The sequence below is a fragment of the Tiliqua scincoides genome, chromosome 6 (genome assembly GCF_035046505.1).
Source record: "Tiliqua scincoides isolate rTilSci1 chromosome 6, rTilSci1.hap2, whole genome shotgun sequence".
NCBI lineage: Eukaryota > Metazoa > Chordata > Lepidosauria > Squamata > Scincidae > Tiliqua > Tiliqua scincoides.
Window position 1 is genome coordinate 83,536,959 of NC_089826.1, and position 121,896 is coordinate 83,658,854.

General features: G+C 43.8%; 1 protein-coding gene and 1 pseudogene across 2 annotated transcripts; one reads left to right on the forward strand and one right to left on the reverse strand.

Annotated features, from left to right (window-relative positions):
• Window positions 1-53,082: 53,082 nt before the first annotated feature.
• Window positions 53,083-110,589, reverse strand: JAKMIP1 (janus kinase and microtubule interacting protein 1). 2 transcript variants are annotated; one of them, XM_066631747.1, is made up of 20 exons: window positions 110,461-110,589; window positions 105,152-105,646; window positions 101,388-101,597; window positions 100,397-100,516; window positions 97,068-97,214; window positions 96,089-96,229; window positions 94,606-94,665; window positions 91,854-91,982; window positions 90,049-90,177; window positions 87,390-87,473; window positions 82,987-83,049; window positions 81,200-81,298; window positions 76,061-76,162; window positions 74,162-74,215; window positions 72,668-72,733; window positions 68,115-68,183; window positions 66,106-66,183; window positions 63,492-63,695; window positions 57,352-57,417; window positions 53,083-53,133 (listed from the first exon to the last, which is right to left on the reverse strand). In XM_066631747.1, the coding sequence occupies exons 1-20, from the start codon at window positions 110,587-110,589 to the stop codon at window positions 53,083-53,085; spliced, it is 2,496 nt and encodes an 831-aa protein (XP_066487844.1). The 2 variants fall into 2 exon arrangements, with proteins under 2 accessions (XP_066487844.1, XP_066487845.1); XM_066631748.1 differs by lacking the exons at window positions 53,083-53,133; window positions 57,352-57,417; window positions 63,492-63,695; ... (4 more) ...; window positions 76,061-76,162; window positions 105,152-105,646 and having other exon boundaries at window positions 81,125-81,298.
• On the forward strand, window positions 102,840-102,959 carry LOC136656436 (5S ribosomal RNA; annotated as a pseudogene).
• Window positions 110,590-121,896: the final 11,307 nt, after the last annotated feature.

The following is a 121,896-nucleotide window of genomic DNA, read 5'->3' on the forward strand; positions in this document are numbered from 1 at the left end:
TCTTCCCCTCACCTCCGGGTAAGCCACTGCAGCCCCTGAGGTGGCACAAATCCGAGGAGAGCAGAGCGGCTTGAAGTCACTCCATACTGCTTGGGAATGGGGGTTGGGATCCAGCGTAACAACCTGATCCCAGCCCTGCCACATGCTCCCCCACCCGCCCCCGGGACTGCCCTCTGTTTGCCCTCCCCCCAGCCTGTAACACCTCCCTCCCACCTCCTCCCCACCCCCCAGACCAATACAACTTACCTGGGGGAAGCTGCCACGGAGCTGAATGCAACCTCCATGCACCTGTACAGCTTCCTCCTGAGGAGGTGTAAATGTGCTTTACGGCACATTTGCGACCCTCCTAGACTGGTGCCAAGGACTTGCACCAGTCTAACATGCAGTTAGGATTGCACTGAAAAAAATTATGTGTGTTTGTGTGTTTCAAAAGTACTTTTTGCTTTTAAATTTGACCAGCTTCTAATTTTTGAAAACTGTTTTTCTGAAAAATTGGTAATTGTTTGACCAGGAGCACTTTACATTATATGCCCAGTTTTTATATTTAATTGTGGCAAGTGTAAAAAAAAATAAAAAAAATAAAAAACTTTACCACTTCTTACAATAAAAAGTGAACATTCAAATTGAAAATAGGCAGACATTTTAATATACAAAATTATACAAATTATACATATAACATAGAAAAATACATCTTGCTAACAAGATATAGCTCAACATTTTAACAGTTTTAAATTGGACCTACAAAAATGTGATCAAAGTAGACACTGTGATTGTATTACAATTCCATAGTCTCTCTGGTTATACTGAAAATTAATATATGTACACATTATTTCTTAAACAATGTTACAAAAAAAAATTACATACCCCAATTCAGAAGGCCTATCCCATATGCAGTAGGGACATTGCACATGCTTTATATGGAAAATAACATTGCTCTGCCGTTTGAACAGAAAACCTGTATGGGATCGCTCAGCACATGAGAAGGGCGGCATGGAAAGAGAATCCCATGCAGATTTGCAGAGCAGGTTCATTTCTGCATGTGCAAGGTCTTACACAAAGGAAACAAACACAGTGACAAAGCAATGCCACGATGACCCCATTCTCACTACTGTAGCACACTCATAGCTGCATCAAATGTCTATGCTTGATGCTAATTGCATACAACATCTTTCTTCCCAAGTGTATAGCTGGTGTGTGGTTAGTAGCATATTTTGTGCAAACATTGCCATTTGATGGAGTCAAACAACAGGGTATCCTGTGAATCTGTGAACTTCTCAAGGCATTTGGCTAGCCCTTGATGGAAACAGAATTCTGGACTAGAGGGCCACTTAGTCTGGTCTAGCAGGGCTTATGGTATGTTCTTCATAATTCAGTTGGTATTTCCATATTCAGCCCTTAGTCTCAAGGGTATGTGTGGAATTTGACCTATTTACAGTGCAATCCTAGTCAGGTCTACTCAGAAGTAAATCTCATTGTTTTTAACAAGGCTTACGCCCAAGAAAATGTATATTGGATTGCAGCCTGAATTAACTGAAAAAATTCTGCCAATAAATGTGAAAATATGATAAAAGAGTGAAATCACAAAACAAGTGCCATTCACAAAACACTGACACCAGCAGAGCTGCCCCTAAGACAGGCTCTTATGGCTTGAGCAGAAGCTTTGTTGTGCCATAGTATTCTTGTGAGTATACATCAGTTGCCGTACTAGCATATCACACAACAGAACATTAAGCTGTGTTAAATGATACCACAATGGTGCTGTAGGGCATATACACAATGACTGCAAATGTTAAGGAACTTGATATAATGGTTTAAGTTGCTAATCCTTGGGCAGTCCAGTCCTAAGCTGCCAGGTCACATGTCCTGCATTACAACCAATGCAGCTCAGCAGGTGGTTGGAGGTCTCCTTGGGGTAAGAGATATATTTCCCCTTACCCTGAATAAAGCTCCAGCCACCCCATGGGGTTTCTCAGATCCGCACAAGCTATATAGATGGCACAAATCTGGGAAGCCCCTTGTAGGGCTACCCAGCCAGGGAAGGGGGTTCGAATATGGCATGCGACAAGGTGGCCAATCCCACCCCTCCCAGCCAACAAAGACATTTTGTTGGACATGGCCAAAGCCAGGACACTTTTAATTGGACTATTGCACATTCCAGCCAGGAAAGCCTCAGTATGTATATACATCCTATTTAACTGTTCACCTTCTGAATCAAGTGAGCGCATGACACAATATCATCTCAATGTTTTTATTATGGTTGATTCCATTGCTCCATAGAACTAATGGACTTAGCGAAGTTTCATTGAGCAAAATCATGCTTAGGAAAGGAGAGGGCTATCTGGAAGGAAGGGCAGGGCCTTTAGTATTGTGTCCTGGAAGGGAAGACAAAGAAGTAGGGTGGGAAAATCTTTGGATGAGGCTTAAAAAAATGTGTAAGCATTTTCTTTCAATGCTGTATATTGAGCTACATGTTTTAAAAAAATGATAAAACAGCAACAGTATTTCTCATTCCTGGAAAATTTCTTTTTTGTATCAGAAATGAAATGTCACAGGCCTACACACTCACTGACACCATCTGGACTCGCAGAATGCACAAGATCCACCACTGGAGGGCTCCAATTCACAATGATCAACATGTTGATGCTGTGCTCTTAAATGCGGGACTGCACCTTGCCTGCTCTATGGTTTAGTGCGGTCACAAAATGAGACGTAATCATCAGAAAAGCCATTTATCTCTTTGATTTGGTCTGTAACCCTTGTGAACTTTTTTGTTGAAAAGCAGTACAATATTCCTTATAGTTTCTTTCTTGTCCTTTCTTGTGCAATTTACTGGGGTAAGTAAGATGGTGCAGAGAGGGACACAATCTTTTTTGCCTCAGAAACTGAGGCAGTGAAAGTTGGTTGAATGCATGCTTGCCATGGCATCCAGGATACTGGGAAACAAGGAGAATGTAATTCCAATTTCCAGAATCTTCACTAAATCAGTGGGGGGAGGGGGACCCAGCAATGAGAAGACTCCAGATTACTGCAGGAACTAGGGAAATTGCAGATCAATTTTGGAATGCACCAAAGGGGGTCTCATCCTATATAGATCTGGAGAGGCTGACACCTAAAACCTGGGGTCCTAACTCCCTCCCAAATTTATAGTTTGCTTCATCTCCAATTAGAACAATTGATAACGATTGACTTTCCACCGACACAAAGTCTCAGGAAAAGGATCTAAGGGGATGTTCAGATGCTACTCATGGTTTTTGGAAACCTATTTGGATAACCAACTTCAACATGAATCTTTCATGTGTTCATGCGACTACTTGCAAAAACAATAATGTTGGATTGAGACCATAAGGGTCCATGTTCAGATTCCTGCTTAGCCACGAAACTCTTTGGGCAAACTTGGCATAGCCACCAGCTGTCAGCCTAACCTACCGCAGAAAACTTATGTGGTAACAAAATTGGTTAGTCCTATGTCTACCATGAAGATAGGGTTGGGTGATACAGATGCAACAATAGGATTGAAATCTTAGCTCATGATCTCACTAACAGCACCAGTAGATTTTTAAGACATAAGCCAAAATGCTTGCGCATGCTACAATGACCAATGGATTTCAAAGCAATTAAGGCACAAAAATACTGAAAAGATGTTCTGAAAGGAAGGAATTATACACAGGTTATAATATAATCCTAAACTCCGATTTCTCTCTGCCTTAATACACCCTAAAAACCCCTTTAGAGATATTTGGGGTACCAATACTCTGAATACCTTAATAACCCCTTAAATATCCCTTAATACTGGTTAGGGACCTCTACAGGTATATAATGCCCCCTTAAATACCCCTTAAGGAACCTTGAATATCCCTCAATACCCCATAAGGACCCCCCAAATCACCCCTGAAGAGCCTTTAGAGGCTATTGAATGGTCCTTTAAAACTACAAGGGGACCCGGTATCTGTAGATCCCGTATCTGTAGTTTCACTTAACCATGGTTTCACTTAACCACAAATCGGATTTGCGGGAGCCTGTGCCCCTCCACGTAACCCCTCTGGAGGGAAGGGGAGCTGGTCTCCCCTCATTTCTGGAGGGTCTTCTGACGCCCGCAGACCACCCATGGCCACTGTGGGCCTCAGAATGGCCAAAACAGAAAGAAAAGTGATTTTTGGTTTTATGATAAAACCAGAAGTGATTTTTTAATGCCTTAAAAATGTCACTTTCAGTTTTATCATAAAAACTGGAAGTTGTGGGGTTTTTTTTGCCTTTTCAGCCATTCTGAGGCTCGTGGGCAGTCGCAGGCAGCCTCTGAGGGCCTTCAAAAACTTCCAGGGGTCAGGTTAACCATAGGGGTTTCAGTTAACCATAGGGGGTTCCGGAATGGAACTCCCACGGATACTGCGGCACGCCTGTAGTAAGGAATCTTTAGGGGGTATTGAGTTGTCTTTAGTGGGGTATTAATACCCCTAAGATCCTAGAACATACTTAAATACCCCTTAAAATGATTTAAGAGTCCTCCGTAGTCCCTATAGTCTCCTTAATAACCATTTTGTACCATTAATATCTTTTAGAACCCCTTAATAACCCCTAAAGTCCCCTTTAGGTGTATTTGGAGTATTACTACCCCTAGTACCTTAATACCCCCTTAAATACCCCTTAACACTAGTTAAGGAGCCTTTAATATTCCCTAAAGACTCCTTAAAAATATCTTTGTACTCTTAAAACCCCCAAAAGACACCTTAATACCTCTAAAATGATCTTTATGGGGTATTAAATGGCCCTTAACATGTATGAAGTGGTGTTTAGAGGTCCTTAGGGTGTGTTAATACCACTAAGACCTTAATACCCCCTTAAATTCCCATTAATACTGGTTAGAAACCCATTCAATAATCCAGGAAGAACCTTTAGTGACCTTTTGCTACCCCTTAGTACCCCTAACGACCCATTAATACCCCCTAAAGACTCCTTTAGGTCTCTTAGGGGTATTAATACCCCTAATACCTTAATAACCCCTTAAATACCCCCCTTTAATATTCCCTTAAGACCCCTTTAATACTACCCTTTAAGAACCTCTTAAGGCACTCAACAACTTCCAAAGATTTGTTTATCATCCAAAGATTATTTTATCTTAAAATAAAAAATAAAAATCCACATCCTTCCACAGTTTAGAAATAGGACTAAAAGTTGATTAACACAAGACCAGCTTATATAGAAACAGAATCAAGTAGTTCTTGGGCAGTGTCACATTGGGTTACAGAGGAAAGAGTGGTTTCCTGCTTGAATTTGTGTACTGCCAAAATTTTCCTTTGTATAGGAAGCTAGGAAATCAGAGATGTTTCTTTCTCTCTGACACACTATTCTCTAGATGCAGGGAGTTTTTAGAGGGAATCATCTAATGCCCTCTTCCCTGAAGTGGTATAGACCAAGATAAAATTTACCTCTTGTTTCTACTGATTATATAAATTGGCCCTTAGTGCCTAATTCTAGAGTCAAACTATACAATATAAAGAATCTTTGATCATTTGGCTTGTGCTCTTTCTGCTTTAAAAATGCCTTAATTAGTGCAAGGGGATTACAAAACACCCCAAAGGAACAGTAGGGGATAGGGGGCTTTCGTGTTTAGCCTCCCACCTTGATTTGGACCCTGACTGTTCCCCCATGCACTATATTAAAAACATTAATTGAGAGCTAATTGATGGTTTTTAAAAAGCTGTTACTAGCACCACAAGGGGTGTGACTTGCAAAACTGCAGGATGATGGGGGAGCTAAGAGAAAAAGCTCTCTTCACACCTGCCATGATTTTACAGCATTTCATTGCCCCCTCCTCATGCAACTTCAAAGTAAAACAAGAAAATGGGTGGGGGGGGGGACTAATCCAACTTCATAATGTCTAGTTTGGCCATTTGAAGGCTCAATGATAAGAGCCTTCACGCATAGTGAATTAGAGATTTGATGGTGTGTCCATACCACTTCATAGCTTATTCGGGTGACCCAAGCATCAGGATTCATTGTACATGTTTTCAATCACTATGCCTCCAATGTCTGAAACAGAAGTTGGTGTAAAGGACTTCTGCATGGATGCTGTGGACTTTTTCAGTTGCAAGCCCTTTGATGTACATTGGCAAGGGAAATGGGTGTTATCTTTTACTGGCTAGGATGCCTGCCTACAGACTAGGGAGGTCAGAAACGGTCCACCTTTTCTAGAATATGGACTTCTCAAAAGTAAATTTACTGAATGTCTGCAAAGAGAACCTTTGGCCTGAACAACACAGGACAATTAGAAATTACAAGCAGTATGTCCAGTAAGCCTTGCCCCTTACGTTCAAAGCTTCTCCAATAATGAGTTTCTTATTTCTGGTCGTCTGATATGCACTATATTAAGAATTGGTCTTTCTTTTGTTATGATGTTAAAGGGCCATCTCAGCATCAGGGGGAGTCTGAATATTATGTCACAGGAAGAGTTGTGATCTATATTCCTTATGCTAATTTCAGATCGGATTATTGAAATCCTGAGACATTAACTCAACGCAATGTTTGGCTTTTATCATTCAAGGGGGGAGAATATTCTGAAACACTAGACATAATTTAACACTACACTTTAAAGCATTACTTAGTTCAAAATCGTTACTGTGATTGCTTGTTTGCCTTCTTTTTTCAAGTGAGTGACATAAAAATAAGAGAAAAAAACTGCCTGCCATTTACAATTTTTATGTAAGGGACTGGATTTTAGTAGCTAAGTACACACGGCGCTATGTCAACCTGTCATCTAGTGCTAATCATAATCTCAAAATGTGTCTGACTTTAATCTGTCAAGATTCCCCCCCCCCCCCATATTTTTACAGTCCTACACTATTCACTCTGAAATGACTTACTAGTAAATCGCCATCAAGGCTAGCATGTTCTAAACATGGATGCAATTTCTTTTAAAGTAATCCAAATTTTTTTTTAAAAAAAGGTTAACAAAAACAAAACAGCAATTTAACAGAATGTTCTAGATAGGATAGGACCCAATATTGTGTCATTTTCAGGATATGGAATCCCTTCCAAGGATTTAAGTCAGAAAATAAGGGCACCCTTATTTAAGATTTGATATGAACAGATGTTCATAATCTCATTCATGTATATGCAAATTCCTTATATTTTTACTCATGTCAATTGATTTTGCTAATAAGTTTATTGTAAATATTTAAAAGTGTGATATTAATTGTAAATGATTTTGTCCTCTTTTCTATCCAAAATCTTTTTGCAGATTCAAATTCAATAGCACTAAAAGCCTCTCCTAAACAAACTTTTGTGGCAATATGCATTTATAGGTCTATTCCCCCAATTCTACTGGGATAACCAATTTGGAGAAAGACAAAACTTTTCTTAAATTGTTCTGCATCAGAGATGAAAACATCAAAGTGTGAAATTTGCCACCCAATGATATGCTGAAGTGCCACAGTACTTTGACATTTGAAGGAGCCTTTTGTTATCTTCAAAATAAATGAAATAGGATGTTGAGTTTTTCCCTTTACTATTGATATATATATACACATGACAAATATTGTAGTGTGTGTGTGTGAGTGTGTGTGTGTGTGTGTGTGTGTGTGAGAGAGAGAGAGAGAGAGAGAGAGAGAGAGAGAGAGAGAGAGAGAGAGCACAAAATGGGTACCTCCACAGTATATTTTTAAGAATCCCAATTCTTCATGAAACATCTATGTAGGTTGTTCCTGCATAGGTGAAAATCTGCTTTGAAATCTCAAAATTTTCTAGATGGCAGTCAACTAATCTAGTTTAACTGGTGCTATATTTATTCTCCTGTTTTAAGTTTCCTGATTTTTTGGTAATGGTTCAATATAAGTATTCTGAGCTTGGTTTTTGTTGATTGCAAATCCCTGTGGGACTTGCAGTAGAAGAGATATGGGATGCAATTCATCAATCTAATGACAGTCCAGCATCCAAACAAACATCGTCTTGATAGTCCAACATCAAAACAGATTTCAAATTGCCATCAGAACAGTATACCCCATTTTGATTATCTATGATTTTTCTTCTGAATAGTGTCCTTCCTTATAAAGTTGCTGTGATACAAAAATAAACATACAATGAAGATTGTAAGGTACTTTGTCAGTTTCAAAATGCCATGTGCCATGTGCCTGGGCTTACCCCAGGCGGATGAGGGAGGTGTGGCTTCCCTAGCTCCTCCCATAGCCCCTTGCCACATCATCTGATGACAGCTGACGTCCCTACCCAGGGATAATCTGATCAGTATAACACTGATTGGACCAGTGTTTCCATCATCCTGGGGGTAGAAGTGTTCATTCCAAGGCTGGAGGGAGAGGAAGGGAGACTGTGAGCTTTTACAGAAGGCTGCAGGACTTTAAAAACCTGGTCCTGCTGGAAGGTGGGAGAAGAGGTACCTGCATTCGCCACTCCAGCACCGCAACTATACTATATGCTACTTCCCACACTCTCAGCAGTGCCAGTTTTTAGTACCTCCTTATAGTCCAGGATGTCCAATAATCTGGCACCACGTAGGTCCTAAAGGTGCCAGATTATTGGAAGTCTACCACATTATTCTTATTATATGCAACCACCAAAACATGTATGACCCAGAAATTAAGAACATGAGTAATACAACTGTATTTCAATGGTATCACAAATTTAATTAGCGCTAGACCCAATGGGTACAAACTGCAAAAGAGGAGATTCCTGCTGGACATCAGGAAGAAATTCCTGATGGTCAGGTGTTTCAGCAGTGGAACAGATTGCCAAGGGAGGTGGTGGATTCTCCTTCACTGGAGATCTTCTAGCAGAGGTTTGACAGGCACCTGATGGAGGTGTTCTAAGAGGATTTCCTGCTATAGGCAGGGGGTTGGACTAGATGACCTTGTGGTCCCTACCCACCCAGTTCTATGAATCTATGATAATTGCAGTTCACCATGGCTGCCACCAAGCCCACATACTGACAACTTCAGCATGTTTTATGCTGAGTCATGTCATTTTCACAATGTGACACCGGCTCATTGTACCCCATCAAATTAAACAGAAACAAGAGGTTACCACCCATTAATTCTCTCAGGGGGAATCTGCTCTTCGGAGCTTATTAAATGCAAGCAACTGAAATGAATTCATTCCATTATCAGTGCTGAGAGGTGGGGGAGTCAAGAGGACTCATTGCCTTGAAAATGTACACGCATCCACGTATGGAAGACAATATATGAAACGTCAGATTTACTAAAACACTACTCTATTAAGATCCTATAGAAGGATGTTAAGATACATATTTATGATTGTTTTGAAAATGTCCAAGACAAGACGAGACTGATTTAAAGTGGCTCCATAGTTCTTTCTTCTGTGAAGCAGTCCTAGTACCTGTCAGGATGCCCTCTTGCTCCAGCCTTCAGCAGTGCATGGGTTTTTCTCTCTGTGGATCAGGTACATTCATTCCTACAAAGCAGAAAAGAAAAATGCAAATTGATTATTGTATTTCCCATGAAGAGAGAAAATAAGCAAGCAAAGCTCCACGTTTTGTTTATTAAATTAAAAGATTTCTACTCAAGATCAAACAAAGGCCTTGACAAAAATGCCATCTCCTCCCCCACCCCCACCACCCACCCCCAGCTGCTGTAAGCCCCAGGAGGGGAAACTTCCGTCGGCGCCAATAAGATGAACCCATACTTTCATCTGCATGCCAGATGGTGACAATGGAAAACATGCTGGGGCAGAAGGGAGAAATTAATATTTTTATGCTTTCTCTAAGAGAATAGTAGCAGGCTCCATCTGTTAAGATCAGCAAAATATCACCACGCACTTGAATTTTACAGTGCACAGACCTATCAATATCAGGTAGTATTAGGCTGCAACCCAAACCACACTTTCCTGAGATTAAGCCCTGTTGAACAAAATAGGATTTACTTCTGAGTACACCTGCTTAGGTTTGTGCCCATAGACTACATCATAGGCTTGCTTAGGCAGGACTGCCAGCATCAAGGCTTTTATAGGTACCAGCTCTGTGATCTTGCTTTTGCATGCATTCATATTCCCAGGGAAATCCACAAAACCAAAGGAAGAAAACATCAGGTCTAAAATTTCATTTCAGCTTCTAAATAACTTGGTTGTTGGCATCCTTCAGTCTTGAAAGACTATGGTATCATGCTCTGAATGGTGGTTCTGGAACAGAGTGTCCTCTCCAGTGCGCGAAGCCTGGGTAAAGTAGATATGGAGGATAGACTGTTTCCCATGCAGCAAATCCCCCCTCTCCACGTTGCTGGAATGGTCCAATGGAAAGGCAGAAGCCAGTACAGTTGGTTCCAGCGGTGTCGCAGGAGTTGCCAGAACATGACTGTGTTCAGCTATGAACTGCCTCAGGGACTCCGGCTCCGGATTTTGCCTCGAGGTTGACTCCTGAAGCCTTTTCCATAACTGGATGTAGCCACAAGGCAGTGGAGGTTTGGGATCAGAGTTTTCCTTCTATCAGATGAACTGCCTTCCCAGGCTCAAGAGTCCCATCTACCCGGTGGCTGTTTAGTCGCCCCTTACGACAAGTACAGCCAAACTGAGGGCCTATTCTTATCCCCAGCCCCCAGGGGAGTTAAATAACTATTAACCATCAAAGACAACATAGTGAAAGCATTTAATAATTGAAGAAAGTGACCTAAGTTGGCTCTCTCTGTCCTTCTTCCAAGGGGCAGTTTCACCTTGAGAGGGTACTAGAAGACTACGGGATGGTGGGGGCACCCAAGAAATAACTGGAGACCATGGTCAGTTAATCTGAGCTTTAAGAACATAAGAAGAGCTAAGCTGGAGCAGGCCAGAGGCCCATCTAGTCCAGCTTCCTGCATTCTCACAGTGGTCTACTAGATGCCTCAGGGACCACACAAGACAATGAGATACCTGCACCTTGGTGTCGCTCCCATACATCTAGCATTCTGAGGTAGCCTACTTTAAAATCAGGAGGTTGCATATTTGCGTCACCACTTGTAACCCTTGATGGACTCTTCTAGAAATCTGTACAATCCCCTTTTAAAGGCATCTTGGCTAGACGCTATCACCAAATCCTGTGGCAAGGAGTTCCACAGACAAATTAGGCATTGGGTAAAGAAATATTTTTTTTTGTCTATTCTAACTCTTCTGATACTCAATTAGTTGATGTCCCCTGGTTCAGGTGTTGTGTGAGAGTGGAAAGAACATCTCTCTATCCACTTTGTCCATCCCCTGCTTAATTTTGTACATCTCCATCATGACCCCCCTCAGGTGCCTTTTTTCAGACTGAAAAGCCCCAAATACTGTAGCCTTTCCTCATCAAGGAGGTGCCCCAGCCCAGTAATCACTTTGATCACATTCTTCTACCCCTTTTCTAGTTCCTCTATATCAGGGGTCTCCAAGCTTTTTGACCAGAGGGCCGCATGAAATATCTGGTACAGTGCTGAGGGCTGGAAAAAATTTTAAACATAAAATTTAAATAAATAAATTAGAGATGGAACTTAGATGAATGAATAAATGAATGAGTGGGCTCATTCACTCAGCCTCTCCAGCCCTCAGAAAACCCTCAAACAAAAGAAAATATTTCTTTACTCGGCGTGTGGTTGGTCTGTGGAACTCTTTGCCACAGGATGTGGTGATGGCGACTGGCCTGGATGCCTTTAAAAGGGGATTGGACAAGTTTCTGGAGGAAAAATCCATTACGGGGTACAAGCCATGATGTGTATGCACAACCTCCTGATTTTAGAAATGGGTTATGTCAGAATGCCAGATGCAAGGGAGGGCACCAGGATGAGGTCTCTTGTTATCTGGTGTGCTCCCTGGGGCATTTGGTGGGCCGCTGTGAGATACAGGAAGCTGGACTAGATGGGCCTATGGCCTGATCCAGTGGGGCTGTTCTTATGTTCTTAACTACAATTCCCAGAAAGCCTTGCAGGTCTCTTGTTATCAGGTGTGCTCCCTGGGGCATTTGGTGGGCTGCTGTGAGATACAGGAAGCTGGACTAGATGGGCCTATGGCCTGATCCAGTGGGGCTGTTCTTATGTTCTTAACTACAATTCCCAGGAAGCCTTTCAGGTCTCTTGTTATCTGGTGTGCTCCCTGGGGCATTTGGTGGGCCGCTGTGAGATACAGGAAGCTGGACTAGATGGGCCTATGGCCTGATCCAGTGGGGCTGTTCTTATGTTCTCCAGATGCAATCAGAGTACAGCTCTGGTCCTGTTCAGTTGAGTGGGTCAGAGGCTTTCAGGGGGCCAGAGGCTGGCTGCGGGAAGGATAGAGGCTCGCTGCGGGCCACATCTGGCCCCCAGGCCAGGGTTTGGAGACCCCTGCTCTATATCCTTTTTGAGATGTGGCAACCAGAATGGGACACAATACTTCAGGTGCAGCCTTACCATCAAGTTGTACAATGACATTATAGTATTGGCTTCTTTTGGCCAGAAAACAACATGAAGGGGTAGGGCCTCTCTCCACTGGATTACTTCATCCTTAACTCTGAAGAGCAGTGTTCCTTTGGTCAAGTAGATGTCTTCCTCCAGGGGAATAGCCCAGGGATATGCCTGAATGGAGTGTCTCCCCCAGGTCAAGGGTTGGGACAGGACTAAAGGCACCATTGGGGCCATACCCTTCTCCAGACCAATTGGAAGGAGGAGGTGAAGTCTTGGCAGGGTCAGAAAGATACATGAGGAAAGGAAGAGATAAAGCAGCATGGTTCCATTCCATCTCCTTTTGTCTTTGAAACCTGGTTTGCAATCCTGGGGGGGAAAAACACACACACATACACAAGTGTGTAGGCCCCAAAGTTTATGTCTAGTAACACCACTTCTAGTCAGAGATCTCCCACAGTATTTTTAATTTGGCCGTAACTCACAACTCACTGTGTTTTGGCCTTTACTAACTGGCAGCCAGACAGCCTGGAGCACAAGGTCAATTGAGAGATCTATTTTGGCCTCCCCAAAAAAAAGAACTGGAAGGAAATTGTCACTCACCAAATCATGAGTTTGGTGCCATATATACTTTCCCCCCCTCCTGAGTTCAAAAATTGCTGAGGAATGAGGATTTCCACTTTATGCTCAATTACCTCGAATAAATCCTTTGTCAATTCTCAGATTCAAGGCTATGGTGGTCATTTGCAGGACAAAGAAGTCTATAACGTAGACGTTCAAATCTATTTCAGTGTAAATGGCTACCAATTCTTCACTAAAACAATAATGAAAAGTACCCGGATTCAGTCTGAGGCACACGTACAAGATGGCAGCTTGCACCTAGTGCTCTCCATAAACTCGCACCAGCACTTTCCTCACACTTCTGTGTCACAATTTTGTCGCTCTTGAAAACGGTACACATATCTGTCATTGAGATCAAGGTGCCACTTGAAAGAAAATCAAGTTTCAGCCTTTGAGATTCTGCAAGCACAGCTCCATGAATAGAAATGGCGACTTGTCACTTAAAATAATTAAACAAGATGCTGAGGGCCAGGTGAAACCAAGTTAACCCAGCTACTGTTCCCCTGTGGGGTTCCAGATGCAAGCTGCAACCATGGTAGCATGGGGAAGGGTCACAGCTCCATAGAAAAGCACATGCTTTGCATATAGAACATCCCAGGTTTGAACCTCAAGCATCTCCAGAAAAGGATCCTGGTCAGGAGAGAATCAGACAAAATAGACCATGATGGGCTAGATGGACAGGTGGACTAAAGGCAGATTCATATGACCCCTTGCAAGCATGCATCTGGGACCACCTTAGGAACAGCAGAGGAGGAGGGACAGGAGAGGAGGATACATGCTTGGAGCAAAAGTTCAAAACCACTGGGGAGAGGGTGAACCCATTTCTGCCTGGTCCACGCGTGTACACATTTTGTCCCTGTTGCATATATGCAACATTGGACAGAAATGGCTTAAACAACCCTTCTCTTTCTCCATTCAGAACCAGCTCCCAAAGCTGTTATTCTTTGGAAAAATCCATCATTTCTGCTTCTTTTCATAAATCTGCAGGATCCTACAATGAAGGAAGATTTTCTAGTCTTCATTAATGTAAACCTTTATTAATGATTCAAATACAGAGCCCCCCCCCCCAAAAAAAAGGGGGACAGTGGCTTTCCAGGGACAGAGGCTTACCAACACCTCAGGGAATCTGGAGCAGGCTGGAGAACCCAGAAGCAACATCATAATGTCATGCACTGGTGTGTGGCTATGATGTCACTTGTGGGTTCTTCCCAGAAAAGAAGGCAGCAGGAGCCCATTGCCACCTTCCTCCTCCTCTTCAAGGTGGCAGGGATGGTGGAGGAAGCTTCCACTTTATCCTAAACCTGCCCCAGGTGTGCAAGCCCTACATGGGGCTGCTCGGACCTGCACCACTGATTAGCTGGCGCAGATCCGAGTAGCTTCATTGGGTAGTCTGGGGCTCCACACGGAGCAAGGGAACAAATGTTCCTTTACCCTAAGGAGACCTCTGGCCTGCCCAATTTCAGTACTGGATACAGTGAGGGTTGTGCAACCCCACTGTTCTAGTGCTGAATAAGACTGGGCTGTTAGTTATTCTTCTGGTCATATATACAAGATGGAACTAGCAAGTTAACACGGTTAGAAGCTCATTTGTTTGTCATCAAACAAATCCTTAGAATTGCCTGCACAGAGAGAATTGTCTCTGGTTCCATAAAGACTAGATGCTTTTGTTTCTGATGAAAGTTTGGAATCTGGGCCAAACTGACGGTCCAAACGGTCACCAGATAATTATGTCCAGAACTGAGGCAAGACTCAAACAGTCAGGTAGCACGGCAGCGTTAAGAGATCTGTTTCCACCACTTGTGCCTTTAGAACAGGGGTCTCCAAACTTTTTGGCCAGAGGGCCGCATCAAATATCTGGCATGATGTTGAGGGTTGGAAAAAAAAATTTAAATATAAAATTTAAATAAATAAATTAGAGATGGAACTTAGATGAGTGAATAAATGAATGAATGGGCTCATTCATTCAACCTCTCTGGCCCTCTCTGGTCCTCTGGCCCACCAGACACAATCAGAGAACAGTTCTGGTCATGTTCTGTTGAGTGGGCCAGAGGCTTTCAGGGGACAAGAGGTTGGCCGTGGGCTGGAAAGAGGCTTGCTGTAGATCGCATCTGACCCCCGGGCCGGGGTTTGGAGACCCCTGCTTTAGAATAATTGTTGTGTCCTCTCATCCATCTGAAGGCCTTGCTATGTGCAGAGCATGAGTCAGGTTAGATCCACTTCTTGAGTTCTAGTCAGCTATGTTTGCAAGGATGTACAAGCCTATGAGTGAAGTCACATTATGGGCTTGGGACTTCCTCCTTTGAAATGCTCCATGGGAAATTCTTCTGGCCTTTAAGCAGTGTTTAAAAGACACATGGAAGTCATTTCCACCAATCACTGGGCAAAATACATATTTCAGTGTTTGTTGCTTAATGCAACAATAAAAAAACTAGCAATTGTTGGACGTAAAATCACTTTTAGTATGCAGGGTGACTAAATCTTTGCACACAACAGCCCGAAGCCATGTGTCTGACCCATTTCCCATTTGGAAAGGGGGGGAGGGAGGAAACGACACAGATCATTTCACAGCCAAAACTGTTAGCAAGATCTTGAACAAAAACAAAGCAACTTTTGTGCTACAAGGGAGGGGACGTGAAGCAATGCCAGCTGAGGCCTGCCTTTTCTTCTCTTCTTTTTCAAGTTAAGCCTTCACCACCAGAGAGCTGGCAGCTTAAACAAAGCTGCTGGGAAAATATGATTGGCCTTTTCAAGAGGTCACACAAAGAAGACACTCTAAAGGCATTAAAGGACTTCTTTGTAAAACTGAGGCTGGAAGGAGCAACACAATTAAACCGCGCAATTTCAATGCATTGCTTTGTTTGGTGGGCGTGTATGGAGAGTTATCCCACTCTACAGCAAGCATCTATCCCAATGGAAATGCAGCTTAGTCCTCCATATACTGGCAGTTATGTTTTAAAATACAGGTGCCCCCTGGTATCTGTAGATCCAGTTATTAATTTATTTATAGAGGTATTTATATACCGCCTTTCTTTGGTTGTCAGATTTCTCCTCAGACTTTAATCCAAGGCGGTTTACATAGGCAGGCTGTTCTAAACCCCCATCGGGATTTTTACAATTGAATAGTTCTAGTCTTTCATAGAACTCCTTCCAGCTAGATTCCTTCCTGGTCTGGCCTCTCTCTGGCCCTTTGCCTCCCACGCTCCACCACAACTCCTCTCTTCCGCCATGGTTATCCATGGTTCCCCATGCTCCCCAATACCACCACCCAATACCTTCATTTATCTTCATTACGTTTGTGAGAAGCAGTAACATTTCTTGCTTTAACCTAATGCTACAAGCAAAAGGCTTATAGCAAGGCAAGCAGTCAGGCAGCCTGCAGACTAGAAGGGAGACTAAGAGCGAATGTCCACTTTCTGCTTCCTGTTAACAATTGCTCTTACTCTTCCTTTTAGTCTGTAGGCTGCCTGATTGCTTGTCTTGCTATAAGCTTTTCACTTACAGTTTTTGGTTAAAATAAGACACATTATCACTTCGCACAAATGTAATGAAGATAAATAAAGGTAAAGGGCAAAGGGAGGTGCTTTCCCTCTTTTCCACAGTTTCCGGTATCCATGGGGTGAAGGAATGTATCACCCACCTGTATACTCCTTCCAAGTCTTCAGATTTAGAGCAAGGCAGTACCCAATACTATACTATACTGTGTACAAACCAGTAATGTCTTATCAACTCCCTAACCTCCTTCCAAGGGGGCAGCTCTACCTCCTAGGGGGTTTGGACAGAAGGAGGAGTCACAACAAGAAATCAGGCAAGCTCTTGGCTTAGGACTTATTAAATAACTTAGGACTTATTTGACAATGGGTACAATAACAGAAAAGGGGGGGGGGCTCTTAACTTCTCTGCCAGATTACTTCACCTTCTTTTGCAATAGATTTGAAGCCAGGAGGAGGTTTTCTGCTTCAGGAATAGTCCAGGATAAGGTGTTTGGGAGAATCCAAGAGTCCAAGATACCTGCTGACACACTGTCTCCCCCAGGACTGTGGCAGGATGAAGTTGGCTGCATTTTTAATACATGCCTCTGGCACATGCATAGTTAACTCCTAGTTCAATCTGCACTCCAAAAATTAAAACATTTCTCCACAGGATGGAGAGCAACAGAGTTGGTGAGGGGTCTGGAAACCAAGTCTATGAGGAATAGTTGGAAAGGCTTGGTACATTAGGCCAGGAGGAGAAGACGACTGAGGGGAGCCACGATGGCCATGTGAGGGTTTGTCATGCAGAAGAAAGGGAGGACTTGCTCTCAGTGACTCCTGTGTGCAAGACTTGAACCAATGGGTAGACGCTACAAGTAAAGAAATTTAGGCTAGCCATGAAGAAGAGCTTTCTACGTGTAAGAGCTTCCTGGCACTTGAACAGTCTGCCTTGTGCAGTCGTGGGCTCTTCCTCATTGGAGGTTTTCAAGAAGAGGCTGCATGACCAACCCTAGGAACTCCTTGCTGGGATGTGGTGATGGCACCTGGCCTGGACACCTTTAAAAGAGAATTGGACAGATTTCTGGAAGTAAAGTCCATCACAGGTTACAAGCCATGATGGGTATGTGCAACCTCCTGGTTTTAGAACTAGGCTACCTCAGAATGCCAGGTGCAAGCAGTGGCACCATGATGCAGATATCTTGTTGTCTTGTGTGCTCCCTGGGGCATCTGTTGGGCCACTGCGAGATGCAGGAAGTTGGATGAGATGGGCCTTTGGCCTGATCCAGCGGGGCTCTTTTTATGTTGTCATGATAGACCAGGCATACATTCCAGCACGTTCCAGGACTGTGTTGTTAGGAACTTTGTCCTGCCAGGTGATGCTGAGAATGCGCCGGAGGCAGCGCATGTGGAAAGCGTTCAGTTTCCTCTCCTGTTGTGAGCAGAGAGTCCATGACTCGCTGCAGTACAGAAGTGTACTCAGGACGCAAGCTCTGTAGACCTGGATCTTGGTATGTTCTGTCAGCTTCTTGTTGGACCAGACTCTCTTTGTGAGTCTGGAAAACGTGGTAGCTGCTTTACCGATGCATTTGTTTAGCTCAGTATCGAGAGAAAGAGTGTCGGAGATCGTTGAGCCAAGGTACACAAAGTCATGGACAACCTCCAGTTCATGCACAGAGATTGTAATGCAGGCAGGTGAGTCCATATCCTGAACCATGACCTGTGTTTTCTTTAGGCTGATCATCAGTCCAAAATCTTGGCAGGCCTTGCTAAAACGATCCATGAGCTGCTGGAGATCTTTGGCAGAGTGGGTAGTGACAGCTGCATCGTCGGCAAAGAGGAAGTCACAAAGACATTTCAGCTGGACTTTGGACTTTGCTCTCAGTCTGGAGAGGTTGAAGAGCTTTCCATCTGATCTGGTCCGGAGATAGATGCCTTCTGTTGCAGTTCCAAAGGCCTGCTTCAGCAGGACAGCAAAGAAAATCCCAAACAAGGTTGGTGCAAGAACACAGCCCTGCTTCACGCCACTTCGGATGTCAAACGGGTCTGATGTGGAGCCATCAAAGACAACAGTGCCCTTCATGTCCTTGTGGAAGGATCTGATGATGCTGAGGAGCCTGGGTGGACATCCGATCTTGGGAAGAATCTTGAAGAGGCCGTCCCTGCTGACCAGGTCGAAAGCCTTCGTGAGATCTATGAAGGCTATAAAGAGTGGCTATCGTTGTTCCCTGCATTTCTCCTGCAGTTGTCTAAGGGAGAATACCATATCAGTGGTGGACCTGCTGGCTCGGAATCCGCACTGTGATTCTGGATAAACACTCTCTGCAAGTACCTGGAGCCTCTTTAGTGCAACTCGGGCAAACAACTTTCCTACAATGCTAAGGAGAGAGATGCCACGGTAATTGTTGCAGTCACCCCTGTCGCCTTTGTTCTTGTACAGCGTGATGATGTTTGCATCCCTCATGTCTTGAGGTACTTCACCTTCTCTCCAGCAGAGACAGAGGATTTCATGCAGCTCAGTAGCGATGATCTCTTTGCAGCACTTTAGGACTTCAGCTCGGTCATGTCGTGAGAATGGATGATGGCCGGATCCCAAAGGATCTCCTCTATGGAGAGCTCGTGCAAGGAAAGCGCCCTACAGGTAGACCACAGCTGTGATACAAGGACATCTGCAAGAGGGATCTGAAGGCCTTAGGAGTGGACCTCAACAGGTGGGAAACCCTGGCCTCTGAGCGGCCCGCTTGGAGGCAGGCTGTGCAGCATGGCCTTTCCCAGTCTGAAGAGACACTTGGCCAACAGTCTGAGGCAAAGAGGCAAAGAAGGAAGGCCCATAGCCAGGGAGACAGGCCAGGGACAGACTGCACTTGCTCCCAGTGTGGAAGGGATTGTCACTCCCGAATCGGCCTTTTCAGCCACACTAGACGCTGTTCCAGAACCACCTTTCAGAGCGCAATACCAGAGTCTTTCGAGACTGAAGGTTGCCAATACCAATACGATAGACCAGGCAATAGTTTGATAAAACAACTGAACAAGAAAAATGGAGGGGGGGAGAGGAACACGGAGTGGTCTGGTGGGTGAGAAGACCAGAGTGAGAGAAAATCAACATTCAAGTGGCTTCTGAGTGGTGATAAGCAATACCCCTTGCTTCTACGTACATGATAGCTGCATTCCCCAAACAAGGTTACCATAGCAACCAGTGCGCAACCTGCATAACTGAGCCAGCTGAGAAGAGTTGTTAGCTGGGCTAATGAGTTTAGAACCAAAGATCGAGCACTTGAAAGATTAATGGGTCTAGGGATTCAGATGTGCCCTATTTATGGATTCTCTCATACCCATTCAAGCACTGATGCAGTGGAAGACCATAATTTGTCTCCAATCTCAGAAAACAGGGTATTTGTACTGTTTTCCTTGAAAGCCAAATTGTTAGCTGGGCACAAAATGGCTGGGATCCGAAGAGTTGCAAGCAAGGCCCATGAGAATGGGGAGGGGGAGCAGGGGATAAGTTGTACCTGGTCTCAGGGTCAAAAAGGGGACCCAGGAACCAAAGGAGAAGGCCCCAAAATTTCCTGGGGTCTTCCAGTTTCTGATCTCACCAGGGTCCATGGGACCCTGGATCCAAGTCCATGAGTGCTCACCAGAGTCAATGAGATCTCACCAGTGTACAAGGGATGCATCGTGCCCGGGCCCAAGTTCCACAAGGGGGCCCTGGAGTGGAGCCAAAGGAGGGGAACCGGAAATTTCTTGGAATCTCAGAAAATGTTTGCATATATTGCATATATAGCATTCATGATAACAACATAAAACATAAACATAAGAACTTAAGAACAGCCCCACTGGATCAGGCCATAGGCCCATCTAGTCCAGCTTCCTGTATCTCACAGCGGCCCACCAAGTGCCCCAGGGAGCATACCAGATAACAAGAGACCTCATCCTGGTGCCCTCCCTTGCATCTGGCATAACCCATTTCTAAAATCAGGAGGTTGCACATACGCATCATGGCTTGTACCCCGTAATGGATTTTTCCTCCAGAAACTTGTCCAATCCCCTTTTAAAGGCGTCCAGGCCAGACGCCGTCACCACATCCTGTGGCAAAGAGTTCCACAGACTGACCACACGCTGAGTAAAGAAATATTTTCTTTTGTCTGTTCTAACTCTCCCAACACTCAATTTTAGTGGATGTCCCCTAGTTTTGGTGTTATGTGAGAGTGCAAAGAGCATCTCTCTATGCACTCTGTCCATCCCCTGCATAAGTTTGTATGTCTCAATCATGTCCCCCCTCAGGCATCTGTTTTCTAGGCTGAAGAGGCCCAAACGCCGTAACCTTTCCTCATAAGGAAGGTGCCCCAGCCCCGTAATCATCTTAGTCACTCTCTTTTGCACCTTTTCCATTTCCACTATGTCTTTTTTGAGATGCGGCGACCAGAACTGGACACAATACTCCAGGTGTGGCCTTACCATAGATTTGTACAACGGCATTATAATATATTATAATAGTTACATCATTACATTATGATGTATAAGCATACGTCATTTTATGTATTCTAATTCATAGAACTTATGATTCAATCAATGATCATGTGAAATTATGATCCTATGGAGAAGGGAAGGAGCCCAAAAGACACCCCCCCCCCGATAAAATGCCTCTCAAAGGCCCTGGCTGTAAGAGCTTGGGCAGACTGAGTGGAATAGTTGACCTTGTAAGATGAGACCTCTTCCCAAGCTACATCACATTCTCACTTGGAAAAGCTTTCTCACCTTCGAAACAGTTTGCCGTAAGGCAACTGGACTATCATGGCCAGTCCAGGCACAAGGCCAACTGATACGGCCATTTTGAATGGAATGCTGGAGATGGCAGGAAAAATAAATAGGGTGTCTGCCCCACACCCTGTATCTACCATTCACCCCCTTCCAGCCCACCATTCCACCCAGTTGCTTCAATCGGCACAAGAGCCACAGCTCACAGTTTGGGAATCACTGGTGTAGACTATCCAGACCTCTCACTCATCTAAGTTGGTTACACCATCTCTCTTACTTAATAAGTGAACTAAAAATTCCACCTTGAATCCTTTTTTCCAGGCCGCTCTATAGTAAAATGATGGAATATTATTAAAGATTTTGCGTTTATTCATAATTGATATTGCAGAATATGCTGTTCCAGCCCTTTCTGATTAATAACTCAGAGGAACTATTAATCAGAAATGGCTGGAACAGAATTTTAAAAAGTATTAATTAGGAAAATATGCAGTGTGGACTCATTGTAAGTATTTTATTTATTTTTCACATTTTTATACCACCCATCCTCCAAAGAGCTCAGGGCAGTGTACACAGCTGCTCCCCTCCTTTTGTCCTCACAACAACCCTGTGAGGTAGGTGAGGCTGAGAGAAACTGACTGGCCCAAGGTCACCCAGGAAGCTTCATGGCTGAGGGGAGTTTTGAACCTGGATCTTCCAGGTCTAAGTCCACCTCCCTAACCACTACACCATTCTGGCTCTCATTGGCTCATTCTGGCTCTCTATCATTGGTACACAATACTTCTGCTTGTTGCTCCAGCTGTGTATATCTGGGGGGGGGGTCTATTTAATTTTAAAGGAGGCCAAAGCGATGGTGAGCCATTTTATTTTCTTGTACAATGTCATGCTTTTGTTTGTTTTAAATGATCCCCTACCTCTTGCAGCTCACACATTCTCCAAGCAGCTCAGGACATTGGTTGGTTGGCAACCTTCAGTCTCGAAAGACTATGGTATAAGCCTACAGCAACCGGTATTCCCAGACGGTCTCCCATCCAAGTACTAACCAGGCCTGACCCTGCTTAGCTTCTAAGATCAAACAAGATCAGGCATGTGCAGGGTAACAGTTGCTTGTAGTCACAAGAAACCACTTTCCTACCCCGAGTCAGACCATTGGTTGCTTGAGCTCGGTATGTCAATAGTGATTGGACATGGCTCTCCAGTAAACTATCAGGCATCCTACCTAAAAGATGCCAAGGACTGAAATGGGGCCCTTCTGCATGCAAAGTAGGTGTTTTTCCACAGAGATTCAGCTCCGAATCTCAAATCCTCCCCCCATGTAATCACACCTATGGAATGTCTTATTTGAATTAACCTCATGAGGTAGGGCTTCATATATCAGGGAGTACAAAATTTCTTTTGGGCCCCTTCTTCTCAATTGGATCATGATTGGATCATAATTTCCATGGATTATGATATATAAAACTATGTAGGCTTACACAAAATGTGAATGCTAGTCATTGTGTATGAAGACTAGCATTCACATTTTGTGTAAGCCTACATAGTTTTATATATCATAATCTCATGTTGGCAACCTTTAGTCTCGAAAGACTCTGGTATCACGCTCTGAATGGTCGTTCTGGCACAGCGTCTAGTATGGCTGAAAAGGCCGATTCGGGAGTGACAATCCCTTCCACACTGGGAGCAAGTGCAGTCTGTCCCTGGTCTGTCTCCCTGGCTATGGGCCTTCCTTCTTTGCCTCTTTGTCTCAGACTGTTGGCCAAGTGTCTCTTCAAACTGGGAAAGGCCATGCTGCATAGCCTGCCTCCAAGCGGGCCGCTCAGAGGCCAGGGTTTCCCACCTGTTGAGGTCCACTCCTAAGGCCTTCAGATCCCTCTTGCAGATGTCCTTGTATCGCAGCTGTGGTCTACCTGTAGAGCACGTTCCTTGCACAAGTTCTCATAGAGGAGATCCTTTGGGATCCGGCCATCATCCATTCTCACGACATGACCGAGCCAACGCAGGCGTCTCTGTTTCAGTAGTGCATACATGCTAGGGATTCCAGCACGTTCCAGGACTGTGTTGTTTGGAACTTTGTCCTGCCAGGTGATGCCAAGGATGCATCGGAGGCAGCGCATGTGGAAAGCGTTCAACTTCCTCTCCTGTTGTGAGCGAAGAGTCCATGACTCGCTGCAGTACAGAAGTGTATTCAGGACGCAAGCTCTGTAGACCTGGATCTTGGTATGTTCCGTCAGCTTCTTGTTGAACATACATATGTTGAACATATCATAATCTATATGCAAATGTTTTCTGAGATCCCAGGAAATTTTCGATCCCTTCCTTTGGCTCCCAGGTTCCCTTCTTGATTCCAGACCAGGTATGATGTACCCCCTGCAACCTCTCTCACTATGTAGATTAGACTGAGAGAGACTGCTCAGCTCAGCTGAAGGCCAAACTATACATTACAACACATGCATAGTTTAACTGTGAAGTACAGGGCCAAAGAGCAGCTACAGACAGGTTCAATCAGAATCAAGGCACAGGGAAGGGAGCGTTTAACACTTTTGTGTCACACCACAGTCCTGATGAATCCAGCACCCTTAAATAGCCCCTGCACTTCCACGGCCTCAATCCTGAATGGTTCCACAAAGGTAGCTATCTGGCTTGTCAACAAAACAAAACACACATGCAGTCCAAACACACAGTTCACCAAACAGTTAATGTGAGTGATGATGGCCACCAACCTAGGTGGTTTTAAAAGAGGACTAGACAAACACTTGCGTTGCCAGGCCCTGGTGGCACCCGGGGCTGGGTGACATCACAGAGCGGCATGGCACACCTCCCGTGCCTGAACTATCAACTCCCACCCTGGTGCATGCATGCCCTCTCCCTTGAAAATAGCCCCACGGAGAAGTACAGAGCCAAGGGTGGGCAGGAGGGCTGATTTTGTGGCATCTGCCATGAGACTAAGGTGAGCACTGTCACCTTAGCTATGCCACTGTAGACAAATCCATGCTGAACAAGTCTATCAGTGGCTACTAGCCTTTGAAAGCTATATCTTATCTCCAGTGGCAATTTGCCTCTGAATAGCATTTGTAGGTGTAAATTTCAAGGTGTGCGATAATGGGCTATCAATATACATTGGGCTTTACAGAGTTGCATTAAGAAGTCAGGCCCCCCAGAAAGGACAATAAAGAGAGAGGAAGGTAGACAGGAGAAGGATGCCTGTTTAATTTGGTTATATGTATTGTGCCTTCCTTTTGGTAAAGGATTATTAGAGATCACCAGTGCAAGAACCAGGAGTCACCAAGGCTGTCTAGAGAGCCCCCCAGGGCTGGCTTTAGAAGCTATGGAGACCAATTGGAAACATTTTTTGCAGGGTTCCTGGATATTTTGTGCTTTTCTGCAGATAGGAAAAATATTTAAACCTTCTCCTGATGCTTCTGGTGAACATGACATCATTGCATATGGGACACAGCATCACAAGTGCACATAAATAAAAAACTCCGATGGAAATGATTCTTATCATCGTGACATCAATAACCAGATTTCTGCCACCATCATTCACGCAAAAGCATCTGCCTTTGCTTTTTCTGCTTCAGTGCTGATCAACTGACAACACTTTGAGTCTTTGCTGAAAAGTGGTCCCCTTTAAGCCCACATCTGAACTACACTAGACCTCACGCCAGTTATTTCTGTGTCTGTTTGTGTGACTTCAGGTTTAATGGAATTAAATACAAGGAGAAAATCTAGTTTAAAAATTGGATGTTCATTTAGTGACCAGCAGCAAACAGAACAAGAACATTAAGCTCAGATATAAGAACATAAAAAGAGCCCCCCTGGATCAAGCCAAAGGCCCATCTAGTTCAGCTTCCCATATCTCATAGCAGCCCACAAGATGCCTCAGGGAGCACATAAAACAAAAAGGGCACAATCCTAACCCTTATGTCAGTGCTTTCCAGTACTGGCATAGCAGTGCCAATGGGACATGTGCTGCATCCTGCAGTTGGGTGTCACTCACAGAGGCCTCCTCAAAGTCAGGGAATGTTTGTTCCCTTACCTCAGAGCTGCATTGCCCTTATGTCAGTGCTGGAAAGCACTGACATAAGGGGTTAGGATTGCGCCCTAAGATACCTTTATCCTGTTGCCATTCCCTTGAATCTGACATTCTGAGGCATCCTATTTCTAAAACCAGGAGGTTGTGTATACCCATCATAGTCTGTAGCCTGTGATGAAATTTTCCACCAAAAATTGGTCCAATCCCCATTTTAAAAGGCATCTAAGAACAAAAGAAGAGCCCCGCTGGATCAGGCCAAAGGCCCATCTAGTCCAGCTCCCTGTATCTCACAGTAGTCCACCAAATGGTTCAGGGAACACACAAAACAGCAAGACACAGCCTGCATCCTGGTGCCCTCTCCTGCATCTGGCATTTTGAGGTAGCCTACTTCTAAAATCAGGAGCTTGCGCATACCTATCATGACTTGTAACCTGCGATGGACTTCTCCAGAAATTTGTCCAATCCCCTTTTAAAGGCACCTAGGCAAGATGCCATCACCACTTCCTGTGGCAAGGAGTTCCACAGATTAATTACATGCTGGGTAAAAAAATATTTATTTTTGTCTGCCCTAACTGTCTCAGCATTCAATTTTAGAAGATGTCTCCTGGTTCTGGTGTTAGGTTAGGTGAGAAGGAAAAGTGCATCTCTCTATTCACTTTATCCATTCCCTGCATAATTTTGCATGTCTCAATCATGTCCCCCCTCAGATGCCTCTTTTCAAGACTGAAGAGCCCCAAACACTGTAGCCTGTCCTCGTAAGGGAGGTCCCTCAGCCCACTAGTAATTTTGGTTGCTCTTCTTCTGCATTTTTTCCATTTTCACTATATCTTTTCTGATACGTGGCAACCAGAACTGGATGCAATCAGGTGCCTAGGTCAGGTGCCATCACTACATCCTGTGGCAAGGAGTTCCACAGATGAATTACGCGCTGGATCTAGAAATATTTTCATTTGTCTGTTCTAACTCTCCCAACACTCAATTTTCGTGGATAAAAAGCACTGATGTCAACATTCTCCTCTGTGTATATCTTCCGAGAAAAAAGAGGTTAGATGCACTCATCCATCTTTATTAACTAACTCCACCTGGGACGCTTTACAAAATGTAATAAGGATCAGAAATGAAATGGACAGAAAGCGAGAGACGATTCACTTTCAGAATTCCCAGGCACGCACTGCTGTGATTGTCACAGGAAGGCAAATTTACATGGCTCCAAGCAGGATGTGATACCACATGGTGGGTGGCTGCAAATGTCCGAAAAAAGGGTTGAGGAAGGTGCAAAGCCAATTCCCTTCTCCACATGGCAAGTGGCTGCTCTTGAACCGCTGACAATGTGCTGACAGGAGCCATGTAGGGCGACCTTAAGCAGCCTCCCTGAGGAGGATGCAATGGATTCGTTAGCGCAAAGCCCTCACCAGCTTGGTGGCAAATTATAATCTCAACACCTTATTTTGCAATGGAAGGCATTTTTCTGGTTTTTAAAAAAATCTCATCTGCTATCTCTGTGGAAGCAGAATGTCCTTCTGGGCCAAAACAAACAAGTTCCTTCCTCCACCTCCCTAGAAGTAGGAGAAAACAGTGATAAAATAAAAACACATTAACACAACTTTCTCCACTTCTCATTTTTGTAAAAAAAAACAACAAAAAAAACCTGACATCTGTGAAAAACGAAAACTGTTTTATTTGGTTTTTATTTATTATACATTATTATTAATTCTATATTATATATTATTTATATTATTATTTAACTGTATTATTTAAATGTACATGGGTGATGTCAGTTGATGCAACCACAGTCACTACACCACCTATAGCACCTACCTAGCACTCTTTTAAAGTGATTATAATTTATTATCACAATGTCAATTTTGAATAAAAACACATAACACCAGTTCCTGCACTTCTAACTTTGGAGAACAATGAAACCCACAGGAAAAAAAAAACAACCCAATTTTTCCCCTTTCCCTATAGATTTTGCTTTCTTATGGGGCAAGGACCACTCTGATTGCTGTTCTTTCATCCCGATGTAATAGACACCCCTTTTATAATGTCATGAGTCATAAGTTTATGAAAAATGTTAATAGGACATTCTCCTTACAAACTAGGTCTTATTTAGTAATGGAATAATAAATTCCAAGACAGCATTCATCCATTCTTGTTTACTGTAGGATCAGCGATTTTCAGCCTTTTGCATCTCACAACACACTGGCAAGGTGCTTAAATTTTCAGAGCACAGCATCAGTTTTTTTCCCCCTCAATTGACAAGGCACACCATGCTGTTGATGAGAAGCTCACATTCCCAAAAACCCTACTTATAACTTACCCTCCCCCAAACTCCTGTGGCACACCCGTGGACCATTCACGGCACACCAATGTGCCACAGCCACTGGTTGGGAATCGCTGCTATAGATAGTATTACATATTCTGCCTCTGTTTCCCTCCCGTTTCTTTTGTTCCTCCTAAGCCTATTTAAATTGCAATTCCTTTCATTCTCTTTAAAGCCTCTTGTACCTAGATGGCACAATAATAAAAAACAAAAAGAGCATACACACTACTTATAAATATAACTTGATAGGATCCATTCATTCTTCTCCAGTTAAATGTTCCTTTATAATCAATGTGAAGGTGAGAAGGATCTTTGCTCCAGTAACCACCTCAGCCTCAATTTGTCTATCAATTATCTATCACAGAAGGGTCATTCTGCAGTTCACTAATCAAGGCTCCTAGCTCCTTGCGCCTGGCAGAATAGATAAGAAGACAAAAGACTGCCGAGTATGAAAATTCTTACTCAGGAAAAAGTCAGTGCAAGAAAAGTGACTTCCATCAATCATATGGTGGAAGAAAGAGATCCCTACATAGCTTTGCCCTGTGATGTCTTCAGTTATAATGCATGTAATTATATAACTGAAGACATCACAGGGCAAAGCTATGTAGGGATCTCTTTCTTCCACCATCCAGGATAATCCCAGATACAACAGTCAGGCTGAAATCCTACACACACACACTTTTCTGAGACTCAGCCCCATTGAGCACAATGCTTCTTGCTTCTGTGTAGATATGCATAGGATTTCACTGCTGAATTTTTTAAAAAGAGGCAGAGAGCATACTTTATTAATGAGCAATGGAGAGACTGACACTACAATGTATTTGTTTATTCAACTGCATCGGATTTTGAGTAGATAAGTGCATTTTCTATACCGCCTTGAACAAATGTGCATTCCCTACTGATGGTTATCCCATAAAATGCTTTGCTTCTAAAAGATAGCTGTTTAATTATACAAGTTGATTAGGAAAGCAATAGTCGGAATCTGCACACTCATCACACTGTATTATCAGCGTGTTTATTTAGAAGACTTCTAAAGCATAGGCACAGAAGCAATAGATTACCTGTACATACAAAACAAGCAATGAAGAAATGACAGCATTCATATATGGGTGAAAAAAAATCTATTGGTGAAAATCTTATTTCATTTTTAAGCACTTTCAATTTCATTTTTTCCAGGGGTTACCAATTGCAACAAATAAATATGCATTTCATGTTACTCTACCACCCCAAGAAGTTACTTGGGACAAATAATTTTGTCCCAAATCAGACCAGAATTTTTTTTTTTTAATCTTGGAAAGAACAGTGTATGTAAAAGTTTTTTACCTGGTGTTATCTGAATGGGGTTTTCCTCTTTTCAGGGCAGCCGATTTCTCCCCCAAAGGACTCCGGCCTTTATTACTTGCTGACAACATGTCTGACAAATCGTTTTCTGCTGTAGCAATTGAGATGGAACCATCTGTTTCTTCTGTAAAGATCCATGTGTTATTCATGGTGACATTTCTGTCTCCCCCTTCCCTGGCCAATAGCCCATCACGTGCTGATTTCCGGTTGTAGCCTGGAACATTACACATCACCAAGTTAGAATAATTGCTCTTGCCTCTTGATGAAACTGAAATGATGAGCATCTGAAAGCTGCATTGTTCATGTTGGACACCACCAGCTGGAAAGCCATATCTTGTAGCCACTGGTGGGAGCTTCTCTCCCAGGACTAATAACAGCCGGGGGAAGGGTGATTTGCATCTGAACCATGGCACAGGAGGGAAGATAAATAGCCCCCTCCATGCACCATAGCCCCAATTGTAATTCCCCTTGTGGCTGCTTTTTTTTTGGTTTATTTTTCTTTGTTTTCAGACAGAAGCACAAATGACACATTTAGCATCACGTATAGTTTGACTCTGATTGTTGGAAAACAAATTAGAACTTGTTTACCGAGTTAATATGGAAGGGACAATTTGGGACAAGAGAGAAAATTATTATACACGTAATTATTATATGTACAATACCAAGTCCCCAGCCGTATGTCCCATGATCCTACATTATGCAGTCAGGCTGCCAAAGTGCCCTCTGCATCCAGTGGTGGGGGGGAGGCAGTGACCAGGCAGCCTGGGAGAAGTAAATTTTTTCACTTACTTCCCCGTAGGCTGCCTGGCCGTCAATGGGTCTCCTCAGATCTACACAAGCTATTTTGCTTGCCTAAGTTCGAGGAGAGGCAGGGGCACGTCAGGTCAGGAAAACAGAGATAGGATCTGGCACATCTGGCTGGTGCACATTATAATCTCTGGCCATTTGTTCTGGCAGACCCACACTGACAGTGGCATGTCTTTTATGATGCTGTAAGAGGACTTACAATGGCAAACTGAGAAATCCATTAGCCCTGTTTAAGTTTGGGTTGTGCGTATTATTACTACCTACACAGGGAACAACTCCTTTGTCCTCACAACGACCCTGCGAAGTAGGCTAGGTTTAAACCGATGTTGAGAAGTGTTTAGAAACTGCTCCCTTGCCAAGTTTTGATGACTGAGCAGTAATACGACATGCGGCTCAAACAGAATGATGGCCCAAGATCACCCAGTAAGCATCATGGCACAGTAAGAAAGTTCACAAGGGTCTGTAAAATCACTACCGCTATCAGTAAACCAGGTGTCCCACTTGTGCTGCTAAAAGAAGGTTGGAATGGATTCACACATATAGAGGGAGGGGACCCCTGAGGTGGGGCGCACTATTGGAATTGTCCTTGGCAGGTAATGTTTTCCCAGCCAAGTGTGCAAAATTCAATGAAAGGTTGCCTACCTCTGATCTAGAATACACGTCACTTGGAAAAGAAATACACCTATAACATCCAGATTTTAATATAAGCACCTTGGCCTGTTTAGTTCGAACCAGCTGCCTTGTTCTCTGCTTATTAAAAGCATTGGGTGTCTGGGCTGTTATGAGTCCTGGTCTGTGTGGTTTTCCTCAGTCCCTGGAATTTTGCTCGCATTGAGAAACTGCTCCCTTGCCACGTTTTGATGGCTTAAAGAGGGCACACTCTGCTGCAATGATCTGCTGGAGTGTGACTGAAAATAGCAGCAGGTCATTCACAAAATGTGCTTGTCATTGATCAGTTCTTCCATGTTTAACAGGATTCCTGCAGTTAATGGAAATTACTATAAAGAGCTTCAGAGCACACTAATAATTGGATTATTTGAGAGAGAGAGAGAGAGAGAGAGAGAGAGAGAGAGATGGATGTGGTAGTCATTATTGGCAGAATGAACAAATTTTGCTTCAGTGTCCACAATGAAGACAGAAGACCACATAATGCGGTTTGAAATGACATCAACTTTACTAATAACAAAAGCTGATCTGCAACATATATAGCTACAGTAAATCTCCGGTATCCATGGATCTGGCATCTGTGGATTTGACTTACTGCAGATGCTATAGATACCAGGGGAAAGCAACTTCTTGTTTGCTCATCCATTCCAACTGTCTCTGGCAGGCAGAGGCCTCCATGGGCCTTAGGAGGCCTGCCAAAGGCCTTAGAAAGCCACTCACGGATTGTTCATGAAAACCGAAAGAGATGCGGATTTGCACATCCGTGGGGCTTCTGGAATGGCTCCCCCATGGATAATGAGGTTGCACCTGTATTTAGCTGCTTTCCTTCTACAGTTCTCAGTGCAGGTATCTATCAAAGTGGGAGCTGGGAAAGAACCTTTCCGCTTGCTTGCCTTGATCAACCTCACTATGGTCCCGAATATCAGATTGATTAAAATCAAGCTTTCGTGTTCTTCCTCACCCACATCTTAATGGTGTATCTTGGAGGTTCTCCCAGAATCATCAGTCCCACCCCCAAGGGAGCTTAACGAGTCCAGCCTTGCCTTAATAGTACCCCTAATCCAAGTCCTTAATCAGTGAAGGGTTCATTTTGGTAAGCCACCAAGCACCCTTTAGATGCCTTGAAGATGCTCACCTAGTTTGTTCTAGAATCTAGATCCTTCTCTCTCCCCCAAATGCACCAAATGTAAACACCTTCGACTAGATATTTAGCTTTTCTTAAGACCACTCTACCATAACCAGGACCAGGAGATACTATAGGCCAATGCTTCTTAAACTTTTAGCAGCAAGCCGCTTTTTAGAATGAAAATCGTCATGACCGAAAGTGACATTATCAAGCAGGAACATCTTTAACAATCCTAGGCTGCAATCCTACCCGCACTTACCCAGGAGTAATTCCCATCTATTATCATTATTGAAAGCACATACAGGTCCAGCCTATTTATACACGGATTTTTTAAACACGGATTTGACTCAACATGAATGGCCCCTGCAAATGAGAAGGAATGTGCTGATCCCTGGAGAAGGGGAAAATGCACCTCTTTAAAGTCAATTTAAAAAACTGAACAGTTCTTTAACAATAGTCTCCTTAATGAGAGAGGGGGGGCAGCTGGCACACAATCCATCAATCCTTCTCTCTCCAGCGGACCCCTCCCTCCCCTTGAGCAGTGAAAGAAAGGTGATCATTACCCCTGCTAATTGGGTAAGAGGCACTTTTTCAAGTGGGCGCTTCTTTTTTTAGCAGGGGGAGAGTAACTGGCCCATCTCACCCCAGCAGTGTCTGTTCGTGGCTGTCTGCTGGTATTCATTTGCATCTTTTTAGATTATGAGCCCTTTTGGGACAGGGAGCCATTTAGTTATTTGATTTTTCTCTGTAAACCGCTTTGTGAACTTTTAGTCAATAGCCAAAATTAGCGCCTTATCCCAACAATGCCATTCACAGTCAAAAATCCTCCTTCCTCACCCCCAAACCTCCACAACCAGCCACTTCCAGCTTCTGAAAGACACTTCCAGGTTTTGCAGCTCTGCCATCGGAGGAAGAGGGGCAGACATTTCATTACTACAGTCAGGTGCCCTAGAAACAGCTGCAAAACCTAGAAGAGTTTTTCAGTTATTTTCAACGGCTGTGCTCCAAACCCCTGCAGCATATCACTCTGCCGTGGCCCACCAGTGGAAAATCACTGCCCTGGATGCCTTGGAATGCTGCTGTCCAGCAACAGAATCTCTTTTCCAACATTCTTACATGCCCATTTGCGTCACAACCACCCAGCGCACTCATCTAGTCTCAGGATTATGTCAACCTCTTTGGATGATTAACAGATGATGTGCCTGGCAGCTGCAGGATGACTTGGCTGTACTGAGATCCAATCAGCAGCCTGACAGTATCGATTTCCTCGTATTCTATTTATCTTACCCAGAGAGAATCTGAAGTCACACTCCCTTGGATAAGCTGAATCAGGACAAACCCTTTGGCCACGGAGCCAGGTTGACACCATTCCTTCCTCTCTCCCTGTGAAGATTCTTCCCTTGTTGTCTGAACCTGCTGAAATCAGCATTAAAAGGACCCAGGGGCGGGTCCCATTCCAACAGCCTGCGTCTCAGCACAATCAGAGAGGCTTTTAAATGAGAAACCTATAGCACTTTCCCAACCCCACCACAGTCCCTTTTTCAGTATGTTAGGAGGATGAAGAATACAGCATTCAAATCATTTATTTCTAGCAAAGCCATTCAGTGCACACAATGGCAAGAACAAGACCCCCCAAGATACTTTCGAGTTTACTCTGTTTTCTGTGTTATTGTTGGGAAAGGGAGATGGAGCAGAGTAAAATCCAGCAGAAGACTCCCTCTCAGTGGTACATAAGAACATAAGAACAGCCCCACTGGATCAGGCCATAGTCCCATCTAGTCCAGCTTCCTGTATCTCACAGCGGCCCACCAAATGCCCCAGGAAGCACACCAGATAACAAGAGACCTGCAAGGCTTCCTGGGAATTGTAGTTAAGAACATAAGAACAGTCCCACTGGATCAGGCCATAGTCCCATCTAGTCCAGCTTCCTGTATCTCACAGCGGCCCCACCAAATGCCCCAGGGAGCACACCTGACAACAAGAGACCTGCATCCCGGTGCCCTCCCTTGCATCTGACACAGCCCAATTCTAAAATCAGGAGGTTGCACATACACACCATGGCTTGTAACCCGTAATGGATTTTTCCTCCAGAAACTTGTCCAATCCCCTTTTAAAGGCGTCCAGACGCCATCACCACATCCTGTGGCAAGGAGTTCCACAGACCAACCACAGACTGAGTAAAGAAATATTTTCTTTTGTCTCTTCTAATTCTCCCAACACTCAATTTTAGTGGATGTCCCCTGGTTCTGGTGTTATGTGAGAGTGTAAAGAGCATCTCCCTATCCACTCTGTCCATCCCCTGCATAATTTTGTATGTCTCAATCATGTCCCCCCTGAGGTGCCTCTTTTCTAGGCTGAAGAGGCCCAAACGCCGTAGCCTTTCCTCATAAGGAAGGTGCCCCAGCCCAGTAATCATCTTAGTCGCTCTCTTTTGCACCTTTTCCATCTCCACTTTGTCTTTTTTGAGATGCGGCGATCAGAACTGGACACAATACTCCAGGTGCAAAAAAATATCTCCCAGTACCTAGGCTAGCTGCCATCAATAAATACACACAGAGAAGTGGAGGCTTGGTTAAAGTTTCAAAAATAAATACTTTACTTACAGATCATAGTAGACTACATGTGTCTTCTGGTTAGGATTAGAGGCCCAAACACTTAGGGAACAAGGGACCCTAGAGCTGTCCCCTTTGTACGTGAGTGTGATGAGGATATGGGCCCATGAGCAACGGAGCTCCAGCTGTGTACATCCACCTTATCTGGTGTCTGGAGTGAAAGGGGATGTGTGAGAAGGAGGGAGGAAGGAAATCGAATTAAGGAACCACACCTCCCACAGTAGTTGGCAACCTTCAGTCTCGAAAGACTATGGTATCGCGCTCTGAAAGGTGGTTCTGGCACAGGATCTAGTGTGGCTGAAAAGGCCAATCCGGGAGTGACAATCCCTTCCACACCGGGAGCAAGTGCAGTCTGTCCCTGGTCTGTCTTCCTGGCTATGGGCCTTCCTTCTTTGCCTCTCTGCCTCAGACTGTTGGCCAAGTGTCTCTTCAAACTAGGAAAGGCCATGTTGCACAGCCTGCCTCCAAGCGGGCCGCTCAGAGGCCAGGGTTTCCCACTTGTTGAGGTCCATCCCTAAGGCCTTCAGATCCCTCTTGCAGATGTCCTTGTATCGCAGGTGTGGTCTACCTGTAGGGCGCTTTCCTTGCACGAGTTCTCCATAGAGGAGATCCTTTGGGATCCGGCCATCATCCATTCTCACGACATGACCGAGCCAATGCAGGCGTCTCTGTTTCAGTAGTGCATACATGCTAGGGATTCCAGCACGAAGGACCACAGAAAGGACAGGGACATGGCCTCAGGTGATTGGATGGTACTCTGTCCTCCAGAATCCTGCAGATGACATTGCACCTGACTTCCAACAGTTACTTTATGTTTGCTATCTCCAACCAAGAAAATACTTTTAATTTGACAGTATTTGACAGCACCTTTTTCTACCTCCCACCCATTACTGCCAGAGCTGGGAAGGGGCTATAGGTGAGTGGTAGCTCACCTACCTTGCTTTGAATCAAGAGGGTGCCAGATTCAATCCCTGCCTGGAAGGACCCCCCCCCCCCCCGTCCAGACCTGATGAGCTACTGTCCATCAGTGTGCAGGAGACAACACTGAGCTTCATGAAGGGTCTGATTCAGTAGAAGGTGGCTTCATATGTGTACAGTGGGCCCTCAGTATCTGCAGGGAATTCATTCCCAGGACTCCCCCCCCCCCCCCCAGATACTGAATTCAGCACATTACATCTACAGGGTGGCCCAACTGGAACTGCCTCTCTGAAGAGTCCAGGAGACCTTCTGAGGCACAGGGAGGTCACACATGATCTCAGAACACCTCTTGGGTGCAACTGGAAGGTCCTTGAGGCCCTCTAGGTGCAGTCTTGGCACCCGCATTGAGTTAAATTTGTGGGTGCCAAACCCATGGATAAGGAGGACCCACTGTACAGTAAGTGGGTTGCAACCCTCCTAAATGCTTACCTCCTGTTTAGATGCAGGTACAAAGGCAAAAGCATCTTCTGATACAGTAGGGCACCTTGCAACAAATCCTTTGCTTTTCTGCGCCATTCACAATGTCATACCGGCAACTCTCCATGAAAGCCTCACAGTTCATTCTGTAGCATTTCTGCACAAGGAAGGTCACATTCACCTGAAAAGCCAAACGTTAGAATGTCTCAGTTTGTCTAGTTAGGCTGTAGGATTAAAGCTGTGCATCTTTTCACCAGGTGTCTCTCCTGCATCTGTGTACAGCTGGATTAGGGCTCAACCTGACACCATAGGAAAAAAAAATAGCCAGCTGAAACAGTTGGCTAAAGTGCCCTCTGGTGGCAAGATGATAGATTATAGATGTCAGAATGCCAGGGTTATCAACTGGGCAGTTAATGAGAACTCAGTCCAGAAAGTCCGGATCTAATTATTGGTGTAAAACTCATAACTGCTCCTTAACAAGAGCAAAAGACAGATTAATGCAAGCTTAAACAAAATAAGATGATGTTGAATTGAGCCATGGTTAATTTAGCTTTTGATTTCTACTTTGAGGTTTTTCACCCTAATAGAACCAAATGTTTACATTCCATTTGGTCACTGAGTAGTACCTAAAAATATATGACAGTAATTTCCTTATTTTCATAATAGCTTTTTTTTATCATTGGTCTCAGCAATGTGCAAAAAACTCCCCTGAAAAATTTCCCTTTCAATTGAAATTATTTTGGTTTCCCTCCAAATTCATCCAAAATGTTTCACCTTGGGGCCAAACTCCATGTGATGAACATACAGTATATGAATTATACAGGGAGTCAGGCTTCAATAGTGAAGGTGAACCTTGCTGAGAGAAAAGTAGCTGGTCAGGGAGAGGCTGTGAGGGAGAAATGGCAGGGGAAGGTTCAACACCCCTACCAATATACCCACTTTATGCTGTAAATTGTACCCTTACTTTATACACAGTTGGGGAAGACTCCATTTTCCTACCCCTTGCCGCAGGATGAGGTGATGGTATCTGGCCTAGAAGCCTTTAAAAGGGGACTGGACAGATTGATAGACAAAAAGTCCATCACAAGTTACAAGCCATTGTGGATACATGAAACTTCCTGGTTTTAGAAGTAGTAGGTGACCTCAGAATGACAGGTGCAAGGGAGCGGAAACAGGATATAGGTCTCTTGCTGTCTTGTGTGCTCCTTGAGGCATCTGGTGGGCCACTGTGATATACAGGAAGCTGGACTAGATGGGCCTTTGGCCTGCTCCAGGGGGGTCTTCTTATGTTCTTACCACTGGGCCTACTACTATCCTGGGTACTAAAACATGGGCTTACTGCTATCACACATAATCTGATCTTCAACAGGAACTTCCAAATGTACTTTAAAATTTTGTTTCAAGCAGAGTTTGGTAAGGCTGTGCAGAGTCTACCATCAGCTGAAAAAATTTGCTGAGCACCTTCTGACTTCCTATTTTTCTCATAAATGCCCCAGATGTTCCACCCAAGCAAGAATCACCGACATTTGCCTTGAAATTTCACTTGTGGAAAAGTTTCATGAAATTCTAAATCCTGAAGTACTGGTTGTGTGCCACAAAGCAGAATGTTATATCACGTCAGCAGACAGCTGCTTAAACATTCACCACGGTAAATTATAATAATCTAGAAAGAACAGTGCCTAGATGAATAACTCATTATTATAAGTTGCTGTGCTACATTTTTCAGAGCTCTTTCATCTCCGGGCCACCAGAAGTTAGGTGGCTACAACAGTAGCATATTAAGAAGGCCACATTATGGCACATTTCTAATTAAGTGCATAAGCTCACACTTTTTGCAAGGGATTTTTGAATCAGCTCCTTAGGGAAGCAGTTTTCCCAACACTCAGTGCAGAGAGAATGTGCCAAAGGAGTCAGAAGTTGTTTTATTTCTGCATGCATTTCCATAACAGACTTCCAACTTCTTACTTGTTCATGCACCCTCTTTAATTGCCTAACAAAAACTTCCAGGAACAGAAATCCATCAGTGATAGGCCCTGGGGAGAGGAAACCTGGAAATAGCCTTAATCAGGAGCAAATATTGTTGTCTCCTTTGTCAAGAAGGACAAGAACAAGACTTTTCCCAGGATAGAAGGAAGCAGAGAAAAATCTTGGTGGAATGGGAACTGAGGACTGGGGTGATGTGCTGCAACTCCCCACAGTCTGAGATGGGCTGCCACAGCTTGGGCCTTGGAGCGAGCATCCTTCTAGAACCACATACCAAGGTATCATTGTGACTTAACATTGTTCAAAACATGACTTAAACAAAAGAAATTACAAACAAAGAGCAACCGTCTAGGCAGGTCAGCATTTCTCCAGAAAACCGCAGTTTGCAGCTAATACATTTAGGCTGACGGCTCAGGCCTTTCTGTCAGGGAAATCATATGAGGTGTTTAAGACTTCACACTGTGTCCCTATGGCACTAATTGTGGTGTCATAAACTGAGCATGATAGGACATGCCACATGTTTGAGTACAATCCTTTTCATCTTTGTGGGACCTGCAGATGTATGCAAGAAGGGCAGAATTTCTCAATTACATTACAGAAGTTGTGACTACAACAGGGCCTTTTATATGCCTGCTTTGACAAAGACAAATTTTATGCTGGAAACATGCACAGACACACAGGCTTGTGGAGTCAACCTCGAGGCAAAATCCAGAGCCGGAGTCCCTGAGGCAGTTCATGGCTGAACACAGTCACCCTCTGGCAACTCCTGCGACGCCGCTGGAACCAACCGTATTGGCCTCTGCCTTTCTATTGGACCATTTCAGCAACGTGGAGAGGGGGGATTTGCTGCATGGGTAACAGCCTATCCTCCATACCTACTTTACCCAGGCTTCGCGCACTGGAGAGGACACATATTACTTCCTGCATATGCGCTCTCCCCCCTCCCCTGTTTTTCTTTCGTTCTCTTTTTCCTTATTTTGTGAGCCTTGGGGCAAGAACTCATCTTTTTTAATTCTCTGTTTTATTCATTTTAAGCACTATACAAAGAACAATTTATACATCTGCTGCCCTTCAGGTATGGATAAGATTGGTGAAGTGAAACTGCATTCTACTGCTATAAAGTCTGAACATTCTGCTGTTTAGGAAAATCAAGACTATTTATCTGAACCATCTGAAATCTGGAAACAGGGCTGGGATTTTCCCAAAAACTTGGAGGAGGAGGAGGAGGATGATGATGATGATGATGACGATGATAAAGACAATATTAAAAACATTGTGATCCTCATAAACAAGAAGGTGCCAAGAAATTGTGAACTAATACATGGGTGGCCACAAGACTAACAATGCAATCCTATGCGTGACTACTCTGCAGTAAGTCCCACTGAATGTAACAGGATTTACTCCTGGGTATGTGTGCATAGAATTGCAGCCTTATCTCTATTCTTGAAGGACAGAGAATAAAGCTTAGAAAGTAGGTCACATGGTGAAAGGCAGAGGGGTCAGAAGCAATCAGTTCAAGGTGAATTGGAAGTCTGAGCAGATATTTGAATCTTATAATGCTCTGAAGGTGTGTGGACTTAGATGGTGTTTTCCATGTCTATGTATGTTTTCTTTTGGTTTTCTTTTATATAGTAACACACTTGGAATTCAGGGATACAAAATAATAAAATCTAAGGCTACAATCCTATACAAATCTTCCTGGGAATGAGCACCATTGTCTACAATGGGAGTTACTTCTGAGAAGTTATGCATAAAATTATGCTGTAAACCAGGGGTGTCAAACTCATTTTATACAGAGGGCCGAAGTAAGCATTCAGGGCACCTGCTGAGGGCCGGAAGTGATGTCATCAAGCAGAAAGTGACATCACTAAGCAGCTGACGGCCAGAAAACAACACCTTGTTCTCATATAGAAGCCCATTAACTGCAAATGACAGGAGAGAAAGTATGTAAAACTTGATCAGATTTCATGATATGGGAAAGCCCAATTTTCATGTGGGTTGTCATTTCAGCAGTAACACCTCAGCACTGCTCAGCAGCCGAGGGCCAGATGAAAAGCTTCTGGGGGCCGCACCTGGCCCCCGGGCCTTATATTTGACACCCCTGCCGTAAAGCATTACTAGAGGTGTCTGAAAACAGTGTTATTTGTTTTATTCAGAAGTAACCCACTGTGTTCAGCAAGGCTATAAACCTGTCTTACGCACTGTCAGTAAGTGTAAAGTCATGCACAGTCAAAGTCATGCACATTCAAAGGGGCCAAAAATCAAAACTTCACATATAGACTAATGGGTTCTGAGCTGTCTGTGACAGATCAGGAGAGAGATCTTGGGGTGGTGGTGGACAGCTCGATGAAAGTGTCGACCCAATGTGCGGCGGCAGTGAAGAAGGCCAATTCTATGCTTGGGATAATTAGGAAAGGTATTGAGAACAAAACGGCTAATATTATAATGCCGTTGAACAAATCGATGGTAAGGCCACACCTGGAGTATTGTGTCCAGTTCTGGTTGCCGCATCTCAAAAAAGACATAGTGGAAATGGAAAAGGTGCAAAAGAGAGCGACTAAGATGATTGCTGGGCTGGGGCACCTTCCTTATGAGGAAAGGTTACGGCATTTGGGCCTCTTCAGCCTAGAAAAGAGACGCCTGAGGGGGAACATGATTGAGACATACAAAATTATGCAGGGGATGGACAGAGTGGATAGGGAGATGCTCTTTACACTCTCACATAACACCAGAACCAGGGGACACCAACTAAAATTGAGTGTTGGGAGAGTTAGAACAGACAAAAGAAAATATTTCTTTACTCAGCGTGTGGTTGGTCTGTGGAATTCTTTGCCACAGGATGTGGTGATGGCGACTGACCTGGATGCCTTTAAAAGGGGATTGGACAAGTTTCTGGAGGAAAAATCCATTACGGGTTACAAGCCATGATGTGTATGCGCAACCTCCTGATTTTAGAAATGGGCTATGTCAGAATGCCAGACGCAATGGAGGGCATCAGTATGAGGTCTCTTGTTATCTGGTGTGCTCCCTGGGGCATTTGGTGGGCCGCTGTGAGATACAGGAAGCTGGACTAGATGGGCCTATGGCCTGATCCAGTGGGGCTGTTCTTATGTTCTGGAAACAAACACCTCTTACCATTACCAACATCAAATTTACCTAATGTGAAATGCAGACTCTGACTTGACATTTTCCTTCTACCTTGTTCAAAAATCTTCCATGCCTTTTATTCTTGGTCTCAGGGCCTCTACTTCTGTACTGTTTGCTTCACCCAAGCGCCTTGTGTTTTCTCTGCTCCTAATCTTCCAAATCCTAGGAAACCAAAAAACCAATTTGAAATTAAGGTTGAAGGTCAAGCTACCTGTTACGTTAAATGCATTGCTTGAAATGGGAACCATTTCCTCGCAATAAATCATACGTTAACATTTTTACAACAGCTTCCTGCTCTCCTCACGCTCCTAGCATACATTTCAGTGACTTTCAAATCATGCAACATGATGAACACAAGCTATAACCCAACAGGGATGTGCGGTGGGTGGGGAGGCAGGTGAGGCAGAGCCTCCCCACCGGAGTCCTTTGAAAAGTACTGCCACCATGTGAGGCGCCCAAGCACCCACAACCAACTTGCACAGCACATTGTGGGTGCTTGGGTGCCTCACGTGGCAGCAGCACTTTTCAAGGACTCCGGTGGGGAGGCTCTGCCTCACCTGCCTCCCCATCCACTGCACGCCCCTGTAACCTAATTGTACAGGATCATAGATGGGATCTAGAGCAACACAGTCAGTCCATGAATGCAAGTGCTCTCTGAGAATGGAACAGAATGTCTCTGAGAATGTTCCGCTCATGCAGCCCTTGTGAGACCAGAAAGGACCTCTGCTTGAGCAAACCTCTCTTTCCACTCTCATGCATTTGGAGAGTGCTCTTCCATTCACAGTAGCGTGACTCATCGTGCTAACTTCTGCTTCCAATATTTCTGTTTCCAATAGCATATTTTGAACAGTATGAAATCTGCACACTGTAGACCTGGCAAGGAAGTTCTGTGCGAAACTGCCAGACAGGAGATTCTGCTTGGACATCAGGAAGATATTTTTGATGATAAGTGTGGTTTGGCAGTGGAACAGATTGATGAGGGATGTGGTAGATTCTCCCTTACTGGAGCTCATCAAGCAGAGGCTCCAGGCACCTGCTGCAGATGCGCTAGGATTTCCCACGACAGGCAGGGGGTTAGACTAGATGACCTTATGGTTCCCTTCCAACTCTATGATTCTGTAAGTTCAGAGCCTGGAACAGAGATACATATTTACAACATGCTGGATGAGACAATCAACCTCCCAAAACAGAAATATATTGTATTCTGAACACAGTGAAGTAGTTCCCAAAGTATGCACCAGAGTGTGCAGTTTTCCTGTCTCCTGGAGAATCTTCAGAATTCTCAGTTATGGGTCATTTCAGATGTTCCTTTAAAATGTCCAACTGGCTCCATCTGGTAAAAGACCTGCATGCTCACTAGGTGTGTACCTCGTGGCTCCTTCTTCCCCAGAAAATTTTCTTTAATGAACAGACAGTTTGTCCAAACTACCTCTTGAAAAAAATGGATAGTAGGTTCAGTGGGCCCTCAGTATCCGCGGATACTGTGAAATCTGCAGAAAGCCCTCAAAAGACCTCCTGGATATGACTGGAAGTCTCTTCCAGTTACGTCCGGGAGGTGTTACAAGGTGAGTACAGCCTCCATGTGTCTCCCCAGATGCAACTAGAAGACACTTCCAGTGGTGTCCAGGAGATCCTTGAGGCCCTTCAGGCATTGACTTGGATTCCATGTTGAGTCAAATCCGCAGGGGCCAAAGCCGCGGCTGAGAAGGGGTCGTTGTATGTTAGTACAGTAGTTTAAACTGGTTTGAACTGCCATCTGTGGCACCAAATTACACAGGCCTACAAAATTGGGGTTCAGAAAAGTTTTTCCCCAAACTTTATGGTGGTTTGAGATGAATTTGGGGTGCCGATTCAAAAAATGGCATCCTTTTTGCCCTATCACGTCTAGTTTTGGAGATATAGTATAGCCTCATTAGTGAATGGTTCAAGCCGCTTCCTCATGAGGAAGCAGCTTGAACCATTCACTAAGGAGGCTGTGCCGTGTCTCCAAAACTAGTCGTGATAGGGCAAAACGGATGCCGTTTTTTGAATCGGCACTCCAAACATACCCAGGAATTGGTGTAACATTTAAGGAAGCAAAATGTGTGTTAGCCTGTGGTATCATGGGTTATTATTATTGATATTGGCCTGCTTGACCTCACCAACTGCCATTCCAAAAGATTTGAATCCTTTTAATCAAAAAGTTTACTCTAAATATAATTTTTGATCTAAAAGGTTTTTTTCAAAATCCTTTTTGGGGGCTACAGCTGCTGATAAATCCTGAAAACTATCACTGGAAAACAATATCATTTACCATATATGAATATTGTTTACCTGATTTCCAATACAGGCAACAGCTGCATAACTGACAAGAGCCAGACATTCAAAGCTAGGGATCATAGACAGAGAAGCAGCTTGCTCATTCCACTGCCTAATCCAAGTTCTTAGGACAATCACAGATCTAATGCCCTAATCTTGGTATAGGACTTCTCACCAAATTTGTCTGTTCTATGGCAGTGAAATTCTTGCTTTTTCTGCAGAGGCGCACGTGGAATGACACATGCATTTTGACTGCTTCAACCTGGTTGGGTTGAAACATCGGGGTCTTCACTGAGTCGCTGTGTATGCAGGTCAGATCCATTAAAATCTTGATGGGCTGGCAATAAGGGCCAAATGGTTTATTTATCAGTGTAGCCCCAAGGACAACTGACTACGTACATAGAAGGATCCCATTTAGTTCTCAAAATAACCCTGTGAAATATAATACTGTGACTTGCCCAGTGTATTTAAATAACACAGACCAACACACATTTTGCTTCCTTAAACTTTACACCAATTCCTGGGTATATTAGGGGTGCTGATTCCAAAAATGGCATCTGTTTTGCCCTATCACGTCTAGTTTTGGAGATATAGTACAGCCTCATTAGTGAAGGGTTCAAGCAGCTTCCTCATGAGGAAGCCTACACCATGGCTTCCTTATGAGGAATCTGCTTGAACCATTCACATAAGAACATAAGAACATAAGAACATAAGAACAGCCCCACTGGATCAGGCCATAGGCCCATCTAGTCCAGCTTCCTGTATCTCACAGCGGCCTACCAAATGCCCCAGGGAGCACACCAGATAACAAGAGACCTCATCCTGGTGCCCTCCCTTGCATCTGGCCTTCTGACATAGCCCATTTCTAAAATCAGGAGGTTGCGCATACACATCATGGCTTGTACCCCGTAATGGATTTTTCCTCCAGAAACTCGTCCAATCCCCTTTTAAAGGCGTCTAGGCTAGACGCCAGCACCACATCCTGTGGCAAGGAGTTCCACAGACTGACCACGCGCTGAGTAAAGAAATATTTTCTTTTGTCTGTCCTAACCCGCCCAACACTCAATTTTAGTGGATGTCCCCTGGTTCTGGTATTATGTGAAAGTGTAAAGAGCATCTCCCTATCCACTCTGTCCATCCCCTGCATAATTTTGTATGTCTCAATCATGTCCCCCCTCAAGCGTCTCTTTTCTAGGCTGAAGAGGCCCAAACGCTGTAGCCTTTCCTCATAAGGAAGGTGCCCCAGCCCCGTAATCATCTTAGTCGCTCTCTTTTGCACCTTTTCCATTTACACTATGTCTTTTTTGAGATGCGGCGACCAGAACTGGACACAATACTCCAGGTGTGGCCTTACCATCGATTTGTACAACGGCATTATAATACTAACCGTTTTGTTCTCAATACCCTTCCTAATGATCCCAAGCATAGAATTGGCCTTCTTCACTGCCGCCGCACATTGGGTCGACACTTTCATCGACCTGTCCACCACCACCCCAAGATCTCTCTCCTGATCTGTCACAGACAGCTCAGAACCCATCAGCCTATATCTAAAGTTTTGATTTTTTGCCCCAATGTGCATGACTTTACACTTACTGACATTGAAGCGCATCTGCCATTTTGCTGCCCATTCTGCCAGTCTGGAGAGATCCTTCTGGAGCTCCTCACAATCACTTCTGGTCTTTACCACTCGGAAAAGTTTGGTGTCGTCTGCAAACTTAGCCACTTCACTGCTCAACCCTGTCTCCAGGTCATTTATGAAGAGGTTGAAAAGCACCGGTCCCAGGACAGATCCTTGGGGCACACCGCTTTTCACCTCTCTCCACTGTGAAAATTGCCCATTGACACCCACTCTCTGCTTCCTGGCCTCCAACCAGTTCTCAATCCACGAGAGGACCTGTCCTCTAATTCCCTGACTGTGGAGTTTTTTCAGTAGCCTTTGGTGAGGAACCGTGTCAAACGCCTTCTGAAAGTCCAGATATATAATGTCCACGGGTTCTCCAGCATCCACATGCCTGTTGACCTTTTCAAAGAATTCTATAAGGTTCGTGAGGCAAGACTTACCCTTACAGAAGCCATGCTGACTCTCCCTCAGCAAGGCCTGTTCGTCTATGTGTTTTGAGATCCTATCTTTGATGAGGCATTCCACCATCTTACCCGGTATAGATGTTAGGCTGACCGGCCTATAGTTTCCCGGGTCCCCCCTCTTTCCCTTTTTAAAAATAGGCGTGACATTTGCTATCCTCCAATCTTCTGGTACCGTGGCCGTTTTGAGGGACAAGTTGCATACCTTAGTCAAGAGATCTGCAACTTCATTCTTCAATTCCTTAATAACCCTTGGGTGTATGCCATCAGGGCCCGGTGACTTATTGATCTTTAATTTATCAATCAGGTCTGAAACATCTTCTCTTTTAACCTCTATCTGACTTAACTCCTCGGTTAGGAGGGGCCGTTCGGGCAGCGGTATCTGCCCGAGGTCTTCTGCCGTGAAGACAGATGCAAAGAACTCATTTAATTTCTCTGCCATCTCTAAGTCTCCTTTTATCTCCCCTTTCCCTCCCTCACCATCCAGAGGGCCAACTGCTTCTCTGGCGGGTTTCCTGCTTCTAACATATTTGAAGAAGCTTTTATTATTCCCCTTAATGTTGCTGGCCATGCGTTCCTCATAGTCTCGCTTGGCCTCCCCTATCACCTTCTTACATTTCTTTTGCCACAGTTTATGTTCCTTTTTATTCTCTTCATTAGGGCAAGACTTCCATTTACGGAAGGAAGCTTCCTTGCCCTTCACAGCCTCTCTAACTTGGCTGGTTAGCCATGCGGGCACTCTCCTGGATTTAGTGGAACCCTTCTTTCTTTGCGGTATACACCTCTGCTGGGCCTCTATTACTGTTGTTTTAAGCAGCCTCCATGCACTCTGGAGAGACTGGACTCTTTTTACCCTCCCTTTCAACCTCCTTCTAACCAGCCTCCTCATTTGAGGGAAGTCCGCCCGTCGGAAGTCAAGGGTTTTTGTTAGAGATTTGCCTGGTATTCTTCCCCCAACGTGCACGTCAAAACGGATCGCAGCATGATCACTGTTCCCCAATGGCTCAGTAACGTTTACATCTCTAACCAGGTCCTGCGTACCGCACAAAATTAAATCCAGAGTCACCAGTCCTCTGGTGGGCTCCGTGACTAGCTGATCTAAGCCACAGTCATTTAGCACGTCAAGAAATCCAGTTTCCTTATCGTGACCAGAACACAAATTGACCCAGTCAATATGAGGATAATTGAAGTCCCCCATGATTACAACCCTGTCCTTCCTTGTCACCTCCCTGATCTGTTTCCTCATTTCAAGGTCCCCATCAGATTTCTGGTCTGGAGGACGATAGCACACCCCCAGTATTACATCACTGCACAAGCCTGGTAATTTAACCCACAGAGATTCTACGGTGGAGTCGGACCCACCTTCAATCTCTACTTTGCTGGATTCTATCCCTTCCTTAACATAAAGGGCCACCCCACCTCCAACACGCCCCTGCCTGTCCCTCCTGTAGAGTTTATAGCCCGGGATTGCGGTATCCCACTGATTCTCCGCATTCCACTGATTCTCCGCATTCCACCAGGTTTCCGTTATGCCCACTATGTCAATATTTTCCCTTGTCACCAGACATTCCAGTTCTCCCACCTTTGCTCGTAGACTTCGGGCATTCGCATAAAAGCATTTATACACGGAATGCCCCAGGATGGGCTGCTTATTCGCTCCTTTGTCCCCGCATCCTCTCATTTTGCCAAACCGTCTATCACATCCCATCTCCCTACCTTTCCCAATTTCTTCTCCTACCCTGCCTTTGTCTTGTTCTCTAACCTCCCCATCCTCATCCCATAGGGATGAGGAGTCCCGAACCGGATGCCCCTCGGCTCCTGTCGGCCTTCCCCCAGGGATCAGTTTAAAAGCTGCTCTGCCACCTTTTTAATGTTATGCGCCAGCAGTCTGGTTCCATTCTGGTTCAAATGGAGCCCGTCCCTCTTGTACAGGCCCCGCTTGTCCCAAAACGTTCCCCAGTGCCTAACGAATCTAAACCCCTCCTCCCTACACCACCGTCTCATCCACGCATTGAGACCCCTGATCTCCGCCTGCCTAGCTGGCCCTGCGCGTGGAACAGGTAGCACTTCAGAGAACGCTACCTTTGAGGTCCTGGCTTTCAGCTTCCTGCCTAAAAGCCTAAATTTGGCCTCCAGGACCTCCCAGCTACACTTGCCCACGTCGTTGGTGCCGACATGCACCACAGCCGCTACCTCTCCCCCAGCACTGTCTACTAGCCTGTCTAGACGAGAAGTGATGTCCGCAACCTTCGCACCAGGCAGGCAAGTCACCATGCGGTCCTCACATCCGTCGCAAACCCCCCTCTCTATGTTTCTAATAATCGAATCCCCCACTACAAGAAGCCCCCGACCCCCCTCCCGCCGAGGAGTATCCCGAGTGCGCTCGGATACGGGCCCATCCCCTGGAGAAGGGATCCCCCCTAGGGGATTGTTTCCCTCCTCTCCAGGATGACGTCCTCCAGTCCCGAGACTTCCCACCCGGGCAGCCGAGGAGCTGCACGCCTGAGGTTGGGACGAAGCCTGATCGTCCCCAGAAGTCTCCCCACGGTCCTCCTCTGGCTGCCTGCGCTTCTCCAGGTCAGCCACCAAGGCTTCAAGGGAGCGGACGCGTTCCCTGAGACCCTGGAGCTCCTTGCACCGAGGACACACCCATGACTTATACCCCAGAGGCATATAATCATACATGTGGCACTCGATGCAGAACACTGGATAGCCCCCACCCTGCTGCTGGCTGTCTGACTGCATAGCTTTTTTGTTGTTGTTGTTGTTTTATTTAGGGGTCCTTTTAAAAACCGTACACTGGATAGCAGCCCTCTTCTCAAGGGAAGAGGAAGGGCAGCGTATGGGGCCCTGGCCTCCTCGCCCTGCTGCTGAACTCGCCCAGATGCTAAACTCTTGTGCCTTACCTGGCACTTAGTTCCCAGAGGCACTTGGGGTCCCAGAGGCCACACGCGTCTGCAGAGAGCCTCACGCGATGGCCAGCCTAGCTTTATACTCCTGGCTGGCTCCTCCCCCCTCCTTCCTTCCTGATTGAAAGGGGGCTGGCCTTCCCAGGTGAGTTTACAAAAGCTCAGGAAGGCAAATGGCTGCTGATGGGCGTGACCTACTCTGCAGGCTCCTGAATGGACTGCTTGGATTAGCCTACTGGGGCTCTTAATAGGTTGGGAATTGGCCCTTCCTAGGTCCTTTCCCTCCTAGTTCTGTTCTCTTAGGCTGGACTGTTTTTGTAACCTCAAGCTAGTTTTTATTTGGGTTTGTTTAATTATTTATTGCTCTCTAGATCCTGTGTCCCAATTTACTGACCTGTTTAGGTTATGTTCTAACTTAGATTAGGTTTAACCTGGGTTAAGTATAGGTTTAATTTAAGCAAGTAGAAAACCTGCTTTTCACTTTATCCTCCTCCCTTTCTTCGATTAAGTGCTACCTTAGGTGCAGCTAACTTTCAATTTTGATTTAAATGCCTGACCCTTGGGCACTTACTCACGAGTAGGACTCTGCTCTTACTCACGAGTAGGACTCTGCTCCTGCTCAGAGTAGCCCTATGTACCTCCCTTAGGTGCTAACTTTCAATTTTGATTTAAGGTTGCTTTAAAGGTAAGGTTAAGGTTAGAAGACAGGGAGTCAGAAAGACAAAGCGTTAGAATGAGTACACTTACCTCCTCCTCCTGCTCCTCCTCCTCTCCTTCTCCAAAACTCAGAGGTCTCCTTGCCTTCTCCTCGCCCAGATGCTAAACTCTTGTGCCTTACCTGGCACTTAGTTCCCAGAGGCACTTGGGGTCCCAGAGGCCACACGCGTCTGCACACGCGTCACTAATGAGGCTATACTATATCTCCAAAACTAGACGTGATAGGGCAAAACGGATGTCATTTTTGGAATCGGCACCCCAAATTCATATCAAACCACCATAAAGTTTGGGAAAAACTTTTCTGACCATCAATTTTGTAAGCCTGTGTAATCTCTTAAGGACCACTCAGCCACCAAACTCCTCATTCCCCTTCATTCTTTAGAAGAAAACCTGTACAGGCTTACATTAGGAACCCTACCAGAAAACTGCATTTAATCTTGTAAATAGATCAGTTACCAATATCTTTGAAGAATCTGGATTCAATAGTCAACAGACCAACAGTCAGATTCAATATTCAACAGTCAACCCTTGGGCACCCTGTGAGATTCATAGATCAGCAGGGATTTGAACCCAAGGCTTCCTGGTTCAAACCCAATTTGCACCTACCTTTCTGTCTCTCCTTGCCTATTACATAGCAAGTAATTGTTGCCTAAGTTCTGGGCAGGAACGCTTTGGATCAATATGATGTTCAGACAGCATTTTTAAAAATTCATGATAAAATCTCTCACAATATTAAATCTAGATGTTTCTTTGCTCAAATTAGACTTCACATCTAATAATTTTGAAGAAGGAAACAAACAAACCTGCTCTTTGGTTTTGCTGCTTTCCAAACAAGCCAAGACCATTTCATTTTGGATTTTGGAGACTTTTAAGCAAAAAGCCACCTTTTCTCTTGTGCTTTTAGTTTCCTTTCCAAAGCCAACATCCCAATGGAAGTTTGCAACGGATCTCATAAGCCTCGTTCAGAGATAAGCTGTCTTGTCAGCATTTGCACAGTTCCAGATGAAAGCTTTTTCTTTTCCCCCCAGATTTACTTTTCTTGAGTCCTTTTGCAGGCAGATTCCCTACTGCGCTGTATCCACCATTGCATTTATAAGGTATGTAAAGATACTTTGGGGTATTTTCATAAATCCTCTGCTTTCGGCATCAGTCATGCTCATCTCAGTTTTTCCAGGATATTGGTGCCCGATGGCATAACTCCACACTGCTATCATTTTACTTCTGCTAATTAGGGAAAAGAATGCACATTCCTCCCAAGTCTTTTTTTTTTAAAAATTAATAGCACATTCTTTTACTATTACAAGAAGTCCAGCACTTTGAAATCCTCTCCAGCTCATTTAGCATGATCCTTGCGTGGTTATTTGAAAGGCTTTACAAAAACGATATTGTGCATTTTTACATTGGTTTCCTTCTATTGTTTTCCTGGGGTATCTACTTCTCCTACAGCAATCCTTGTGCTTCTTCATCTCTTCCTTGCAGTTTCTGCAGAACTATGCAATAGATTAGATATTCAAAGTTGTTATTTTACTTCATCCAGGAAATATTTTACTTCATCCACAGTGACCCCATGCTAGCTTCGGTCCAGTAAAAATTCCTAGTAAGAGATGATCACTTGTTCTCCTCTTATATCTAATGTTGAAGATACTGTATCTCTGTTTCCAGGGTTATAAAAACAAAATATTTTTTCATCACTGTTGAACATCCTGTCTCTTTATATTCTCATTTCTGAGTTAAAATTTTATTTAGCTAGAACCTTTTCAGTGCCCTGTAAATGGTCAATGGCACATCCAAGGAAGTGGAAGTACAGCCATATTATATTTCTCTTCTTGTAGAATTTCTTTTTTCCAAAATTAATTTTGTTTTCCTAAGAAACCATATTGTGTTTCCTTCGATGTTGCATTCCATCATCATCTGGTAATCTTCAACTTTTGCAGATCTAACTGCAGAAAAACCCAACACTTTTCAAAGAACATTTTCGTCTCCCACAATGGGTCACCAACATTTTCATTATTTAATAATCAACAACTGAATTGGCTGAAAATAATTAGTCAAACCCTTCCTGGACAAGGAGTATCATTTCTGAGGTCAAAAGAGCTTCATGTCAAGTATCTCCTTTTCTTTTTGCATGGCTTCTGGTTTTTTTCTTTATGTGCAAAAAGTGAACAGCGAGATCAGAACTGCCACATCTACTTGCTATGGCTTCTCCATCCCAACACATGTCATTCCTCCCTTTTTGTATAACATCCGGTTCTCATAGGTCAGCTTCATCAAACAGGAGTTTAGTTTCTTATTTGGTTCCAAACTTACAATGGCCTTCCTTCTTAGTGTTAAAAGCCCCAAAGCCAGGTGATTTTATGTGAAATGCAGCCTCTATTTCTCGAGATCAAGCAACCAGCCACACAAATGAAGGTGATTTAACAGTAACACACATTTAAACACACAGTTGCGACCACTGTCAATAATGACCTCTTGGTATTTTATTGTCTCAAAACTGCATCAGTGTTCTCAGTATTTATTTAGAGTGTGCTGGTTTGTATCAGATTATCAAATCATTCCAGTTTATAGCTATAGCTTATAAAATCCTTAAAGTAATCCAACAGGCTCACAGCTCAAAGTATGAAAGCAAGTTGCATCCAGGAAGAATTTAAAAAAAAAAAAAAAAGGACTTGGACTTCAAGCTGCTGAAACAAACAGTTTTGGAACTTGCACATAAATTCATCGGTTCATTCCAAAGGCCCTTTTTGTACCCTACAGGATAGAGAGAATAGAGTAAATTCATCAAGCCAGAAGGGGAGACAGGATATGACCATCTCCACCCCCTCCTGCCCTGGTCCCACTCCCCGCCCCACCTTCCCCGCCCTCCCCCCACCCCAACTCACCATTCTGCCGCCTGGGGCTCACACAGAGCTCCCGACAGCGTTCACCCAGCCTTCGCCCAGCGCTGGTACGGCGTGGGCTTGCGCTGCGCAGGGCCAGTGGTAAGTGTTGCAGGCACGCCTTACAGCATGTTTGCAACACTGAGTAATGGCGCTGGGTCGGTCAGACCCTATATGATTGGGCCCTAAGTAGGGAAACATCGGGAGAAATTGAGGTTCTATGAGATTTTCTCATGGAATAATACTTGTAAAAATCCCATTGGAAAATGGGGTTTATGTTCAAGCTGCCTTTGTAAACCACCTTGAGGCTATTTATTTATCTGAATGATTTTTAACCCACCTTTCCTTTGTTGGAACAAATGCTGGGTAGCCCAATCTTGAGCTTCCCAGGCTCGGCGGCACCGAGGAGGGCTGCCGCCAAATTCAGCAGCACCTCGGGAGAAAGGGGACGTTCATCCCCTTCCCCCGGGTAAGGTAAGCAGCCCCGCAATGGGGCTACTCACTTTACCACCGACCAAAAGGTCAGCAGTAAGGAAAAGGCGCTTGTGTAGGGCACGCAGCCCTCCACGAGTGCCCTGGATCTGCTCCCACCCACCCCCTGGCACACCTCCCGCCCGCCTCCTGGCACGCCTCCCTCCGCCCTCTCTCCACCCCCCGCTGGCCTCCCCCCTCCCCTGAATGCCTCCTCCCCGCCCCCGCCTACCGTTCCACAGCCCGGCAGTCCACGAGACCGCCAAGTCGAGGAACCTGGGTGACCGCCCCACGCTAGCCCAGCACTGGCTGGCGCTGGGCTAGCATGGGCAGGAGCCCGGCGGTGAGCCCCACGAATGTGCCTTATGGCACGTTTGCAACTGTACTTGGCAGCATGGAGCCGTGCCGGCGAGCACAGAGCCGTGCCACCAAGCACAGGATCGGGCTCTAAGGTGGCTTACAATTCCACATTAAAAATTACAATATATAGAATAATAAATAAAATCATAATAAGGGCAATACAGCCAATTGGAGGAGGACAACAATTTAAAACCAAAGCACTGCTACAGAGCCATAGGGGGCAGATAACATTATATTACCCATCTATGAGAAAGGTGATATAGAAATACCTAATAGATAAACAAACCTTTCCAAATTTGCAGTGCAGCTAGTCTATATTATCCAACAAGGTCCAATGCCTTCCCATCAGACCCATTAGGGTCCCTTAGCATACACTCCACTATATGCCTCCCAGTGAACTCCACTTCTTACAGTCTCTGCATGCTGAAATTTATTTGACCAGAAATATACAGAAGTGAAGTTGCATGAGCAAGACCAAATGGAAGTTTAAAAGCATTCACTTCCTCAGCAAAGCAATTCTCTCCTGTTGGATATAAAAGATGCACAGCATCAACTATGTCTATTAAACACTCACTTCAGTGTTCTTAATTTGGAACTGATGAGTGATTTCAGAGGCCCAGAATTTGATTTTTTAAAAATGTTTCCTTTTTATAATTCTTCAAAGAGTTTTGCAATAATACATTTTCAAAAACGCACAAAATCTAATAATAAATGGCCATTGAAATAAAATACCAACCACATTTCTTTGCTCTGCAGATTCATTAAGGCCACAGGATGAATGCTAGTGAGAAAAACAGAAAAAGGAACAAAAACTATAAAATAAGGTCAAAATAAGAAAAAAAAAAGAAAAGAAGAAAAAGATGTAAGATATGTAACGTGGAAAGTCAGTGGCATCTTTAAGACCTCACATTGCTAGAACTCTATTAAGATGTTTCAAAGAGCTACTAACGGGAATATAACAATGCATCCTTATTTCCCATAATGCAATCCCTCATGTTTGTAAAAATGTTTGCTCATTACTTAATGACAGGAATGCCTTCTTCAATCCCTGTTGTTAAGTGATTTAGTTGTTACAAGGACATTCAGCACCATCTAGTGGTTGGATGCGACATTGCATCTATAGCATGTAATTGAGTGTAATTGACGAGCATGCAAGAACCTTGTGTTCTTTTCTTAGGAGACTGCTGTCCTATATATGGTTGGTCATTAGTTGGAATGCCACAGATAGCCCAATCCTAACATGCACTGGAACAGGCAGGCCTGCACTGTATCCAGTTCAAGTTTCAGGCAGCCAGAGGCTCAACGAGGGGCAAGGGGAAACTTTACCTCTTACCCCGGGGAGAGCCACTGCAGTCCCAATGGGGCTACTCAGATCTGTGACACCTCAGGAGGTGGCACAAATCGGAGCAGCCCTGGAATGACCTGGACTGCCCAGGAACAGGGGTAGAATGCACTCCCCGCCCGCCCACCGCCGGGAATGCCCACCGCCTGCCCTCCCCCACCCCAAACGCCTCCTTCCCACCTCCTCCCTGCCCTCCCCTCACCCCCCCAGACCCCTGTGCTGCCCGAGTTAGGCCAACACAAACTTACTGTGCCTAGAGGTTATGCCAGCAGAGGGAGACCAGCGCACATCCGTGCACTGGCATTTCTTCCCCCAGAGTGGCACAGAAGTGCTTTCTGGAACTTTTGTAACACTGCTGGGCCGGCGCAGGGGACTTAGAACATAAGAACATAAGAACAGCCCCACTGGATCAGGCCATAGGCCCATCTAGTCCAGCTTCCTGTATCTCACAGCGGCCCACCAAATGCCCCGGGGAGCACACCAGATAACAAGAAACCTGCAAGGCTTTCTGGGAATTGTAGTTAAGAACATAAGAACAGCCCCACTGGATCAGGCCATAGGCCCATCTAGTCCAGCTTCCTGTATCTCACAGCGGCCCACCAAATGCCCCAGGGAGCACACCAGATAACAAGAGACCTCATCCTGGTGCCCTCCCTTGCATCTGGCATTCTGACATAACCCATTTCTAAAATCAGGAGGTTGCGCATACACATCATGGCTTGTACCCCGTAATGGATTTTTCCTCCAGAAACTTGTCCAATCCCCTTTTAAAGGCGTCCAGGCCAGATGCTGTCACCACATCCTGTGGCAAGGAGTTCCACAGACCAACCACACGCTGAGTAAAGAAATATTTTCTCTTGTCTGTTCTAACTGTCCCAACACTCAATTTTAGTGGATGTCCCCTGGTTCTGGTGTTATGTGAGAGACTTGCATCAGCCCAGGGTGCAGAAGTGATGCACACCTGTAAATAAGCCTGCAATCCTATATGCAGATATACAAAGGATTGCACTATAAGTGAAACACTACTGCCAAGGGGCTGACATTTCTCACTAAAATCTACATCACAAAATATCCAAGCTTCTGTAGGAAATATTATTCCTTGTTTATTTATACATTTGTACCCCTCACCAAGGCTCACACACCTTGGTTTATATAAAATAAAAATATGGGAAATTGTTACAACAAAAATGGTTGTGGGGGGGTGGGGTGGGAGGGAGATGCCTGGCTTGCTACCTTTTTCTCCTCTTCCTTTTCTTCATAGGGTAACTGGGGGTTCTGTGGAGGAACAGCCCAAATTCAAAGAAATACCAACAGGTGGAGGTGGTGATGTTTCATCTTCACATTATTGGTTCTCCTTTCTCCCACAGGGCAGTTGACAGGTGTTTTTCTGATATCAGTCTCTAACAATGTTACTTGTTAGCACATGACTCAGTTGCTCTTAGGTTCTGATACACATTTTCTAGTAAATCACTGTGATCCCCTCCCCCATTTTTCTGTATTTTTGGGACACTTTTAAACTCCCCAGAAATTCTTGTGCACGTTCTCTAAAAGCCACTGGGACATTACTCTGCAAGCAGCCTTTCAAAGTTTTAAATTTCATGGTTTCTAGAGTAACTTTTGCCTAACAATAAGCTCCCATCTGCCGATGGGCAGCCAAACATGTCTATCTAGGTCAGGGGTGTCCAAAGTTTTTGGCAGGAGGGCCACATCATCTCTCTGACACTGTGTCGGGGGCCGGGGGGGGGGGAAGAATTCATTTACATTTAAAATTTGAATAAATTTACATAAGTTTACATAAATGAATATATTAAAGATGAACTTATATGAATGAATGAAGGACTTGCAATAGCTCAAGGCCTAAAAAAGGCCTTGCACAAAGCAAGGCTGGCCTTTTCTTTGCTGCTGCTACTGCATTACAGACATGAAACAAGCAAGCAGTGGAGGGAGCCCTCATCCCACAGCTAACACGAGAGGTCAAACAGTTGCCCTCACACTGAGAGTAGTTGCATCGGGCCAGTGTGGGCCCCAACAAGTCTCCGGAGGGCCAGAGGCTCATTGGAGACTGGGAGCTCCCTGAGGGCCACATTGGGAGTCCTCGAGGGCCGCAAGTGGCCCCAAGGCCGGGGTTTGGGCACCCCTGATCTAGGTAAAGGGTAGGATACAGAAACCAAGTGAGTTTTACTTCTCCAATCAGATAACATGATGTCATCATCAAGTCAAGGCTTGATGATGGAACTGGGTGTGTTTTCTCTGGATCTGCCAGTTGCGAACCTGGCGACTGTGCCACCCCAGGGCACAGGGCCACAACATAACACCCCCCCACAACATGCTGCCCCTCCCGAGGATACTTACCCAGCCATACGGAGCCTTGCATGACATTCCCAAGTGCTCCGAAAGCCTGCTAGGTCTCCAAAGCACCATTAAACAGTACTTCCAGTTTTCCAATGGAAACCGGAAGTACTGTTTAAGGGCACTGTTTAAGGCCTCAGAAGGCTTTCAGAATGCCTGGGGATGCAGCACGGGGCTTTGCCTGCCTGTGGAACAGCTCCAGAGGGTAGGTGAAGGTGGCAGCGGTGGCATGGAAGAAGCAGCGATGCCGCCCCCATAGGGCCCACAGGCATGGCACTTGGGGCTTTTGGCCCTCCTGACCTCCCCTAGATCACCACTGGGACCTGCCTTGGATACCCAATGCTGGTACGTGGAAGCACACCCATTTACTCTTCTGTAAGTCAATTCCTTGGACAAATGTAGCGCTAGGGACTGTTTCTATGTACCTTGCATTCAGGAAATCAATTTTCTTCCATCTGTTTGCTGTCCAGCCTTCTTGCCAAATTCACTGGTTAGCCAGAGGAATTTGGGGGGGGAGGTCTCTTTTGAGTACACCCCAGCCCCACCTGCTGCACACTATCGGTTACCACATCAATTTGACCAAATGTTTTCACTGTGCATTCCAGCCAAGATCAAGCATTTCTGATCAGTCTGCTTGCATTTTTACTACCTACCTTTCTTTCCCCATTTTAATTAATTCCTTTTCTTTCAGGCTTTTAATAAACTAGTTATATTTTGACAACTGATCTGCCTGGTCCATGTTCATGGGCAGTTGAGCAGATTGTCACATCTCTTCACTCTGCAAGCACTGTCGTGGGTTTGATTTTTAGTAAGAACCCCTGGTGTTCAGTGCTCTCCTGGGAAGGGTCTTCCCCCCCAGGTGGCCCCCCCTCAGCCCAGTTTCAGTTCCCTGGGGTGATGGCAGCTGATATAAACCAAGATTCTTCCATATTCACCTGCTAATCCAGAAGAGACCATGAAAGGGTACTTGTACACTAACCACTAGATGCTACTCCTTTAGTCAGCTTGCCTTCTCCTGGAAGTCTCTTTCCTTTCTCTGACAATCACTATCCCTCTTCTTTTACCTTTGGAGGATGTTTTTATTAAAATTTTATTAGTGTAAGTTGCTAGTTAGTGTAAGTTGCTAGTAGTTGTTGTCATTCTTCAGAACTTAGCAAACCCCCCCCCCCCCCAGCTTTCTAGAAGTTAAATTTCCAAGCAGGATAGTGACTCAGATACAAGTGTGTATCAATTTGTGTACATGCTCATGAAGATCAAGGCATCACTGAAACAGGAACAACAGGAATAATACAATAACTTATCAAAAACTGGAATATATCCAGTATTGATAATAAACTACCTTCTCTTCTATTTCTTTGAGTTGTCTCTTCTGGAGTTCAATTTTGTCTTCTAGTTCCCGAATTCTCTGGAACAAATGAAAATGCAAAATTTGAGAATGACCTTAAGCAGTATTCACTTGAGCAACAAAAGACCCAAATAGTTTATTATACTATCTTCTAATTGAAACAGGGCAATTCAGAGACTGAACTAGAAGATGAATGAAAGGTTCTTGAGATGCACTGACCCCAACATTTGTTCTTTCTTTTCCCCAGTACATCCATATTAACCTTGGACCACAGCACAAGCAAAACCACAACACAAGCTTAGATGATGTGTGTGAACACTGTATGCAAGAAGCCCCCATAAAAGCTGCAAGAATTTGTTTTTAATTACTAGAATGCAGTGAAAATTTGAGAACTACTTTTCTAACACAGGCAAAGAAGAGGTATGTGATGAAATCTCTACTTTTAGGCATTAGCCATTTTACATGGCAATTCTGTACATGTCTACTCAGAAGTAAGCCCCACTGAGTTCAATAGGACTTACTCCCATGTGAGTGTGTATAGGATTGAAGCCTTCATTTTCTCAATTCCTTAAATACAATACATTTATATTATTTTTAAATAACATTTAAATGGAAATATCACAGAAGAGAAGGGATTGAAGCAAAAACAACAGCATAAGATGTGTCTGTAATCTTATCTTTATCTTGCAATAAAGAAAGGATCTCGCTTTGTAAAGGCGACATGATCCAAATGAATTTCCAGGTCGGACTGAGAAACATCTGAGCATTGGCTCTGCTAGCTATGAAAACACAATGCTAAATTAGAGGTATAGAAAGCAGCTTAATAGTTCCTGTGACTCATGCAAATCTTATTGGATTTGCATTCATCAGCAGGTCCACCAAAACAATTTGGTAATTTTAGCACAAAGAAGGATTTGCTAAGCTGCTTAGCGACTCAGCTCAATGACCTTTAGATGGTTCAGTCTGATGCACAAGAGGTGCCCTACAGAAGGAAACTCCTTCAAACAGCAACATCATCCTGCAACCAACACTTGTTCCGGAACCTTAAAAAGCCAAAGAGTCACCAGTTTCAGAAACATCTTGCAACTTGGAATGGTAACAAATTTATGTTATTGCTTAAGGAACAAAATGCAACCTTTTGTGTTACGTGTATGGAACTGTGTTGGATTAAGGCTTCTAGTAGAGACATGCCTGCCTGTAATTAAAATTATTGATCTGCTGGGTAACATTGTCTTGCAATGTGCTAGTAAATATTCTTCTGGTGTTTTTCTTAAGTGACCATTGCTGCACTTGGGAAGAGATTCTCCTGTGACAAAGAATGCCAGTATTCCAAATCACAGGATCTCAAAGATAGGATTTGTCATTCCAGGCACATGTGGTAACAGCACTGTGGGCCGGGATGACATTGTGGAGCACATTGTGACAGAAGTGGACCTTTCAAGCACTCTGTCATGGACATTGTACCTGGGTAAAGCAGCTATGATTGTTAAATACCCAAGTAGGGCTTCAGAAATACCAATATGTGGTCTAAAAGAGTCATATGGCTTTCTTACCTAGTCCATCCAATTTATTATGCTGCCAATATTTAGAAGTTTGCGTCCAATACCACTTAGGTGTAATGCAGGCACTGAATAGAATAGGGCAGAATTTGTGGGTTGGGACCCACTAGGTGGGTTGTGAGCCCATTTCAGGTGGATCGTGTAGCACCTAGCTCTGCCGCCATTGAAAACAGAGACCTGAAATTACAGGGTATAATCTGCTGGGCAGGACAGGCTCCCAGTGGGAGAGAAGCATGGCGCTTTGCCCTGAATTGTTAGGAAAATGGGTTGCTGGAAAGGGGGGAGAGCTGTGTGGTTGGAGAAAGATCTAAATTCTGCTTTGACTTCAAACTGGAATGTTTGAATTCTGAGCTATGCAAAATAACACCACAAGCACACTGTGCAACAGACCTTTGGCTGATCATGGATTAGGTTCGAAGCCTAGACTGATGATGTCACTTGCTGTGACATCACTTCCAGGTTAATGACATCACTTCCAGTGGGTCCCAGAAGATTGTCACTCTAAAACAGCCATTTTCAACCACTGTGCCATGGCACACTGGTGTGCCACGAGTAGTCCACAGGTGTGCCACAGGAATTTGGGAGAAGGTCATTTATTAGCAGAGCCAATGGGGGATATGAGCCCCCCACTGGCAGCATGGTGTGCCTTGTCAATTGTCAAAAACCTGATGGTGTGCCTTGACAACTTTCATGCCTTGTCAGTGTGCCATGAGATGAAAAAGGTTGAAAACCGCTGCTCTAAAACATTGGTCCGGATGCTAAAAGGTTTGAGAACCACTGGAATAGGGTTTAACTACAGTTTATAGTTCCAGTTCTGTGGTCTGGAGCTTCTTGTGAGATGTGATAGTTCCTAGAACCTTAAGAAGACTAAACGCACCTGTGTGAATTCCATGACACCTAACAGCATGGAGGCAGCATTCTTGCCTGCATAGAATTTTGTGGAATCAGGATGCATGAATGCCCAGTGCAGTTTAAATTATTTAAACTATTTATCATTTATCAATTATTTATCATTTACCCCTTTCAAAAAACACACCCTGTTCATAAAGGCAGCATAAGACATTTTGCAATACATGAAAGTGCACCTGATCAGATATCTTTTTATTCATGAACAAACACCAAAGATTTCAAGTTGATCAGCATGACGGAAATAAACCATAGGGAGATACTGCTCCCCTCCCCCCAGTACTTACATAGCAGGTGATTTAATTCCCTGTACTCTCAACCACTTCCTGGGACAACCCTTTTACCTGTGGCATAAAACAACATTACTCTAATCCAGAGAAGCACCAGCTTCTCTTTTCTGCACATCAGTGCAGTGATCACTTCTCTTTACACAGACTAGGTCTAAAAACCTGATACGTATGGAATATATGGGACACAACCTCACAAAAGTTGGTTGTGACTGAGGCTCAAACTGCTCTTTAGGTGGTAGGTTCGCCACTGGCTCTCTCAATATATTTTCCCACTGTAAATCACCTGCTCAAATGGTTGGCAGCCTTCAGTCTGGAAAGACTATGATTTAAGCCTACAGCACCTGGTATTCCTATGCGGTCTCCCATCCAAATACTAACCAGGCCTGACCCTGCTTAGCTTCCAAGATCAGACATGTGCTGGGACAAAGGCAATGGGTGTAGCTGCCGCAAAGAAAGAAAAGATTCAGACACCTGCACAGTTTCTCCCTCTGCAGCCAGTAGCAGAACCTAGCAATGCAGGATCTTGCAACCTAATCACTTTACTTGCATGGGCTCATAGCCCTTCAGGGAATGGAAATATATAAGGTTATAAGTACCTTATACATTTCCATACCCTGAAGGGCTATGAACCCATGCAAGTAATTCATGGTCCTGATTCACTTTCAAAGTCAACATAATTTGATGCTTCACTGACAGCCCAATCCTATCCACACTTACCTGGGAGTAAGCCCCATAGACTCTGCATAGTAGTCATGCATAAGATAGACTCATAGACTATGCATGAGTAGTCATGCATAAGATTGGGCTCTGAATCATCATCAGGAGGCCAATTCCCCCTAAAGACAGACATTACAGGCAAGCTACAATACATTCTTTGTTGGCATTCTTTGTGTGAATGAGTCTAGCATGGTTACTGATTTAACTTAACATGTCATTTTAGTAACTAGGTAGGTACTTGACCTGTTTTTCTAGAAAGAGGCAGAGCGGTCATTTCAGTGTTGTCTTCTCTCAGTTTTGGAAACTATGTGTAGTTCAGTCCCCCTTGTTGCTGTGCAGTCACATGAGCAGCCCAATCTTAACCTGCCCTGGAGCCTGCAGGCCAACTCAGAGTACAGGGAATTCATTCCCCGCACCCCATATCATGTGGCAGCTGCCCCTATGGGACTACTTGGATCTGCACCACTGAAATCGGTGGCTCAGATTCAAGCAGCATGGTGCAAAGCCTCACCCTCGCCCTTCCCGACTCCCGTGCTGGCAGCCCACCACTGGCACAAACTTACCTTGGGTTGGCACCGTGGAGGCTCAGTTCAGCCTCTGGAGGTAGGTGCACCTCTGTGCAGAGGCCTGCTGACTCCCCCGGTGGCACAGATGTACCTTACAGCACTTTTGCGACACCTGGAGGCCAATGCAAGGGACTTGCGCCAACCCAAGAGTGCCTTAGGATTGCGCTCTAAGGCAACGTTTCTTAATCTGTGGGTTGCAATGCAATTTTTGGAGGGTTGTGAGTCCCGTGACCAGGACGCCACAACCAAAAATGATGAGTGACCTGGAAGGTCACTTCCTGGACCGAAAATCAGGTTGGAGCCCTCCAGTGGGTCGCAACACACAGTTTGAGAACCATAGCGCACCGCAACCACTGAAGTGGGTCACGCAGTATTTTAGGCTGTAGCTTCCTGGGGTCCTGGATTCACTGTGGATGATGTAGTGAGCCACCAAGTAAGTCATTTGAGAACCCTTGCAAGCTAAATACTATGGGGACAACACTTTTTAGTCTATCAGAAGGTATTTTGCGTTTTTTCTTTCTTTCTCTGCTTCTTCCACCCCTCACAACAGCCAGTCATATACTATTCAGACACCAGCATTGCCAATGCTGTGAGTGGAGCTTGTGCTTGCACAGGGGTTGGCCCCACAGATGCAAGGGAGGGGGAGAGGAGACGTTTTTTCTTTGGCTACCCATTGATCCAAGTGGAACATCTGCTAAACTTAAAAACCAGACAAAGTGAACTGAAACAGTGAACTGAGGACAAGGTGGTACCAAAAGTGTTGTCATCAAAGTGAGGACAGAAACATGTTTGGATGAACACAGTGGCATAGCTACAGGAGGGGGGCACGGTACGTACTGCAGGCACCAGAACACACCATGTAAGTGGCCCCTCCCACTCTCCATCAGAGCCTTCTAGGCAGTGACGGCAGTGCATGGGTGCAGGTGGCTCCAACTGGAGCAATTGGGAGGACCAAGTGGGAGGGACTGCTTACACAGCGTATTGCGGTGCATACATAAGAACATAAGAACAGCCCCACTGGATCAGGCCATAGGCCCATCTAGTCTAGCTTCCTGTATCTCACAGCGGCCCACCAAATGCCCCAGGGAGCACACCTGATAACAAGAGACCTGCAAGGCCTCCTGGGAATTGTAGTTAAGAACATAAGAACAGCCTCACTGGATCAGGCCATAGGCCCATCTAGTCCAGCTTCCTGTATCTCACAGCGGCCCACCAAATGCCCCAGGGAGCACACCATATAACAAGAGACCTGCAAGGCTTTCTGGGAATTGTAGTTAAGAACATAAGAACAGCCTCACTGGATCAGGCCATAGGCCCATCTAGTCCAGCTTCCTGTATCTCACAGCGGCCCACCAAATGCCCCAGGGAGCACACCAGATAACAAGAGACCTCATCCTGGTGCCCTCCCTTGCATCTGGCATTCTGACATAACCCATTTCTAAAATCAGGAGGTTACGCATACACATCATGGCTTGTACCCCATAATGGATTTTTCCTCCAGAAACTTGTCCAATCCCCTTTAAAGGCGTCTAGGCCAGATGCCAGCACCACATCCTGTGGCAAGGAGTTCCACAGACCAACCACACGCTGAGTAAAGAAATATTTTCTTTTGTCTGTCCTAACCCGCCCAACACTCAATTTGAGTGGATGTCCCCTGGTTCTGGTATTATGTGAGAGTGTAAAGAGCATCTCCCTATCCACTCTGTCCATCCCCTGCATAATTTTGTATGCCTCAATCATGTCCCCCCTCAGGCGTCTCTTTTCTAGGCTGAAGAGGCCCAAACGCTGTAGCCTTTCCTCATAAGGAAGATGCCCCAGCCCCGTAATCATCTTAGTCGCTCTCTTTTGCACCTTTTCCATTTCCACTATGTCTTTTTTGAGATGCGGCGACCAGAACTGGACACAATACTCCAGGTGTGGCCTTACCATAGATTTGTACAACGGCATTATAATACTAGCCGTTTTGTTCTCAATACCCTTCCTAATGATCCCAAGCATAGAATTGGCCTTCTTCACTGCCGCCGCACATACACTGCTTACTGCACTGCCCCCCCTGTAGTTATGCCACTGGCAGGGCATGCAAAGTGCTAGATTACCTGCTGGGCTTGCTGCAGCAGCTCCAAGCGTTCATGCAGGATCTGGCTGTCAAACTCTCGACTTTGCCGCAGGATCTGCCTCCGTACCTTCTCCACCGCCGCCCGCAAGTCCTCTCTCTGGGTCTCATTCAAGGATTCGCTCACTCTCTTCCCCGCCTCCTGCTGCAGAGCATTATAAAGTGTGGCTTCCAGCTCCTGGATTTTCTAAGGCAGCCCAAATCACATACAAAACAGTCGCCCGTTTGAATACAGAAAGCCAACACGACACAAGCAGCAGCAACCACTGAAAAGCAAGTGAAGAGCATTCCATGTGAAGTGCGCACAAGACTCTGTCCAGTACAGGCGCTGTGGCATCATTCATGGTGTGGGTCGCTCAAGTCAACCAGATGCGACACCAGGTTTGCAAAGAAGAAAATGGAAAGGGGGTCATAGCTCAGTGGCAGAGCACATGCTTTGCATGCAGGAGGTCCTGGTTCAATCCCCGGCATCTCAAGTAGCACGACTAATAAAAGACCTTTCGCTGAGAACCTGGACTGCCCATCAAAGTAGATTACTGGACAAGATGGACTAATGAGTCGTGTCCGCATGTGATAGCTTCATGTGTGAAAGCAGATCAGACAGGCAAGAGAGTCCTATTTCTACTGACAGGCTAGAGCAGTGGTTGCCAAACTTTTTTGACTGGTGGCTCCTTTGATCTACTGGGCCATTGGCCACAGCTCCCCATTAGGGCTACAATTCTATACACCATAGTGGGATTTTAGGAGGATTCTGCGACTCCCCTGGTTTCTGTGGCTCCCCAAAGAACCATGGTTCACAGTTTGGGAACCACTGGACTTGAGGCTTCTTTGTTTTATAAGGAACATCAAGTCTACCTATAGAATCAGCTACACCAAAACAGTAAAAGTTGTAAGCCACAAGAGACCACCAAAAGTCACAAAACCCGCCATATTTCCTTCTATCTACATTAAGATATAGCTGTAGTGCCACTGAAATAGCAGCAGTCTTATTTGCTTTCCCCATACCAAAATATATACTTATGTCCAGAGCAAAACACTGGAAGAAGTATGTTCCCAACCCAAAGTAACTGGCTACCACTTTCATGACTTAGTATACAGCAGTCGTATATCAACATCTAAATTCCCAAAGGAGTTTTTAACCAGCTGGTGGGGGGAGCATCCTCTGAGCTTTAAAGACAGCCAGCAAACTGCTATTTTATTCAGTGTGGTGCCAGCTTGGTGGGGGCCATAGGGTAAAGTCTTGCACTGGGGCCGCCAAATGGTATATTGGGTGCCACCGCTTGCCACCTGAGGGTTCAAGGGGCATCCTGGCCAGGTGGAACATCTGATGAGTCTGGGCCTTTTGTCAGTGATCGACTTCATATGCCACCCTTGACTTCATCCAAGCAAGAGAATTCCAAGCAAAATCATCTTTGTAACAGGATTTCTGCTTCCTGCAGAGTTCCATCTTTGCAAGGGAGAAGGCAGCAAAACTCATAGCAGTGAGTCCAACTAATTCTATGCATTCTCCTAAACAGCTAACCAAAATTTATGTTACAATCTTGGTCGTATTTCAATTTCAAAAAATAATGGCCCTTGGGTGGAGCCTAGGGAGTGAAGCCAATGCACCACCTGGTAGATTAAGGGCAACATCCGTGTGAAATCCACAGCTTGTTTCTGGATGTAAACAGTCCGGTGACCATTGCTTTAAACACTGACGGTCACAGTCCCTAGGCTACAATGACAGGGCAATCAGATCACTCTGGAATACATGGCACAAGCACTGCAGTTGGGTAAAAACAGCACACATCGCTTCAAGCACATTTGTAACATAAAAATGCAATTCCAGTTATTTTATCCATCTTCTTTCATGGACTTTTGGTTTCTTAATTTAGCAGAATAAGTAGGTCCTGCTTCCCTATATGTGGATTCAGCAAACAGGTCCTGCTTCCCTATATGTGGATTCCGGACCTGTGGTTTTAACCAGCCATTTGTCCCAACCTGACAACACAGGCCAACACACATTTTGCTTCCTTAAACGTTACACCAATTCCTGGGTGTATTTGGGGTGCCGATTCCAAAAATGGCATCCGTTTTGCCCTATCATGTCTAGTTTTGGAGACACGGCATAGCCTCTTTAGTGAATGGTTCAAGCAGCTTCCTCATGAGGAAGCTGCTTGAACCGTTCACTAATGAGGCTATACTATATCTCCAAAACTAGACATGATAGGGCAAAACGAATGCCATTTTTGGAATCGGCACCCCAAATTCATATCAAACCACCATAAAGTTTGGGAAAAACTTTTCTGACCCTCAATTTTGTAGGCCTGTGCAATCGAGGCAGGACCTGAGCTCCCAGAAGCAATAAGAGATGTTCTCCTCCAGGGCCTCAGAACACCTCCAGACAGTAACCGGAGAAGATCTCTGGTCACATCTGGAAGTCCTATGGACCAGGTTCCACTGACATGTTTATCTGTGGGTTTTGGTATCAATGGGGGGGGGGTCTAGGAACAAATCCCCTGCAGATACCAAGGTCCGGTTGTATATGTTTATCAAATCTTCCCTTCAATAGCTATATTATAATCAAATGGATTGGCACACACATGCAAATTTCCTACCATGTAAGCCTGGTCCAGAGCTTGCTTCCTGTAGTCAAGTTCTTCCTCTAAATAACCCTTCTGTTTACTGAACAGATCCTGAATAATAAAAACAAGGGATGGTTTGTTCCTTAACCTGACTCAAAAGGAATAGCAAGGGTTAAGGAATTACAGAATGATTTGACTAGTGAGGTGTCAGTCACTACAAATACAAAAGAAGGGGGGGAAGCACAAAATACACATGCTTAGATAACTTAGGGCCCAATCCAATCCAACTTTCCAGCACCGGTGCAGCTGCAATGGAGCCCCGAGGTAAGGAAATAAATGTTCCCGTACCTTGAGGAGGCCTCTGTGACTGCATCCCCACAACAGGATGCAGTGCACAGCCCATTGGCATGGCTGCACCGGCACTGGAAAATTGGATAGGATTGGGCCCTTAGCGCTGAAAATTGTATTACTTAAAAGCTATTCGTTGGCGCATGTTTTCATCAGCATGACTAAAGTCAGTGGCTTCCAGTTTTTTTGGCTAAACTCACAGCTAGGCCCTGGTGGTTGCCGCTTTAAACAGATGCATAAGAGTCAATACCATCACAGGGAATTGTTCAACCAAGGAATCCAAAGTAAACATAGAGATCCAAAGGTCCACATGGGGCCTTCCAAGGGGTGGAGAAGGCCATATTTTGCCTCCTCCAGCCCTCCAAATGGCCTAAAACGTTGCTTCCGGTTTTCTTCCAAAAACCAGAAGTAGGGTTTTAAAGGCCCAACAGAGGTCTTTGAAGGTTTTCAGAGGGTGGCCTTCCCGGCCCACCAAAGGCCTCTGTACGGGGGCTGAGGAAGGTGACGCTGTCCCTGCAGGCATGGTGCCCCAGAACACTTGGCCCCCCCCTTGACCTCTCCTAGTTACACCAGTGGGTAGCACCTATCAATCTTCTCAACAGAAAGATGGGTACTATCCACTGGTGTAACTAAGCAAGTTGGGGAGGGGGGCAAATGCTCTGGGGTGCCATGCCTGCAGGGATAGCGCCGCCTTCCTCATCCCCTGCTGTCTTCCTTGGCCCCCATATGGAGGCCTTTCGAGGGGCAGGGAGGCCATCCTCTGAGGTCTTCTAAGGCCTTCCATGGAGCCTTCAAACCCCACTTCCACTTTTCTTCTGGAAATTGGAAGAGACATTTTAGGCCTTCCAGAGGCCTTCAAATGGCTCAGCATGCAGCCTCCTCGAGCCCTCAGAAGGTCCCAAGGGGGACAGCATTCTCCTAGCTGGGGCTGGGGGCAGCATAAAATAGTTTCATCACAAGAGTGCAGCATTTCTAGCAAAGAAAACATAGGAGTTACTCCTACAGCATTCATTGCATCGACAATTTCTGGCTCTACGGTCAGCATCGACTTGCTGAGAAACAGCAGGAGCCCCTATTGGAAATCCGTCATCCTGCTTTGGAATCTGACAAATGTTGCAATAAGGGTTGTCTTTCTACTATATAGCAGTGGGACAAAGGAAGCCTGAGGGGCAAAGACAGTGAATGAAAGTGGAAATTACCCCATGCATATGGTTAGCAAAATTATTAGACAGTGTTAACACCATCTTCCCACAACATGCATTTGAATTCCCACGACATTTCTTTTGAATTCAAATGGGATCGACTTCTAGGTAATTGTGCATCAGATTGCAGCCGAATGAAACCAGACTAAGCAGAGGACCTTTCGATTTCAAAGGACATGGGGTGGTGGGGTGGGGGACAGGGAGAGAAAAGCAAAGACAGCAAAAATGAACAAATCAGATTGACTGAGCTTTTCTGACCCATGCTTCTGCCGTGAAGAGACAAATGCTCATTTTAATTTGCTTCCAGAAGCACCACTACACTTCCTCGGTTAAATGAATTTGCAAAACTACAAAGCCACATTTAAGGGGAAAAATATTATTGCTGATGGTTGCATAGAGTCACACGTAATAAGCAAGGAGGGGAAACCCACCGACAAGCATCTGGTCAACTATTAGCCCCAAATGAAAGGCTGACGGAAATGGTTTTCTCACCTTTTCATTTTCCAGATCTATCATCTTCTGAGTAAGGGCCGCTTCGGTCTCCTCTATTTGTTTTAGCCACTGTATGAAAATCATGGGGACAACATAAAATTGCAGCTGCAATATTGCCAATGCCAAATACTTGTTTGATACTCTATGAATCACACATCCTTGATGCAATTCAAAATTCAGCTTTGTACACAACCATCACCGCCACCACCATCTGGGAAATGGCTACTCCCTATGTTGAAACAGATAAACCCCATTTTCCTTGCATCAGGGGAACTTCAGGTAATATGTTTTATCAGGTGCCTATATAGTACAGGTGGGCTCTTTTTTAATCTATGGGTTTGGAACCGGTGGATTTGATTCAGCACAGGTTCGAAATCTGCACTGGAAGGCAGACGCAACTGGAAGCACCTTCCATTTGCGCCCAGAGGTCCTCTGATGATCCAACCACCAATTCCATTAACCGCAGGTTTCAGTATCTGTGGGGGGTCCAAGAACAGGTCCCCTGTGGATATCAAGGGTCAACTGCATGTTCTTCACAAACTAGGGAAGCACAGGTTTCTCCATATGAGCACGCACTGCAGAGAATTATGGAACATAGCATGGAGTGTGAACAATTCAGAATGCATGCAAGAAATCTAACTGGCGAAACAGCCCTAGGATGGTATACAGAATTGTGCCCATTTAGGAAAGAGCCAGGAGACTCCTAATCCTTAGCAACAGCAATTTTAACTCGTGTTTTCATGATAATATTTTCCCCTCAAGACTTCAGAATAGAGCTCCTATGGGAAAACAATGTTTCCAGGAGCACTTGCAGGTGTGATCAAACCACAGGCTCTTACAGAGATCCCTGGGGCCCTAATTGAAACTCATTTGGCATGTGAGTTGAAAGGAAATGAACAAGTAGCAAAATAATGTGGTTCTATGTACTGTTTTGTGCCCATACAAGAGGTGCCATGCAAAGCTGATGTGGCATGGCTCAGCACAGGTGGATACTGCCCTATGGGTAAATTGTTTGTACACAGAGATTGATCACAGGATTCAGGGCCTCTTCTCTGCAAAGCTTTATCTGTGGCAACCTTAGATGTCTTGACCCATGAGGTAATCTGTTACATTAAAGAGCCCGCAATACAAGCTGCCATGGGAAGTCGTTCAAAACTAGGTTGAACACAGTGGGTGGCATCTTAAGACTTGCACAAGCTGTCTTCCCCATCCCTTCCTATCCAGGACAGCAGGGCTGACCTTACCAAGTGCAGAGCTCAGTTCCACTTGAGCTTTGCAGGGCCCTCCTCACTGTGGTCCCCCCACTTACCTGAAGCAAATAGCCTGAGACAGACATGGCGCCATCACTGCGTACTACTTTCAGAGTGGCTCAGTTTCAGGTCAATCACCAACAGTGGTGGGCAGGAGCTGCTTCCAAAGTGGCCCAATTTTGGGCCAATCAGAAGCAGCAGTGGGCAGGAGAGCCCCCAGAAGGCTTATCTCCATGAGAGGTGCTGGCTGTGGCCGTGGGAAGCCACTCCCTGCCACAGCACAGGCCCCCCACCAGGTGCAGGGCCCAATTGGGCAAAATTGCCCAAATTGCATTAAAGCTGGTCCTTGAGCCCTCCCACAAACACACACCTGAGGGTCTGGAGACCCTCAGAAGTGGTACGGAATGCAGCACAGAGGGCTGGTGTGGGAGGGGGGGATGCTGCAGAAGCAGCTTCCGCACAAGATGTCATGGACTCACCCCAGTTCCCAAACAGAGTATTTGCAGTTTGGAATGCCAACTGCACACTCCTATGCGTGTCCACTCTGAAGGAAGCACCACTGAGTTCAATAGGACTTACTCCCATTGGTAAGTGTGCTGGATTACAGCCCAAGTTTACATATCTGGTTTTTTTTTTCATGCACTAAGATGTTCCTTCCTACCACAAGTCAAAGAAATTCTCCTTTCTAGTCCTTTCTCTGATTGCGGGTAGAGTGCATGCTCTTCAAACACTTTCTTTCTGCAAAAAAAATAGCTATCTCAATTCCTATACGAATTTAATAGTGCTGGGGAAGTGTCTATCCTCTTTGGCTGCATTTATACAACCATCACTCATGACTTGTGTAGTCCAAACAGATACTGTATCCAATGTTTTATTTATTTATTTATTTATTTATTTATTTATTTTTAATTCACTCACACACAGACATACAAACATATAACATACATTTAGGAGTACTAATACCATATACCATTACTCATTAATCATACTATATCTCCTAATCTACTACTCATCTACTTCTGCCTCTTATTAGTTTATCCATTTATTTATATAATATATAATAAATTTTTCCTAATGCCCTGTACTATATTTTCTAAATTTTCACTTTCTATCAAACATAAACTTACTTCAATTACTCATTAATATTAAAACAAAATAATCTAATTACCAAAGTATAACATATGAAACAATTCTTCCATCTACTTCTAACTCTTCTACTCATTTATATATTTCTTACATCAAATATAATAGATTTTTCCTAATTCCCTATAATATCTTTTCTAAATATTCACTTTTTATTATCTCAACTAGTCCAATTACTCATTAATATCAAATAATAATAATCTAATTTCCAAATTATAATAAAACCAACAATCTCTTATAATAATATGTTCTTTACCATTCTCCAATCTAATTCTCCAATCTGATTACATTTTTTTCTTTAACATAATAACCACTTATAAAACAATTCATCCACACGCTAACATTTCCAGCTATTTTTTCTAATTCATATATATCAATTTTGTATATATTTATTTTTTAAGTAAATTTAAACCAGTTATTAACTAAATAAAATCCTCCAATTTTCTTTAACCCTTAGGTTAACCCTCAGGTTTCTTTTTCTTTCTTTCCATTTTTTCTCCTGTAATATCTTTAATAATTTATCTCCATAACAGAATCCAATAAGCCCACACTTTCTTGTATAAGGTATGTTCATTCTTCTAATTAACTGGAATATGTTTTCTTCTTTTTGTTCCAACAAATTTTGTATTTTGTGCACCCATCTTACTCTGTCCATCTTCTCTATTTCAATCTCCATCAGCGTCCCCTCTAGATCCTGTTGATTTTCCACTCTTCTAATTTCTGTATCCACTCTTCTGATGATGATTTCATCCCTCACCTTCATCCCTCCCTTCATCTTTTCCGCTTTCTCCTTCGGTTTATCTTCTGTTTTCTTCACATCTTCCAACTGCTCCTTGTACACATTTCTCTCACATTTTGCACACTCCTCTCTCTGTTGAGAGAAAGTCTTTAAACTGGCTTGAATCTGGAAGGACCAACTCAACTGCCATCTTCTCATTGTGAGCAATTTTTCCAAATTTTTGAGAATCATTTGAGTCCAAATATCTGGAACAGGCTCCATCTTGCAATTTCTCTCTAATCCACAAGATGTCCACAGTGTATTATTCTCCTTACTTCCACCACATGTTTTTTTCAGTCAGGCATTTTTGGAATTTTTCTTACAGATAACAATGTGATTAATGGAGAAAAACAAAACGAAAGAAACAGTCTCAAGGAGACAAAATTCTTTCAAGTCTAATAAAAATTATGTCCACAAGTAATTCTGGATTTTAGTCCACACACCAAATTATATTTATAATTATAATCCACAACCAATTTATTCCACTACAAAGATAAAGAGCACTTTCAACATCCTTAAAAAGTTTCTCATTAACGCCTTCAGTGTATCCAGGGCTTTTAGCCAAATCAGTCAATCAAAGCTGGGACAATATTAACACATACTTATCTTAAATTTCCAACATAAACTTTATGCTTCATGCTTTTTCTTCCATATGGTATCTTAGCACGGAGCCAGCAGCTTGATTGCAGACACTCCACCTCCCCCAATACTGTCCCTGACGATTACGTTTCCAAGAAGCCTCCCAGGTCAGGCTTTCAAAATCTCTGGTACCTGCACCGTGGAAAGATCTTATCTCTCCTGATAAAGATCTTCAGATCCTCTTCAGACCTGCAATTTTTTGGGGGAAAACAGACTGTCTCTCAGGAGCCCCTGGAGACATGTCTGTTCATCCACTGTTGACTCCTCCTCCTCTCGATACTGTATCCAATTTTGATGGGCATATAACTTCTGCACACTTCATTTCAGTGCTAAAAATAAGTCTCTTCGAAGGAAAATCTACTAACTTCACTCTGTTTTCTTGAGCACTAGTAGAAAGTTCGTGGACAAACATTTTTCTCTCTGTCCCTTCTCCAGCTTTATCAAAAGGTTAAAAAAAAACCTGATAATTTTTTGCTTTCTGATACCCTGTTTGTGTGCTTGCCTACTTACAGCATCATCCTGTGTATGTTTTCTCAGAAGTAAGTCCCACTGTGTTCAGTAGGGCTTACTCCCAAGAAAATGTGCATAGGATCTCAGCCTCACTTCCGTTTAAGCTTTTCTATGAGTGGAGCTTTTATTTGAATTGCACAGAAAGAATTTTAAAAAGAGGCAACATGGTACAACTGGGGAAAATACAGCTTTTATGGGATGGAGAGGTCATATTTCAGACAAATAAATTCTACCTTTTCACAGAGAGAAAGGACAGTCCCAGCTTGGATTATTGCAACCTGTTCTTCATTTCTCAAATTCTAAAACACAAAAAGTTTTGCATAAATCATACCGTATTTACATATAGTGCTTTACATGTATTCATTCTTTAAAAATAATTACAGTCCGATGCAGGCATCATGCACAGTTAACCCCTTAAGGAGCATAGTCTGAAAGCTGACCTGACTGATCTGGGGGCAAAGCCAAGTGAAGCTTAATTCATGCATAATTGAAACTGTGGGTGCCAGATCTGCAGATACTGGGGGCCGCCTGTATATGGATTGCAGCTTGATTGGCATGGGGTGGAGAAGTAGTCAATGGCAAAATCTTGCCGGTCCAGGAGAAATTAGTCTTCCCCCCTTCAACTCTGGCCTTGAGATTTTCCTCCTTCCCCTGGAGTTCCTGAAGAAACTTCAAGTTCTGATTCCTGACAAACCTAGTCTCAGTTTTATTCTTCAAGACCAGAACAATTTCCATTGAAGGCATCTGATCACTATAGAATTAGTCTGGCACAAACTTATAGACAAAGTTCTCTGTACGAGTACTCCAATAATCCTGCGTCCCAACTTGGGGCCGCTGGCTGGGATTATTGTAATAATATTCTTATTTATAGGGATTTTCATCCTAACCAATGAAAAAATGAAAACCAAAGTCATGGAGGCCTCCTCAAAGTAAGAGAATGTTTGTTCCATCACTTTGGGGCTGCATCAGCGCCAGAAAGTTGGGTAGGAATGAGCCCAAAGAAAGCATCAGTCTTTTGATCTCTTCTTATTTTCTATGCATTCCATAAGGAGGGGTCATCTTGGAATCTGACACACACATGCAAGCCAGAACCCCATCTTACAAAAGAAATTGCACACCAATATTTCTTTTCAGATGCATGTTGACAGACAATTAAAAAAAAAAAAATCAGTCTCAGTGGAAAGGTGGACAACTGGTCAAACAACTGAGCCATATGAGAGATTGCTTTAGCCAAAGGGCAATTTAACTTACATGAATCAATGTATGCTATTTATAGGAACATTATGGACACCAAACTACAATTGGTAAATGTTCCACATTAGCTCTGCAACACTGCTGTTCAGAAATTTGCTGGGAAATAAGAAAAGCTGGACTTTGTCACCAAAATAAGTCTAATACAAACTTAAACCATTACCTTCAAACAAAAGAGAGATGTATCTGAGTGTTGTTTCCTTGATTCTGATCTTTCAATATTTTGGCTATCAGATTTTCAAATCTTTCACTAGAGCCCTCGGCACTAGAAACTTATATTTTAAAATGAAAGGTTGGCATTCTCAGAATTGCACAGAGCCCAGTGAGAAAAGACCAAGTGCCTTTAAGCCCACATTTAACCAATACACATATGTTGACCACCCCTCCATTGCCAAAGTCCTGCTGACATGCTATAACAAAAAGCAACCCATTCACAAATACAGAATGAGAACTATATAGTTAAATCCAGTAGCTACCCCATTATCACCAAGAATATCTAATTTCTTCATTAGTTCAGAAATGTTCACATCCTGGAAAAGAAATTTCAGGATTTATTTTTTTCCAAACCAAGCAACATCACATTATTTGAAATAACTGTGAAATAAATTCTGACATCAAACAGCATCAACAGGTCTCATCCCTCCCTCCCACCGCCCCCCGTGAACTTTATTTCACTACAGAATTTCAGGAAATTCAGGGGAAATGTTTCTTAAAGTTATTAATGAATAGGGCAATTTTCTCAGTGTTAACAGTTAAGGAATATATTCTGCTGTTTCCTCTCATATATTTTTGTTCCAAAAGAATAATAAACGTCAACATCAAAGATGTCTCTTAAAATGGCATTATGCTATAATTGCTTACAATGAACAGAAGTAAAAAAAAAATCAGGCTTTCTGGACTAGACAATATGATATCAATTTTACTGAGAAAAGAATTCATAGTCGGACACCAAAAATGTTTTACATAAAACAAACTAGTGGTAAAAGTGAGATGATCAGTGTTGTCATGTATCAGTGAACAACTGAGGCTGGGAATCTGTGTGCTGCACAAAGGATGAAAGGGAAGCACATGTGAAATGTCATGTGGAGTTTTGCAGGGGCATGGAACTGCCATTTCCACAGACATATTTTAAAGGGTGGAGGCTGCATAGTTTTACAAGGCCATACAGTGGCGTTGTGAACTGGCTGGCACCCAGCATGGAGCTTACATCGCGGAGTCTCAGCATTCTTGGAAATTTGGGGACAACATGATGACATCATGTCATCATGATGACATTCCCCAACTGCTTCCGGAGTGTTCCGATTTGAAGCAGGAGGGCTGCTCAATGCAGAGAAACATCCAAGTGCAGAGCTCCGCTTGCCTCTCCTGGCCTTGTCATTGACAACGTGGTGGGGACTGAAGACTCAGGTGGTGATGGTGCTGCCGCTCAGACTGTTGTGCTGCCCCCCCACCCCAGAGTACCCCATCTGGGGTGAGCTGCACTGGCCTGCAACACCTCTGAGGTCAGATTAGACACAATGGAGACAGTCATGTTTGTTTAAGTCACGAGTCTGCACCATTCATGTATAAAGCAATCATAGTGGGGTGGTGGGGTGGTGGGGTGTCTCCTTTTCACTTCAAAGGGGGCACACAAATTTGGAGAGCTGAACCTTTCACCCATTTTCCCTCTCCCTGGTCCATTTTCCCAATTTTTTCCCCTTAGCCCAACTCTGATTACAGAAATCAGTCATGCTAGGAAAATGACCTGTGGTGATAGACCAGGGGTGTCCAAAGTTTTTGGCAGGAGGGCCACATCATCTCTCTGACACTGTGTCGGGGGGCCGGGGAAAAAAAGAATTAATTTACATTTAAAATTTAAATAAATTTACATAAGTTTACATAAATAAATATATTAAAGATGAACTTATATGAATGCATGAAGGTCTTGCAATAGCTCATGGCCTATAAAAGGCCTTGCACAAAGCAAGGCCAGCCTTTCCTTTGCTTCTGCTACTGCATCACAGACGTGAAACAGCAAAGTGGAGGAAGCCCTCATCCCACAGCTCACGCAAGAGGTCTTATGCTAAGAGCAGTTGCGTCGGGCCAGTGCAGGCTCCAACAAACCTCCGGAGGGCCAGAGGCTCATTGGAGACTGGGGGCTCCCTGAGGGCTGCATTGAGAGGCCTCAAGGGCCGCACGTGGCCCCAGGGCCGGGGTTTGGGCACCCCTGTGATAGACCATAGGGCGCAGGAGTGAGGGATCAGCTCCCAAAGGATGGTAAAACCCCACTTCGTATGTGAAGGCATGCCTTAGTGGCTGCAATCGCACCTGGTTTAGCCCACAGGTCATTTCTAATCTTTTAGGTATCACACAAGAACCAACAAATCCGCATCTACCTTGATTCCCTCCTGATGACAGAACAGCTGAAGTGCACTTCCATTGTTTTCAGGGAAGGCAGTTATATGGAGGTTAAAAGCTGGTGACCTTCGTTCTCTCTCCTGAGGAAAGATTTTGTTCAAAACAAGAACATAATACTGTTATAAGACAAGCCCACCCTCTCTCTTCCATCTCATTGACACCAAGCAAAAGAAAGTTCAACAACCTGGATTTATTGCTGCACACAGTAGAATCCGCTGAAGGTTACAAGACGCAGGCATCGCTCCCAAGCCAATGCAGATATAGTCATTCAAGAGACCCCATATGTTACATGAGATTCTTCAGTTATAAGAATGTCTCTGTTTAAGTCTGAAGAAGGGCATTTTCAAGGTGTTAGAAAAGTCAAATGTCAGCATAGAGGTTTAGTGAGGGCAGCGGGCCAGGCAGAGTGGCTTGTTCCTTTGCAGTCATGCAGTAAAGCATTAGCTAATACCATAGCAGTGATGGAGGTGGAAAAAACTATGCGTGATGCTACTCTATAACATGATCCTGTGTTACTCAGGATCCTGTGTTACATGATCCTGTTTACTCAGAAGCTTCACAGCATTCAGTGGGATTTACTCCCAGGTTAAGTGTGTACAGAATTATAGCCATCGTAAGCAGCTAATGCTGATAGAATAGCACGTTTTTCTGCACTACAGCTTCTGAGCTGTCACAGCGTAATACTGCTACAATACTCTGTCTGACGTCAGGGAAGATTAAGTGTTTTACTAAACACAGAACTTTCCAAGTCTGGTATTGGCTTCTACATAGGATGTTAGATACAGGGAGAAGCAAGTCTAAGAGCTACTCTTCTCAAATGCAGAGATGCAATCAAAAAGCATGATTCATTCCAAACAGTTGTTCACTGTAAAGGAGCATGCATCAGAAGCCATTTGAGAAATGTGATTTGGTTTATGGCAGCAGCTCAGAAATATACCACCATCCTTAACTTGCCCTAGATTTAATCAATCGCTCCCCACAAAAGTCAATTTCTATTACATAGTTCTATGATGTAATAATTCTGCAATGTAGTTCTTATACATAATAAGCTTATTTAGTCATTGCTTAGCCAGAATCTTCTACAGCAGGAATTCCCAAAATGTCTGCTGTGACTCCTTAGGGTGTCACAGGGGCATCATGGGATCTCTGACGGCCTCTGCTCATGGGATCTCTGATGGCCCACAAACTCCAATTGTGGGCCTACTAAGTCAGCAGTTCTAAAATCTGTGTACCGCAACCCGTAGAACACATAGGCCAGACTGTATAAGACTTAAGAGGGAAGCCTTCATCTATAGCTGCTGGAAAGGAGAGGTCATTACAGATGGAAGAGATCAGGGCATTTCCTCAAGAGACTTCAGCAATATTTACTCTCTACCTTTCAGCTAAAATTGTGGTTTCATATGCAGTGAAGTGGTTAAAGGAATAAGGTTTGGAAAGAATAGGAAAGCACAAGAAACAAGGAGTTATGATGAGACAAGTATGAATCAGGGATTGTGGGTACCAGCCATTACAAGATAAGGCGAAAGGGAATAACTGGCATCTGGTAGGAGAAGGAACGGAGCACGTGAAGCTGCAAGCACCCCTCCTTTGGGGAGAACCCAGAAGTGGCATCACAATGTCATATGACTCCATGATGTCACTGTCTTGGCACCAGGACAGTGCGTTACAGCTCTGTTTGTGCATTCCACAGACGCCAATAGGATTATGCTAATAAACAACCCCAAAACCAACCTCTAATTTTAATCACCAGAGAAAGCTTTTCTACAACACTGAATAGAAAGTCATGCATTCTCCTGCCTTTCCTAGAACCAAAAATGGGTGGAAAAGGCTATTTCACCAGAATGGTTTTCATACCTATTCCATTCACTTCCCGCTGCCCATAAAAACAAGAAGTTAATTTTGGCATTTCGAATACGAACATGCGACACGGACTTCTATCAAGTCAGACCCATTGGCCCAGTACTGTCTATCCTGATTGGCAGATGCTCTCCAAACTCTCAGCTGAAGATATTTGCCAGCCCTGCTACTAGGGATCCTTTTAAATGGATGACAAAGAACGAATCTTGGAATTCATGGAAGCAAAGCATGGACTTTACTGTGGCCCCTCCTCCCTAGACAAGACTACTGGAATCCAATGTTTTCATCACATTCTTGTTATCATCCAGGAAGATTTAATGGATCTGTATAGCATTATGACTAAAAGCTTACACTGGGTGGGAAAAACCATCTGCAACCATTAGAATCTCATGAGCCTATACTGATGCCTAGAATTGTGTTCTGGCTTTGCGGGCAAGTTAATACTGGTAAGTATTGTTTTCCATTACACCCTAGTTCATGCTCCTTACACTGAAGTATTTCCAAGAGCTTCACTTTCAAAGCAATCTGTCAAAAGCAACCGTGAAAGCTTGCACTCACACTGAAATATTTCCAAGAGCTTCACTTTCCAAAGAGTGCAAGCTATCACGATTGCTTCTGACAGACAGCACTTAAAAAGCTGGAAAGGAAGCAAGCTTTGAATTAAAATTGGACAATCCATGAAAGATACACTTTTAGGCACTTAAGACTGCAATCCTATACATACTTTCCCAGGAGTAACTGCTCTGAACACGGTGGGATCTGTTTCCGAGTAGACATGCCATAGGATTGCACTTAAGTGTTCCCAAAATATCTAGCATTACACTAATAGCCCAATGTGAATGGTAGCCCTTCAAAGGTCACCAAACAGGTCCGATAGCTAAATAAAATGGGAAAACAAACATAGGCCAATAAAACAGACTGAAATGCAACATCCATACAGCAAGATGCAATGAAATGTTTTCCTAACATAAGAACAGCCCCACTGGATCAGGCCATAGGCCCATCTAGTCCAGCTTCCTGTATCTCACAGCCGCCCACCAAATGCCCCAAGGAGCACACCAGATAACAAGAGACCTGCAAGGCTTCCTGGGAATTGTAGTTAAGAACATAAGAACCCCACTGGTTCAGGCCATAGGCCCATCTAGTCCAGCTTCCTGTATCACACAGTGGTCCACCAAATGCTCCAGGGAGCACACCAGATAACAAGAGACCTCATCCTGGTGCCCTCCCTTGCATCTGGCATTCTGACATAACCCATTTCTAAAATCAGGAGGTTGCACATGTACATCATGGCTTGTAACCCGTAATGGATTTTTCCTCCAGAAACTTGTCCAATCCCCTTTTAAAGGCGTCCAGGCCAGATGCCATCACCACATCCTGTGATCACCACATTCATACAGCTTGGAGGCTGTATATGGCAAGGCTCCTGGAGTCCTGTGGCAGACAAACTTCTTCAGCAGCAGACAACCAGCCCAGCAACCATGGCTTTGACATTTACATTTACTCCAAATAAGCAGGGTTTAAGTCAAGTCTCCCTGATCAAAATTATTAATCAGGATTAATGTACAGTGGGTCCTCCTTAACTGTGGGCTCAGCATCTGTGGATCTGAATCCACAGACACTAATGGACACTGAATCCCATGGACACTAAGCCCACGGCTGGAGGGCCTCAGAAAACCTCCTGGCATGAACTGGAAGTACCTTCCAGTCCTGCATGGCTTTCCCACACCTCAGAAAGCCTTGATTGCACTTTCGGTTTGCTGGAGCGAACCAGAGGTGCCTTCCAGTGGCTTCCATGAGGCCTCTAAGGAGGCCAGGCACAGAGCCAGGTACATAAGAACATAAGAACAGCCCCACTGGTTCAGGCCATAGGCCCATCTAGTCCAGCTTCCTGTATCTCACAGCAGCCCACCAAATGCCCCAGGAAGCACACCAGATAACAAGAGACCTCATCCTGGTGCCCTCCCCTACATCTGGCATTCTGACTTAACCCATTTCTAAAATCAGGAGGTTGCGCATGCACATCATGGCTTGTACCCCATAATGGATTTTTCCTCCAGAAACTTGTCCAATCCCCTTTTAAAGGCATCTAGGCTAGACGCCAGCACCACATCCTGTGGCAAGGAGTTCCACAGACCGACCACACGCTGAGTAAAGAAATATTTTCTTTTGTCTGTCCTAACCCGCCCAACACTCAATTTTAGTGGATGTCCCCTGGTTCTGGTATTATGTGAGAGTGTAAAGAGCATCTCCCTATCCACTCTGTCCATTCCCTGCATAATTTTGTATGTCTCAATCATGTCCCCCCTCAAGCGTCTCTTTTCTAGGCTGAAGAGGCCCAAACGCCGTAGCCTTTCCTCATAAGGAAGGTGCCCCAGCCCCGTAATCATCTTAGTCGCTCTCTTTTGCACCTTAAGTAAGGTAAGGAACTGCAGCACCAAGGAGCCCTCCCTGCAGATTTTTTTATGCACAGTATTTGATATCCGTGGGCCCACTGTACTATAATAATACAAGTAGGAAAATACTTCTTATGCTTCTATTGCAACAGAAGTTTGACCTACTCCCAATACATTGGACACGTTCGTATTTTTGTTTTTAAAAAGCAATCACATACAATACCACTACCATTCACTCCTTTTCACACAACAGGACTACAGTGAATGAAACCCCTTGCTAAAAAAAGCTTCCATTTTGAACTGCAGGTACTTTACCATGAAGAGGTTCAACTAATTTTTTTAAGCATTAGAGCTATTTACACTTTCGAAACTGAGGGAAAGGAAACAAATTAAAAGAAGAAGAAGACAACCAAGATGATGGATGTGTGATAACAACCCTTTGGTTTCATTCATGCAGGATGTGCAGAGGTGTGTTATTGGAAACAATGACAACTGAGAGTTGGCAGTATGCATACCAGATAATGTCACATGCAGGAAAAGGAGCAGTCATGGAAATGGAGCAAATAAAAAGGCAAAACACTGAAAAAAGAAAACATTTTATTGGGCGCAAAACAAAAAGTAGATGCAATATACATATTAACTATGTTACATTGTCATAAAGTGAGCATTCTCTCCAAAACCACATTTAAGGCAGTGGCATTATGTTCATTGCCCAAAACGTCACAGCAGATTTCCGTGAGTCTGATTAGTAGTAGAGAAATGTATGCATGCAGCAAGTGCTAGTAAACATCATAGGAACTTCAGCTTGGGTTCAAAGACAAGTTCTGCTCCGTTGGAGAGCTTACAACACAGAGAATCTCTTACTTCCAGTTCTAGGACTCGGAATTCCAGCAGCTCATTCTGGTCTTTGGCATCCTGCATCTCACTCTTAAGGTGGTTTTCTTCCAATTCCATTTTGCTAATCTAAAAGACAGTAAAGTATCATAAAAACCATGAGCCAACATACAGGATATGCAATGCACCCATTTTGCAGCATGTGAAAGAAATGGAAGCCACAGCAAGAAGCCACTTGCTCAAATAAACCAAGTATTCATCACATACAGTTCAAATGTCATTGCTATCATTCTGCTTTCTTTGAATCACCCCAGATGCTACTGCTCTTGGGCTCCAGAAAGACAATATTGTACTTTCTAAGAGCTGATTAATATGATAGAAGTATCACTGTACTTGATGTTGCACACACACACAGAGATTTTGTAATGTTTCACAAATGTGCAGTGTCCAACTAGACATATATCAGACCTGTGACCTGATGTCCTGGTGGCTTGTTAAAGGAAAAATATCACAGGGTTGTGGGAGCTTGTTGAATTGGAACCATAGCACTGGAGGGGTATTTGCTGGTTTGTTTTATTCTCTTTTTGTTTGCTTCTCCTTATGCTATTTTTTTTGCAATCTACATCTCTCTCTCTCTCTCTCTCTCTCTCTCTCTCTCACACACACACACACACACACACACACACTCTCTCTCTCTCTCTCTCTCTCTCTCTCCCGCCCCCCCTCTGGAGGCACTATTTGCCCCATCAAATAGCAGCTAAGGCAGGACATTTAGATCAGAAAAGGCACAGAGAAAATCATGACAGAACACGAGTGACCTTGATGTCTCTTACTTAATACCTTAACCAACAAAAATGGCACTAAGAGCTTTAAGGCCAGCCTCCTTGCTTAATCAATTACACCGCTATCTCACCTTTCTTACATGGTGCAATTTGAGGCAGGGTATATCATCCCTCTAGGCCAGTGATTTTCAACAACTGTGCCATGGCATATTGGTGTGCTGAGAATGGTCTGCAGGTGTGCCACGGGAGTTTGAGGGAGTGTCAAATATTAGTAGGGCCTTTGGGGGATTGGAGCCCCTGACCGGCAGTGCGGTGTGCCTTGTTTAAAAATTAAAAAAAACTGATGGTGTGCCTTGACAATTTTAGTGCCTTCTCAGTGTGCCATGAGTTGAAAGAAATTGAAAATCGCTGATTTAGGTGCTGAGTAGACTTAGATCTGCTTATCTCCAGTAAAGCAATTATATCATGTGCCTTCCCCTTACAGCCATCCTGAATACCAATACATCTATACTACCAATAGTATACAAGCACACATTTGTGCATGCACCCCCAACTATTAGTCTCAACACTTCCACAGGACTGGACAAGCAAGAACTAAAGAGGACGGCACACATAAAATACACTGCAACCAGCTATGAGATGCTTAACACTGATAAAACATGTGAATCAGCTGCCCAAATCCCTTAGATTGTGAGAACAGAAACTTTCTAGTACTGAAACCAACATTTCTGATTTCTTGTATTGTTTTTATGCTCAAGAAAAAGGGGTGATATTTATAAACAGAGCTAGAATAAAGAGGCCAAAGGGATGTGCCAACATCAAAAGAATTCAGTTAGCCTTTCCCCCACTTCTTACATGTTACAAATAGATTTTGCTGAAGGCTCTTAATGGTTTCATCCTATTAATGGTCTTAATCAAGCCAGGCACTGGAGTAGTATTTCACACACAAAATCATCACTGAAAGAGAATCCTCAGTTTCATAGTTCATTTGATTTCACGGCGTGTAGTCTTATCACTGTCCTCCTCTTCACATACCTTTTCTAGCAGTTCTTGGTTTGTCCTGAACAGCATCTGCTTTTCTTCTATCCATTTAGAATCCTGCACAAGAGAAGTTTCAGTGTTAAAATAAGCGTATCCATCTCACAATGGACGGTTGCAACCAGGTAAAAATTTATCAAGTCTATGTGCAAGTAAGATATAGGAGAAACCTTTTAAAAAATGTGCTCTTTGTCCAGTGATAGTCTCATGTCTCAAATAATCTTGATTACCCAGCAGTTGTATTAAATATAGAGATGTGGAAAAGAGGGGAAAAACAGAAGGGCATTGTTCTGATGGTGCAAATGATCTCCAGAATCTTCATCCAGAAAGGGGGGGAAAAGGGTGAAAAGAAAATGGATCTCTCATGAGATACTGAATGGTCAGCTTGGAGAGTTGTTCTAAATTCTGTCAGATTCCAGAGAGTACTTATTTCTGGCAAGGCTCTTCAGCGTGAAAAGCTTAATGTTATCAGAAGTTGTATTCTGAAGCTGGCAAGTTAATTTCAGTGGCACAGAAAGGGTTGATTTGCACTGTGGTCACATTCTCCCCCCCCCACGCTGACCCGTGACAATTACAGCTAGCCATTCCACACAACCAATTGCATTATCAGCCAACATCAATAATAAAACTTTATCAATGTGAACCAAGTGATTGCCAAGTAGAAGAAAGTGTCCATCAAGGAATTCACTACAGCTTGTGAGGGTCTGTAGGAAACCCAGGGCCCAATCCTATCCAACTTTCCAGCTCCGGTGTAGCCACAATGCAACCCCGTGGTAAGGGAACATATGTTCCCATACCTTAAGAAGTCCTGAGTGACTGCCCCTCCACCACAGAATGCAGCGCACACTCCACTGGCACAACTGCACCACCGGTGGAAAATTGGACAGGACTGGGCCCCCACATTCTAATTGTATGACTACACCAGAAAACTCTGCAATACCCAATTTTAAGAAGCAACAGGGAAGTCAGTTTCAAAAGCTCAGCCTAAGTTCAGAATATGAAATTTTCATAGTCAAGATTGTTGGTCTATCTTAGCCCCATAGCCTGCTTAGACTGGCAGAAGCTCTGGGTGGCCTCTCTCATCACCTGCTACTTATCTAAACCAGAGATGCCAGGACTAAACCAGGAAGGCTTCTCCAGGCAATGCAGGTACACTACCACAGAGCTACAAGAACCCTCCCCAAGACTGCAGTCTGATGAGATGGATTGAAGCCCACTAAAGTTTTTGCCATAATAAATCTGCTAACCTGTAAGGATGGCTGATCCTTTTCAGAAAGGAAATCCAGATACTGTCTATCTTCAGCTGGACTACCTAATCAAATCTCAACTGAGCCATGTCACTGAACAGCTTCAGGTAAGGTATGGGGGATACCTTTCTGCAATATGGGGGATAAAGAACTGGCTTACTTTATAAGGAAGCTGTGAGGATTACTGAGCTGATGTACACAAGGGACTTCTGGGACATAGGGAAAGCACTATGTAAAACCAAGCATTACCATGAGGGTGATCACTCCTATTTTTAAGGAAACTGAAGCACTCTTTTAAATTAGTTTTAAGTTGCAACCAAGATCAAGTCACAGAAGACATCTGCCTGCCTATTTACGTGCAAAGGTGTATCATACATGAATGATGACAGCGGCATGTCTGGTGAGCGTGAAAGAAGACCTCTAGCTTTGCGGCAAGATAAGCATTTCACTAAGATAATCACATCATGCGCAAGATAACTTTTTTTAAAACAACATTTATTTTGAAAAAAAATACAGCTATTAACAGGCTCAGATTAGTACTGATCTAAGCAGTAACTACATCAAACCCCAAGAAGCAAACATGTTTTTATTCCCCCCCCCCCCTTTAGGGCTGCTTAATTCACATTCATAATCAAAAGAGCAAGTCCACAGCTGAATACAGTAATAGCTAAAAAGGTGAAGATGTTTGCAGGAAATAAAAAGCTACTCTTACCCTGAGGGTAAGCCCAGCTTCCTTCCAGCTTTGCAGTTGAGAAGACAGACATATATCCTATCAAGCTGAATGCTGGCTTGGCCATCAGCTTTACTCTTCTTCATCTATACTTCAGGAGGGGTGACCCTTTTTAATTTTTAGAACTGGTCACATATATTAGGCAAGTTAGACATTAACTACAAAATAAAGACGCTGGAAGAGGTAGTGATGGCCACTAGCGCAGACAGTTTGCAAAAAGACATTAGACAAATTCACAGAGGACAAGTCTATCAATGGCTATTAGTCACCATGGCTATATGGAAGCATCATGTTCAGGCAGCAGTACCGCTCTGAATACCAGCTGCTGATATTCATGCTTCTCTTCTCGGCTGTAGGTAACACTGTGGGGCCACATTACTTGACATTCTTTGGGCCCAGACACCTCCTACACCTGCTGGTGAAATTGTGTTTTCACCTCTTGTCAGCTGGAAAATGAAGCAAAAGGCCCAAACCGCACCAAAGGAGGCAATCCAGAGGCAGACTATCACATTTAATGCAATGCAATAGCCAGAAGCTGGGGGGTGATGTAATGACATCATTACATCTCCCCTAAACTTCAGGATTGCTGAGCTGCAGAAGGTAAACTGTGCACCGAGTGGTGTTCTTCATTGAGACACCTCTGGCTGCACTTTGGATGTCAAGACTCTTCTTTGGTTCCTATTAGACAGACTTCTGCCTTGTTCTCAGGTTGATCTTTTGGGACAGTACCGCAGTGCTGCATGGCATTAAGCTCCTTTAAGAACCTAGCAAGTCCCTGCAGTGTAGCTCAGGTTTCCAGAGAGATAGGCACCAACAATTGCTTCTAGTCCTGTTCTCAGCCTTATATATTTTGAGTGCTTACAAGATTTAACAGAGAGGTAGATCTACTATATGCAACCTATTCCAATCTCTCTCAAAAAAAGAACACTGCATTCCACCAATGAACTCTTCTGAGACATTTAGGGTCAAGAAGTCACTTTTTGAAGCAATTACAATGACTGCATGTATGTGGAAGTGTCCTTCTGCCAGAACTGATTATCAAAGCAACTTTACTGAGACAAGTCCAAAAACCAAAATGTAATTTCCGCTTTGGAGCTAACTATATGGAAGTTGGATACTGTTATTTACAGTTAGATGGAGTGCATACAGGATTATTGTTATGGCAAAAGTGCTCCTATATTTTTATACATGATTTGTCAAGTCACATGTTTCATATGATTCCACTTTATATTGATATTGTTAAATGCAGACAGATTTGTTATGCTCTTTGGCTTAAAAAAAATAAAATTGACTTGATTTTTCTTTGGTCCTGATCACTGACTGGAATCTATAAAAGAGATTTGGATATTCAGTTCCAATGAAACACTTGCATCAGTAGAAACCAAATTAATCAGTTCAGAAAGAAATCTCATGTGAATATTATACCTCAATTGGCTGCCTCAAGCTACTCATTAGTCAACAGTCTCATTGGCTCAGGCATGCTTGGTAGTTGCTTTTCCCCCTAAAAATCAGTTTGGGCATGGAGGGAGAGATCTGGATCGCACTCCCCTCTCCTACAGCTGAAATGAAGTATGCCAGAGTCAATGATGTATTTGATGCAACAAGTCATTTGGTCATCAGTCCTAGGCAGATCCTCTTGGCATCATCAGTCCTAAGATCATCAGTTCTAAGATCCTCTTGTGATCTTCAGGGTAAAATACCTTTGATTAGTACAGCTGGCACTTGCCATTCATGGGCTTGGCATCCGTGAATTTGACTCACCCTGGGTGCTGACCCCATATCTGAAGGGCCTCAGAAAAGTGAAGGTGCCTTTCCAATGCCTCCAGGGGGCTTTCTGAGGCCTGGGGAAGACACACAGCCTCCTCACACCTTCCAGATGCTACTGGAAGGTGCTTCTGGTCATGTCCCGGAGGTCCTTTGAGGGCTTTCTCTAGACCCCAGTATCCCTGGAAAATCAGTATCCATGGGGGTTTCTGGAACACATTCCCCACAGATACCAAGGGACAACTGTATCTTGAAGAATTTCTCTTGCAGCAACACTACAACTTTCGGTAGTGTACATTTCAATAGTACAATCCCCAAGCACAGTGTTGCCAAAAAGGCAAGAAAAAGACAGAAATAAAAGAATTGCTTGAAACTGCAAAATGGAAATCAGTCTCAACTTGATCCTCTGAATTCAAGGGAGCTTGTTCCCAAATAAGCATGGAGCTTGAGTTATTCCACCACTTAAACTACTCTTCAGTATACATGTTAAATATACTATCTTTTATTCCTCAGTACTTTGCCAATGTTTTTCAGTAGTATGGCAGTAACTAGTGTATATGAAACATACAAATGTACCAGGAAGCGATGAAGATAACAAAAGCAGCACAGCATGCAGAGGAGAGAATGAAGCGACAGATAGCATGCAGAGAGTCTTTTACCTGTCCTCTCTCCATCAGAGCTTTCTCTAGGTCTTCTATTTTTGCTTGGCACCTGAGAAGATCCACTTGAAGTTGTTCACGTGTCTGGAAAGAGTTTAAACAATCTCTATGTAATTATCAAAGTGACAGCTTGGATGTAAGGGGGGACTTCTATATTTTGTTTTTGTGGGGCCCAATTCACACATTATACAGTGGTACTATGAGGTGCAGATTTCTGGACTCTTCCAGCCAGATCATAATACAGGTGGAAAGTCTTATTTTTGAAACCTCCTGCATGCAAAAAACACCCTGCATGGAGTGAAGTTTAAAGTCAGGGAGAGGTATACACTTAAGTCTTTTCTCTACCTGCTTACGTACTAAATGCATTCTAACCTATGACCCCACAACTGCTATCTGATGTGGAACAGTGCAGGTTGAAAATATTTCAGAATAAATAAAATCATTTTTGTGCGACCCATGAGATGCAACCATTCTGGGTTCCATTGCAGAGTCTGGAATATACATTCCAAAATCCAGCCAATTCCAGATTCATGTCTGGAATCTGCTGAACATAAATCTGGGTCCACCAAAATATTTTTCAAAGTAACCTTTAGCAGTGACACCCATCTTTATTTATGGGAACTATAAAATTAAAGGAGAAAGTAAAAGGGTAGCAGAAACCAAATGGCTTGCAATCGAGATAGCACAGAACATTAAAGCAGGAAAACTGTGAACATAAGAACATAAGAACAGCCCCACTGGATCAGGCCACAGGCCCATCTAGTCCAGCTTCCTGTATCTCACAGCGGCCCACCAAATGCCCCAGGGAGCACACCAGATAACAAGAGATCTCATCCTGGTGCCCTCCCTTGCATCTGGCATTCTGACATAGCCCATTCCTAAAATCAGGAGGTTGCGCATACACATCATGGCTTGTACCCCATAATGGATTTTTCCTCCAGAAACTCATCCAATCCCCTTTTAAAGGCGTCTAGGCTAGACGCCAGCACCACATCCTGTGGCAAGGAGTTCCACAGACCGACCACGCGCTGAGTAAAGAAATATTTTCTTTTGTCTGTCCTAACCCGCCCAACACTCAATTTTAGTGGATGTCCCCTGGTTCTGGTATTATGTGAGAGTGTAAAGAGCATCTCCCTATCCACTCTGTCCATCCCCTGCATAATTTTGTATGTCTCAATCATGTCCCCCCTCAAGCGTCTCTTTTCTAGGCTGAAGAGGCCCAAACGCCGTAGCCTTTCCTCATAAGGAAGGTGCCCCAGCCCCGTAATCATCTTAGTCGCTCTCTTTTGCACCTTTTCCATTTCCACTATGTCTTTTTTGAGATGCGGCGACCAGAACTGGACACAATACTCCAGGTGTGGCCTTACCATCGATTTGTACAACGGCATTATAATACTAACCGTTTTGTTCTCAATACCCTTCCTAATGATCCCAAGCATAGAATTGGCCTTCTTCACTGCCGCCGCACATTGGGTCGACACTTTCATCGACCTGTCCACCACCACCCCAAGATCTCTCTCCTGATCTGTCACAGACAGCTCAGACCCCATCAGCCTATATCTAAAGTTTTGATTTTTTGCCCCAATGTGCATGACTTTACACTTACTGACATTGAAGCGCATCTGCCATTTTGCTGCCCATTCTGCCAGTCTGGAGAGATCCTTCTGGAGCTCCTCACAATCACTTCTGGTCTTTACCACTTGGAAAAGTTTGGTGTCGTCTGCAAACTTTGCCACTTCACTGCTCAACCCTGTCTCCAGGTCATTTATGAAGAGGTTGAAAAGCACCGGTCCCAGGACAGATCCTTGGGGCACACCGCTTTTCACCTCTCTCCATTGTGAAAATTGCCCATTGACACCCACTCTCTGCTTCCTGGCCTCCAACCAGTTCTCAATCCACGAGAGGACCTGTCCTCTAATTCCCTGACTGTGGAGTTTTTTCAGTAGCCTTTGGTGAGGGACCGTGTCAAACGCCTTCTGAAAGTCCAGATATATAATGTCCACGGGTTCTCCCGCATCCACATGCCTGTTGACCTTTTCAAAGAATTCTATAAGGTTTGTGAGGCAAGACTTACCCTTACAGAAGCCATGCTGACTCTCCCTCAGCAAGGCCTGTTCGTCTATGTGTTTTGAGATCCTATCTTTGATGAGGCATTCCACCATCTTACCCGGTATGGATGTTAGGCTGACCGGCCTATAGTTTCCCGGGTCCCCCCTCTTTCCCTTTTTAAAAATGTGATATGCTCCAGCAGTGGTGTTGCTAGGGGGGTGTGAACCACACCAAGTGACCTGAATGGGGAGGTGGAGTGACACCATTACTTGCCAAATTTTTAAAATCTTGTTATTTCTGAATAATATCATGTTATAAATCAATCGATGTGTGATTTCATGCAGAATGCAATGAAACAACCATGTTTAAATATCTCTCGTCTATCAGAACATATTGCCAAAAAACTAGCAGGGGTGTGGAACATCAGCATGCCCACAGCCCTAGATATTTCCATGCCCACTGCATGGGAGGAGGTCCCTCATGGGATAACATGCTTGTCTCCTGCACCAAGTGACACAACCCTAGTGATACCACTGTGCACCAGCCACTGGTTATCTCATAATTCAATACAGGACGGAGAAGTTCGAAAAACCAATTTTTAGAAAGTTACCCTTGCTTCTCTTTCCGCATCCAAGGTTCCCCCAACTTGCTCCTGCAGCAATGCATAAGCCCGTTGCAATGCTTGATATTCTCTTGTCAGCTGACAGAACCGCAAATCCGCTTCTTCTTTAGGCGTGTTCTTAAAATTAAAATGTTTTTAAAACAACAGGTTTCTTTGGGTGCTGAGTTATGTTGATCAATTACAATTTTTTTTTATTTTAAAAGAAAATGAACGAAGAATTTCACATAGAATAATGAAACAAATAAGAGCACACTTGTGATAGCTCTTTACTACAATGTACATTCCGGTAATTAATAATTCTGGCAGCATTTCCTTGCCATGTCCTGGTTTTGTAAATATTAAGGTATTTCAAGATTGTGACCTAAAAACAAGATTAGCTGTTGTTTCAGGAATTTACAACTCCTGGTGCAAAATACCAACACTATAGAGAAGTATCTCCCATCGCAAGAATTGGAGATTAAAGAATTGGAGATCTTTTTATGCATTTGATTTATGGTCTTTTCTTGAACATGAAAAAATTTATTTCACTTGTGCTTTCAACATTACCTTGGGAATATGCGTCTTCCTCCTATAATGTTGTTTCCTTCCCATCTCTAATGTTCACATGTACTGTATTAATTCTGGTTAATGAAAAGACTGCACACACTCACCCCAAAGTTTCATTCCAAAGTTTCACTGACCATTTTTTTTTTTAGCATTTCTCCTTTTTCTGTCTGCAAATAATGAAAACTTTGTGGGGGAGAACCGTGACCCTGTTTTCCAACATATTTATTTCCACTTATAAAAAGAGGCAATGGGGAAGAGATTGGATCAGAGCTGTGCTACTGAAAAAGGCTGCATATTTTTGCCCAATGTTGCATATACCCAACAAGGACCAAATGTGTACACCTGTGGGCTGGGTAAAAAATGGGTTAACTTGCATGCTGTTTTCCTCTCTCTCTCTCTGTCTCTCTCTCTCTCTCTCTCACACACACACACACACACACACATACACACCCTTGAACTTCGACTTGCCAGAAAAATAAAGGCACTTCTTATTTATTCTTGCTGCAGGGACAATAGCTGTTTCTCCTCACATCTCCACTCTGTTACAATCCTGAGCATTTTTTAAGAGAGACTCTCCAGTAAAAAAAAAAAAATGAGTGACTAAACATGACAATTCTGGAAAAAGGAGCAAGTTAGGAAGTTACCCCAAGGTAGTAGCCTAGACAAGAATAGTTGTCTTGTTTAACACAGATCACAATATCAAATGAAACAAAGTACAAGCCGCAAACAGCAAACAAGATTCAAAAATTAAGGACCCAATCCTATTCAACTTCCCAGAACTGATGCAGCTGTGCCAACAGGGTGTGTGCTACATCCTGCAGTGGTGGGTGGGGGACAGTCACAGGGGCCTCCTCAAGATAAGGGAACATCTGTTCCCTTAGAGCTGCATTGTGACTGCATCAGCACTGGAAAGTTGGTTTAGTTTTTGGCACTTGAATCACTTGAGAGCCCAATCCTATCCACACTTTCCAGGGGGTAAGCCCCATTGACTATAATGGGGCTTACTTCTGGGTAGACAAGCATAGGATTGGGCTCTAGTTGACAATCTTATACACTTTTCCAGGAATCAGCTCCCTTGAATTCAATGGGACTTATTACTGAGTAAGCCGTTGAGCTGGTAGGAAGTCAGTTGTTAGGAAAGGAAGTTTGAAAGAATGAGAAATAGAAAGCAACTAAAAAAAGAAGAAGCAGAAAGTCATTGCCATCGTACATTGTATCAAAATATAAATAAATACACAGGTACTTACATCTTCCAGGTCTTCTTCAGGTGTAGCTGGAGTCCTGTCCGTCCTATCTGTATTGTAAGAAGTTATGGATGATGTTTCTGAATCAAGGGATTCTTCATCAAATCCAAAAAATGTCTCCACAACATGCCTCTGCAACAAAACCAAAGAGATTTGTCACCAGCCAGAAATAAACCAAGCTATATTTCAAAATATATTTTATTCTTTCAAGATAGGCAACTTGATACCCAGGGGCAGGGAATATATTGCAACCTTTCTATTATCCAAAGCACCAGAACAGATAGTATTACATTGATATTGTAATTTATTGTAATTTATTGTAATAAAGTCTTGAGACTTTTCGGAGAGGCCTGAAGACCTTGTTGTTTAACCAAGCCTTCTGACTTCATGGCCTTTTTAACATCTTTTATACATCTTTTAGCTGCTTTTTACAGGCCTGATTCCTCTGCTGTTTTATGCTCTTTTATTCTGACTTTTATCTGACTACTGTTTTTATGGGTTCTGCTAATGTGTTTTTAATATGTTTTTATCTGTTTGTGAAATTATGTTTTAATTTCTTTTATATGTTGTTAGCCGCCCTGGGTCCCTTTGGGGAGAAGGGCGGGATATAAATAAAGTTATTATTATTATTATTATTATTATTATTATTATTATTATTATTATTATTATTATTATAGTTTGCACTGTAGTTTTGACATATCTCATCCACAAGAACACATGCCAGAAGAGGACTGGACACCTTGCTTCCTGTTTGTTTTTTAAAGCATCTCTCAAGGTTTGTTTTCCATCTTCTATATTAGATTGCCATCTCTATATTTTATCACTGGGGAAAGGTACTCATTACTAATAGGCACCCATTTTCCCTATTTAAACAACAGCAGATTTTTCATAAGCAACTTCACCGTGCAATTTATTCCTAATACAGTATATTATCACATATAGTCCAACAAAGGCTCCATAGTTCATTTTTTAGTATCACCAATCCAGTTTGTGACAATTTCAGTATGGTTTGCCATCTTTAACAAGAGGTTTTAAAGAGCTGGGAAATAAATGGTGCAGAATCCAATCTTTTCGTTTGTCAAAATGAATCTGTCACTCCAAGGATATGGACAAATAGCTAAGAGGTTCTTACCGTCATGTTTGTAAGTCATTTCTTGGCAGCCAGAAAAATATAGGCACACCAGAGCACACAGACAGATGAAAAAAGAAAAGTACAAGACCAGAAATATATATTCCATCCTAATGATGTAACCGCTGAACGCTTTTCATGTAGAGTCACTGGAACACCATGGTAAAATTGGTAGTGCAACCAACAGTACACAAACTCTCCAGGTTCCAAGTACTGTAATTCTTTGTAAGGCCAAAAGCGCTTTACCAATTTCATCCATCGAAGTTTGCAATCTTTAGCATCAGTTTCACAATTGTTCTTGAATCACATCATCGTACAAGGCCTATGGCTCTCAGATGGAAAACATGATGCTTAGGCACAACTGCATTCCTTCTATGACTCCATTGTAGACAGAGATTAAACACTCACCCCTCTGTGCCACTCCTAGAGACCTGCACTGACACCAGCACACCCCCTTTTTAAGCATCCCATGACAATTAACAGAGTGCCTACTGGAAGCCAGCATAGCAACAGTTACCCTGTACACCTGGATACCAGCAACAGAACAAATCCATAGTGGCGTGGAAGGCCATCTCATCTCCCTACAGCATAACTCATGTAATCTAAACCACACTTTGTCACAAGCAGAGAACAGAAGCACTGTAAAAGGTTCCTGCACACAGTGGTATAGCTAGAGGGGGTGCAAAGCATTAAGTTTTGCAGGGAGCCTCACTGAGACGTGCAAGCACTCCCCTTCCCCTTTGGAGACATTTCGGGCTGCAACCAAATATTCCTCCAATTTAAGAAGCTTAAGAGCCACACACCCATAGGTTGGTCATTGCATGTATTTACATATATTGCCCTCTGCCCCATCTCTTCCTTGCCCATTATCCTGCAATTGGGCCACGTATTAACATACTCAGGACCTAATCAACCTACCATTGATAACCTACCATTTGGTAACCACAGGTACCAAAACCTGTGATCATGTCATAAAGTGGCAAACTATTTTTATCCCAGCTTAGCCTGTGAGCCTCTCTCTTCTGTCACCCTGGCCACAATATGTTTAGGATTACATGGCAGGGACAGCATCTGTACCATTCTATCGCACTGCTAAAATAAACCTTTTTAAAAAAAATTCCAAATTGATTTGGTCCTTCTTTTAGTCAGAACTGATCACAACCAGAGCTTTACATTAGCTGGTTTATTCACATTTATCAGGACATGGAGAGACATTAATGCATGTAGAAAGAAAGAAAGAAAGAAAGAAAGAAAGAAAGAAAGAAAGAAAGAAAGAAAGAAAGAAAGAAAGAAAGAAAGAAAGAAAGAAAGAAAGAAAGAAAGAAAGAAAGAAAGAAAGAAAGAAAGAAAGAAAGAAAGAGAGCCATTCTAGATGTATAAAACCCTGTAGAAAAGCGCCACCTTCAGGCCATCAACAGATTAATTTGCATTGTCACTGTGAACATACTCGTACATACCAATATCTTCATTTTCAGAAAACAGAAGCAATTTCTGTGGAAGGAGTCAGTAGTACTATTTTTTCAATTAAAATTTTATTGTGATATCTAAAATTTCTTTTCAATCTCTAGTGCCACGTTTGGGGGGGGGCAGAAATCATTTACCAGGATGGAGATAAGGGTCACGCACCTTTGGAGGTTTCAAGCTTTTCCTTTTCTGTTTCTTAGAACGCAACATTTGTTCCCGCTCCTAGAGAAAGAGGAGTGTCATTTTAAATACATTATACCAAATGTGTTCAAAAGGTCAGATTTAAGAAACAATATGCTACACAGGAAAACTAAGGATCCCTTCCCCGGCACCTTTGAAAGATGCACTTGAAGTTATTCCCATATTTTAAAATCTGGTAAATATGTGCTAGGGCTACAATGTACATCAATCCCTCCTTTTACAAATATAATTGATACAAACACAATTCATTAGCAAAAATTAGCAAATTAAGTGCTAAAATACAACTAACTCGTATGTAATTCCTTCCAGCTGGTATAAAATGGCAAAAAATAGTCCACCATTTCTCATTTTTAAATGCAAAGAAGCATCCCTTAATTTCATTCTGCACTTGGCCTTTATACTCAATCGCATCTTTTTTTCCTGTGTTTACTGTACTATATTATACATACAGGGAAGGGGAGGACCAGAAACAAACCCAACCCTGCTACCTCCCTCAGAGTTCTGCTCTTTATTACAGTATTAGGATTTTCTTCACAAATCAGAATTAAAGGTATATCTGTTCAGAGACTTTATTTATCAAATACCTATGCCTAATACAGGTTTGTTGGGTTGAGTTATTACAGTATTAGGATATTCTTCCCAAATCAGAATTAAAGGTATAGCAAAAGTTTGTAAGTTGGGCATTCGTAAAGGGAGGGATGGGTGTACACGTCCCCAGGTCAAACTACGTATGTTATTGTAAACATGTAGTGTGGCTCTGAGTGTACTTTTTTAGCCTAAATAACAGCTACCAAAAGCATGATCAGGATTAATCTGAGGTGTGCAGAAAGGGGATAGTTAACCCTTTCCTCACACATTATGAAATTAACAGACCTTCCTCCCCTGCCCCCCACCCCAACTGCTATTAGCTTCAGGAGGGAAAACTCCAACAGTGCTCAATCAGTCACTACAAAAATTCAGCTCCCCATTTCTTTGCTTCTTCCCTTGCTAGCACATTCCTGCCAGCCTCTGTGTGGCATTAATGACAGCTCTCCACTTTCTGCTTCTTGAAATATTTTATAACCATTTTAAATCTTTTTATTATATATATAAAATGCAAGCTATTCTATTTTTTCTATTGATCAAGTGACCAGATGCCCTCAGTGATGCAGAGCAGGTCCACCTTATCCATAGATTTGGAACCCTTGGATTTGATCGGAAAACCAAAGTGCTCTTCCGACACCTCAGGGGGCCTCTATGGGCCTCAGAACACCTCTGGATGCAACCAGAAGTTGCTTCCAGTCGCATCTAAAGGTCCTATTTGATCCCACCTGCGGATTCCATTATCCATGGTTTTCGGTATCTGTGGGGAATGGATCCCCCACAGATACTGATGTCCAACCTATATTTGCAAGAGAATAAGAAAAGCGGCAAAGACTGAGCACAATAAAGACTGTAATATTACCACTGTTAGATCATCAATAACATGTCGTTGTTCTAGCACTTGCAGTTTAAGGAATTCAACTTCCTGCTCTTCACGTGTGCTGCTGAGGTCATTCAAAGAAGTGTGCCGTCTCAAAGTTGGTTGGGCTGTCAGTTTTTCTTTCTATTAAAAAAAAAAGCCACACACACACGCATACATTAACATCTTCAGATCTTCCTATAGTTCCAGCCCACAGAAGGAATTGGCTGGTGAAGACAAAGCCAGGTAAGAAAGCAAGATGACTCAGCAAGACACCCAAGGCAGGTGTGTGTAGGAGACTCTATGTGTCCAAATAAGACCACAGCAAATATACCCCATGTTTCCTACTCCTGCCCACACACATAAACAACATTTTCTTCCACATAAAGAAATGTCTCCCTTCAATGAAGCCCTGTTAGGACTGTCAGCTATCTTCCCTTTTTTGAAAGCTGCCTGCTTTCTGACCGAGCCTTTCCATGAGAAGTTGGGCTCAAGGGCAAATGACCTCCACCGCAGCTGGCTATCTCAAAGCACATTAGTTAGCATTTTCTTCAGGGAACTGTGGTGGGTGGGAACCTCCCACCTCTCAGGGAACCTCACCTGCCTCTCCACCCACCACATGTCCCTGGTTTTCTTCAGAAACTTAAAGTTCATAGTTATCTCTTGCTTGTACAGGCTTCCCAATTATTTGGTTGCATCTGTGTGATAAGTCATGCATACCTGTTGCGCTTTTGAGATTGCTGCTGGAAGGATACAGATTACACCAGCCTAAGTTCCAAAGTTGCAGCGGACATCTTAGGCTGGACCATATGATTGTCACACCTCAGCTAGTTCACCCATTTAAAAGATGTGGGAGTTTCAGATGTTTTTAAGCAAAGGGCCCTTCTTTTTAAAATGCACACTTCCACAAACCCCAGAATCAGCTCCACGTCACCAAGAGCGGTCGATCAGAATGTGTGATGTGTGGGAGTCACCCACCTACCAGTTCCACATTTTCCCTGGAGAGGTTCTTAATTTTTTCTTCCATTCTCTGTATACTCTGCAGCATGTTCTCACTCTTTTTGTTCAGTCTCTTGTTTTTTTCTACAAGTGGCTTCAGCTGCACTTCTGTCTCCCGAGACCGTTTCAACTAAAAGGGGGAGGGGGAAGGAGGGGGGAGGAGGAGGAGAGAGATGTAGTCTGAATAGAAGTGAATTCTTCACAGGGTCACTGTGACCTAAAATTATTGCTATCAAGCAAGCAACTTCCCTTTTGTTCTACCTGCTATCAGCTGATTATTCTGCTCCTATTTTTCTTTTATAAACACTGAACTGCAACCTACAATTTTGCAACTTTCAGTTCTGAAAATGGCAGAAAGGTGATGGAAAGGCTGTGCTGTTCAGCACCAACCCTGCCCTGTGTTGTTCAAGGAGAAACTCCATTCTGCAGCTGTTTAGACCTTCAAACTCCAACTATCAACTGGGCTGGTGTCCTCCGATTCAGTTTGATTGCAGCCATGATCTATTGCCACTCTCTCAGGGCAGTACGGCAATGTGGCGCGAAGCTCATGCCCCACCAGTTCAAGAAGAAACAGCCATGAAGACGCTCCATTAGAAGTTCTCCTTTCATATGACTTCCTTGCCAAGTTCACTATAGTTTTCCCACACGCAAGAAAATGTTATCTAGATTATTTCACCTGCCTCTCTGATTATGGGCACAATCCTATCCAACTTTCCAGTGCCAATGCAGCGGTAATGCAGCCCCAAGGTAAGGGAACAAATGCTGCCTTACCTTGAGGAGATCTATGTGATTGCCCACCACCACCACAGGATGCAGCACATACTCCATTGGCATGACTGCACCAGCACTGGCCAGTTGGATAGGATTGGGCTCTAACTTATATTATTTATCCAAAGAAGCCAGTATAGCAGGACCTGATACAGCGCAGTGGCTAGTGCTGCAATTCTATACACACTTCCTGGGAATAAGCCCCACTAAATACCATGGGACTTACTTCTAATTAGTTATGCATAGGATTCCACTGTAAGAGAATGAGCTCCCAATCAGGACTTTCTCAGTTCAAATCTCACTTCTGGCATGGACCACCCAGTAGTCTTTCCCTGGAGATCACACACACCCTTCAGCCTCTATTCTGCAGCTGTTGTATGCAGATACAGATATTTTATAGGGTCTTAACCACTGCATTAAAATAACACACATGAAGTGCTTTTCACACTTAAAAGCACTAAATAAGTGCTATGCATTATTACTATATTATTTTCTTTCCTAGGACATAAAACTGTGTAACTTTTACTATTAAGTATTCTTCACTGAAAACAGTATTTCAGTAGTCCTTGAACTGTAGAAAAACAGTTAGGATCAAAAGAACTATCAGTATACAACAGGCTTGAAACAAAAAATTGGACAAGATTGTCCTCAAACAGCAGAATTTCAAACCCAATTGCCCTCTTTGTCGTTCTCACTGGAAATGTCTTTCTAAGTCATAATTAAAAATAAATGAGGGGGAAAAATCATTTCAAAAAACACTGGAAGACTAGCTATCTTAAGCAAAAAGCAATTAAAATCACAGGAAAAGTTCTGGCTTTCTTAGTGTTAAAACAAAGATGAAGAAAGAACAGATAACCAAAAACAGAGTTATCAGAAACAAAGAATTATCAGAATTATAGGTGGTAACAGGAAGAAGAGGACAACCCACATTATTTTAAAGGTCATGTGATATGTGAAAGAGTATAATAAAAATTAATAAAGCAAACGAAGCTGACCTCAGGATTCCCCAAATCACCTTCGTTTCAATTACACTGTAATCCTTAGGTTCATTTAAGTCAGCCGAAGGGCAAAAGGAAAGCAATTAAGTCCCCTGAGCTGGTAGATCCTGAAAATATGCCAGCATCATGGGCTCAGCACCAATAACAGCAATGCAGCTCAACACCACCAGGTAGAGACCAAAAATAGACAAGAGATTGTTAAGAGAGGAGCAGGACTTAGTTTGAATCTCACAGTCCTTTATTCCTCAGTTGTGACTATACCAAGAAAAGCAATAGCGTGGGTCAAAACAGTCCCATGAACTTAGTGGAGGGTACAAAGAGACCCTTCTTCCACCAACACAGCCATGATAAAGCATAAGTTATTGATTCTTCAGTAAACCACAGCACACCAACCAAAGTATATAAATCCCAGCCAGGGGATCCGTATCAGATGATAGAGCATGCAGCGTGAGACCACACAAGAGCAGGGAAAGTAAGCTTTGGTGATGAAAACTACAGTGAATGGGCACAGGACATAAGGACAGAGTGCATTGCTTGAACAGCCAAGGGTAATACCACTTGTAGGAAAAGTACATTGCTAACACTTGTGTTCTCAGAACAGTCACAGGTACTCTGTCTCAGAACTCTGGACACAAACACTCCATGCACCATAGTGGTTCACTGCTGCAGGCAATGTAGTAGTGCCTTTGTGGTATGTGGTGGAAGAAGGTAATGTCATGGAGTTGTTTGTCCATCAACAAGCATGGCTGGGAGGGGGTGTCATTTGCACATCCTGCTGTGATAGATGTGCTTCAGCAGTTTTGCCACTGACACCACCTGGGAAGTGCCTGCATCTTACAACAATCTTGTGTGCACTCATACATTTGCTATATGGATTTTCACGTATACATAATGCAAATATTAATACCATACTTCTTTATCCATACCAAAACACTCAGCTCTATGGTCTAGGAAGAGGCATTAAGTCTGTGTGAGCCAAGACCACAATTAAAAATTGTGCCAAGTGGCTGCATACTTGTTATAGACATCTTCACTATAAGGGCTGTTTTCAGGAATGAATTAGGGGTGCTTTGTGAACTTCCTGTTGAAAAGCGGTATATAAAAACTGTTGTTGTTGTTATTAATAATAATAATAATAATAATAATAATAATAATAATAATAATAATAATAATAATAATAATAATGGATGAATGTAGTTTAAAGTGTTACTTTACTGTTTTTTTTACATTCTTATACCGCCCTTCCTCCGCGCTCAGGCTGGTGTACATGGCCGCTCCCCCCCTTTTGTCCTCACAACAACCCTGTGAGGTAGGTGAGGCTGAGAGAAAGTGACTGGCCCAAGGTCACCCAGGAAGCTTCATGGCTGAGGGGGGGATTCGAACCTGGATCTTCCAGGTCTAAGTCCACCTCGCAAACCACGACACTACCCTGGCTCTCTCTCAGTTGGTAATGTACAAGATTGCAAGCACATTACCCAACACTACATAAATATCAGAGAGCATCTTATGTGGTTGGACCAACAGAACGTCCCATTCATTACTTTACCAGTTCATTCCTTTCATCTGCTAAAAGTGTGTTTCTGTCTTCTAGTTTCCGTATTACAGCATTGAGTTCAGCTATTTTTAGCTGAAATCTCCTCATGTCTCGCTCATCCAGATGTTGCTCCTTTAAAATAAAAAGCCAAGTTAAAAGCATGGAACTGTCAACAAGTCACTTTAAAGAAAAGCTTTGAATATCATAGATACCAAATATGTGGGGCAGATCAAAATCAGAAAGCATATAACTTATATAAATGCCTTCAAGCACTTTGCATAACAGGCACAGCTAGACATCAACAGAATGGTTTTTATTTATTTATTTTACATTATTTATTTTATTTTATTTCAAAACCGCTTTACCAGGAAGGAGGCCCCCCAAGACTACCTAAAATACAAAATAAAAACATTACAGTAAAATACAAGTTTGTATTTTGAAACTGATTTATGAATGAAAATGCCACACTACATGGCAATGTCAAAACGTAATCTTCTACACTTAATCACAGAGTAAGGAAAAAAAGTTAAACTATTTACATAATTGAAACGCTAAAATAAATACACTGCAGGTTAGGAAGGGAGGTGTGCGTTTTCGTGTTTGTGTTTTAGTGTCTCTGTTGATAAGAAACAGGGGAAGGATGCTCTGTGCACCGGAGTGTGTGGATGCTATGGACGGGGAGAGAACAGTGCTGTCCAAGGCTGTGCAGACAGTTACAATCAAGTAACTGAAATCAGTGGCATAGACAAACGGGGGTGCAAAGCACTAAGTTTTGCAGGCACCTGAACGCACCCAAGAGGCCCCTCCCCTTCGGAGCCATTTGATGGGCTTTGATGCCATTTTTCTCCCTTTCAGTGGGAGAAAAACAGAGGTGAATGCAGTGAGGCAGATGCCTTTGTTTTGCTCCCCCTGCCTGGAATGAAATTATATGGCTGAAAACATATGGCTGAAGTTATATGGGTGTTACAATAACTAAAACACAGAAGACCCTTACCGGACTTACCGGACTTCCTGCAAGTTCTGTGACGTCTCCCACTCCCGGAGGAAGCTCTCTCTTTGGGCTGCCGTGATACCGCTCTGCTTCTTTCACTTGAACAAGCTGTTCGTCCAGAGCTTCTTTCTGTAGCAGCAACTTTTGTGTGTGGCCTGCCTGGACACCCAGATCTTTTTCCAAAGCCAGAATCACTCTGTCTTTCCCTTTTATCTCATCCATCTTTAACAGAGTTACAAAACAACAGCGTCACCAATTTCTCCAAGCATTTCTTCTAAAACTGAACGTTCTCTCCCCTTAGCAACACCTTCAGGTTAGCCAAACCAAGCCTAGCTTGAAGCAGTGCTGGATTTAAAGCCAGGATGCTTATTTCTACACTGTAATACCATTTTAGTTCCACTTTCTATTTGGAGTGTTCTTTTAACTCGGTACAGTTGGCACTCAGTATCCATGCTTCCATGACCCCCTGCAGAAACCAATGTGAATAATGGAAACTGGGGCCTCAAGGACCTCAAGGATACAACTGGAAATGCCTTCTTAGAAGTGTGGGAGGGATTCTATGGTGTGGGAAGACAGTGGCTCCTCCATGCCTCCAGAAGGCACCAGACCAGTGGTGTAGCTAGGATGGCTGGTGGGCACAGAGCCCTTGGTACCAAGCCTTGAGGGGTGTCCAGCCCAGGATACTTTTACAGGCATTCGGAGAAGCTGTATGCCACTCTGAGAGGCCAAGGGCTTTTCTTGCCTTTTGGTTTTTCTCAAAAAGGAGGGACAAAAGGTGAAAAAAGCCATCGGCTGCTTAGAGCGTAAGCCTTCACTCACTCACCTAAGAGTAAGTCCCACTGAACCCAATGGGACTTACTTCCGAGTAGGGGACCGCACGGTGAAGATACTTCACGTAAACAATATTTTTAAAAAATCCATCAAAATGGCATTATCAGGGGTAAAAATCATCTCCTTTTCAACGCTTCTCTTTCAAAGGTCATGTTTATATTATTTTTTGATGGTTCTGCAACAATATTTTACTTAACTCTGGCAATTCCTTGAAAAGGCTCAAGTTCCATTCTTGAATGGCACGGCATGTTAGTACCAACCAACTAAAATTTTGATGTTTATACTTATTCAGAAAACATTTAGAATTCTCCAGTATAGAACCTTAAGTGTTACTTAAGTACCAAAAGAGCAAATTAGAATTTAAATAGGGATGAAATGAAAATTTTTTTACATACACATACAAGTGTCAGAACCAACGAGATCATCTCAAATCGTTTTGCTACACAACGCAGGATGAGGCTGCAAAAACCTCATATTCGAGGTGTCCATCAGTAGTAATGAATAAAGTATAGTGATGTTTTCAAGATCAGATGGAAGTGATTGTTAGCAAGTTACCATTGACTAGACACCCAAAAATACATTCCCAAGGCATTTTGCATTGTATCCTAAGTTACTCTTGTGCAAATGGAATGCATTTGCAGCAACTGTTACCCTGCACATGCCCAATCTCGTCTGATCTTGGAAGCTAAGCAGGGTCAGGCCTGGTTAGTACTTGGATGGGAGACCGCCTAGGAATACTGGGTGCTGTAGGCTTATACCATAGTCTTTCAAGACTGAAGGTTGCCAACCATTTTTCTGTTCTCACAAGGTGGGGAATGGAAAATCACCCTCCCCCCATTCTGTTATAGCCCTCTGCACCCCATCCAGTTCTGTTCAGAGGGTCCCTCAACCTCAGATTCTTAGGGAATGCAAAGGGCTGCTATCGAAAATAAGTATGTATTGGCAACCTTCAGTCTCGAAAGACTATGGTATCGCGCTCTGAAAGGTGGTTCTGGCACAGCGTCTAGTGTGGCTGAAAAGGCCAATCCGGGAGTGACAATCCCTTCCACACCGGGAGCAAGTGCAGTCTGTCCCTGGTCTGTCTCCCTGGCTATGGGCCTTCCTTCTTTGCCTCTTAGCCTCAGACTGTTGGCAAATTGTCTCTTCAAACTGGGAAAGGCCATGCTGCACAGCCTGCCTCCAAGCGGGCCGCTCAGAGGCCAGGGTCTCCCACCTGCCGAGGTCCATCCCCAAGGCCCCCAGATCCCTCCTGCAGATGTCCCCGCATCGCAGCTGTGGTCTACCTGTAGGGCGCCTTCCCTGCACGAGTTCTCCACAGAGGAGATCCTTTGGGATCCGGCCATCATCCATTCTCACGACATGACCAAGCCAACGCAGGCGTCTCTGTTTCAGCAGTGAATACATGCTAGGGATTCCAGCACGTTCCAGGACTGTGTTGTTTGGAAAATAAGTAATGGGAAAAGATCCTTGCACAAAACTCCTTTCACTTATATGCCATAGAATTCAATCTTGATGCTAATATTTGCTTAACTGTATGCTACAAATTTCATTCCCTATGAAATCCTTTGGAGAACTAGGGGTGTAGCCAGAGGGGCTGCACTAAGTTTTCAGGCACCTGAATGTGCCGTGTCAGCGGCCCCCCTTTCAGAGCCATTCCAGGCAGAGGGAGCAAAATGGAGGAGAATGGGGAGGGGCCGCTTGCAAGGCAGGTTCAGGCACCTGCAAAACATAGTGCTTTGGACACCTTCTAGCTACGCCACTGGTTGAACTGAATTCAAAGACTCAAACAGCAGCCATAACTACTTCTGGTTTAAAAACATCTCCCTCCCCCTAAAAAAATAAAGTTATTCTGAACTTGACAGTTCCCCAACATCTCACATACAACCAATTACTTGCCTGATTGCACACATTTTGTGCCCTTTCATTTTATACACTTATGGAAAAAGAGTAAACATTTAGAAACAAGCTACTGATTTAACAGGACTTGTTCTATGGGGTGAAAGCCCATAAAAATGAGCAATACCTCCAATAACACTGGGACACCTTCCCCGAAAGTCTACATCAGTGTTTCTCAAACTGTGGCTCGGGACCCACTAGGTGGGCAAACCAATCAATCGGCAAACCATCAATCAAACTAACCAATCTAATCAATCGGCAAACCAATTTCAGGTGGGTCCCCATTCATTTCAATATTTTATTTTTAATATAGACTTGATGCTACCATTGTGTGTGACTGCATTTGGGGAAACGTTACAGATCTGTACTTTGAACAGGCTACTATGTATATGCTTTTAACAATGATAGTAAATGGGACTTACTCCTAGATAAGTGTGGGTAGAATTGCAGCCCAGGGTTGTTAAAAATGTTCCTGCTTGATGATGTCACTTCCGGTCATGACATCACTTCTGGTGGGTCCCGACAGATTCTTATTCTAAAAAGTGGGCCCTGGTGCTTAATGTGTGAGAACCACAGGTCTACATGAAACAACACTGTTGGAGATGTCAATCTAATAAGCAGGAAAGGGATGCTGCTGACTGGCCCATAATGCACTGCTTCCATTGGTTTATGGTTATCAGTCATGCCATGATAAAGACTGCTGTAAAGAATCAGAGCTAAAAGAAGCAGTGTTACAGAAGGTATGACTGCACTAGACTGTTAGATTATTTTATGCCTGATCTACTCAGCTCAAATGGTTGGCAACCTTCAGTCTCGAAAGACTATGGTATAAGCCTACAGCACCCGGTATTCCCAGGCAGTCTCCCATCCAGGTACTAACCAGGCCTGACCCTGCTTAGCTTCCAAGATCAGACAAGATCAGGCATGCGCAGGGTAACAGTTGCTGTCTACTCAGCTCAGTTAGACCATTTTACCTAGTAAGCCCCTTCTCAGATTGGAATATTCAAACAGGCGTAGAACAGGTGAATTCGACAATTGGGTGAACCTACCAGCCTGCGGATGTCCCTTTCACATTCACGTTTTATCCTATTAATCTCATCTTGGTGGGATTGGTATGCCATGCGCAAGTCGGCTGCCTTCATCTTATCTGCCTGCATGAGATTGCCCAAGGACTCTTCCAGCTGTTTCTTGCCCGACTTCAGTTCCAGTATTTCCTGCTGCATCTTGATCCGCTCGCCGTCAAATGATTTCCGGGCTTCTTCCCTGGCTTCGTTGAGCAAGGCGGTTTTCACTTTGTCCGCCGCCCCATCCCGCAGCACGTTCACCGTGGACTGTAATCGCTGGATCTCACTGTCTTTTATTTTCACCATGCGAGCCACTTCTAGCTCATGTTGCCGGATAAGAACCTCCCGGAGACCCTGAAGTTCCTTCATTTTCTCTTCGTGGAGCTTTGCCTTCAGTTCAGAGATGTAGGCCGTGTGCTTATGCTGCTCCTGTTCACGTTCCTGTTTCACTTCCTGAAGTTTCTCTCTAAGTTTTCCCACCTGAAACATTTTTTTTTAACAGCAGAACATTAGTATAAATACGTACACCCACAGGAAGTTTTGCTACACAGCAGAAGCACTAGGTGTAAAGACATCACACCTATTGCATGTCATAATGCATCCTACCAACTACCATCACTGAACAGTGACAAGATCCCACAACAGGGTTGGACCCCAGAACAAAAGTTTAAAGATGCTACTTGATTTTCAGAGTCAAGCCTTGCTAAGAACAAGAGGGAATTACAATTACATTTTCTGATTTACTACATGAGCTGCTTTCAGCCAGAAGACTCTCAATGCTGCAGACCATCAAGTAAATAAGAAAGCATATTTAAAATGCATATAGACCAGTATTTCCCAAACTGTGCGTCGGGACCCACCAGGGGTTTATGACCGATTTTTGGTGGTTCACGAAACTGACAAGCTGATAGCTGATAAGGAAAGTGCGTGTTTACTCACTAGTAGGTGAACATGCCCCAGTCCACTTTGAAAGGCAGGCTGAGGGGAACACAATCCCACCAGAATGGTCCCAATCCGATGAAAGCAGGCCCCCAAAAAAAACTTGAGAAGGAAGCATGTTTACTTGTGAGTAGGTGATAGGTGACTGTGCTTTTCTCTTATTGAAGGGGAACACAAGGCCACCAGAATGGTCTGCACCCAATGAGCATGGAGCTCAACAAATGCTTCAGAAGGTGATCCCCCCTCCACCATAGTAAAAAGGATAAAAACAGAGGCTGGAACAGCTGGTAAAGATTACATTTTTTTTAGTCTCGTAAAGCCAGGTGGGTCCCAATAGAGCGTTGCTTTAAAAAAATGGGTCCCAGCGCTAAAAAGTTTGGTAACCGCTGATATAAACCATGGTTCCCATGCACAAAGTGGCAAATTGTTTGGTTCAAATAAACCAAAATACAGTACTGTATGTGGGGAATTATATTTTCCACACATTATTTTAATTAATCATATAGAGGCAGGCCAGATTTTTTTTTTTTAAGTCATGCATTGTCCCATTTTGGCCCAACCATGTGTAAAAAATAAAAAAAAGGACATGTTAACCTACTCATCAATCCTAAGCCCCTAAAAGCCAGAACAACATAAAAAAGAAGATTTTAAGAAAATACTCAAGAGGAAATAATTTTCGAATGCCAGGTGTTTCTAAACAAAAGGAGCAGGCATCCAGAGTGCCTCTGCACAGCCTCAGTGTATAGATTCTGTGTATAGATTCACAGTCTATACTGTAGACTATACACATCTATACAGTGTATATAGATTCACAGTCATACCATACACATGGCAAAAACTCATAGAAGGTTTCTCCTAAGGGAAGACAATGCCTTACTATTTCCAGCTATCCATGAATGTGACTTGCCACCTCTAAAGGAAATCTGTACAACACTGTCAACATAATGGTGATTTACGGGTAGAAAATCGTTTTCTACAAATATCATTAACCAATTACTAAGCATATTAATATACCACTTTCAGCAAAAATTCAGGTAGTATGACGGGTTCCAAACACACCCTTGTTAATTAAGGGCACAATCCTAACCAGGTCTACTCAAAAGTAAGTCCTCTTTTGTTCAATGGGGCTTACTCTCAGGAAAGTGTGCTTAGGACTGCAGCCTAAGTTAAATAGTTGTTCTCTAACCCACAAGATCCTATGTGGAGCTGGCAAAAAAAAAAGTTCAAAATAATTAAAGCTGATAAGCGCAGGGGGTGATCTTAACTCCATAGGTACTCAAAAGTCACTGCACAGCAAGATATTGGTAGGAAAGTGGCTGAACAACAGCCAGTGCTGAGGAAAGTGGGGGAGAGAAGAGATGATTAAGACTTCACGAACCCAGTAAGAAACTCTACAGTGAGAGCTCATGTATAATATGAAATCAATACTGCTTCTCCAGTCCTCTTTATGATATTAGCTGTGCAACAAATACGAGGAGGAGTTGGGCATACTGAATATACATTTAAAATCCTGGTCTGACGGAATGGGATTATTGCTGTGCCTGTACTAACATCAAGTACGTGAGCTAATCTAATTGCAGTCATCCTTGCCTAAGCTTTTCACTTTTAAGCTCATTACGAGTACAAGAACGTGCCCTGGCCAGTCCAAATCCAAGCAAGTGCACTTCCTCTCTCCCTCCCCTTCTGCACGCAAAAGAAGCAACGTAACAATTAAATAGACAATGCAAAGCCCAGTCTTGAAATGTTCCTTTTGGGGAGGCCTCTCCACCATTCAACAGAACTGCACTCTAGGACAAAAAATAATCTATTGATTGCAATACCTTCATAGCTTCTAGTTGAAAGCAATATAAAATCTATATCACTTTCTTTGCATTGTATTTACTCATATTAAAATTTATGAGTTTATTTTTCCCCCCAAGGGTCCACAAAGCAACGTACAACAACCTTGAAAAGCAATAAAAGAAAAGCACAACATAATAAAAAATTAAAAGACACCACAACCAAGGAAAAGCCCCGTCAGCTAGTCTGCTGCAATACTTAGCACAGCGAATTTCAGCCTTTTTCATCTTGTGGTACACTGACAAGACCTAAAATTGTCAAGGTACACCATCTGTTTTTTTGACAATTTACAAAGCACACCACATTGCCTTTGGGGGGACCCACATCCTGCGATGGCCCTACTAATAAATGACCCTTCCTCAAACTCACACGGTACAACTGTGGACTATTCTCAGCACATGAATGTGACACGGAACAGGGGTTAAAAAACTGCTAATGTAGCATTTGCAGAGTACAAATGCTTCACATGTATTATCTGAAGCAGTTCTGACAACCCAGCGAAGTAAGTACAGGCGTGCGTCACTTAACAACCTTCCACTTAATGATGAACCACATACATGACGGTGGTCAAAGTTCAACAAGAGTACAACTCTTAATGAGGCAGTCAGGTCTCCCATAGCCTGCAGCAGAGTGTCTGTTTACACAACAGAGAGGCTCTTAATGCAAAGAAGAGGCAATCTGTCACCAGTAGCCTGTGCGATCACCTAGTATGTGACATGGGGCACAATCCTAACCCCTTATACCAGTGCTTTCCAGCACTGACATAAGCGCAATGCAGCTCTGAGGTAAGGGAACAAACATTCCCTTACTTTGAGGAGGCCTCCGTGAGTGACACCCAACTGCAGGATGCAGCACACGTCCCATTGGCACCGCTATGCCGGTGCTAGAAAGCACTGACAGAAGGGGTTAGGATTGCGCCCATAGAGTGTCTGTTTACACAACAAAGGCACTAGCTTGGGCTGGATGTCTGCTTAAGACATAATCACATAACAACGGGGATTGGAGAACATATCCCCGTTGTTAAGTGACACATACCTGTAAATATCCCCATGCTGCATTTGGGGCTTATTTGATTACCTAAAACCACCTAAGTGAGAATTCATACAGAGGTGAGGTGTGAACCAGGACGGTCCTTGTGAACAAGGACTTCTTCTAGCCACTATGCTACACCAACTCTTAAATCAGCTGATTTATCAAGGAGAGCAAGTTAACAGACATTGAAATCTTGCTGAAACAAGTCAGTAGGAAAGAGACTGGACAGGCCTTTTAAACTGGAATGCTCTTCTTGCAACCATAAAAGGTCCCATTCAACATACCCACCAAATACACTTAAGATGGCTGTTGACCCAGAACAGAGCTTGCCCCCAAGGATCTCAACAGATTTGATCTCAATCAAATCAAAGTAGAAGCACCCCGGTAGAAGCAACCCATCTGGCTGCAGAGTGCCAATTTTCAAAGTCAATCTTATATACAGGCCACTGTGATAGTCCCACCCGAATATGACCAAGATAAATAGCCAGATCTGCCTTCTCCAGGAAGGGCTGCAGCTGGTGCACTACCATAGATTTGCAGAAGTCATGAAGTCTGTTCACACTAATAGTTTGGAGTACGCGCTTAAAAGGGCAAATGTTTCCTATGCAGCCAAACATAAGGAAGACTTAGTTACGTTTTTGTCACAAATGTACTCAAGATGCAGAATGGTCAAACCTTCTTGTCAACTCTGTTCTTATTCTAATTTCAAGCCTATGCAATGAACTGCTCTGCACGAGAAGATTCTCCTGACAAAGAACAGTTTGTAACGAGTAGCAAGTGTCAATAAAGCAATGAATCAGTATGGACAGCTGTCTCTCTCTCTCTTTTTTTTAATGTTAACCTCTCCCATTGCAAACTGCGCTTCCATCTTCAATCAGTCCCACCCCTGGCTTTTCTGAGGTTTGAAAGTTCATTTCTTGACTTAAGCCTATGCATTACAGACGGGTTTAAGGTAATTTGTAATTTGGCTCTAAGAAATTACATAAACACACGTGGACACTTGGGCCTGGGATCACACCCAGACCATGCCACACTTCCTGTTTTATTTGCTTATTTATTTATGTTTTATTTATGTTTTATGTGAGGAAGGGGTAGGAGAAGTGAACTGTGTTCACCCCTGGATAAAACCGCATGGAAGGTGGCAAGCTGGCTCACATTTCCTGCTTTGTTTAAAGAAACAGCCTGAATAAGGACAGAGGGGGGAAAATTGGGGGCTGGACTGCCACATTTCAAGTAGTTCTGCAGTGGCTGGTCTGCTTGGAAGTAAGGGGGTTGGAGATGGGAAGAGAATCGGGTGGTGCTGGGTGGATGAGAAGGTGGCTTGTCCCCTATATTTCAACTCCATTGAAATGAACAGCTTAGGGCTCAAGACATACTGAGATTTCTACTACTTGAATCAACTAGTTAAATCATCTTCTGTACCTGCTTGAACTTGTGTTTCTTCACTGTCCAACTGGACGGTGATCTGTGCCACGTTTACATACCTTGGCTTTTTCCTGCTGATACTCTATTTGGATGCTGGTCAATTTAGACCGTAGTTCCTCATTAGCAGCTTGGACAGCTTCCACCTCCATGTCAGACTTCTCTCCCTTTGCACGATTTTTCTTCGACATAGCTCGCAATAAGGATGTTTACATCTACACAGTACCAGTAGCCAAGTAGTTCTGTACATTGAGTATTAAATAGTCAAGCAGCAGTCAGCGCCATCCCATATATAATCCTGTGTAGTCATAATTAGTGTCCTTCATATTCTATAAGAAAAAAAGAAGAACAGGTATCAACTACTTGATCAAAGAAAGCATCAAAACAAATACAGTGGACACAATCCAACCAGGTCAAATACTATGAAGTTCCATTAATTCCAATGGGGCAGATATAAGCATGCACTTAATTTTCCCACTGAAATGAATGGGGCAGGACACTTAACTTTGGCTGGATCATTCCTCCCCCTTGTATTTTTTTAAAAATATACAAGAATCAGTATTTCAACAATTATACAGGTGGAGCCTATTTATGCGCGTGAGTTCCGTTCCCTGACCCCCCACGATTAAGAAAAAACGTGTTGTGCTAAATTGCATAGAGTTATGCACATACGCTACAGCCTGATACTTGGGGATGGAAGGCAGCAGTTCTCAACAGCCTCCCCCTCCTCTGCTCCATACTCAGCGCTCCCCACTGCCAACTGTCCCCACTTCTTTCACAGGTGGGATGCTGAGCTTTTAAGAGTCCAGTCCCATGCATTTCTACTCAGATGTAAAAGTGTTACTCAGAAGTAAAAGTTACTCCCAGGAAAGTGTGTGGATCGGATTGTAGCCTGAAAAGCCCAATCCTATGCCTGCCTACTCAGAAGTAAGTCCCATTCTAGTCAATGGGGCTTACTCCCAGGAAAGTGTGGATCGGATTGTAGCCTAAACCTCATGCTTTGCTTGCGCCTCCATACGGCTCCATTTGCCACCACCACCCCCCGCCGGAAATGGCTCCAAAGGGAGGGGCCATTCGTCCACCTCCCTGCCAGGCTGAGTGCTCTGCTCCCCCTCCAGCTACACCACCGGATGATGGTCAACCCTTTCCTGGCATACCTGTTTCCCCCACCCCTCCCATGTTTTCCCCTCCCCTTCAGCATTCTAGACCTGTGCTTGCAAACTAAGCGCAGGTCTGTATATCTACAGAAGAAAAAGCATCTTACAGAAAGAAAGCTATTTTCAGTAGCACTGTGAAAAGCAAAACATTCCCTAAGTCATGGAAAGAAATATCCCTTTCATTTTGCTGCCTGAGTATTTCTGTGCAGTTGCTAGGGGAGTTATTGAGATAGAACACTGTGATGGGCAGAGGAGTTGTGAAGCAACCATAAACTTGAAACACATGCGTCAATGTGTCAATTGACACATGTGTGTCAATGTTCACATAACACCAGAACCAGGGGACATCTACTAAAATTGAGTGTTGGGAGAGTTAGAACAGACAAAAGAAAATATTTCTTTACTCAGCGTGTGGTTGGTCTGTGGAACTCCTTGCCATAGGATGTGGTGATGGCATCTGGCCTGGATGCCTTTAAAAGGGGATTGGACAAGTTTCTGGAGGAAAAATCCATTACTGGGTACAAGCCATGATGTCTATGTGCAACCTCCTGATTTTAGAAATGGGTTATGTCAGAATATAAGAACATAAGAACATAAGAACAGCCCCACTGGATCAGGCCATAGGCCCATCTAGTCCAGCTTCCTGTATCTCACAGCGGCCCACCAAATGCCCCAGGGAGCACACCAGATAACAAGAGACCTCATCCTGGTGCTCTCCCCTACATCTGGCATTCTGACTTAATCCATTCCAAAAATCAGGAGGTTGCGCATACACATCATGGCTTGTACCCCATAATGGATTTTTCCTCCAGAAACTCGTCCAATCCCCTTTTAAAGGCGTCTAGGCTAGACGCCAGCACCACATCCTGTGGCAAGGAGTTCCACAGACCGACCACACACTGAGTAAAGAAAGATTTTCTTTTGTCTGTCCTAACCCGCCCAACACTCAATTTTAGTGGATGTCCCCTGGTTCTGGTATTATGTGAGAGTGTAAAGAGCATCTCCCTATCCACTCTGTCCATCCCCTGCATAATTTTGTATGTCTCAATCATGTCCCCCCTCAAGCGTCTCTTTTCTAGGCTGAAGAGGCCCAAACGCCGTAGCCTTTCCTCATAAGGAAGGTGCCCCAGCCCCGTAATCATCTTAGTCGCTCTCTTTTGCACCTTTTCCATTTCCACTATGTCTTTTTTGAGATGCGGCGACCAGAACTGGACACAATACTCCAGGTGTGGCCTTACCATCGATTTGTACAACGGCATTATAATACTAACCGTTTTGTTCTCAATACCCTTCCTAATGATCCCAAGCATAGAATTGGCCTTCTTCACTGCCGCCGCACATTGGGTCGACACTTTCATCGACCTGTCCACCACCACCCCAAGATCTCTCTCCTGATCTGTCACAGACAGCTCAGAACCCATCAGCCTATATCTAAAGTTTTGATTTTTTGCCCCAATGTGCATGACTTTACACTTACTGACATTGAAGCGCATCTGCCATTTTGCTGCCCATTCTGCCAGTCTGGAGAGATCCTTCTGGAGCTCCTCACAATCACTTCTGGTCTTTACCACTCGGAAAAGTTTGGTGTCGTCTGCAAACTTAGCCACTTCACTGCTCAACCCTGTCTCCAGGTCATTTATGAAGAGGTTGAAAAGCACCGGTCCCAGGACAGATCCTTGGGGCACACCGCTTTTCACCTCTCTCCATTGTGAAAATTGCCCATTGACACCCACTCTCTGCTTCCTGGCCTCCAACCAGTTCTCAATCCATGAGAGGACCTGTCCTCTAATTCCCTGACTGTGGAGTTTTTTCAGTAGCCTTTGGTGAGGGACCGTGTCAAACGCCTTCTGAAAGTCCAGATATATAATGTCCACGGGTTCTCCCGCATCCACATGCCTGTTGACTTTTTCAAAGAATTCTATAAGGTTTGTGAGGCAAGACTTACCCTTACAGAAGCCATGCTGACTCTCCCTCAGCAAGGCCTGTTCGTCTATGTGTTTTGAGATCCTATCTTTGATGAGGCATTCCACCATCTTACCCGGTATGGATGTTAGGCTGACCGGCCTATAGTTTCCCGGGTCCCCCCTCTTTCCCTTTTTAAAAATAGGCGTGACATTTGCTATCCTCCAATCTTCTGGCACCATGGCCGTTTTGAGGGACAAGTTGCATACCTTAGTCAAGAGATCTGCAACTTCATTCTTCAATTCCTTAATAACCCTTGGGTGGATGCCATCAGGGCCCGGTGACTTATTGATCTTTAATTTATCAATGAGGTCTGAAACATCTTCTCTTTTAACCTCTATCTGACTTAACTCCTCGGTCAGGAGGGGCCGTTCGGGCAGCGGTATCTGCCCGAGGTCTTCTGCCGTGAAGACAGATGCAAAGAACTCATTTAATTTCTCTGCCATCTCTAAGTCTCCTTTTATCTCCCCTTTCCCTCCCTCACCATCCAGAGGGCCAACTGCTTCTCTGGCGGGTTTCCTGCTTCTAACATATTTGAAGAAGCTTTTATTATTCCCCTTAATGTTGCTGGCCATGCGTTCCTCATAGTCTCGCTTGGCCTCCCCTATCACCTTCTTACATTTCTTTTGCCACAGTTTATGTTCCTTTTTATTCTCTTCATTAGGGCAAGACTTCCATTTACGGAAGGAAGCTTCCTTGCCCTTCACAGCCTCTCTAACTTGGCTGGTTAGCCATGCGGGCACCCTCCTGGATTTAGTGGAACCCTTCTTTCTTTGCGGTATACACCTCTGCTGGGCCTCTATTACTGTTGTTTTAAGCAGCCTCCATGCACTCTGGAGAGACTGGACTCTTTTTACCCTCCCTTTCAACCTCCTTCTAACCAGCCTCCTCATTTGAGGGAAGTCCGCCCGTCGGAAGTCAAGGGTTTTTGTGAGAGATTTGCCTGGTATTCTTCCCCCAACGTGCACGTCAAAACGGATCGCAGCATGATCACTGTTCCCCAATGGCTCAGTAACGTTTACATCTCTAACCAGGTCCTGCGTACCGCACAAAATTAAATCCAGAGTCACCTGTCCTCTGGTGGGCTCCGTGACTAGCTGATCCAAGCCACAGTCATTTAGCACGTCAAGAAATCCGGTTTCCTTATCGTGACCAGAACACAAATGCCAGATGCAAGGGAGGGCACCAGGATGAGGTCTCTTGTTGTCTGGTGTGCTCCCTGGGGCATTTGGTGGGCCTCTGCGAGATACAGGAAGCTGGACTAGATGGGCCTATGGCCTGATCCAGTGGGGCTGTTCTTATGTTCTAATGAACTTGCATTTTGGGTCCTTACAGCTGCTGGCTTAGGCAGTGGAGTAGCTAGAGGGGGTGCAAAGTACTAAGTTCTGCAGAGAGCCTCTCTGCAGCGTGCAAGCACCCCCCCCCCTCCACTTTGGAGCCATTCCAGCAAATGCCTCCGTTTTGTTCTCCCTGCCTGAAACTGCTCTGAATGACTTAGTGCAACACACCCCCTGCTTTACCACTGGGCTTAGGACAGGATATAGAAGATCACTTCCCGATGAGTCCTGACAGATTCTCATTCTAAAAAGTGGGTCCCAGCGCTAAAAGTTTGAGAACCAGTGCACTAGGAGAAGAAAAGTTCCCTGGCTGGAGGAGTGAGCACTGAAGACTTATAGCATTGTTTTTGCAATGTCTGCTTTATTTACACAATATATAAGTCCAGTAAAGGGGAGGGGGCACATCCCTACATCAGATCCCTGGATTGAGGCATCCTGTAGCCCATGGCACTTCCCAGCCTTCAAGTTAATTTCACTCTTTATTCCAAGTTGGAAAACTGTTGCTTTTGTTTTTGTACATACATTAGCCCCTCTTTGTAACTTGGGGAGTGCCACCTCCTCCAAACTCTGATGCCCAGCGCTCCAATCTCTAAACCATTAACTTTTACAAAGGAAATGTCAATGGAGTGTTCTGGTCCATCATTTAATAATCTCCCTAACAGAGAAACGACTGACCAGTTGATATAACCACTAGAAATAAAGAAATGTTTATGAAGAAATCTGTCTTAGGCATAATGTATCTTTCCTGTTTTACAACAAATCTTCAAAGTTAAAGCTGATAAAGATATACTACCCAAAAGATGAGTCTATATGTGGCCTCAACTACCACTACCTTTGGATTATTATTAAATTCCATAATAAAAGGATTAGATTTTTGCCTTAAGTACAGGTGTGCTCCCATATCCGTTCCAGACCCCTCTCCCCGCATGGATATGGAAACCACGGATACAGGTAAAGGTGAGTGAAAACAGTTTTATTTTTTCACAGATTTTGGTTTTTTCCAAAGTTAGAAGTGCAAAAAGCAGCATTAAGTGTTTTCATTCCAAGGGTGCATTTTTATAAATGCACAGATTATAATAGGTTTAAAAGTGTACTAGGTAAGTGAGATAGATTGTATAGAGACAGCAGATGCCGCCACAGGTATATAGAGGTGTTGGAGCCCAATCCTAAACATGCCTACGCAGAAGTAAGTAAGACCCATTATAGTCAATGGCGCTTACTCCCAGGTAAGTATATATAGAATTGCAGCACATCATTAGAGAGGTGTTTTCACAGATTTCGGGTATTTTTTTTTTATTTATTTTTTTGGTTTACAAAAATGAGAAGCACAGAAAGTGGTGTTATGTGTTTTTACTTCATTATCACAAAAAACTCCACCTCCACCTGCAGGTGCAATGTTCTACATGACCCCCAGCCCCACCACATCCATTACTTTCATTAACAAGAGGTCATGTTTCTGCCTTTTATAGACAGTACAAGAGGAATGCAACAAGTAGGCAGGGAGTCTGCATGCTAGGGGGAAGAGACTAAGCGATCATTAATGGTCTGTTAATGTTCCGTGTTCCCCTAGCATGCAGGTTGCATGTAACCTTGCCACTTTCCTCTTATAGTGTCTGTAGAAGCAAGAAACATGACTGCTTGTTGATGAAGAAAATGTAAGGTTATGGGCATAAGAGACCGCAAATAACTCAAGCTGCAGATATAGGATCCATGGATTTGGGGGACACCTGTATACGCTCTTTCTTCTGTCAAACAGCTTGGATATAAACTAAGCATCAGTCAGTTAATATTATAAGTATTACTCAGTATCATGAACTCATGTTTTAACATTAATGATATTTATATGTTGCTTTTCAACAAAATACGCTCTCAATGCAGTGTACATAGCAAAGGAATAGGAACATGGCTATGTGACAGCAGACTTTCATAGCTCAAAGCGCCCAAGGAATTGTCTCTAGAGAATGTCAGACAACCTACATTTCCTGCTTCACTTCTCATCCTTGCATAATATCAAGTGACTGCATGAGTAAAGTACTATTTGGAGAAAGAAGGATGAAGAAGAATAGCATTTCCACTCTTAATGGGTCAGCTCCCTTTAGCTCAATCTGGAATGGGTTTGGTAGCAACAGCTGAGCCAGAATTCCCCATTTCTAGGCAGTGAAAATAGGGATGCAATTTTTGCAGTAGGAGGGGGGATTTTCAGGGCCAGGGCTTACTGACAAAAAAAGTGCCCATTGGCCACCTTTTCTCATCAGAACACTCCTTGGCGATGATGGTACTCAATGAAATAGGTCTTTCATTTTTCCAGAAGCTCTTAGAGGCAGGACAGAAGGTGATGGCCACCAGGAGGTCCATCACAAAATTGGGGAAAGTAGCAAAAAAAGAGATAGAAGTCAGGAAAAAAGCCAGCTCCACCTTTCGCTCTTGTTCCTACACCACATCATGGCCATTCTTTTCGAACTCATCTCAGTTTCAAAAGCAATCCACCAATGGGCAGGGAGATGGATGCTGAAAAGTCTAACGCATCTTGGGGTCACAGAACTAATGCTACAATTATAGTGCACCCCCAGTATCTGTGGATTTGGCGTCCGCCTCTTTGACTCACCACACCTCGGTGGAAGGTTAAGACATGCCAGTGTTCCAGTTTCTCTCAAAAGGTCTCTACTGCAGGTAAAATCTCTTTAAGGTAGATTTTTGCTCACTGTTTGCAAGCGATATTGTATACAGTTGCCTGCGGCCTTTTGTGCTAATATATAGCAGGATGTCTTGCAGATGAAAGATTCTTCAGGGTTATTCTAATAACAACAACAACAACAACAACCAGGTATTTATATACCGCCTTTCTGGTCATTGGTTTACTCCTCTGACTTTATTCGAGGCGGTTTACATAGACAGGTGTTTCTAAATCTCTCAAGGGGATTTTTACAAACGTAGAGGTTCTCTCTTTCAAGAACCAACATTTCAGAATGGATCTTCCTGGTTTGGTCTCACTTCTGGCCTCCAGTTCTCCCACACAGGCTGACAGCAGCTCCATCTCTCACATGGAGGGCTGCCAAGACGCTTCTTGCTCACACCAAGAGCAGGTGGAATCACTCAGCTGGGCTTGTCAGCTGGGCTTGTCCTTGGAGTAAGGGTAGTATAAAAATGTGAAAAATAAAAAAAAATGAATAAATAAGACTAACAAGGACAAGACCTTGTCCACGTTTACAATCTAAATAGTCAGCTTCCACATGGCTTGGGTGGAGTGGGTGGTGAAAATTCTTTTGAGCACATGAAAAGAGTTATTTTCCCCCCATACAGATAAGTAACTAGGGCCGAGCCTGAGGGGCACTGCTCCGGGCACAACACCAAGAGAGGGCGCATGATTGCCCTAGTAATGGTGGAGACACTGGTGGCTTCCTGCCTCCTGTTCCTTCTCCTGTGGAGCTCCCCTTGAAGGGGGGAAGAAACAGGAAGCACAAAGCAGCCACAGTGGCTGCCCCTCTTCTGAGAATAACCCAGAAGTGACGACATGTGATGGGCACCAGGACAGCGCATTACACCTCTGCCCTATACATTATATCAGGGCGCTCCTGATATAGGCGCATTACACCTCTGCCCTACACATTATATCAGGGCGCTCCATACCCTGTCCCATGGACCAGATCTGGCGCACAGCCAAATTCATTTCCCAGGTGAATGGAACGCTTTGTTCATGCCACCAAACTGTACGCCAACCAGCCACTTCTGGGGTCAGTTGGCGCAGCAGGCTTTATCGCCGGCTTTCTGGGCAGAAGCAGCTGGTCTGCATGCAGTTTGGGGGAGATCAGCAAGGAGGCTCCCTGGTGAAACGTAGCATTCTGTTCTCACTGGGAGAGCCTTTTCTGAGATGCAGCAGCCTCCAGCTTGGAGATCGCTGCATTATATTAGTTCATAACACTGGGTATTGGGGGAACGTCTCAAAGTGACCTTCCCAGCATTCCAGAATCAAGAAAGGGCAAAAGGAAAGAGCACAGAAAGGAAGAACAAATCTGAATTCAGGGAAATATCAATATGGTTTTACTAAAATACAGCATTAAAATAAGATGAAACATGAACAAGGTCAATATCCATGAAAAACTCCTGTACCAGCAAATATCCTTCAACCACCATAAACTGAAAGCTTCTACTCATGCACATAATTTTCCACCTTCATCCCCAAATCAATTCTCTCCGCGCTAACCGCCACTGGAAAGACTATTAACAACTAGGTCACTGCATCCACCCAATTCCCAAAGCAACAAAGGTATCAGACATACTAATTTCAGAAGGTCACAAACCCAGTAAGTGCAGAAGCGGAGCAAAAGCCACATTTAAAAGAAAGACACTACAGCACACCTCTATAATTCTCATTATTATCCATCTGCATTTCTGTTTGAGGAAATAGACACTGTGAACAGGGGTGGAGCTGAACATTGCGTTTCAGGTCAGTCAAAAATCTGGCTACCTTCATGATTTGTCCAACTAAAATACGAAATGGGCAGCCTAACCCTAAGGGTGATGAGTGCTGGGTGTTACAAAAGTTCCCTAAAGTACCCAGAGAGTAAGCAACACCAACAGGAAGGCTTGCGCTGTCCCGTGGGCACCGCATCCCACCAGCCTCTTGCCAGAGCTGGTAAGTGCTGTGCTGGATAGTGGAGGGAGGGTGCGATACAAGGACATCTGCAAGAGGGATCTGAAGGCCTTAGGAGTGGACCTCAACAGGTGGGAAACCCTGGCCTCTGAGCGGCCCGCTTGGAGGCAGGCTGTGCAGCATGGCCTTTCCCAGTCTGAAGACACACTTGGCCAACAGTCTGAGGCTAAGAGGCAAAGAAGGAAGGCCCATAGCCAGGGAGACAGACCAGGGACAGACTGCACTTGCTCCCGGTGTGGAAGGGATTGTCACTCCCGGATTGGCCTTTTCAGCCACACTAGATGCTGTTCCTGAACCACCTTTCAGAGCGCGATACCAGAGTCTTTCGAGACTGAAGGTTGCCAACTACTAGTGGGGAGAGGGTGGGACAGCGGCGGAAAGGGGGTGTTTTGGGGTGGGGGTGGTTCAGACCTGGGGGGAAGACGGCAGAGGGAGCCTCCGCCATATCCCAACCCCCATCTGAGGCCCAAAAGCCCTACGTGAGCCTACTCAGTTCTGCACCGGCGAGTTAGCTGTTGCAGAACCGAGCAGCTCCAAGTAGGCTGGGGTTCTACACAGAGTAAAGGCACAAACGTTCCCTTACTCCAAGGAAATCTCCTGTCTGCTCAAATCCAGCACTGGGTACAATGTGGGCCCTGTGAGCCCTCTGTGCCAGCGCTGGATGTGACTGGGCTGTAAGGCAAATAAAAGAGAAAGTTTACTTGCGTATGAAATAAATTTTTAACAAAACTGAATGCACACTGCCTACAGCATGCTAATGGATTTGCCTGAAAAAATTATACTTACTACACCTTAATATACTGTCAAAATTACTGCACATTGTTTACTTTGCACATTTAACATTTGTTGTAAGCCGCCTTGAGTCCCTTTGGGGAGAAAGGCGGGGTAAAAATAAAGTTAATAATAATAATAATGATTATTTATTATTATTATTATTATTATTATTATTATTATTATATGCAACATATAAAAATAATAATAATGATTATTATATGCAACAAACCAGAGGGAAAAGAGGGTCAAGATCCAAGACTTATTCACCACACTTTTTTCCTTCCCTCACCATAAACAAGGAATGAGCAGATCCCCCCCCCCCAATTCCACTCCATAATTCTTCAGCCATTCCATGATGCCAACCACTCCGCTTCATTTATCTTCTGGCAAGAAAGGAAGACTTCAGAATATTGCCAAGAAATTTTATACATACAAAAGATCCTTTTTACCCTAGATGAAAAAGAAGTTTATTCTTTTTTGTGAGCGTGTGACCTTTCTGCGAGAGCACACCAGAAGAGCAAGGAGGACGCTGGTTATATCATCATCATCAATAATCTCACTTCCTTAAAAACTAAACATTTTTAATCTTTTAGGCAACAGAAAAACCGAACTCAAAAGAATTGTTGTCCTTTTTCATAAAGTGGGGTCCCAAGGTTGGAAACAAATGTAGACTAATGACATGTCAAACAGGATGGCAATGTTCAGTCAATTAATTGGTTAACCATAGTTAATTAAACATATTTTGATAGACAAACCGGTGCCCCCAATTAATTGGTCAGCAGAATTTTTTTTTAATGCAAGCACTTACAAACATAGCAAATGGCAAGAGTCATTTTAAAGACAGGCATTTTTCTCCTGTGTGTTAAAGAGCGGGGTGCCTCTAAATTTTTAAAATTCTGCCTGCTGTGAATCAAGTATGCATCATCTAAAAATATAGAAAATGTATTGCTTATTCTTATTAAATTTACAACTTTCCTCATATGTTGAATTATGAACAGCTATTAACTGACTAAAATGTATACAATTTATCCACGAGTCTCTTTAATCAGGTGACAACCCTAATGTAAAGCAGATTTATGAACAGAACACTCCTAAACAGACCTCAAATTAGCAGGAACAGCTTCCCTATAAATATTAACAGGAAATGCAACAAAACAACAAATCAAAGCTACTTGTTACAGATGTCCTTATTTTCAGAGCAAAATTATCGGCTGTGACACTTTGGAAAATTACGGTATTAAGAACAAAAGCTTTATGCAGCTCCATTTCAGGATTTTCACATCTAGCAGCATAGCGCATTCAAAATGCAGACTCTCTTTTTGCTGACCGACATGCAGTCTTCAGGTTTCCACAGCATTTTTCTGCAACTAGATGTGTATATAAAGCAGGCCTTAAATTATGCAGAGCTCAGCTCTCGCACCCATAGGAAAGCTTTGGCATCATGTTGTGCACATGGCAGAGGAATATTCAGTCTGAGAAGACCAAATGCACAGGCCTCAAACAATTTATTGCATTAATTTTTTTAAAAGTCAACATTTCACAACATCAATAAAAATAACACCAGTTGTTTAATACCTGTTTTTTATTGTTCACATTTTTATACCACCCTTCCACCAA

Bases quoted from the DNA above. Each gene is read 5' to 3' on its own strand.
- JAKMIP1 (XM_066631747.1), bottom strand. From the start codon at position 110,589: ATGTCGAAGAAAAATCGTGCAAAGGGAGAGAAGTCTGACATGGAGGTG. The intron at 87,474-90,048 runs GTAACTTTCTAA...AACTCTTTCCAG, and splicing joins ATGCGGAAAGAGAAGCAAGG to ACACGTGAACAACTTCAAGT. The intron at 57,418-63,491 runs GTAATCTAGCAC...CATTTGTTCCAG, and splicing joins TGCTGCAGCAAGCCCAGCAG to AGAATTCGGGAACTAGAAGA.